The sequence below is a fragment of the Lepisosteus oculatus genome, chromosome 5 (assembly GCF_040954835.1).
Source record: "Lepisosteus oculatus isolate fLepOcu1 chromosome 5, fLepOcu1.hap2, whole genome shotgun sequence".
Lineage (NCBI taxonomy): Eukaryota > Metazoa > Chordata > Actinopteri > Semionotiformes > Lepisosteidae > Lepisosteus > Lepisosteus oculatus.
Window position 1 is genome coordinate 5,558,374 of NC_090700.1, and position 104,127 is coordinate 5,662,500.

At 45.5% G+C, this 104,127-nt stretch overlaps 5 protein-coding genes and 1 long non-coding RNA gene across 10 annotated transcripts in view; 4 read left to right on the plus strand and 2 right to left on the minus strand.

Moving 5' to 3' along the window:
• Positions 1-566, plus strand: part of LOC138239112 (uncharacterized) — a 4,309-nt gene extending 3,743 nt beyond the window's left edge. Inside the window, exon 3 of the long non-coding RNA XR_011189550.1 lies at positions 1-566. This exon is cut by the window's left edge and continues 260 nt beyond it. This is a non-coding gene — a long non-coding RNA (uncharacterized lncRNA).
• Positions 567-4,980: 4,414 nt separating this feature from the next.
• Positions 4,981-9,151, plus strand: gtf3ab (general transcription factor IIIA, b). Its single transcript, XM_006628019.3, has 9 exons — positions 4,981-5,208; positions 5,463-5,563; positions 5,793-5,889; positions 6,188-6,276; positions 7,046-7,119; positions 7,225-7,308; positions 8,073-8,302; positions 8,552-8,605; positions 8,833-9,151. The coding sequence occupies exons 1-9, from the start codon at positions 5,017-5,019 to the stop codon at positions 8,953-8,955; spliced, it is 1,044 nt and encodes a 347-aa protein (XP_006628082.2). The 5' UTR covers positions 4,981-5,016; the 3' UTR covers positions 8,956-9,151.
• Positions 9,089-11,747, minus strand: mtif3 (mitochondrial translational initiation factor 3). Its single transcript, XM_015341171.2, has 5 exons — positions 11,615-11,747; positions 11,434-11,484; positions 10,424-10,908; positions 10,052-10,206; positions 9,089-9,368 (listed from the first exon to the last, which is right to left on the minus strand). The coding sequence occupies exons 1-5, from the start codon at positions 11,692-11,694 to the stop codon at positions 9,138-9,140; spliced, it is 1,002 nt and encodes a 333-aa protein (XP_015196657.2). The 5' UTR covers positions 11,695-11,747; the 3' UTR covers positions 9,089-9,137.
• Positions 11,748-26,146: 14,399 nt separating this feature from the next.
• On the minus strand, positions 26,147-70,930 carry lnx2a (ligand of numb-protein X 2a). 5 transcript variants are annotated; one of them, XR_011189615.1, is made up of 13 exons: positions 70,749-70,930; positions 62,758-62,855; positions 44,756-45,272; positions 42,170-42,417; positions 39,546-39,686; positions 38,923-39,122; positions 38,034-38,423; positions 36,800-36,988; positions 35,061-35,238; positions 32,493-32,724; positions 31,785-31,943; positions 30,248-31,123; positions 26,147-30,066 (listed from the first exon to the last, which is right to left on the minus strand). XR_011189615.1 is itself a non-coding variant. In XM_069189954.1 (13 exons), the coding sequence occupies exons 3-12, from the start codon at positions 45,157-45,159 to the stop codon at positions 30,988-30,990; spliced, it is 2,277 nt and encodes a 758-aa protein (XP_069046055.1). In that variant the 5' UTR covers positions 45,160-45,272; positions 62,758-62,855; positions 70,749-70,930; the 3' UTR covers positions 26,147-30,066; positions 30,965-30,987. The 5 variants fall into 5 exon arrangements, 4 of the variants coding, with proteins under 4 accessions (XP_069046055.1, XP_069046054.1, XP_069046056.1 ...); XM_069189954.1 differs by having other exon boundaries at positions 30,965-31,123; XM_069189953.1 differs by having other exon boundaries at positions 26,147-31,123.
• A 92-nt stretch (positions 70,931-71,022) lies between these two features.
• On the plus strand, positions 71,023-78,743 carry si:ch211-140b10.6 (uncharacterized LOC107076667). The gene is made up of 3 exons (XM_015341172.2): positions 71,023-71,339; positions 74,664-74,738; positions 76,906-78,743. The coding sequence occupies exons 1-3, from the start codon at positions 71,314-71,316 to the stop codon at positions 77,222-77,224; spliced, it is 420 nt and encodes a 139-aa protein (XP_015196658.2). The 5' UTR covers positions 71,023-71,313; the 3' UTR covers positions 77,225-78,743.
• Positions 78,744-98,542: 19,799 nt separating this feature from the next.
• On the plus strand, positions 98,543-103,938 carry gsx1 (GS homeobox 1). The gene is made up of 3 exons (XM_006627761.3): positions 98,543-98,696; positions 102,181-102,652; positions 102,908-103,938. The coding sequence occupies exons 2-3, from the start codon at positions 102,271-102,273 to the stop codon at positions 103,255-103,257; spliced, it is 732 nt and encodes a 243-aa protein (XP_006627824.1). The 5' UTR covers positions 98,543-98,696; positions 102,181-102,270; the 3' UTR covers positions 103,258-103,938.
• The last annotated feature ends 189 nt before the right edge of the window (positions 103,939-104,127 follow it).

Sequence of the window (104,127 nt, forward strand, 5' to 3'; positions counted from 1 at the left end):
AAACCGTCACTAAAATAATAATCAGACAGGACTTGGGGTACTTATTTCACAGACAACACTGCAGCTACAACCCAGGTCGTCTGGTAAACCAACAATTTCCTGAGAAATATTTGAACAGTGGGAATAAAAGTGAAAGTTGCAATGACACATTAGCCATAAATCACTCTTTATCTTCTTGTGAAATACCCTACCTCCAGGAAACATGCTAATAAAACCCAATAGGGGCTATAAACACCTCCTAGAGTTTCTCTGGTGCCTTTGGGTTCAATGCTGCCGAACCCTCCACAGCCAAGAGTCACGTCTCACGGGAGCCTCTGGCTGGGGTTAATGAGTGTGTCAAGGAGCTGTTACACAGGGATCACTGAAAATGCAATAAATCACCTCTGGCAGCAGCACTGTGAGGAAAATAACATTGAATGGCGTATTCTCTTGTGGAAAATGAAGTGTTTCAGTATCACTGTACAGGAAGGGGCTCCATCCCACAGTATATCCCAGTCCTGCAGGTATGATAGATCTGGTTTTATAACTGTAAGGGCTTGGAACACTTTGATGATCAAAGCCGGTCATTTCTGGAATAAGGTGATTTAACAATCTGAATAGCATTTAGCTCTTACGGACAAGAGCTTCCTGAGCTGAACAAATAATGTTGGAGGTATTTGTAGTCTTTAGCTGCAGGTGATCTATCATGTTCTTTATATTTAATTACTTTGTTAGGGCTCTCCAAGACCAGGGTTAGAGACTCCTGTTGTACAGTATTCCAGTAGCACAGAGAGGCAGACTAAGAGAGTAAAACTGCAGCTGCTGAGAAACCTGAAGGCATTCAGAGACAACAGCAAAGTTAGAATGTATCTTTCAACTTAATGGTCGTTTAGTTGGTTCAATTGTTGCCTGATGGGACTATATCAGAAAGTCATATCATTTCTATATCATATCATATCATTTCTGTAAATTATATCATTTCTTTAAATAGTTTTTTTTGCATACAAATTAAAAATTACTTTGATTGGGGTGACTCGTTTTTCAAAATACGTGTAAGATTCCCTGGGCAGTTTATCCAGGAAAATGGATATTTTAAAACTGTCACGTTCAGAGTTCATCCACTTGGTGGCGCTGTTGAGTCATCTGTCACCCCGGGAAGGCCTGAATTGGTTATGAAGCCGTCAGCAGCTTCAGGTCTCCTGCTGAATGCATCTAACAAATGAAGACAAGGGGAACAGGTGCTGTCCCGCCGAGCGGTTAGTCAACAGAGAAGCAAATAACGCTGGTAGTGGTGTCTTCCACTCTGCTGTAAAGGTGATTACATTGTAAAACAGTTCTTAGGATATTATTTGGGGGGGTCTGGAAAGTAAACACGACATAGATCACGGGACGTAAAATCCATGCTGTGCAATACACTACAAATGAAAATTAAAAGAAAGGAACCAATACAATATGTGTTTAGTTCTGTTTGTAGCCAAAAAAAAAGTGATTACACGAAGGGGTTTTGTTTTCTATACATATTCAGGACTACACTGGTAAATACTCCTTAATCATTCTCCCCGGTCCGGCTGTGTTAAGCATGATATATGTGCCTTCATTTAGCCAAGCAGCTTCGATACACGTGACCAACTTGCTCTAGAATTGAGCTGGAAAACAGTTCTGAGGTAAAAGGAGAGGGACCCCGTTTCTGCGCGGTGCAAGCAGGGCCTGCAGAGGAGCAATGCGCGCAGTTTTAATCACGGCATTGTTTTAGCCCATCTGCATGACAAAACAGGAGTCTGCTGCCAGCTGGTACCGATCCAGGGCACCGCGCTGGCTCCCAGGATACCCACTGTGGTAAACATGCAAACACTGTACTTACACTCCTCCTGGCACTCCTATCACTTTTCATTTACAGTGCGATTTAAAGCACTGGTCTACGGCCGTGATTCTAATGGATTCTGCCAGGATGAGATGAGGGAATTGGATCAACCGCGGAGTGCAACTTAACCCTGTCATTGCTGATTTCACTACGAGTCACACAGGGCCGAGGTGCGATGTGACGCGTTCTCGTGGAGAAGCGCACGTGGGCTGAGTGGGTACTGCCGCATCTCAGGTGTGTTGCCACGTGACTGAATAGTTATGAATCCTCTCGAGTGCACGGAAGTGACGTTGCATTGCTTGTAGTTGGTCGGAGAATGTAATATGTCATTTTGCACATATTGCATTTAATTTAATGTATTGTAACGCAACGGGGGCTCAGGCGGGCGCCCTTGCCGCATTAGGTCGGCCCCTGCACCGTCCGGGGCTCGAACCCGGGACTTCCGAGTCTCTCTGCAGCGACCTAGCCCCGTGAGCTAAAGAGAGATCTCTCCACAGCCCAGTAGCTGTGGTCCTGCTATCACAGGGAAGGGCGGTGACGTCACCCGCTCTGGTACGCCGGCTCTTACACAGTGCCTGTCGGCCGTAAGCGTTACACTCTCCCCCGCTTAAATCGCCGTCCCCGGCGAAGGGCTATCCCGCCCCACTTCTGACACCAATGTAACGCAACGGGGGCTCAGGCGGGCGCCCTTGCTGCATTAGGTCGGCCCCTGCACCGTCCAGGGCTCGAACGCGGGACTTCCACGTCTCTCTGCAGCGACCTAGCCCCGTGATCCAAAGAGAGATCTCTCCACAGCCCAGTAGCTGTGGTCCTGCTATCACAGGGAAGGGCGGTGACGTCACCCGCTCTGGTACGCCGGCTCTTACACAGTGCCTGTCGGCCGTAAGCGTTACAGTATTTAAACTCAGGATTAGCGCAGCCTATGGTTCTTATCTGGCGTTGGTTTATGTCTTAGAAAGCAGAAACAAATATTTTTAAAACTAAGGACATCAGTAAAAATATACAGTCAGTGAGTTAACACAGTGAACACTGAACCAACTTAGACTTACAGACATAGACACACACACCAAGGCCAGTTTTCCCACAAGTCAATGAACCCACCAGTAGGTGTTTGGACTGTGGAAGGAAAACAGAGCACCTGGACAAAACCCATACTGGCACAGGGAGAACATACAAACCCCCTGCAGATTGCACCCCAGGCTCAGAACTGAACCCTGGGTCCAGCCCTGTCAGATACGAATGTTAACTACCGCACCACTGTTAAGGTCCGAATAGTGACAAGGGAGTTCAAAATGGACTTGGAATCACTGACTGGCGCAGATACGAGCAAAAGCGGCTATCACACGTTGGTTCAACAGAGCCCTTAACTCCTTCACGAAGGCTACAGCACGGTTATTCAAAGCAGTGAATATGGGAGAGAGCAGCGACGCCGAGAACAGTGCAGTATTTCCAGTGCTCCTGCTGTCACGGTGCACCTGAAGGCGCCAAGGAAGCACGACAACACTTCAATCGGCGTGTGCGTTTTCCTTCGGGTGTTCCAGGAAAGCCAGTGGAAAAATACAGTGCAATTTTGGTGAAGGAACGGGCTGTTCTGTAATTACATGTTTGCTTCAATCAATCCCGACCTCGGTCCGGCGATGGACTGAGAAGAAAAAAAAAGGAAGACGCCATGGAAATGAAGAGTTGAGCATACTAAAAGAAAATCGATATACAGTAAGTGAGTATATCGAAGTGAGTACACTGCCAGGGGGGAAGTCACCCACACTGACTGGAGAACGGACACTGTACAGATCGCAGGGGTGATTCAGAGGAAAGGAATCGGGGTGTGAGTGTCGCTTCTTCTGTTTCTTCATGGAGGCCATGTGGGAAACAAACACAAGTAGAACACGAGGGCACAGCGCAAGCGTGCCTGTGGAAAACCTACACCGGGGGACGTTGTGCTTGACCTTTCCTGCGCAGTAGGCAGACCAGATACTCTGGCTTTCGGAGAAGTTCAAAGACAGCCTACAGAGGGGCCTCTCGAGAGATTGTCATATACGGACAGGTTTATGGGGATAAATCTCTTTAGCAGTGAGCAAAGGAGATAGGAGATTTGATCTATGTGTCTAAAATTGCGCTGGAATTTCAGAGCCTAGACAGGCACAGCTGCGTGACTGTTCATCCCGAAAATGCCCCTGTCCCTATGAAAGCCACCGTTTTCCTTCCCTGGGAAAGACTATCAATAATAAGGGGTGGAGCAGTCGCACTTTGGCTCAGGATCTGTGTCTGTGCCTGTGGCTGGAAGGTTGCCGGTTCAAATCCCATGACGGGCAGAGGAATCCTACTCCATTGTGCCCCTGAGCAAGGCCCTTAACCCCAGCTGCTCCAGGGGTGCTGTATAAATGGCTGACCCTGTGCTCTGACCCCAAGCTTCTCTCCCTGTCTGTGTGTTGCATGGAGAGCAAGCTGGGGTATGTGAAAAGACTAATTCCTAATACAATAAATTGTATATGGCTAACAAAGTGTTCTTATCTCATAACACATCATACAAATGCAATACATAACTCAGGCACGAAAGCCCCCAGCGTCGCAGAATGTTAAATGTAGCGATTCTTAGAAGAAGACCCAATAAAAGTAACAGTTTTATTGCAGTTACTGTATTACAGCTGCAGACGCTGTATTACAGCGAGCACTGGTGAAGCTTGCTGTCCGGTTGGCTAAGGTCACTTGTTATACGGAAGGGAGTTTCTAAGGCAGCCAGCATGTTCAGCTAAAAAGTAAGATAATTTTTAGAAAAATGTAAATTTTGATTAAAATAATTATTTTGACAATAAAGGAAAAACATATACACGGCGTTTTGTTGACATATATAATGTGCGTAGATTGGAAAAAATACACTTCAAGGATCCCTATATTATAGACTGACAATACTGGGCGGGGAGTAGAAGGATGTTCTATTCGTTAGGGGGAGGACGTGAATGTTAGGTAATTGCAGACAAAATAAAATATAACAGGATGGCCTATTTTTTATTGCCGTGGATTATAACAGTTACTAATAAATCGTTTTCTCTGGTCTTCATGCCCTTCGCTTTCCGTTTTCCGTTTTGCAGAGCACAAACATGGTCCGATCCCACCCCTGCCGTGGCTTCAGGGTAGTATGCTCGGCCAGGATATACGGGGAGCACGTGTGCGGCAAGATGGAGGGTGATAGTGTGCAGTTTAGCAGTTCTAGTGTAACAAGTAGTGTTATAATTCCACTCTCCGTTTTTGCCATGGGTGAGACAATGGGAGATCCCGTTAAAAGGTTTATTTGTTCATTTCCTGACTGTAGCGCCTCCTTTAATAAAGCCTGGAAGCTGGAGGTGCACCAGTATAAGCACACCGGGGAGGTAAGTCGGTCCACTGTCGTGTTTCATTCCGTATTACGGTTCCGTCTTCAGGTCAGGCTTTCATTTTTTTTTTTTAGCCAAAATGAGATGGACGCGTTTCTGATGCATTTCAGGGTTTTTATAGCCGCGGATATTCACTTCACTTGGCTTTGATCCGCCTGCTGTTTCTTTCTGCACTCCGCGCAGCTGGGCTCTTACGCGGCGTGTGATCAAGTCTGTCTCTGTCAGACGGCTCTCAAATCTCCTCTCTACAGAGGCCGTTCGTGTGCGATTATGAGGGCTGTGGTAAGACGTTCACCCGCAGTTTTCACCTGACCAGGCACCAGATAACCCACAGCGGGGAGAAGCCTTTCCGGTGAGTCGGGTGGGCGGAGCCGCTCCGCGAACTCATCACACGAGATAGCGGTGAAATTGTCATTTTTGTGGACGAAGCAAATCCTAATGGATGTTATGGCATTCCTCATCTTCTCCAGTGAATGCTGGTGTTCTGACTTATTGTGGCTGTGTAGCACTTAACGTGGAACTGTTGAAATCGAGAGAAGGGACACTGGCCTTACCGGTACTGCCCCTCTCATCTCTCGCAGGTGTCCAGTTGAGGGCTGTGATGAAGTCTTCCCCATAAACTGTAGCTTGAAGAGGCACGTGGCTCGCATACACGAACACCAGGGCAAGCCATATATTGTGAGTGATGCTGTATGTGCTTTGAGTTGTCAATAACCTCTTTTTTTTTGTCTTTTGTATTTGCATTGTCAGCTCTCCAGTGAGGTACCTGTGGCATTTTTTTGTAAATGTTTGGATGGTATTTACATATGAACTAGTTCTGAGTTGGATTCTCATGTTCTGTGTCTGACAAATGAACTGAACTTGGTTAGAGTTACTGTTATACTTCTGAAGCCTACACACAGACCCTCCCTTTATTGTACACCTTTATTGTCATTGATGTACATCCAGTCTGACACCTGAACTGGTCTTTTTGCAGTGCAAGTACGAGGGTTGTGGGAAATCATTCAAGAAAAACAACCAGCTGAAGTCCCACGAGTATGAACACACCAATATTTTGCCTTTTAAGTAAGTATAAGACCAAAAGGGAGTTAACAAATGGATACAGACTGTATTAAAAAAAGATCAAACTGGACTCTGGTGTTGGAGCCTTTCCCCAGAGATGAGCAGATCATTTCAACAGGCTGTAGTCCTGCTGATTTTAAGTTGGATTTCCACACCTAGGATACACAATGTAGTAGTCAACAAAAGCCTTGCATATATGTGAAAATACTTACTGTGATCAACTTCTTGAAAAGCCATCCACAGTTCTGCTATATCATAACTGGCAGCTTTTCCAATCTGGCACAATGGATTTTTTTTTTTTTTTGAATCCCTGGAGTGATTTGGGCTCAGGTCCTGGAGGGCCTAGTGTCTTCTAGTTCTCCCACTCAAGCTGTTACGTAGTTCTAATGATCTGGCTCTAAAACTCTAGGCAGGTTACAAGGCTACTCGCAGGGAGCTGCAAAGCTATTGAATATTTGCAGTGAAGCATGGCATGAGGTATTTAAGAAAACTGGCTTCTTCCACTTGGAAGAGCAAGTGGAAGCCCCTTTACCCCCCTGCTGTACAGTCCAGAAACATGTCCAATTCAGATTGACTTCCCAGTCAATGCGCTTCAGTGCAAGAATCTCGCTGTTCCACTGACAGCTTGGGTTTTAGACCCTGGTATGGGAAGTCCAGTCTGAGCCGGCCCAGTTTCTCCACCATGATGGACCGAGTTCCCCTGCTCGGAAGCAAAGCACTGCGTGTGACGAGGACGTTGCAGCTGGGTGACCTGTGCTCTTCCTGTATGTAGGTGTAGCTTCGAGGGCTGCGACAAACGCTTTCTCATCCCCAGCAAGCTGAAGCGACACGAGAAAGTCCATCGAGGTGAGCTCGGCTCCGACCGGGGTGTAGGATGGGGTCAGCCAGGACAGCACTGGTGCTCCTGGGTACTAATTCTTACTGGATGATTTTTTTTTTTCTTTGGAGCAGGTTACCCTTGCAAAGAAGACGACTGCTCATTTGTGGGCAAGAACTGGACGGAGTACTTGAAGCACAAGAACGCCTTGCATCAAGGTAAAAGTGGAAGGTGAAACCTTAGATTGGACCGAATAGCCTGGCCCATAACCTGTTGTATAATAATTATAAGGAGCAGTTCAGGTGGGGAGCTGCGTCAGCATGCATAGGCTGCAAAGGAACAAGAAGTAGGTTTATTCCCTGCTGAAAAGAGAAGAAAGGGAAAACGTTTCAGCTCACACCTGGAGAAGGCTCCATGGCCGAAATGTTGTTTTGTTTCTTCTCTTTTCATTATGAAATAAACCTATTACTTGTTCCATAATTATAAAAAGCTTACAGTTACAAAGTGCTTTTCTGGACACTCTGCTCAAACCTCTTTACAGACAATGGGGAGTCCCCTTCACCACCTCGGTTTCATGTCTCCTCCATGCCTTTTTACAGTACAGTGTCTCTGTCACTGTACTGGGGTATTAGGGCCCACCTAGCCTGCAGGGTGAGCACCCCCTAATGGTTCACTAAGCCTCTTTTAGCAGCAACCTTAGCTTTCCCAGGAGGTCTCCCATCCAGGTACAGACCAGGCTCACACCTGCTAGGCTTCTGTGAGTTGCAGGCTGATCATACAACTGTAGCCAGCAGCTGACCACCGTACAATATGCTTGTTGCTTGACTGTGACAAAAAGTCCACGGTCTGCACCAAGCATAGAGGTGTCTAAGCCTCGTCCCAGGCAGTTGCTGCACCTGGCTCCACCTCCCAGAACCCCCAGGCCGGGGCTGGCAGGGCGCAGGTGGCGGGAGCCGGTTGACTGCCTCTGCTGGTCTCTCAGAGTTGCTGCAGTGTGACCAGTGCAGCCGGACCTTCAAGAGAAACAGACTCCTGCAGGAGCACCAGAGGATCCACCAGGAGGGCCGGCCCATCCTGCACTGCCCCCGGGAGGGCTGCCAGCGCACCTACACGACCCCCTTCAACCTGCAGAGCCACATCCTGTCCTTCCACGAGGAGCAGCGGCCCTTCGCCTGCCCTCACCCGGGCTGTGGCAAGGCCTTCGCCATGCGGGTAAGGCCAGCACCAGCTCCCTGCCCGCCAGCCCGTCTGATCCTCTGCCCTCCCCCCCCACCTGGCAATCTGTTTCCCTTGTGGTTCAAACACAAAAGGTCAGTCGCTGCAGTTACTGGATCTCTACACCCTGGGTCAGCCCAGTTTCAATCGCCTGTCTTGTGTGACTTCCAAATACCGATTGCACAGGTTGTTGTAATGATCATAATCACTCGAGTGTGCTTTTTTTTCTTCTCCCTCCTCCCCCAGCAAAGTCTGCAGCGACATGGTGTTGTGCACGATCCGGAAAAGAAGAAGCTAAAGGTATTATTTTTTTATTTTTTTACAAAACCTTCCGATTTCCAGAAACCTGTATGTTTACCTGTCTGTACATCTTTTACGTCGGCAGGAAATTTGAATAAATGCTGCTGATAAAATCTTGTATTGACTGAGAAGGAAACATGGACACCAAAGAGACTCCAGGTTGACGTTGGTACGCTTTTGCATTTCCACAATCCTTAATGCCGCTGTGTATCTTCTTCTGTCACAAGATCCCGCGGCCGAAGCGAAGCATGGCCTCAAGACTCAGCGGGTTCCAGCCTTGCAAGGATGAGAAGAAGCTCGCCCAGCTCCTCCAAGCTACCTCCCTGGAGTCGGAGGAGCAGAGTACTTAACGGCCCCTCCTGTCGGAGACATCTTGCCATACGGAGTGAAGTCTTGGATCTCGTTACCAAATCACCAGTGTTAATTCTGTTTTCCCCAACCTTAAGCTTTTTTTTTTAGTTGCATTATTGCACACAATTTAAATTTATGTGTATATATATATATCACTTTAATTTTTTTTTTAAAGTAAACATCACGATTGCAGAACCTTGTCTTGTGGGTCTTTTGTGAGGGTCTCTGGCACTTGATCCTGCTCCTTGAGCAGCAGCTGCTGTTTCTCCTGCGACTTGAGCTTGCTGAGCTCGGCCCGGGACAGAGCCCTTAAGGTGCCCATGGCTGCCTTCCCGTCCTTGATGGCTTTGGGTTTGGAGATGAAGGTGGCAACGCCTGCCAGATGCTGGGCGACCTGCTCCAGCACGCCTTCCTGTTTCCAGAGTGCAGCAGGAGAGAAGGAAGAATCACACATTTAACTTCGCCCATTGACCACTCAAGGCAGATGTTCAAACTGGGTGAAAGCAACCATCATGTGAATATCCTTCCTACAAGGAGTGGCAAATACAATAGACTTGTTATATTTTAATGCTGCTCCCTATTAGTGATCCTTTTCAGATTGCTAGACCCTTATGTCTCCACTTCTCCCCTTCTTGTCTGCTAGACTCTACCCTGGCCAGTGGTCTCTACTCACTCGCAGCAGACTGAGCTTGACTGATCTTGTGTAACTAAAACCAGTTGGGAGAAATGTCAGTTTAGTTAATATTCTAAGTATATCATCTTTTGAAGGAAGAGAAGGTGGACGTTGGTGTCTAATGTGGGTTAACCGGCTTAGTTAATGGGTAGCAGATGGAGGCCTGGCCTGACCCCCCCTTCAGGGAGGACTGAAGCAAGGTGGAGAGGGGGGGGGGTGCTTGAGACAAACGGGAAGGAAGGTGTTTCAGTTCATTTACAGCAAGTTTCATATTGTACAGCTGCGTGAAACTGACTTCTTGTTATCCCTCCCCAGCCTCATTTAATAACTTCCATCTCGCTTGAGATGTGGCTTCACAGGCAGAGGGCGTTGTTAAACGGGGACCGCTCACCCCAGCAGCACGTAGCGCGCTCGACACTCACCAGCTCGGCGATCTCTGCTGCTGGGGAACCTTTTCTGACCGTCACCTTCACATGGAGCTTCTTCTCCACCCAGCTCTGGATCTGCTTCACCTTGGTGTCCAGGTCGCGCCGGGCGATGTCTGAGGACAGAGTCAGCTCCTTCACCTGCGTGGGGGCTGCAGGATGGGACACTGAACGCTTAAAACTTGCTTAATCCTCAATTCCCAACAACCGATCCAGCCCCCTTCTTGCATAAGCTTGCCAATACTAAGGAGCAGGTCAGTGCACAAGGCCAACTCACTGTTGAAGAGTAAAACCACTGTGCAGGTGCACTGATCCAGGGGCCGTGCTCTGCAGAACCTGAAGCTACGCAAGACCTCCGCACACACCTACCGGGCTGGGCTTTCTGCCTCTCGCGGAGCTTGAGCTGCTCCTCGTGGATCTGTTTCCCAGTCATAAGCCTGTAAACGGGGGGCTCCTCGTTCTCCCGCAGGGGCACCAGTTTCAGTTCGCGCTGGTCCATAATGCGAATGACGTCGGCCCGGTGCAGGGGGCCCAGGTCCTCCCCGAGCTCGCTGATCACCCGCACCACGCGGTGGTGGATCTTCCTGCCCACGCTGCCCACCGTTTTCCGCGCGCGGGGGTCCTGCTTCTTCTTCGCCGTCCTGCCCTCCTCCTCCTCATCACTGCTGGCTGTGGTCAGCGGCCGGGCCGCCCGGCTCCACGCGGGGCCAGGAAGGATGCCCCTGGGCTGGCCGGCCAGCCTCCAGAGAGAGCCCACAGGGGACTGCTGCCACGCGGGGCTGGAGAATCCCAGGCAACAGGAGCCCTGCCTCCCAGCCTGAAGCACCACTCTCCTCAAACACGCCGCCGCCATTCTGACAAGAAGAACCAGAAAGGTTACAAAACGACCTTGCTTATCTGAGTGTTTAACAGGCTCTTGATCCCCAAACCTCCACCAGGTTCTTCTTACAACAGTTTCAGCGAGCCTGCTCCCACAGTAATTGCAGCACATCCGCAATTAACAATCCAAAATCCTTACAGTAGCTAAGAGTACTGCATCTCAAGTCAGGGGCATGGAATGGCTGGAGTGGGGTGCTGCCAAGAAACACGAACTTAATCCCACGCTCAAAAGCAGAAAGACTGAAAACACAAAACGTCTCGCTAATGGACGTTCTTCGGTTGTGTATGTTAGGCAATACGAAAGCTACAGCACGGCATATATGTTTAATTTGCAATGGTTTAATCTTAGATAAATACTTGCAAATGGCCTTAAAGTTGCAGAGGTGCCAAAGGACTGAGTCTGTATCTCTGAGGCACTGACATTGATTACTGTAAAACAAACGTCAACGGGGATGAAATCGTACTGTACGTCCTTAGCCCGATGCAAAAAAGTGATTTACCTTAAATGCACCCGCTTCGATCCAAAGGGAGGAATACAGGGGAGTAGTGTGCTGAAAAGAGACGCTTTTAATTAGCGATGATACCTGGGACAGGGGGAATCAAACAAATAACAAGCGTCGTCTGCTCAAGCTGAGCCCCCAGACCTTTGCAGAGAATGTTTGGAAGCGGAGAAGGTCCTACCTTTGTGCAGCGCCGATGTGTCGCACAATGATGACGTAGGCGTCGCGTCTGGGTGTAGTCCTGTAGCTCTCCTTAGGCATGTTTAACTACAGACCGTCGCCTCAGCACAAAACCGTTTAACGCGAGAGATTTATGCTGAAGTACATATGTATTGTGTTTATTTGTTTGCAGTTTTCTTATACTATATTACCATGTAATGGAAGGATAATTGTAAGCTCACAACATTGCTCCACATTTTCCATTTTTCTACTATTTGCGATTTATATTGTAAATACATTTTATGAGCACCCCGGTTATTATCCACGCTGCATAATTTTATGATAACTGTTGTATCTCTTTGTTAAATTACAATATTATTACTAAACTATTACCAACCATTATCTTAATCCTTACTCCAAACTCTAAAACTTTAAAAAGAGAAAATGTCTGAAATCCCGGCTGGTTCAGATAGCAAAGGCTCAGATTTCATCTGAAGAATCTTAAAAATATAACTTTTTTTTCTTAACAACACGCGTAGAGGTTAAGATTCTGCGTAGGAAGGGGAGGAACCATGAAATGTAGCAGTTAAAGCACAGGGATATGTTCATCTAATGGTATTCAAATAAAGATCAAACATAAAAATGCAGAAATACCCAAAATCAGAAAACAGGACATTAAATAAGCCAATACTGGAAAATGAAATAGCAACTTGCGTGCTCTAAACTATTAAATTACATTTTCCGACAACAGCAAACTCTTGCGAACATTTGCGAAAGTTATTTGCCTGTGGTCAAGCGAAGCTAGGAACATCAGTGCTCATCTGAAAATAATGAAGGCTGACACACTTTGGAGCAGCACAATACTTCTGATAGGCTGCTTTTATTTCGGGCAATACGGAAGAGTTAATAAATATTCCTTAAGGAACCCTGTGGCTCTTTATGTGGCTGTGAAGAATAGACTGCTATTATTTCCCTTAAAGGACAGATATATTAAAGAAAAAAAAACGTGTTTTTCATCCCCACTGTTAATTATCTGCTTTGCTGCGTGTATAAATAATTCAGATTCTGTACTACGATGAGTGAACCGTTTTTAGAACTGAAATAATCTTTTTTTCCTATTCAAAGGCCGTCTTTTATCTTTAGGATAATTTGCAGGGTCTTACAAAAACGAAAAAGGCAATTATTGACACACAAAGGGCTGTTTTCTAAAGTATTCAAGGACCACTCAGGGGAGGGGAGATTAAACGAAGAGGCGGGGATATTTTGGGGGGCATTAGCGAATTAAAATCAAATTAATGTTGATTAAAGAGTACATAGATGTTTTATATGGCTGTTATTGTATGGGTTTTTTTTCTTTTCATATTTGTTGATTGTTTTGCTCCCCACAAAGACATGAAAACGCGTCTTTTTTTTTAAGACAGGACTAAGGGCGCAGCATGGCCCCAGCCGGGCAGAGTGAAAGATCCCTTTAGAAACAGTAAATCTAGAGATTTTACAGTCAGATGAACAGCAATAGATTAATTTGTTTAACGTCCCTCCGCACAAAAGGAATCTAATCTTCACTTTCGTGAATGGCGGTCACCCCCGGTGTGGGATCGCGGCAGCGCAGCCTATCGCAGCGCGCCACGCCGTCACCTGCCCAGCACAGGTGCTGACCTCCTGCGTGCCCGAGGTCTGATGGGATTGTGCAGCACCCGCCAGCCATTATGTGCCACCGAGAAGCCCTTTCTCGTCAGCGACCCCTTTCAATATTGCAACTACAGGAAGTTCAAACACGGCAAGAAGAGGGGTCACTGCGCGGGGTCACGGTGGGTCAGAGTTTAGCTTAAATCATCAGCTATGAGAAGGGGTGGAAAAATAGAGGGAAGAAACGAAGGAAAATGAAAAGACTGGCAACAAGGGACTTTATTTCTAAGAAACTGAATAGCGCAGGCTGGCAGTTAAACTCCGTCCCTTCACTGTGCCTTTGCGAAGTTAAAGAGCGCACAGCAACTGAAAGGGTGCAGAAGAATGAGTGGCGTGCCTCCCATACTGCTTGTGAATGGGAGCTGTGTCAGAACACAGGCTGTGACTAGGAGTCGGGCTGAGAGCAGCCGCCTCGGCTGTAAACATGCTGTGTGTGTGCTCAAAAGAACGAGCCCCGAAAGTGTTTGTGTGGTTCGTCTTCTTGTGGTGTGAGAGACGAGCACTGATGTGTCCTGACAATCTTAAGGATGTTCCACAATTCGGGGAACAGGCTGTGGACGGTTCTACTGTTCACAAAAGAGTAGTAGTGGGCGCTGGGCTTTCAGCCAGTGGACGTCCTGTAGTCACCCACTCAGATAGACAGTAGGGTGACTTAAGTCGGCCTCTGAGCTCATCTGTCTGGTAAATAAATTTTCGATATCATCTCTTCCTCCTATGTGCAGTACAGCAATAGCACAAGCCCTGCAGATCGCTTCACTGTCTGCCAGCAATGCGCTGTTGCTGAGGAGTGCAGGACCTGCTCTTCTGACACAACACAGCAACACTAGAGGACGTTGTCGCTTGGCAGAAGAGCTCCGCACGGTCCACGGTGTCCTGCCGCTAGCAAAACAACGAAAATCAAGCAGTGATTTCCGAGGTGCAGTCAAAATAATTCCGTCATGAATTATTTTGGCTCGATGAAAAGAACTAGTCTCTCTGAGGACATTAAAAATAAAGTAAAAAAAAAACAGCTGGATTTTCATGTGTCGCATCACCCTACTCACTGAGGTACACCTGCAGATAACGCATATAATTTCTTATTGATTGCACTTTCTATTTAAATACCTATGGCTCCCACACTGCTCATATCAAACTGTTTACTCACATTAAGTGTATTACTTATGTTTCTATTCAACACAAGCAATTTCAAATGCTTTTAATAATGTCTAATTATTCATCTCTATTATAATCCTCTAAAAAAAGTAAGAGCCAATAGAACAATTTTTACATTTTTCTTGAAAAAAAACACAGTGCAGCAGTATGAGTCTTTTGGGTTGAAATATCTGGTTGCACTCAAAGGGTTGGGCTGATGCAGGCCAAATCAGATTTGATAGGGAGAAAGCCTGGCTTTTCTTTTCTGAGAGCCAGCTTCCTCTGATGATGTTTTTCAGGGATGTCTGGGGGTCCGGAGCCCCTCAGAATTCCCTTTTGTTTTTGCAAATCACCCATTTCTGTTCAGTGAGCGAGTGGTCTCCAGTGGCAGCCGCAGCCTGTAGCAGAGCAGTTAGTAACTCCCATTAGAGGAGAAGAGAAAGGAAAGAAAACGTCCTTCGTTTGTTACCAGCAGGTGGGTCCGTGTGCATGCTTGACTGAGCTGGAAGACAGACAGGTTCTCAGAATGAGCATTCACACTGGAGGCCAGAGCTGCCTCGCTCCCAATTAGTGCTGCGCATGGAGGCTTGTGTCCTGCACAACCGCACTGCCCCCAACAAAAACCCCAGCTTAACCCATGAGAGGGCTTCCCTCTGGGCTCGAAAAGAAATGATTTTGTTTTCTTGTGATGTGAGGAACAAACTGCCCTGATGTGGCCTGCTGTTCTCTGGGTGTTCCACACCACTGGAAATAGGCTGCACTGTTGCAGGACAGTTTGGTTCACGGAACTGGCATTAACCCGAAACATTAGCCTTGTCCCGGGGAAAGGCAGGGTGCTGTGCCCTAGGGGGGCTGGTTTCTAAATGAGATGCATGTATTGCACTTTGCAAGGGTGACACCCGGCCTCTCGCAGTGCAGAACAGCTGAGTGGAAAGAAACGCTGCCATGACTGTGTGCTGCTTGGCTGAGCTGAAGTCCCCTGGCATTTATTAAGTACACTTTTAACAAGGCAAGTCCCTCTACCAGGGACTAAGGCAGATTCATATCATAGTAAATTATGGTGTAAACCTGTCACCAGATTTACAAAGAGTCTATTTTAAAAGAGGTCAAAGAGAGACATCATTGAACATTAGATACCATTTTAATGCAGCACCTGTAACAGATGGGCAACACATTCCGTGGCTCAGGATCTGCGCCTGTGGCTGGAAGGTCGCCGGTTCGTATCCCGCAGCCAGCAGAGGAATCCTACTCTGTTGAGACCCCTGAGCAAGGCCCTTCACCCCAACTGCCCCAGGGGCGCTGCATAAATGGCTGACCCTGCGCTCTGACCCCCAGCTTCTCTCCCTGTCTGTGTGTCTCATGGAGAGCAAGCTGGGGTATGCGAGAAGACAAATCCCAAATGCAAGAAATTGTATAGGGCTAATAAAGTGATGTTATCTTATCTAATGATCTAGGAAGTACGTTTTTCTCCTTATTCATGGTAATGCTGAGATTCCTTTAGCTTATTCCTTTAACTATCGGTCATGCAAGAATAACTCAGAAATGAATCCAGAAAAAAAGACTCTAGAACTCCTTCAGGGGGCACTTCACTGAGCGAAAGACGATAAAATAAGGACTCCATATTTTGCCACAGTACAGGATGTAACCCCCTCAGTTGTATGTGTCCACTGCCCAGCCGGACAGGTTGACAAACGGCTATTCCAGCCCTCCTGCGTGAGGGACTCAGAACCCACCCTCTCACCCCTCCCCAGCTCCTTGCAGAGAGGTCTGTTCAGCGCTCTCCGGCGTAGCTGTGCGACATGAATTTGGGCCTTCTCGAGGAGACCCCCAAAAGTGGCATGTCAGTGCTGCCCCAGGACAAGTCTTGGGTTACACAGCGCTGGACAGAAGACTTGCCTTGAAAAACAAAAAGGGGGCAACTCAGCCCCTCTGAGTAAGAAGAAAAGGGCCCGATGGCCGGCTGTAGCAGGTGGAGGAGAATCCAAACTGAGAGGGAAACAGACACATATATACAGAGAATAAACAGCATAAATAGTTCATTTGATGTCAGACCTTCTAACCCTCCCTCTGAGAAGTCTATTATGGGCCTTCGAAAATGTTAATCAATCGCTATTCAGCTGCAGGTGCACTGGGTGAGGGCTCTGATGCAGCTAGGCCCTCTAATTGGCTGAAAGGGGTTTGCTGCACCCAGCTGCTCTGTGGCCTGCGCCGGGAGTGGGGAGCACTGACTCCGGCCTTTATGTGCTGAACAATGAGGCACGGCTCCTGGGCTGCTCAGGCTTGCCCCGACTCTCCCCCTTCCTCGTGCCAATGGCTTCTGCTTCGGGGGCGATGGGACTGCTCTGTATTTCTCTGTCCCTCGCCTGTTTGCCTGTGTGAGCTGTGTGTGTGTCTGTGTATCTGGATGAGCCGTGTGTGTGTGTGTGTGTGTGTGTGTGTGTGTGTGTGTGTGTGTGTGTGTGTATTTGGATGAGCTGAGTGTGTGTGTGTCTATCTATCTGGATGAGCTGTGTGTGTCTGGATGAGCTGTGTGTGTGTGTATCTGTGTATCCAGATGAGCTGTGTGTGTGTCTGTGTTTCTGGATAAGCAGTGTGTATGTCTGTGTATCCGGATGAGTTGTTTGTGTGTCTATCTGGATGAGTAGTGTGTATCTGTGTATCCAGATGAGCTGTGTGTGTCTGTGTATCCAGATGAGTAGTGTGTGCATCTGTGTATCCAGATGAGCTGTGTGTATGTCTGTGTATCTGGGTGAGCTGTGTGTGTGTGTGTATCTGTCTATCTGGGTGAGCTGTGTGTGTATCTGGATGAGCCGTGTGTATCTGTTTATCTGCATGAGCCATGTGTGTCTGTGTATCTGGATGAGCTGTGTGTGTGTGTATGTGTGTATCTGGATGAACTTGTGTGTGTGTCACACAGTAGCATCTCCAGACCTTCATTTTGGTAATCATGTCCAGTCTTCCTGTCTCTGTGAGATATGAGTGGGTGTGCAGTTTTCCTTCACGTAGATATGTTATCATTCAGCTACATGTCAATTTCCAACTATATGGAGCTAAAGTATATAGATTCCATCCACAGTGTTCACCTCTCTTGACCTGTCTCTAAAACGGGCTCATAAAATTCTGGGGTACAATCTAAGGATAGCATCTATGTGTATTCAGTTAAAATTCCCATGCCAAATTACTGTTGTTTCTTTTTTAATAATGCCTTCTGTTAAAAATAAGTGGAAAAATAATTGTATTTTGCTGTCTTATTGTTTAAATCTGTATTGTTCATTTATCATGTTGTTTCATTGAAACACAAGGACATAAAAATGCTACAAATGAGAGAAGCTATTCAACCCACACAGCCCATTTAGTAATTCATAGTCAATCGATCCAGAATCTCATGCTGCAGTTTCTTGAAGGAAACTGTGGTACTGACTTCAACAACATAGATGAGTACCTTGCTCCAGACACCCACAACACAACCCTTTGGGTTAAGAAGGGTGTACTGCTCTGGCTTTTAAATTCACTTTTACGTAGTTTCCTCTTCTGTCCTCTGGCACATGTTCACGGTTCATTATGAAGAAACGCACTGGGTTGACTTTGTCAGGGATGTTGAGAATTTTGAATACTTGGATCAGAACCTCCCATAGACTGCTCTGTGGGATCCCCACAGTGTTACTCATTTACAGATAACACGCAAAGTTGCTCCCTTATCCTAGGGTCTTCGAGTGAGAAATCGCCGAAAAGGAAAAACAACATCACAAAAAAGCTGCAGATGACCCAACCTCTCTTGTTTCTGCTACTAATAAAGGAAATCAGTGTGACAGCCGGCCTTCGGTCAGCTGCTTACAGCCGAACAATGATGAGAAGCATAATGCACAAGGCACCGTGATTTTAACAGCTATATTCACCAGCATCCGGGCTTGTCCTGGGCCTTGTGACCAATACCCCTGGTTAAACACAGGCCAGGTGAGACCTGCGAGTTCTGTGAAAGCTGTGGGTGAGGTCAGTTCTATCCCCCAGCTCTCCATCACCTTTCAAGATTTTGTGCATCAGGAGCCAAGGAAAATACCAGCTATCATGATGCATTTTCAGCCTCTTAGTCTGTCCTACTCAGGTTTGGGTGGAGGCTGGCATGCCCTCGGATCATACCTTATTGCATCCACTTGCATTTATTTTTCTTACGAAATTTAAATGTTCATTTACAAGCTGCTGAACAATCCTGTGATTCCATGGCCAGACGCTTTCTTTTGTCTTCAAAAGCTGTCTAATTTTTTAATTGGTTCCCTTTCCCTTTGTCTTCATTGTCCAAGAGGTCACAGATTTTCTGAATTGTGACACCCTCGGTTGTCAACACAGCGTTCTGTGTTGTTCTGGATTGAAAAACAAAATGTCCCAAGAGATGTTAATCAAACAAGGCTTGCACTTTCAGAGAATGACAGGGAAAATCGCTTGCTGAAGAACATCAACAGCAGTCTAATTCTTCCTCGACTGGTGGCAGGAGCTACATATTAAATCCTCAGAAACTCCTTTTTTGAATTGAGCTTTGATTTGCTGTTTAATAATTTCTACTAGGTTTTTACTCAATTATTCTTATTATATTGCTGTCTAATTAGTTGCTTCTAATTGTGATATGATTAAGGCAAAGGAAGCAGTTTAGTGTTTTTTTTAAAAAAAAAACATAATTACCCCACTAAACCTCAAACAATTCATTTGTTTATACTTAACCCTTATTTCATTTGTTTAATTCACAATAGATACATCTCTTATTCAGCTGAAAAATTAAACTACAACACAAAATTCCTTTGCTTTCTCATTATATTGCTCCTGTCCGCACAGTCTGCTGCTTGGTGGGGGAAGGGTTAGCCTGTAATATATAGGAAATTATGTAACTGCAGCCTAAAAACTTTTCTCTGGATAGCTCATTTGGTCAGACTACTTGATAAATTAATTTCTGACTTGAACAGGTGTTGTAACCGTTTTTAATAAAAATAAAATCATCGCTAATGGTTTATTACCGTGTATTTTTACATAATGATCCTCCTGGTTTGGGATTTCATTTTGTATTAAAATAATTACACTGTACTCAATGGCAGGGGGTGTTAGAAGGTCTAATTACTTCACAGAATGTTGGTAAAATTGTTTCAGTCGGCTTTCAGCAGGTAGCCCACTTCTGTAATGAGGGTGCTATGAGAGGCCGGTGACAGAGGTAATTAATGGATGAATTTCACTTTAATAAATGTATAGCTAAATTTCTAAATGCAGATAGCATGGCTTTCTCCTAATGGGAGCCATGCTTGGAGGCACTTGAGAGAGTAAATGATCTGAAAGAGTGTTTAATTAGCTGACGCTCCATGATCCTCATTTGAAGAGAATGGATAATGTCAGTGTTTACTCCACAATAAATAAAGTACTTTGTGGGAGACTGAATGGCCTATTATCCTGCCAGCCCTGAAGAGCTGTTACCCAGCAGCAATGCCCTGGACAGACTATCAGAGCCTTCAGACACAGATTTACATGACAGCCTGTGCACAGACACCAACAGACACACAAATATCGACTTTTATTCATGAGACGCTCATGAAAATCACTGCAGCAGAGAACTTCTTTGGCCAGGTGGTCCAGGCACCTTCTTCTAAGAACTAAGGTTTTTTTTTGTCCTGTAATGTGTTTCTCCCAAGCAGCGTAAGAATACCAATAACTGAAAACAATCTGTAAAAATTCTAAAAATAATGTAAATAATAAAACGAAAACTAAAGTTCAGCTTTGTCTAACGTAACAACTCCAGTACAATTTGGTTAATGACCGAATGTATTTTCTAGTTCTGCTTGATCTTGTTCTTGTCCCCAGTCAAAACAAACAAAAAAAAATCAATCCGAACATAATTAAGGATCACTCAGCGAACCACTCAGTCATTTCGCTTGTTCATGTTCCTGTTACTTAACGATTGAAGAATTGAGCTCGTCCGTTCTTGAAGTGTGCCGCAGACCTGGCTCCAAACACAGGACTGGGAGCTGGTTCCAGAACCCTTAATCCCAGCAGTGTGTGACAAAGTGCCTCCTGTTTCTACACTTCCCTTTGTCTTGTGTCCCTGCTGGTCTTGAAAAGTCCCCTGAGTTGACTTCATCGGTGCCTTCCAGGATTTTAACCACACCCAAGCTAAATGAAGTGCATATATGAGAAATATCTTTAGAAGCCTTACGGGTACACCCTTCCCCAAAACTGTCAGCATCCTTACCTCTCACTGCTACATGTCCTTGTTAGTTTTCAGACTGTCGTGTAGTTAATGTTTAAATCTCTGGAGATCAGGGTTTGCACACTCCTGGTCCCCAGCAGCTTCGTCTCCTTCCAGATGGTTTTTGTCAGATAAACGAAGCTAAACAAGACTGGGCCTAACTAGTACTGGGAGACCTTGGATTAAAACCAAGCCTCTGCTGTAAGTGGTGCTGGTGGACCAGTAGGTGGTGCTCTTCTATTGTACCAGAATTTCCACACACCGTGGTGAGCTCCTTTCGCCTGTGCTCAGAGTCTCAGAAACATCGTCAGCTGGGGGAAAAACAATATAGGAAACACAAATATTAACTAGACCTGACACAGTAAGAAAAATTGTTTTGTCTTTCTGTGTTTTAAAATATTTGTCCAATTTACAAATGACAAGTTTCTAACATTTGAATTCACTTTCTTATATTCTTATACAAATCACAGATTCTTTTATATATCCTCTGTATATCTGTGTGTAAAATAAAGAGCTCTATACATGGTATTCGTTCTATTTTCTAGAGCCACATCCTTGATACTGGATACTGGTGCTGACTGATCAGTAGGCACATGCATGCCCAAAGAAAAACAAATATTGGGTGATCAGAATCATTCATTACAGTTTTTCCTTTTATGGGCTCACAACACAACCCCTGGCTTCATTTTCACGATAAATACTTTACTGGATTCCGACTCTCTGCTCTGGAGCTTCCCTGACGCCTTTATCTAAATCCCAGGCTGGAAGACCGCTGTTCCCTGCCTCATGGGGATCCCAGCTGTCACCCCGGCAGCCAAAACAAGGGACCTGCTTCCCGCCTGAGGAAGCACAACACCCATATAGTCGTCTTGGCTTCATGTCAACCCCTGGCTGTTGTCATCGACTTGCAGAAATAAGCAAAACATATTACATTCTGATGTATTCTGTATTGCCTTTGAAATAGACGTCACTTATTTCCCCATATTGTGTTCCTCTAAACTAAAACAATAGCAGCTCGTCTAGTGCACTTACTGCTGCCTCTAGAATGTTTACTCCTGGCTCTCTTCAGGAGCTAAAAGGCTGAAAACTGCATCGTAATTGGCCAATTAGGCTTAATGCCACACAGTGTTGACTGTTAGTTTCCACATATTGTGTGCAGAACTAATTGTGCTGAAAGCAAATGAACGGGCAGGAGACAAACAAGCTACTAGAAAATAATTACTTGGAGTGTTTCTTTTCAGTACCTGTACAGCAGATTTCATTATAGTCAATAGCCTCTAAAGCTGCTTGAAATGGTGGTAGTTGTCATTTTCATAGAGACTTGATAATGACATTAATTTGTCTTAATGGTCTGCTCTATTGTTATAAATAGTAAAATTAGCTTAAATTGTCTTGCTTCTGCTGGCTTTGGATGGCTCCAGAGGGCCTCCCAACAGCAGATGAGTAGATAATTTGGTGTGCTTGTCAAATTTCCAATAATTTGTTATATGGAACATGAGTAATGCTAGTACCATTAATGTTCATTTTCCTCTAAATTCATTACTGCCCTTTTCCCTTTTATCTTTTTTAATGCCTCTGCCGTTTTTCTCTGTTTCAAGTGGAAATACAAAGCCTGGGTGCACGCACACACACACACTCACAGAGCTGTCTATTAACATTCTGATAGCGGGGGGGCCAGAGACCGGGTAAGAGTGGTGCAGGCAGTTTGGACAGAGCTGGACAGAGGAGACCCACTTACCGATATTGGCAGGATGTTTTTGTTTCTCTCTCCGTGTCCAATGTGACTCAGTCTGCCTGCACCCTTCTGCAGATGTTTTTGAAGCTGGAAACGTAAGCGAGCTGCAGGCAGTCAGTGGCCCACCAGGCTGTAGCAGTAATTACCGTCCATTAGGCAGAGATACGCTACCTTCTAACAACTGGTTGCCGGCTCTTTCGTTTTTCAGTCCTGCGCTAAGTGATCCCTGTTAGTGCTCCCTTTTCAAATGCCTGGAGCAGCTTGCTCTGATCATGGGGGGCAGTCATACATTTGTTTTTATTCCCACAATGTCCTTTTAATTTCCTGGGGTTAACCAAGGCCTAACTGGGCAGTCAAACTATGAGGAACTTCACCAAGACGGGTCCGGAGGAATTGTTTCAGTGTCTTCTGTCATGGCACCAGTGAAAATGAAACATGAGCTCCTGTCTCTTTCTACCACAGTGCTGCAGTCACGGTCTACTAACATCTTAGCAATGTGTGCCCAGCCAGCATGTACTATCCCCATACCAGCAGTTCCACCTTCCTGAGTTTACAGAGAGGAAGTGAGGGGCAAAGAAAGATATTTAACACAAATGGCAGGAAGGAGGACTCTGTTTGAACAACAAGCAAGCCTATGCGTTTTGTGATCTTCGTCCACTCAGGAACGCAAGTCGATACTCCTAGCCCTGGTGTGGAATGGAAAGAGCCTGCTAAGGACCCACACGGCAAGGCCTAGCTCATTTCATGTCTGGCAGCAAATGCTTGTTAAAGTGCAGGCAGTTGTGAGGACTTGCATGAGACCAGCAGTGGTAAAATGTTTACAGAGTACAGAGCTGTTCCATGTGACTCTCCAAGGGCTTTGCAACTTGGCCCAGTTCTTTCTCCGCGTCCCTGAACGCAGTTCATTTTCTGTAATTGCTGTACCTCGGCACAAGCTCTTAATCTCCGCCATTTCAGAGAAGAATGATCAAAATAACATCTAAGAGCTGATCTTTGATGTTCCATTATTGTCAAGAGTCTTTGTGACTCTGAGATGATTACAACTGAGTAATGGGCAAGTGCACGTCATGGTTATTGCATTAACTTGACTACCTTTTTTCCGGCATAATAACTGCAATTGCCTGCTCACAAAGAAAAGTTTTAAGATGGTATTCGTTTAATTTGTAACAGTATTGCAGGTATTAAACAAACAGAGAGGTAATTTCTGATGTTTTTATACACTGGGTTCTGAAAACCTAAGTAATGTGGGTAACTAAGACTTCGCGGGCATTAGGAAGCACAATATAATTGTGGTCTTTCAGTTTTTATATTGTGACCTTGGCCAGGACGTGCTGTTCAGGGCTGTTGTATTACAAAAGGAAGCTGCTTATTGCTGGAACAGCTGTGCAAACATAAACTACAATAAGTCTAGCTGCTAACTTTTGATTTATCCAGGATACATACGAAATACCCTGCACCAGAGGTGGACTTTCAGTGGCAGTAAAATCCCAATTAACCAACATTTGGTGTCTCCACACATATACCAATTCTGACCAGAGGTCACACCTTACTGCACTATGGACAGCAATTTTGTTGAAAATGTAAAAAAAATAAATCAGAAAGTGTTTTCTAGTAATCCATTTGTACTCAGTTCTCCCTTTTGGGCTACTCTCCAAATCCAAAAAAAATTCAATTTTCTAACTGCTGCGTCCAATTCAGCGTCCCAGGAGAGCCAGTGCCTATCCCAGCAAGCAGCAGGTGCAAGGCAGGATACACCCTGGACAGGATGCCAGTCCATCACAGGGCACACACACACTCAATCCTGGGTCCCGTGTTTCCAGAAGCCAATTAACCTCCTGTATCAGCATGTCTTTGGACTGTTGGAGTGAAACCAGGGAGTTTGTATGAGAACACACAAGCTCCACAGATAGCACCCCAAGTCCAGAATTGAATCCAGGACACCAGCACTGCGAGGCAACAATGCTAACCACTGTGCCACCCATTGCAGAAACATGTTTTTTAAAAGAACAAACAAAAATACAGCAAAACAAAGCACGGCAGAGACCCACAACAAGTTGCTCTACTGGACAGAGGACAAGGCTGTTATGATCTTTTTGCTATCTCATCTTGTGAAAGGAAAAGCTGCACACAATTCCAGTTCAGTGAAACCTCAGCAGCAATCTTATCGCAGTGTTTATCCGTGCCACAAACCACACTACTTTTCTTAGTTCTTATCCTACAGCTGCAGACCCTTACAATGTCAAGCAGAGAGGACGTGACTGACAATTTGGGGAAATTTGACCAGACGCTGTGCTAGTCTTTGTGTTAAAGTGAGAAAAGAGTGTGAAACGTTGAGTCAGACCTGGAGAGCCAGTTTGACAGAGAGATTCTGTGTTCAGTAACGGTTGCCTGGTGTTTAATGACTCACTCCTCCACATCCACAAACATCATTCTGAAGTATGAATAATGCATACTCATGACTACATTGTCCAATGCATCCTACTCCCTGAAGAGATTATATTATCAGAATGTGTAGAGGGAAAGGTCAGCCTGGAGCCCAAATCATTAGCAATTATGGACCTTTTAATACCTATTTCATTAGGAGCTTTATTTAATATAATTTTTTTCTCCCAGGCTGGTAGAAAGAGCCATTACTATTCAGGTTTTTTTTTTCAAAAAAGGACTATTTTAACAGAAATTTGACAGGTTATCAAATTTTTATTTTGAAACCAGTTCGCACAGCAAACAAACTGGAGCCTGCCTAAGTGTCTTTGTATAAGACTTCTGAAGGGGTGGACTGTATATGAACACAGGATGAAAATGTTATTCCAAAAGCCAAACCCTGCCCTCAGCTTGTGACAACACTGACATTCCTAGTAAGAGGAAGGTGGCCATACTCTCTGTGGTACCGGACCTAGAATTTGTCTGACAACTATGAACTCCAGCGTGCGACAAAGCAAGCATGCGACTTTTAATAGACCTGAACCCAGTGCCGGCTTTTCATGCCGTTTGTCTTCTGATATTTATCATTTTGTACAGTCTGGTTTCATTTTTACCTTTAAAAAATCATGACCAAAATACAAAAAGTGTGTTCAAGGTGGAAGGTATTTTTCTACATCCTACATTTCAGAACACAAAGATAACTTTACATGTTTGTATCTGGGACATTCATTGCCCAAATATTTCTATGATAAATACAGCCCTTACTTTTTCTAGTCTTGTTAGAAGCTTCTTTGAAGGCCGAGTATCAATATATAAAGGGTCACAAATCTTCAGCTGTGGAATGCAATGAACAAGGTGATCTTCTTCATGCAGCAGAGAGAGTTTCGTTTACCAACAGCTCTTCCAAAGACCAACAAGATGTGAAACTCTTGTTTACAACAAGCATGATATAAAAGACGTTAACCTGTCATCATTTTGCCTAATCATTTTAGGGTAACTCCATTGCACAAGGTGGTGCAGGTGTGTAGATTTTTTTAAAAAGAATTTAAATACTTAAGTTCATAATCTGTGTTAGAGCTCAATTGCTATTAAAACTTTACTTGTGTTACACTGTGAAACTCATTTAACAACAGGTGGTGAGGATTTTTTCACCAGACTAAAGAACTTTTAAGCACCAGTAACTCAGCAGCACCTAGCTGCTCATGTGTTAACACTTCAACCACTAAGGCAACACATAATCGCAAAGTGAGTGATTACTGATTAATCATCAATGATCCCCCAACCTTTCACTAAAAAAACGCATACAGCAATAAAGAGTAAAAATAAAAAGGGACATTTTCATTCAATCCACACAAACGTCCTTTGAACATCAGAATCTTTATGTAGAAAATGTGATCATTTCAAAACTGCAATATAATGCACATAGGGATCTGCTCCTCTCAGACACAAGGAAGATGAGGAGGAGAGAACAAGGACATAAATCACACAACAGGACCGCGCAGTGTCTTCTCCACGCTATCACACAGGCAAACAGAAAAGATCACCGTTGCTTTCAAGGTTCAAGAACCCCCGACTCCTCCATACAACCGCGGCAGTACAGTACGTGCTGTTGTGTGACGTGATTACAGGGTCGTTCTGGCTGATAACCCACTACGTAGAACATACTGACTTCCCTGTGTGATTCCTTGACAAAGTGCATGTCGTGCACTAGTAAGAGCTGTCCTTTCAGGAAACAGGGAGTGTTAACACACACAACTGCAAACCAGACCGCCTCGCATTTGAACAGCTTAACCAGCACTGCTGTTTTTGTGTATCGCTGCGCACGTCAGAGCACGCTATACAACACCATAAATTAAACTCAGACGAAACCCAAAACAAGTACATAAAACAATTAATTGCTTACATTTCGAAAGTTTGGTATTGAGAAAAAAAAAACGTATTTTGGCTGAAGAACTGTAATGAAGTCTTGCTGCTGGGGTCGAAATATCCAAGCGGTTTCTTCCTTCCTGCGAGGCGGCCGCACTGTTGGCACTGCAGGTGAGCATCACAGAAGGGACTCGGGTTCCTCTTTCTCGGAGATACCACAAAGGTGATACCCTTAACATCCCGCACAGGTCCCAGGCTGTGCGTCCGGATATCAGACACACATCAGCTAAGATAAAGTAAAAAACTGCTTGCTTTTCACGGTAGTCTTTCAGCTTTAGCTGGAATTAATATTAATGACTTTCAACAGCTGTTTCCTTACTAACCTGAAGATTACAATTCTTCTCAGCGTCTAAAATAAAATAATTGTATTACAGCCACCGTCACCGCTGAAGTATCAGGCCCACAGTCCGCTTTTCACGCACTTAAATTTCAGTTATTCTATCCAAAACACACTCTCGTGATTCAGACCAGGGTGGTACAGAAGTGTACAGGGAATCTGTGATTTACAAAATACCTGGCCGAAACCTGCAGATACGTCAGAAAGAGCGGATCAGCAATTTTTAAAGGGAACAGAAAAGGCAGTAACAATCATTCACAATTGTAGCATTTTAAATAGAAATCAAAATTGAACAAAATAACAAATTATTTATTTGACAAATGATAACCCTGACAAAAGGTGTCCACCATCATTACTGACCAGACTGTACATGTTAAAGGGAAACTGAAATTATGGAGAGACTCAATTATACAGACTATAGTGAAAGTATTGTTATTCAATGTTAATAATAATAATAATAATAATAAAATAATAATAATAATAATAATAATAATAATAATAATAATAATAATAATAATAAAGTAAGTCATTTCTGTCTGGTAGACATTTTCCTGAGAAAACAATGTGGGTGAGAAACTGGTAAAGAGATTATTTTAAAATGTCTGGGTAAATTTCCTATCACAATGCAGGTGGCAAGGCATGATAGAAAACGTTAGACTTACTACCGGGAGCAGTCCGGATTGTGACTGACATCTCGGCAGACCGCGAAAAAAAACTCGGACAGGAATATTGGAGGAAATCCCTCTGGGACCTTTATTCTCTCCCTCCGTGAGTGAGTTTTTATCTTCTGCGCTACAGCAAACACAAGACCGATCGATTGATATTAAATCTGTCAAGCTGGTATTCAGCGCTGAGCAGAAGCTGCAGTACACAGAGTAATAACAGTGTAGCTTGAGATCGAGATGTCTATAGCCATTCCAGGCAGGACTTTGTGTGGAGAAGCAAAATCGTTATTTCCAAACGTAATGCCCCACACTTGATCAGAAGCATTTGATTTTCTACGATCTGTACATGCTTGACTGGCGTTTCGTTTTCACTAAATATTTTGTATTATAAAGTTTCTCCTCCTGTCTTCCCTTTTCTCAGGCTCCTGATTTTCATAAACTAATCCCGTCGACAGAAGCTACCGAAGCAGTGCTTTGTGCCTGCGTGTTGGTACAAGAGTGGAAGAAACACGAAAATATAATGATATAACCTGACATAACACAGCCCGTAGCTGGTCTTCATACTCATGAAAGTGTTGGAACGCGTTAAAACCGACGTGAATCCATATTTTCCCCAATATTGGCTGTTAAAATAAGAGAGGCAGCTCATGGAGCGCAAGTCCAAGTTTACCCGAGTCTTCCCATTGATTCTTCTCATTGATTCTTTTTTTACAGTGTTTTTAACTACCGGGCTGGAGAGTTGTTTGTATTCAGATCGACGAATGTCTGATCTTTAATGGCTATTTCATTGATATTAACTGCTTTGAGAAACCTTAGGTACTGTAATGGGCCGATACTGATATTATTGCTTATTTTGGGTTGCACAGAACCCATGACAGTCATTTGTAAGGATTGGTTCGCGGTTCACATGACATTTTATTCCTCGTAGTTCGATTGTCTCACAGTATATCGGATATTTAAAACGTGAGATGGAATCTATTGTTGATATCTTATCTAGTTAAAGACTATATAAATACAGCCTGGTGTTAACTGGACCTAGTTCTGCTGTTGCTCTCTCACGCCACAACAGTTAACCTGTGACCCCATACCAGTGATGTCACAACAGCAGACCAATGGCGTCACAAATTTAGAACAATGACATAGCAACCACCAGAGACTGGTACTCAGAAATAAATCTTTCTTTACTTTAATATTGAATAACAATATGCATGCTAATGCATGCTAATGAGACAGTATAGTTTTTGTGAACATTTCAGGCTCCCTTTAACATGACTTTTTAAGATTTTGTTTGGGAAAAAAAATACTATAAAGTTTAACAAGAGAACTGAAAACTCAGGTTATGAAGTTACATAGGATTTATCAGCAAGACAAAGATAAAAAATGAGCAGAAGTAGTATACTGCAGATGAAAAGAATGATCAACTTCTGTAAACTGCTTCCAAAAAAAAAGATTGAACAAAGAAAATTTCAAAGTGGACTGTTTTTTTTTAAATTTGATCACATTCACAGCTTAAACACTTAATATTAAAGTTTGGAGAACACAAAACTCTCTTGGCACTGATGGAAATAGAATCCCAGTTTGCTGAAACTAGTTTCCTTCAACAGGGAAAAAGAATGTATTTTTAAACCAGGATTGTACAAGAACACAGAAAGGCAAGGGGGATTTTGAGACACTGAGCTGATATCGCTGAAGTCTCTCCTTGTACAGCCACAAATGGGTCTAATAAGAACACAAGGAAGGCTACAAACGAGAGAAGGCCTTCTGGCCCACAAAGACTATTTGGAAATTTGTAGCTAATTATTCCCAAGGTCTCCTCAACATGGCTCCAACAACATGGTTGGGTAGCTTGTTCCTGACTCTCGCCGCCCTGTGTGTGAAGACGTGCCTCTTGTCCTCAGTGGGTATTGTAAATACACCTGCAGGTAATCTCTCTAGCCCCACGTTAGGAGGACTCCATCACTGGATCAACAGCACACTGTGCAGTTTCCCCATCACTGCCAGTATGGCCTTTCAGGATCCCAGTACGAATACTGTTGCTACTGGCTGGGGTGTACTGGAATGTTATGAAACATGGCACTGTTTAGGCACTAAAGACAACCTAATATCGGACCCGTCTCGCATTTATTTTTTCCCCCCTTTCATGAAGAAACAGAACAGCTCTTTCTACCTGTGGTACTTTTAAGAAAGTAAAGAATCACTCGTGTTCTGGTCCCAGAAGCCAGAAGACTTGGAGAACTCCCTGTATCATGATTCCAACAGGCAGTGGCTCCCTGCAAACACTGTTCGGCACAACATCAACCTGGGGGCAGACGTTCGATTCAGAACAGGGTCAGCAGAAGCTTGCGGCCCATGCCTGGCAAGACAGTGAATTCAAATTAGGAGTAATTTAAAAAAAATATTGCTGCAGTTAAATAGCTTCCAATATGCTGCTGTACTGTTCTAATACTCGTGGACAGGACTGACAGATTGTGTCAGTCTCCACTGCACTGATTTTTATATTTACGTTTTATTTCTGAAAACATTCAGTTTATTACCTGGGGGACCTGGATGTCCGAGCGAGCGACGTTAGATCGTCAACAGATGCACTTCTAACATCCTTGGACAAAAGATAGCTAAAAAGGTACACAGGGCATTCAATATTGTTGTTTTTTCAGAACCACTGAAGTAGAGAGAATTATCTCTCCAGCTGACACCGAAGGTAAGACACAGCAGTGCAGGTTGCTGTGCAGAGGAAGTCTCCTCAGCTGTCTGTGGCTGTCAAACACCAAGGGCAATGGAAAACGAGACAGCAAAATAACACTCAGAGAGACAGACTCAATGAGATCAATCCCTGACGGATTTAATAATTTAAGTGACCGATAACAAACATAGAAACTGTTCTTCTCTGCCAGTGAACAACAGCCCCAAACCTGCCCCATGCCCAGTCTGGGGCACTGTAAGGCGGGTCTCTGCCCTAAAGCCAGTGTGTTGGATAAGGCCTTTGTAAATGGCATGGAGTAAGGATGTCTGGGTCTACTTCTACTTTCACACCATTCTCGAAGCACTGGGAGAACCCTAAAAAATATTTGGTGGGCAAAAAAATTGCAGAATATCTTTCCGTTTCATTGCTCAGCTCGTCTGCGTTCTGTGACACTTTAAAATGTTCCGAGAACACGGACGCTCGTGCACCCTGAAGCCTGCCTGCGGGCTCTGTGCAGTCCGCGTGCGCCAGGCCCCAGCCAGCCCAGAGACACGCCCGACTCCTGCCTCACCCCTGCTGCCCCGAGGGCTGCGGCTACACCAGGCTGCCGGGCCAGGACACCACGGTCAGTGCCACCTTGTTCCTCTGCTCCTTCAGCATGGGCACCAGCGCGGAGTGGCTCATCCCTGCTGTGGACAGCCCGTTCACAGCGACGATCATGTCTCCACACCTGCCCGCCATCACGTTAAATAAAACACACGTGCACAGAGAACAGAGAAAGAAAGGGTTGTCAGTCTTAGACATGTGCAGGATTGGCGCCACCAGTAAAGACGCTGGCAATGTTTCATATCTTGCAGTTTCTATCACTTGAGCTTCCCTGGCATGGCCTTGTTAGAAACCAGAGATGTAGCTCTCCTGGTTTATGGGTATACTGCTTGTACGCTTTTAAACACGTGGAAAGACAAACCGTCCGAAGGCTGGATCAGAAGCAAACCAAACAACTGCACTTCCACAAGCTAAGGAAAGAGGAACGTCTGATTGCGCGTCTGGCTGTTCGGAAAGACCAGTGCTCGAGAGTTGTGGCTACACCGGGGTGCCAGGCCAAGACGCCACAGTCGGTTCACACACAAGTGCCCGCCCCAACAAAAGATAAGGTCTGCATGTTTGAACCATCCCTTATAAACGCGTGTTTGAAAAAATAAAAGATGTTTTCAAAGAAGATGGGGACACTTAACTAGTCACGGTGAATCCACGACCGAGCTAACAGCAGAAAGCACCGTGAAAAGCCTAGCAGATCTGCAGCAAATGCACAGCGAAATCGTGGTCATAACGAGTGAGAGCTGCCCATGCAGACACAGCAGTGCAATCGTTCTGGAAGGGAAGAGGCTTACTTGAGGCGGCCGTCATAATAGGCGGGTGTGCCCAGCACGATGGTTTTGATGAAGAAAGGCTGGTTGGTGTGGCTCTCCTCGTACCCTCCCACAATGCTGAAGCCCCAGCTGCCCAGGCTGCTCCTCCTCAACACGATCTCATGGCAGCTGTGCAGGTAACTGCGATGCAGAGCCGGAGAAACATCCACCATTAACAGGGGGCACATTCTCTGCTGTCCAGGCCCCCTGTGCCACAGTGGAGTGGGAATTCAAGCCTTTTGCACGTGTGGTTGTGTCATGTCATGCACAATGCAGGAAACCAGGATATTCCAGACACGGCTCGTCTGCCTGCTCCATTCTGTGCCTGGTTGCCATCGTGTTGCCATTATATCTGTGATGCCTAAAATATTGGTCGATAATTATCAATCATTGCTGCAGGCCAGCATGTATGCAACGTGGACCTACAGAATGTGCCGTGTTTGTTTAAATCCTTTACGGGTCATACCAATCCATATGGCACATCCCATCAACTGGAGACAAAATGAATAATTCCACCCAGAGTGCTCGCATCGTCTTTTCCCAAGAGCATCTGCATCAGGCCCTGCTGACATACAAGGACCATACTGGTACACTGCTGTGTCTGTGTCTAATCCACTTTGGGGTTTGTGTTATGTGGTACCTATGCATCCCCGTCGGTGCCAACAACGCTAAAGAGCCCTGGGGACGCACCTGGGCAGGCCGAGCCACATGACCCAGGACGGGGACCAGCTGGCATCGTAGTCGTTGTCATGGGCGGCAGGCAGCGTCTCCTCGGCGGCCTGGCCCTGCTCCTCGATGGTCTGCACCTCCAGCGCCCTCAGCAGGACCGAGGAGGAGGCAGCGCTGGCCTTCAGCGTGGCCACGGCCTCGCTGTGACTCAGACTGGTCAGGTCCATGCCGTTGATGCTCAGCAGCACGTCCCCTGAAAACACAGAGCGCCGTCGGGCACACAGCATAGAATCCATTCACAGCGCTTTAACCAAGGAAAAAGAAAAGCTTAACCACAAAGCACAGGCTTACTTAAATCAAATACAAAGAAATGTATTTTGCCTTAAGGGCTGTATTTTGCCTTAAATTTAAAACAAAAGCAAAAAAGAACACAGAACTAAAGATATATTATACAAAGGATATCAGTGAAGTATTGGAAAGTACTTTAAAGGCGCAGTGTTATCGAGTTCAACCACAGCTTGGCTGCCAGTCATCTGCCATGAGTGATCTCGGGTGCTGGCCTGTGTACTGCAGTCACACCAGCCTCAAGAGAGCAGCATCTGCTTGAGCAGACCCCTGGCTGGGCACGGCGTGCCCGCTGACAGTTACCGCGATCCCCTCTGACACCAAACTGCCAGTCAGCAGGCGCGGGCAGCGAGGGAAGGAGAAGTGACCGCCTGACACAAACGCTGTGTGACAGCGACACTATGAGCCACACCGCCGCCGACCGCGAACGCTAAACTCCCACACCGACACACACAGCAGGAGGGGCAGAGGGATCACTGCAGCTTGGCACTGTGCTCACAAAACCACTCTCCTCTGCTGCAAACCGAGAGGTGAAAATGGACAGGAACTCACTCTGCTCTTCATCCTGTCTCTCTAGCCAAGATTAGACAAGTTCCTACCTTATATTTACAATCCATGGTCCTGGGTTTGTTTGCAAACTGTGTCTGTCTGTGTGAGGCCTGCTTGATCTCTAATGTGTTAGTGTGGGTTGCTGCTGGCTGCTATATTTTACATGCAGGTTAAGGTTTATTAGCTACAATAAACTGCCCCTTTCTTGGGGAGTCTCAAAGGGACTTCATACTCAGAAGGTGGTTGTCCCAGTACTGGGAACTATAATCAGCTGAGCCTGATGGGTGAAATGACCCCCTCTCCTCTGTGGCCTTTCTGAATTTACATTTCCTGGAGAATTAACATCAGGTAAACAGAACATCTCCAAAGATTTCTCTATATATGTTTAGCAAGCTTTATGCAAGCCCTCGAATTTTAACATTTAAATTGAAATCATCTGTCGAGCTGGCAAACTCCGAGTTAAAAGACAATATATCAGCAATTTAAATCCACCAAGGAAAGCACAGTGACAGCTTGTCAACTCCCGCCCTCAGTAGAGAAGCAGTACTGTATATCTGCTCAACCAATCGAGTTTGCTTTATGCCTGACAGTCAAAGTGACTCTTGGTGAATTTTAAATTTCAAGGACAACTTTCCAGCGTAAGCAGGAAGCTCAGCTCTAACAGTACATACAGCAGGCAGAGCTGTGTGCCAGTGTCCACCATGAACAGACCCCTGGTGCCAATGTCCACAGCGGGAGAACCCTGGTGCCAGTGTATAAAACAGGCAGAACCCTGGTGCCAGTGTCCACAGTGAGTAGAACCGTAGTTCTAGTGTGTCCAACAGGCAGGACTGTGTGCCAGTGTGTATAACAGACAGAACCAGAGTGCCAGTGTGCACAGTGAGTAGAACTGTAGTTCTAGTGTGTCCAACAGGCAGGACTGTGTGCCAGTGTGTATCACCCTGCAACTCACAACTGGCAACCCACTGAAGCTAAGCAGGTGTGAGCCTGGTCAGTACCTGGATGGGAGACCTCCTGGGAAAAACTAAGGTTGCTGGTGGAAGAGGTGTTAGTGGGGCCAGCAGGGGGTGCTCACCCTGTGGTCCATGTGGGTCCTAATGCCCCAGTATAGTGATGGGGACACTATACTGTAAACAGGCGCCGTCCTTCGGATGAGACGTAAAACCGAGGTCCTGACTCTCTGTGGTCATTAAAAATCCCAGGGCGCTTCTCGAAAAGAGTAGGGGTGTAACCCCGGTGTCCTGGCCAAATTTCCAATTGGCCCTTACCAATCATGGCCTCCTAATAATCCCCTTCTATGAATTGGCTACATTACTCTGCTCTCCTCCCCACTGATAGCTGATGTGTGGTGAGCGTTCTGGCGCACTATGGCTGCCGTCGCATCATCCAGGTGGATGCTGCACATTGGTGGTGGTGGAGGGGAGTCCCCATTACCTGTAAAGCGCTTTGAGTGGAGTGTCCAGAAAAGCGCTATATAAGTGTAAGCAATTATTATTATTATTATTATTATTATAATAACAGACAGAACCAGGGTGCCAGTGTGCACAGCGGGCAGAGGTGTGGTGTGTATGTCAGGTGAGCAGCAGGGAAGGGGTTAAAAACACTGCCGCTGAAGAGAGCCGTGCGGCACTACTGCTGCAACGCACTGACAGGCGACATGCTCCCCCGGGGGCTTGAGGCAGCTCAGGCTCTTACCTCGCTTGATCCTGCCATCTCTGGCCAGGCAGCCATGTGGCTGCACACTGGTGACGAAGATAGGCAGCTCCCCACTCTTGCTCCCCCGGCCACCAGCTACAGTCATCCCCAGAGACTCATGGGGCTCCTTCTTCACACTGATCTGCTTCTCCTGGCAGGTCACACACTGAGACAGGTCCTGCGGGGAGACACCACCAGAATGCATCATGCTTTTTAAAGAAAACACCCGGAAATAAATGCACGTTAAAAACGCGTTGAGCCCCAGCCTTGTATATATATATATGATTTACATGCGTGTACGCATGTGCATGGTTACGTTGCAAAATACACAAATCTACTTTTTCTTCCAAAGACAATTGAACTTGCCTTGTTTCCAACCCGACATATCTTCACCCAAAATAAATGGAAGAATGAACAGCTCTTTTGATATGGATATGGATTACTCCCACTGCATGTCACCTTTGTCTGGGAGATAAAGACATACTGTGTTTCTGCTCGGGCCCAGAAAAAGACATGCAGCCCACGGACACTTCACAAATCCAAATCAATCGCAAAAAAAGTATCAGCGAAACTCAATCCTGCTTCAGGCTCACTTCACTGTTGGATTTGTTTGTTTATCTTTTCACAAATCCCAGGCCTCCTCCCAACAAAACGGAGGGCTAATTTTACATTCCTGGAAACCACTGTGGTTGCCAGCACTGCTCTGTATCAGAGTGACTGATTAAATATTGATGAACAGCTCAGAGCATTACACAATCGAAAGGAGAAGGTAGCCTGGCAAGCACTCAGGTTGAGAGATTTCAGCTGGCACGCTGAGAGTTCAGACTGAAGACCAGTATCGCCTTCATTTCATTAGCATCAGGATGGACTGCAACCCCTACTTGACTGTACTCGGCACAGATGAGTAAATCAGACGTATTTCACGGTCTTTTCTGGCCATCACAGTAGACATAAGGCACCTATGGCAGAAAGGGCATCATGCAGCCTGGGCTCAGAGAGTAAAGACAGGTGGCTCCTATGATAAACCACCAAAGCAGCTGGCCAGAGATGAGGATGCAGCTGTAGAGCAAGGCTAGATACTGTAGAGGCAGGTGCTGCCGACCTCACAAGTACCCTCCCAGAAGAAAAGGGCTTCTTTCCTCTTCAGCATTTCACTTTACAGCTGCCTAATCAATCTGTAGCCTGGCCTTAGATTTCTGAAGTTAAGTCAGTACTAGGACGGATGACCTCTAAGGAGAGGCAAGATGGTGGTGTTGGTGTTGGACCAGTAGGTGGCGACATTCCTTTCTTCCTTCCTCCTTGACTAGAATGGTGACCTGGGACACCATGCTGTACGAGGTGCCATCCCTCAGATTGGACAGTAAACCGGGGTCCTGACAGCTTTTGTTATAAGGGATCCCCTGACACTGTTCATGAGAGTTGGGGTGCTACCCCTGTTTTGTAGGGGGGGCTGCGTGTCGCCCCGGGTGAGGGTGGCGTGCACGCGGGGTGTGAAGTAGGTCCCCTCCAACATGCAAGGCGCTTTGGAATGAAACGTGCTAGAAAAATGACAGGAAGTAATTCTGCAAGACAGATCTGATGTTCTCAATTACATCCCCACTCCAGTCTAATCTCACTGCCCTTTGGGGGTCCGCAGCCGAAGTGGGGATGTGGGATCCGTGCGGGAGAAGCAGGACGCTCTCACTGTGGTGGAGAGGGCTCTCTGAACGGTCTCCAGGGTGCCTGGGCGGGGGGCTCACCCGGTGCGTGGCGTGCGTGCTGGGCCGCCCGAGGTGCTGCATGGGGGTGGAGACCGGGGGGTGGAGGGGGTGCGGAAGGGCGATGGTGTGGCACCCTGCATCACGGACGGTGTTGGCGTTGGCGCTGGGCAGGGGGGGCAGCGGCTTGCTGGGTCGGCAGATCACCAGGTGGACTCGCTCCCCGCTGGCCTGTCAGTCCAACACAGGGAGGCAGGGCGAGAGGAAGGGTGGAGACAAAAGGTCATTTCAGTCCATGACTCTTTCACTGTACAGCAATTACAGCTACCACCACCCACTGGGTACACAGTCTGTTTTGTTCAGCTAATCTCTACAATTCATCTTCAATCAATCCAGCACAGGCAAAGTCTACTAATGAAGACTGACAGCTGCTACCCTTTCAGATCCATTAGATATCTTACTGTAATCACACAACTTCAGAACATACCCATAGCCAGAGCCCAGGAAAATAAAATGAGCATTCTCTCCTACAGGATTCTCCGAGTTTTCTCAAACATTTTCTGCAAGCGTTGCAAAAATAATAGCCTTCTACATTAATTTGTTCCTGCAGGACTCATTAACTCAGTGTACCACTTTGTTACTGCTTAGGTGTGTTCTCTGTGCTGTTTTAACCTTTGCTTTACCTTATTCTTGTTGATATGCCTAGTCTTTGTATATTCCAGATGTGGATTTTTACACTGTCTTGCATACAAGTGTAAACTACACCAAGTATACCAGTTCCTCGGTCTCCACAGTACTGTTTAGAGGGTCTCTGTGAACTTTGTACATACGTTTTCGGTAGAAGCTGCAGTATTTTATAAAACGGTCCTACAGAATTGGTTTGAACTGGATTGGAAGAATGCTGGAGACACAATGTAAATCTTGTAAATTTACTATGTAAAAAAATGTAAATTTACTATGTAAATCTATACTGTGTTCTATAGGAACGCGGGCCACGAAACTAAGCTACCAATCGCGTTAAAAGAAGTTATCTTTGGCAAACAGGGAAGAGGAAGATGTGCGGGATTTCAGCGCAGGAAAGCGTGAGAGAGATCAGAAAAATATTTAAGGACTGATCTAATTTAATCACTTTGAGAAAAATACACCGAGCACCCCCGCGTGCATCGCTTCCCTGTGCATGAAAAGAAAAACGTCTTTCAGCTTCTGAGGCGGAGTCCTGGCTGTCTTTCAAGAGGAGGAAGGAAGGGGCGCTCCAATAAGTGTAGGGCTGCGGTACCTGGATGATCTGAGCGGCGAGCTCGGGGGTGCCATGCCGCAGGTCGTGCCCGTTGATGCCCAGCACGCGGTCGTTGCTGCAGAGGCGCCCATCCTGCGCGGCCAGCCCCCCCTCCAGCAGGTCCAGCACGAAGACGCCGGGCTCGTCGGTGCGCCGCACCAGCTTGATGCCCAGCTGCTCGCCGGAGTCGCGCTTGTGCAGGGTGACGCGCAGGCCGCCGCCGTCGTCGCGCGGAGAGGAGGCGCCGCCGCCCCCCTCGGGGCCGGGCGCGGCCGGCCGGCCGGAGAAGCGCCGCTCCCGCAGCACGGTCAGCTGCAGCGCGGGGCAGGGCTGGGACAGGGTGGCGCGGGCGAAGTTGTGGGGCACGTTGCTGATGTCCACGCCGTTCACCTGGGGAGCAGAACCGACCGCGGCCTGTCAGCCCAGGGCGGGACGGGTGTGCGGGCCCTCCTCAGAACCCTTCGTGTAAAACCAGTCCGGGCCGGGCCCTTCGCTGGCGGGCCAAGAGGGGTGAAAAACTGCAGGGCTGTGGATTTCGCAGACGGTTCATTACAAAGAGGCAGGTCCTGTTCCTTCTCTCCTGACTGTCGCTGGACCAGGCCGGAGTCAAACAAAGGACTTTCTCTGATACTGTAGGAATCCAGACATCTTTGTGCCTTTTTACATTGGTGCACAATCAGCTGGCAATTAGGCCTGAACATTATTGGCCAAATTTGTGTTGCCTGTTTTATATAGCTGAGTTTATGAAACGACCGCCATCAGTAAACGCAGCCATATAGAAAATTAACAGCCAAACAAATGAGGCTGGGCTGAGCCTCCTCAGACGACCCCAGCCCAGCCCCAGAACACGAGCTCGATCCCGGGGTACCGAAAGGGGTGGGGGGATCACCTGGAGGATCTGGTCTCCCGCCAGCAGACGGCCGTCCCTGGCGATGATGCCGTCGCGGTACACCTCCTGGATCACGAGGTTGATGAGCGGCGTCTCGTTGCCGCCGACGACGCTGATGCCCAGCTCCATGTAGGGGTTGGAGCGCTGGATGTCAATGGTGGTAATCTCCCCCTCTGGCAGGCCAGGGACCTTCGGGCAGCCTGGGAGGGGTTCAGGAAGGCCAACATGTTCACACTGGGGCTACAGGGACCAGCGCAGCAGGTGGGGTGCGGACCACAGCTCACGGACACACTGCTTCAAGACAGACAGTGCTAAACCGCGGCTCGACCACGGACACTCAGTCTGAAAATACCCTTCGGTTTTTTAAGTCACCCGTCTCTCCAGTGGCCTGGCCTGAACTTCGGCCTCTGTGTCCAAACCTTGGCTTTGTCTGAATGCATTCCAAAGGCATGCCCTGCGCTGAACCAGCTAAAGGGAGCTGTCCATATCTCGACAAGCACACACACACACACTCCACGGGCTGACTAACTCACACAGCATGGGAGGAGGAAGGACAGCCTCTGACAGGCCCATGCAGCTGGAGCTGGCAGGACAGGAAGAGGAAGAGGAAAAGGGAGCGCTACCTTCCTCGGCAGGGGGTGGTGGTCCATCCTCGGGAATATCCCAGCCGGAGGAATTGGTGCTGCTGGTTCTGTGCAGGTGGATACAGGGGTTACTCAGGGGTCTCTTGGCACGGGCTGGATTGCAGTCCAAGCTGTGCACACCTGCGGAGCACACACAGATGCCATTCTGACATGTCACCCGGGGAACAGACAGGGCCGCTACACCGAGAGCTCCCAGATCTCCCAGTCGATCTTCTCAAAAACTTCTCAGGCCTGTGACTCAGGTTTGTTCTTTTCATTTAGTGGAGAGAGTCACAGAAACAAAAGGACAGGTGTTACAGTTGCTGTGACACAGCACAGGGTTCAATCGTTTCTTAGTCATCTGTTATCGTTCATGGGCTTAATTGGTTATTTTAACAACAGCCGAAAACAAACGTTCGAAACAATAGAAAACAAAACAAACTTATTGAACCAAAAATACACCCAGACCAAACAGAAATGTTTTAGGGACACAATGCTTCTAAGTCTCAAAACAATATACAATATTGTAAACTAATCCTGTGAAGAAACAGGAAATAATATAGACGATGAATGCTTTTTAACTTGATGACTTCACACTTTCATAAAAGCTACATATGCTGCTAAAGTAATGTTAATGATCCTTTATAAAGCTTTCTCCAGAAGACATAAGAGATGTATTAGTATTTATAATGATCACAAACCTATCAAGGTCCTACATTTAGTGTACAGGAGATGCAGGCAGAATCCAAACCTTCAGACAGGTTAAATGCTTTGCGTTGATGTCATGCGTTGTGACGAATACATATGTAGCTTTTCTTTGATTTCCGATGACCAAACCTCCGCAATATGTTGGAAATGAGTATGAGCGTTGTGGTGGTCGCAATGAAGTTGGTGGCTACACACATTAACATACAGCACGAACAATATTTCACACTGGTGATCTACAGAGGGGAAGCGCTGACGTACTGTAGAAGACACTTTGCTAACGTTTAATAACAAGAAACAAAAGCGAAGGCAGAGGTGCATATTATATAACAGTGAGCACAAAAAATTAAAATATCTAATAAATGTGTCCACTTTAACTGTACAAGATTATGAATTAATGCATTTTACATAATAACAATACAACTGGCTCCCACACAGGCCAGCACACAAGGGGGCATGAATGAAGAACACAGTCAGCACAAACCGGACTATACTGCACCAGCTGTATTGAGCAAAGGAGAATAAAAGCCATTCAAAAAACTGTTCAAACTGGAGACTTATGGGAACTATGGGAAATTACAATGTGTGTCTTGTTTATAGGCTGCTGAAGTATAAGCAACAATACAGTTATCGGAGAACAGTATATTATGTGCAAAAGCTTGTCATCATTAAATCATTATTAAAGCTGCACGCTACTGTACTGTCATGTGACTGGAGGGACTGTAAGGAGAGATACTGGAACACTGGACAGGGGAACAGTTAAATAATGGCTTCTAATAATGTGTCCAGGCACAGAGAGAAGGGCACTCCGAGACCTTACTGAGGAACTGCATTGACACAGTTAAGAGAACTCACCCACACACATCACCTAACTCCCAGCTAGCTACTCCTTCTGGTGATGAAGACACCAGGAGATTAATCTCTGTTCACCAGGATTAGAATCACAACAAAGAGCTGAGCACAGAGGGTTAACAGCACAATGGGAAACTTAAAGCTTTGGGGGAAAATGGAAGAGGAGAACACATGCTATATACCAACAAAGGACCATGATCTATGAATCTAGTTTCTTCCGTGAAGAATTATGCCAACGAAAAAGGTGTCATACAATTTGAAGTATGATGTTATAAAAATAATCAGCCCTCCTTCTAAAGACACACAGGTGCTAGAACTGGTTTATCAACATGTGGGTAGGTTAGAGTACGACACTACTTCCCTACAGTTTAAACGCACACAAGTTATTAAGACCGCACTGTGTGTGTATACCTTTTCATTTTCTTATGATAATTATTTTAGTTGGCTGACACTTTTATCCAGGGATCTATATCTACATGTGCATAGTTCTACTGTACTCTAGTCAGGCTGTGACTCACCTGGGGTTTGAACCCACAACCTTCCAGTTTTTAGTCCAGAGCCCCAACCGATGCAGTTGGGATTCCACACATGGATTCCAGACTTCAACTGTGCTTAAAAAGGCATCAGATATATGAAAGTGTGTTGATAGAGGTACTAGGACCCTGTGTGTCCCGGTCATTTCAACACGAGAGTTCAGGAACTGTCTGGAAAGGTGTGAGTAAGGCCTTCTCCTCTCTTGCCCTCACATTTCCCGAATCTCTCTCTTGGTCTGCCATCTGCATGGCAAGCGGTCTCATTCGCTTACACCTGCTGGCAAGACTGAGCGGAACATCAAGCAAGGGGAGAACTAATGGATGGACGTTCCTTCAGACTTCAGCTCAGCCTTGGGACAGACAGCAGAGGTAGAGAATGAGAGAAACACAGACAGGATGGTGCCTTTTCTGCAGCCATGAGCCGTGGTGCACACAGAACTATACAAGATGCTCAGGAGAAGCGTATCACGGCTTCCGAAATTCTGCCAACTTCTAGGGGAAGACGCAGGCTGACAGGCGGGCCCCCGTACTCACTGTCTTCCTCCGTGCTCTCTTCGAAAGCGGGGTTGTCCAGGCCGTGTTCGTCCGTCCACATGGGCACCGCGGCACAGGCAGTGCTGCCCCCTGGTGGGGAATCCCCGGCGCTCCCCGGCTCGGGCGAATGTGCGCTGTCCGGAGGCTCCATCCCCATGGCTCTGCCCTCCCCGCCGCCGTCGGGTGCCGGCAGCCTCTCCGAGCGCCTCCTCTCCAGGCCTGCCCGGTGATTGAGAGCTCCTGGACACCTGGGACATGGGACACACTTGCTGACTTTACTGCACTGCCCCACAGGGTAGGAATGAGGACTGCAGTGCATAACGCATTCCCACAATCCTTCCAGAAAATCCAGTTTAACCCCACGGTGCTTTGATAAGACTATGCAAACCAACAGGGAGTCAATCACCTTCCTCCAGTATGCTACGAAAGCTACACTTGTGCCAGGTGTTAGATCACCAGAGACTAAACATTATTCTCACAAAAATCAAAATTCCTCACTAGCGGCAGTTTTTAACAGCAGGTGACCTGTAAGCACTCCCAGATCCCACAGTGCAGATCGTGTTCTGAAGCAGACTGATGCTGTTGCTCATCACCTCAGATGACACGAGGCGGCCTGAGACCAGACCAGAGGACAGCGCTCCCTGCAGATCCAGGACATCTGACAGCACAGTGCGATAACCGATAAGGGAATTTCCAGAACTTTTTGCTCCAGAGCAAAATCTGTCGCCCATTTTTTTGAACCCAAAACAGAGGGGCCTTGACAAGCGTCCTGTTATGGCTGAAAGAAAAGCACATGGGGAATAGACCAGATGCACAGGAAGCGGAGTGGAAGGAGAGCAGCCAGTGGCAGCACTGCGTTTCTGCCCACTGCCCCCATCACAGGGACAGCAGTGCTCTGGCGCTGGGAGCGCAGGGAGCTTGTGGGCAGGACAGCGAAGGATGCTGTGTCCTGACAAAGCTTTGCAACTGAGCGCCCGCTAAACTGGCCACAGGCAGGCTCTCCTACACCGCACTACACACAGACTAGAAGCCCCAGTGACCACCGCTGTCAAGATGGGGAATTGTTCACTGATCCCTGAAGCCAGCAGATGAAAGAGCAGAGGCGGCAGAGGACCTACCGAAGTTCCAGATAAAATCAGCTGGAGCTTCCCGGCAGATTCCGAGAGACAGAGAGGCCGGGCAGCGACTCACCACAGAGTGGGGTTCCCTTTCGCAGTTTCACAAAAGAAATAATTGAAGAGGTTCCTGGAGTCGAAGTTTCCCGGCATGGTACAAGCAGAGAGTGGGAATCTGTGGGAATCTGCGGGCACCCCCCCCTCACATGATAGAGACAGACACCCCTGGTGGGGCCTAATCCCAGCGGTGTGAGCGCATGTGACCAGGCCGGAGCAGTGAGCACCTCCTCCTCTCTCCCTCACGCTCCACAGAACCCTGCTTTACCCCTCTTCACACAGCAACGAGTCTCCCTGTTACTTCAGCAGTCCCTTGGGAGGGCAGGCCCAGCACAGAGGTGTCCCATTTCGCTGCTGTTCACAGTAGTCTAGCGGGGAGTGTGAACATCACTGAAAGGTAAAGGTCTAAAAAAATCGAGTTTTTAAACAAAACGTCATCAGAAAAGGCTTTGACATGTCTAAAACTAGAATGCCAAGCAGAGGGGGCTGCCTGGCCCATCTAACCCTTTTAGGAGTGAGTAGCGAGGGGTTAAAAAGGAGCATAACCAGACTTTCTGAAATAAGCTAAGGGTTCGACTTCAAGAATATGGCTGGGTAGATTGTTACATGATCCCATAACACATTGTGAATAAACTTGTCTTCTGCTCTCTGTTCCTGTGTAGAATATTCCCTTAATCCCCCGAATATATCCCTCTGCCCTTCTCTGGACTGTCAGAGCAGCAATGTCTTTTCTATAATGTAGTGATCATTCAGGTGCAACAGTAATGAAGCCTTACTACCACATGATACCATTTTAGCTTAACACCCCTTGATTTAGATTCTACATATGTCTACAAAAAAAATAAATTCTAATTCTAGTGATGCATTAAACCCTCTCCAAAAAAAACATTCTTTTTGTACAGCTAAATCCTACCCATGCTCTTCCAAAGAGGCTTGTTTTTCTTTTGTCATTATCTGGTGCATGATGTAGAATGTAGTGATTAGTAACAAGCTCTCCAGTGCAGCTTAAAAAAATATGACAGGTCCAAACGACATGACTGAAAGAACAGTCAGTCTGTGGAGTTGCTTTAGAAGATCACAGGCTAACAAAGACTGCTGGGGAGGAAATGTGCTTCACCCACAGTGTGTGACAAGATGTCACGAACCACGAAGAGCTTGATCCCAAGCTTACAGGCACTCTTCAGCTTGACTAGAGTGTAACTGTGCTGCATGATCAATCAGAATGTCTCCTGACAAGTTACTGTTCTGAACTACAACTTCCAAACTCATTCCTTGTTTATCTGGCAGCAAAAGATTTTCCCTGACCTCCCCAGCCCACAGCCCTCCACCTGCACCTGCTCGTTGATTTCTGCAGGTGCTGCAGTGCGCGAGCAGCCGGGCTGTGCCGCGATGGGCGTGCCGCGTGCTCCCTCACCTGTGTTTGAGGTGCGCCTCCAGGTCGCAGCGGGGCATGGAGTCGGGGCAGGCGGCGGAGAATGGGCAGGACACAGGCAGCTTGTCCAGCAGCTTGTGCACCAGGATGCTGGACTTTTTGCAGACCTTGAAGTGCAGCTTCTTGCGGTCCAACGGGCAGAAGTCCTTCTCCTGCAGGAAGTTGCGCAGGCACTTGAAGCAGAAGGTGTGCCCGCAGGGCGTGTCCAGGGGCTGCACGAGCGGCTGCAGGCAGATGTGGCACACCAGGTCATCGTCCACTTCGTGCCGGTAGTTGTACAGGTGGTTCTCTCGGCTCCAGTGCTGCTGCCCGCAGTCCTGGCACAGCGGGTTCAGGGCAGGGTTCGTCTCCACAGCCACGCTCGTGTCCATGCTGGCCGTGCCCATGCAGGCTGTCACCTGCCTCGCGGCCCCTCCTTAGCGCCTCTCCATGCCTCGCTCAGGATGCTTCTCTCGCCGGGCGGCGCTGCGCCCCCGCCGGTGCACACTGCTTCATGTTCCTGCCCGCGCAGAGAATAAAACAGAGTCAGCTTCCCTCTCTAGAGCGCCCTTCACTTCCTGCACGGAGAAGCGGGCGAGCTGTCAGCAGCACATGTGCACTTCCACAGCCACTTACAATCTGACAACCAGAAAGCAAAAGAACTTCATAAATAAATTAAGTTCGGGCTCAACGTTCTTAATTGTTCAAAGCTCTTCTCAGCAGAAGCTTGCATGCGGAAGAGCTTGCGCTCTCTGCGTTTGCTGTCAAAGCAGGTCTGGGACAGGGGCGGCCAGCACTGTTAAACTGCAGGACACCAGGGTTGCTGGCCACGGCCCACCTCCTCCAGGAATTACTGCCATTCCGGGATCATTCCGACATTCTGCTAAGATTCGCTCGAGAACAGTTCTCGAATTGTGTGGTACTGCACCGTGGAGAAAAAAAACATTGCAGTGTGAGGAAACCTCTGGGCATCTATGGATCAGTGGATCACTCTGCTAGTGCCTGGAAGCCGGAGAGATTTTGGACTGTGGCCAGAGCATGATATAGTTACCTGATCTCTTCCTCACCTTTTCAAACATCAGGCAAGGGCTTTGTCACGACTGGCAAATAAGAACACCCTTTCTCGTGTAACTGCAGCATAAGCCAGATGCCCTGACGCCCATAGTGCCTCACAAGGGTTTGGTTTATATACACAGCCAAGGATTTCTCACAAGGTCTTCATCGTACACAACCATCAGCCTGAGCCAGCAGCAGTTTCGTTTTTCTTCACGCGTCTTCTGCAGAAAACTACCGTAACTCAATGTGATTCACATGGCACGCATGAAACAAGACAGAACAAAAAGATGACAACAATATACTGTATATTGATCAAGACACCGATACTTGTAACATATACCATCGGCATGTATTACTCATTAAAAAGGCGCAGATACTGCATGAGAAGAACTGGGGGTTAGAGTTCATCATGTTGTGTACGTTGGGCATGTAGGAATGGCTCCTGGAAGATTACTGCTGGGCTTCACATTCGGAATAGTTTCCCATTTGCTAGTGTCAGTCAACAATGATTAAACCTTAATGAAGGCTCTGGTGGCAAGTGACCACAGAGTGTATAGCTCCAACAGAAATCAGGACCAGTGTCTCCCAGCTACGGTGCTTGAAAGTTCTGTGAAAAAAAACACCCAAAATAGTGCTGGCAGCCTCTCGATGGTTCCATGAAATCATCCTGGTCTATCGGGGCTGGGATAGTGCAACCCCACAGACAGCTCTCCCTCCCACCCTGATAAAGCTGTGGCCCAGGCTGTCTGTGAGTACCCCAGCCCACGGTCTGTGTGCATCTCCCTAGCCACAAGCTCACACTGCCAAACACCAGACTTTCTGCACATTTTACAAGGATTACAATGGTGTATGACGCAACAAAGTGGATTAGGCTGTAATTTGTAATCCAGGACTGCGGGCTCAGGGCTGCAACCGAGAGTATGTTGCTTCTTGGGGTCCCAGAGAAAAGGTACAAGAGCCCTGGCCATCCTGGACGTGAGTTACCACACGTTAGTCAGTCAGACCGAACACAGAGAGCAAGTCAGTGTACATCAGAAGCTCTTTTCAGCCATTTCCTTTGAAGGAAAAAAAAAAGAACAATAAAATGACTGCCGGGAGAAAACACCTGCAGGATTAGATGGAAAAGAGCCCGGTCAGAGAGAGACCGTGATTAACACAGTCATTTCTGTCCATGATTTCAATAATTTAACAGTTTGCTTTAAATAAATGCATTTAAATAATGCAGTTTCTGCGATAAATGTAACCATTCTGCAGCAGAGTGTGTACCGAGCACTCCTTGCCTAACCTCCCCATAGGGGCAGAGGACCAGAACGGGCATCACTGCCCTCTTGTGAGGTCACCCAGGCAGGAGCCCCACACCTGCCCTGCTGAGCCGAGCTCTGAATCTCCGCCGGTCTCCGTGACCATTATCCCTCAGCCTCTGCCCAGCTCTGAAGGCCAGCGCTGCACTGCTGATCAAGCCGGAGATGAGGAACGACGGCAGGTCAGACGCCGTTAGGCCCAGGTCAACGCTTATTACTCTACAGGCCAACAAATATTTAAAAAGGAAGTGATCAAAACCAGACGAGACGCTCTAGTGACCTAGACCCCGACACACACACAATCCCAGAGCTGTGTGTGTGCTATCACTCCAAGACGCCAAGGTCAGCCACAGTACAAACATACAGGGCTCTCTCCCAGCACAATACAGTCATAGAAGGCAATTCATTCATTACACTGGAAAGTACTTACAGACAGAGGATAACATCCAGCCACGTCATTGAATCAGCACAAACTAAAGGACACTGCCTAACCATTCCTCCTTAACCCGTTACGAGAACTTGCATCCTCTACAGCCCAGCTGTGACAAGAGGATCAAGCGCAGGTGAAGACCCCACAAGGACGCCAGAGACCTCCTGCGCGGCTGCAGACAGGGGCACAGAGAGGAGGCTGCACAGAGCTGAAGGCTGCAGACTGCAGGCAGACTTGCACAGCAGCAACAGACCCTTGGCAGCAAACATACAGACCACAAAATAACCGGCAGTTACCCCTTCAATCCTTCCAAACACAGCATTCATTTTCAAATACAGCAGAACAGCAGAAGCATATACTGCATGATTCACTTTAATTGATCATTTTCACTGCCGATGATATGGTGCTCTTCTTATTACCTGTACATTTTAGTTATTAGGGCGACTGGCGGGGGGAGCAGAATTAAGAGTTTTCTTCGGTTTGTTCTTCACATCACCATTCCTGTCTGTCTTTTGTGTCTGCCTTATCTTGCTCTTCCGTGTTTAAGATTCAGCTCACATTCCCGCGGCTTGCTAACGACGCCATTCAATTACCGAGCGACTCAGCGTGGTTAACGACAGGAGCACACCTCCTCTGGCGTGGCAGTCTGGGAGAGAGACGGTCTCATTAGACAGCAGGCCTGAGTGTGCTCATCCATCCAGCCCCTCTATTGGGGACAACAAAACCCATCAGAAGCTCACAATCCCATGTGGTCCGGTGGTTTGACCCAGAACCGGGCTGGAAACCTCACCTTGTCTAGCCCGGAATCAGGAAATCCACAGCCGAGCTACATACGCATGCCTGAAGTTAGTTGCCGCACAGGTATGCCTTCAGACAGACTGTAGGTACATGATAGAGACTGCAGATAAGAAGAGGCCACTCACTCCAATATGTTTGTTGGGATGCTGGTCGTTAATCACCCACCGAAAATCATTCGGCTCAATCCCGAGACTGAGTCAGAAAGACTGAGGTAAATTCACAGACCTGCTGTTGGGCCATTCTTTAAATAGAACGCATTCTATTCCTAAAATGAATATCCAGACTGACTATTTCAACTGCAGACACCGTACAAAAAACAGGAAAAAAAAGTTGTAGATACATTAGCCCTACCTTCTGTGCTAATTATGATCATAATCACAATGTTTATAATCTAATTTATAATCATTTGACCTACTGAAAGGCAGTGTAGCAAAACAGAAAGAGGACCTTCTCTGTGACATAGGCACTATGAGTTCCCAGAGTCTGAGCACAGATATGTGGCACCCCCCATATTTCTGATTATATTATTTTGATATATTTTAATCATATTGCTAAAGCAGGAGTAAATGCAGTTCTATTTTGTTCATGTTTGGGAATTGACCATAGGATAGAGCTGATACAATGCTCAATAACTATCATGTCTTGCTGCGGACTCTGCAGTCTTAATTATGTTAAGACTAGTTAATTATGATTCCGTTGATTTATCATTCAACTATTTCTCAGTCAATCATGAGCAACAGACGTTGGATCAGAAAAGGTGTCCAGGCAGGACAGCTGCTGTCAATGAGCGAATGTAAAAGAGCTGTACATTTCAGAAATATTTGGGAAACCAGCCCTCCAAAAAAACCACAAACCCCAGCATCTGCACTCAACTTGACTTCTGACAGGAACAGAGTGCTCTGCCAACAAGCTTAATGGTGGTGAGGAAGCCAGTGGCAGACTGGAGCAAAACTGTGCAGCACAGTGAACATCAGCATTAACGACGAGAGTGACAAAGTGGTTCTTGCTTAATGATGAGAAGGGGAAGGCTTTTTGCAAAAATGAAGATGAAAAAGGTAGAGACTTAATCAAGTTTTAGAAAAAGGCAGAGTTGTTGAGAATGGGTTTGACAGATGGCAATCGGAAGGTTTCGAAAGCATGAACAATCTGGCTGTCAGCCTGGAGCTTCTATAGTAAAACAACACAGAAAACATGTGGATAATGATTAACTAAGGTCTGCAAAGAAAAGGGCAATGCATTTCTTCTGTGCACCATATTTACAAAGAATCTGTTATACTGGACACTGAAGATAAATAGTTTTATAAATAGTTTCATTAGCAGGACTGCCAACACACTGTCTGTTCTCCTTGACACGTCCTTACTGATAACAAAGCCTTTGTTGATAATAAGAAAGTTATTGTTTGTTGGGTTGAGGTCCAATGTGGGACAGAGAAATGCTTTGCAAATGTCAGTACACTTTAAGATCAGCAACCCAGAACTATGTTGGAAAATTGGTACCTATGCTCTGAGACCCCGGCATTAACACAGGCCAGCACAGAGCAGCAGAGAGTTGTCTCCACCACGCAGTACCATACACTCTCTCCCACTCTGCTCCCCATTAACTGAACTAAGACTGGACATGCTTGCAAGGACTTCTCCTATTAACAAGCAAGGAAGTCCGATCTTCATTTGAGAGCCATTTGAGAGGTCTCTACAAACCTACTCAGAATAGGGTCGCTTGTTTTGTTGGGTTATACACATCTGTTGAAAGCTGGAATGGTTTAACCTCTTGTGCAAAGGAAGTCTATTCCTGCATTTACCCTTCTCATGACTAGAAAAGAGGATCTCTTCTGAATATGCTTTAGCCACCATCCTGCATGTCCCCCGTTTCTGGAGGAATCATAAAATGCTGTAAGATGAAGGTTAAGTGGGACTCCCTGATGGCTTACTACTGTCCCATACAGGTGCATGAAATACATTCCATTCAGGATTAAATCTGGAAATTCTGTCAATAAGTGCATATGATTTGTATGATGGGGGAGATAACTGGATTGTAAAGGGATTCTGTCTCCTGGGGCTGTGTGCTGTAGTCTGGACTGAGGAACGCTGACTCTCTGCAGTGTTCGGTAACTCATAACACTCTCTCTGGGACTGTTAATCACACTCAGCTCATCGCAAGAGGGGCAACAGAATCCGTTTCACGATCCGGAATCGATAATGAACATTTCCCTCCGTCGTGGAGGGCGGGCAGAGAGACTGCCTTCTGTAGAAAAAACATGGCCAAGGCATGGCCGTGCATGTGGGAGGGAGAAACTACTGAGGTCATCCGCGACTGCAGCTCTTTGCTGCTGTCAGGCGGTTTTGGAGATGAGGTCTGGGGGGTGTTTAACGATCCCTTCCTAGACTGGCTGAGAGAAGGTTTCAGCCCCCGAGGAACAACGGCCTGCGATTTCCTCCTTCAGCGGGAGCTCTCTCCGGGCTGCTGGGCCACAGTGGGAAAAGAGCTCTTGTCACACAGGCTCCCAGACTGCCTGCAGATCCAGCAGGCACCAAGGGACGAGCATGCAGTCAAGAGTAGCATTAAAATGAGCTGGACTGCTGCAGAGCCAAGCATAAAGGTCTAGAGATGAACAATAACAGACCAAGGTTATTAAATTATGTCTCCGCTGGAGATGCATTTATGAAAAGATGTGTACAGTATATAATACCCGAGGCAGTGAATGAGAATTGATCTGGCTGCACACATGAGACAGTTCTGAGCCTGCAAACAGAGTAACAGGACTGGTCCAAATATGTACAGTTACAGTTAATGTGTTCTCAACAATGGGCTCCATTATTAAGGAAGGTTGCCACAGTAGCCTATATCAGTCTCTCCTTGGACTGAGGCAAAATTCATGCTGAAGGGAGTAAAAATAGAAATCCCAGACTCCTGAGGACAGGGGGCTTACTTTTGGAACTGTTTCTCTAAATGAGCCATGCAAAAGGGAGGTCAGAATAAAAGGATCCCGCAGAAGAATGTAACTCACAGATTCATTTCCAGGCACCAGGGTTAACCTGCAATTACGGTAATCATATGTCTCCCACTGGTGTGGTTGTTCTGTCTTATTAGTTGCCCCATAATGAAAATGACATTTTGAGCTAATGGCATTTATGTAACCTTTATATAATGGAACAGAAAACATTAAAGCTTTAAAAAAAATAAAGACCTTATTATACATCTTTCTGGCGAAATGCAAACAAGCAAATGGGCCAGAATGTTGATCTCTGCACAACAGCAACCCTCAACCAGCCCTTGTTCTCTGCAAACATCTCCATCTCAGAGCAGGTCCACAGCTGGAACATGAGCCTCCTCCCACCTCCTTCACACCTCTCCCTGGGTTAGGAAGTCAAAAGTTCCTGCCTTCTTCACTTTGCTTTTCTCTGTTGAAAACACATCCATCAGCAGTTGTGTGAACTGACACACTGGGTGCTGGTGTGACAGGCCAGCCTAGGTACAGTAAAAGACTCTAATAATTTGACTACTAAATAATTAAGCAATTTTTTCGCCTGGGTTTTAATTGCTGTTTGAGCTTATATCCAGGTGGATGCACATTGGTGGTGGTGGAGGGGATCCCCATTACCTGTAAAGCGCTTTGAGTGGAGTGTCCAGAAAAGCACTATATAAGTGTAAGCAATTATTATAATTATTTATTATCTAAAGATATGTCACTTAGAGGCAAAGAGATGTTATAGTGTTTTTTTGGTTTGTACCAGACCACGAAGCTTCCTGGACATCAACATCTAAGCTGGTTTTGACAGTCTGATGAGCCTAGATCTAAGGAACCATGCTACCAAAAGAGGATCTGTCCCATATGGTGTCAGCGGTGGGATCAGGCTTCCACTCCAAAGTCAGCATTTTTAGAGGACAAAATTGGACATCTCCACCTTTTTCTCCACCAGGTGGTGCTGTATCCCACTCCTAGTACAATATGTTCCAGGCCAGGAAAGGAAGTGACAGAGAAAGGAGCTCCTGTACAAACCCACTAAACTGACTACACTCCACACTGCCAGGATCAGTCAACTGGAAAAGTATAGTTATGACCATAAAAACAACAAAGAATCAAAATGTTTGACACAGATGGGGGCTTTGACAGTGATCAGAGACCCCCTATTTCTACATGGGTTGGGTGTGGCAGGAAGGTGACTTGTCTATAGTCTTATCATAGTAGGGAGGGCTCAGCACAACCATCTCCACTGTGCAGTGAAAGCCATTAATTAGTCACATACACACATCAGTGGCATTGTGAGAAGATCAAAATGTAAAGGATTGTGATAAAGAAGGCAACAGGGTTTTTTTAAATGCATACAACACCAGACTTTTGAACATTACATTTTGGGATGCTTTTCAGTTTCATATAGACAAATATGAAAAAGGTCCAGCACATGACAGGAGTTCAGATTATAAGAAGGCAGAAGCAGGAATGTCTGTGGGAAAAACATAACAGAGGAAGCCGTAAAAACCATGCTGAGAAAAAGTTGTTTGCTGAACCCAGGAAGAGCGAGTTGTGTAATGCCATCTGCATCTGTCCTACAGAATGGAAAAACTACACAGCTGTGTGGCACAGATTAAAATACAAAACACAACAAAAACAAATAAAACTCTGGGTACAAAAACTGCAATTATTAAGTCTATAAATCTAAGGCACTTCAGATTCACTCCCTGCTCAGTAAGACAGCCCATCTGCTCCCTAATTGTTGTGCAGTCTTGAGTCTCTCTGTATCTGCCTCAGAAAACAGTTGTTCAGCAGTGTGTAGGTTGATTGATTCTTCATGTGAGAAAAAAGGAAACAGAACTGGCATATTACCCTAGCATAATTATTACCTGCAGTGCTGAGCTTCTGATGGATGTTTCCCCTCTATCTGGGGGGATGCTGCCAGTGTACACTGGTTTTATGTGCATCTCAGACTGTGCAGGACAGACACCTGAAAGTGTGCTGGAAATTGTTCAGTGATACAGTACTGTACATCAGACTATGCAGCAAGATAGTCTATAAGAAGAGTTATAAATGAGAGAGATAAGGTAACTTATATCATCAGCTGAATTTCCCTGATTACTTTTCTCTTTTCTGTTACATAGGCTGTGCAAGAAGAAACTACTTTTCTCTTTTCTGTTACATAGGCTGTGCAAGAAGAAACTCCTCATGCCCTTAAAAAATACGTTTTCTGTGACCTTCTCAGTCAATATTTCTAAACATTCCAAATTAACATAGCTGACGAAGATGCCAGTTATGTATTCTCTATTTTTTTGTTTCAACAGCAGCTCATTTAGCAGGTTTGAAAGAGATGGGGGTAGCCAGAATAATGCTCTAGAGAGGCTGCTCTCACCATCCCATGAGTTACTTCATAGTTCATAGCTATGTGATGCCTGTGACAGGTTAAAAGCTGAATGTTTCTAGGGGTAGGAAGTCTAAGGAGTCTGCTGCTCCTTCTGACTCATTCTCCCCTGCGTACGGGGTCATAGCTGGTAGCTGAGAGTCATAAAACACACAACTGGTGAACTGAAACAAAGGAACATGAGCAATTCTGAATTATTTTTTAAAAACAAAAGAGGCAGAAATGCAATGCACTAGAGCACTGAAACATACTTAAAAACAATTAATTACAACCCCAAAGAGACATAATAAGACAGGACTCTACTGACACAAGGGTTTTTCCAGTTAGCTTGAAGAGACAAACAGAACTTTGAGTCTCCACATGCCCGGGTATAAACAGCTCTGAACCCAGGAAACAGGTTGGTCTGACAGCTGTAACATCTGGAAGTGTTTCCCAACCAGGTGAACCCAGACAAGCTGTTCTGCAAGCCCAGACTCTCCTGCAGACTAAAAGAATCTAATAAAACAGCCCCAGGAAAAAAGGAAGGGGGTGTATGAAAATCTGTTCTGAAGCTTACTCTGAAATGCTTGAGCCACGTCAATGTGCGCGGCCCATTTAACATGCAGGTCAGGCTGACTTACAGGAAATGCTGATGTCTAGACCCGCCTCAAAGGAGCAGAAAGGAAAAGGCACGAGGAAAGCACCTGGAGGTCAGCGAGGGCAACAGAAAGTATAGAGCTGAACATGTGTTCAGCTGGACCTTGCTGACTGAGAAGACAAGACAGCAGGTGATCAAACAAGAGGTCAGCCCTCAGTCCCAGTAGGTCACCGAAAGGAGAGGGGGGGTGAAAACGAAGCTGGGACAGGCAGGTGTAAGCGTGTACGCACTCCAACACTCATGTTCTCGCACACGGACTCTTACACAACCCAACACACAACACACAAGAGCTCTGGTTCATACTACACCTAGCTGACACAGCAAAGCACCAGAGGAAGCTAAGAAAATGTTTCATCTTCACAAAGCTGCTCGACTGTGTTTCCACGTTTCACGTTTTAAAGGTGAGGAAGACAAAATGTCCAAGTCTGCGATGACTGCAGGTGCACCGCTCATCTCCATGCTTCACTGTCCTCGGCATGGTTTTCCCATGCTTTGGCCTTCTGTCCGAGAATCCTTCTTAACTTTTCAAACTATTAGGGAAGCGAATAATCTCGTTTTGGGATCTCCCTGTGGCATGGGGGCCGGAAAGCCCCGTCCTCACTCTTGTGAAGCGCTCTTCCCAGGCCACAGCCATGATGGGACAGCGCATGTCTCGGGGCCTGACTCAGACTGTGACGTCCATAATAAACTGTGATGTTCTTTAATAAAAAACCACAGGCAGGATACTGCTAAAGCTGTAGGATTATGGGCCTAAAAAAATCCACCGCAATAAAAGAACAAAAGGGCATTAAATGAGCCTTGGGAAGAGCAACTCTGGTTAGGAAGCTCTGAGCTGTCCAGGTCAGTGACTGACATATGTGAACTCCAAAGACTGCAAGACTGCAATTGCAGAGAATCACCACACCCCAGTGTACTCCTGAGACTCACACACGCTGCTTCCAGGCACTTCAAGTTAAGTCTCTTAATGTCACACAATTCAGAGAATGATTCCTTCTTTCTCAGTGCTAGTCCCAGTGCCGTTGACATGGTATACACAGCAGCCAAGCCTGCAGTGTTGAACTTGAAACTCAAAGAAAACAAAAAAAAAAAAACACTTGTCCATTAACACAAATCATCAGAATGCCGAATTGGCAGCAACTGTGAGCTGGTCTGTGCATCATCATGAAAGACCGCATCCTGAGATCTGGCATTCAAACAGAAGAACAAACTGGTCTTCTGTTTCAATGCCAACTGTTTGAAGAACAAACGTCATCCACCTCAGGCGTGCAGCACCCACCTGGGTGGGGTCACTCTTCACCAGTAGCCCCACTTCACAGCAGATCAGCTGGGGTAGTGACAAACTACCTCACCTTTCGCGCTGACGGGAAACTTTATGAAGCCTAGTTTGCACAAGCTCCGTGAGGAATTTAGCTAGGAGACTGAGGTTAGCACCCCTGTTGTCACAGAAATTACCATGGGGTCTTCAACAACCTCAGTTTAAGCTCTCACCCAGAGAAGGGTGCTGTAAACAGCATGGTGTCCAAGGTCACCATGCTGGAGTACAGGTCTGTAAACTGTGGCCCAGAGGGAAGAGCACCCCCTACTGGTCCACCAAAGTCATCTACAGCAGCAACCTGCTTTTCTTTCGAAGTCACCTATTCCAGTATTCATGTTCAGCCTGGAGGACGACAGGCTGTGAGGTGGTCACTGCCCTCCAATATTTAGAAGTTACAGAGGAGCTCCAGACATCCAGCCCATCAGGACTGATGTTACAGATTCTTGTGAATGTGCACTCTATGTAGCACCAGAACAATGCAGAAAAAAAAAAACTTGCTAAAAAGCTCGGGCTCAGTGCTTGCTGGAATAGTAAATAATACATATGCTCCCCATGCTATTAAATTCTGAACTCCAAACCCACACGTACTTCAGCTGTAATATACTTTTGCGCCTACCCCATTAAAATGAATGCTAGGTAGCGGCGAGGTAATTACATAATACATTTTTCATTCCATCCTGCTTCCCAGCAAGCCTGCACGGCTCTATCCAAATGCTCCGAGCGCTGCCGCGCAGCGGGGGAGGGGAACAGAGAGGGCGCACTCCACCGGGAATGTCCCACAAGGGACACTCTCGCGCGGGGCACAAATTGGATGAGCCGCCTGAGCGAAACCGCAGAACCCTGACCCCCGCTCCCGGGGCCGTCTGTGAAGCGCATAACCCCCTCTCAGACCCAGCAGAGCGCCCAGATTAAAAACCCCGCCGCAGCGCTCCTTCCTTCCCCCCTGGCTGTGTCGGCAGCTCTTTCTCCGACACTGGAAAGCCAGCCAATTCCAGAGATTTTTAATTGTTATTACAAATGAAACTCCCGAAGCTTCTGCACGTTTTGGCCTCTGTGAAAAGTTGGGACTGGGCTGGAAATGATGCATTCATCAAAACTTTCCGCTCCGAAAATTTTCAGATGAACACCTTTGTTGCCAAACGCTCTGTAACTCAGGGGTTTCCAGTCCTGGTCCTGGCCGAGCGTAATTAGCTACCTCAAGCCTCAACTGAACAAACATGTTGCTCGATTGAAATATTTACAATTTTCTTCTTCTACTCAACAGTTTGGAATTTTATTTTCCTTATGAAATGCAATAGTGAGAGGCAGCGTGCAACATGTTTAAGAGCTGAAAACAAAGTGTAATCCTATTACTAGGACAATTAGTGCTCGTGTGCACCGGGGAGCCCAGCTGGGCTGAAAACCAGCCTCCAGGCCTAGGACTGGCAACCCGTCCTTTAGCCTGCATCCTCTGGTCCTCCTCAGGGTGGGAAGAAACAGGCCGGAGGGGGAAGGACTACATGCACAGGGAACTGAAGGTCTTCACCTGAGCCCAAGCCTGCTGTAGAATGTGTAATCGCACTCCGTCAGTATGCTCAGCACAGCAGACTGCAGGGACACCAGCAGAGACTGGTCAGGAGTGGAGCATATTTTGCAAAGGCTGGAAAAGAAAAGTTTAATTTATGGTAGGAATTCTTAAAGAATGCAGAGCTTGTCATCCCATGCAGAACTGTATACAGTCAGCCTGACACCCACTAGCTATTATGGGCTGAACGGCTTGTTCTCCTCTCCTCAACTCCCTTCATTTCTTATCTACATATTTCTGAAAAAACCCCTGTGCACTGTAACTCAGTCGTCATGAGTGCTGGAGGAGGCTGCGCAGTGGACACTGTTTTCATAACCCGTGATCTGCATGGATTTATTTCTGCCACTGGTGCACAAGAGCAGAAATCTTACACTTTCAAGCCACATAGGGATTACTGCCTCTCCTAGCAAACAGAATTCCTGCGTAGCTTAAGAGCTCTGTGGTCCCACAGAGGGTCATGCTCCAGTGATCAATTCTAGTGCCCAGCTCTGCAGGAAGACCTTCTTGCTGGCTGGCTGCTGACACTGCCTTGCACACAGGTGACAATGTGGGCCAGACTGCAGCCTCATTGCTGGGAGAACACAAGGTATACTACTCTCTGTGCAAATGCAACACAAACTCCTGGGGTTCACAGAGTGCAAAGCGTTCTTAAATTCAGACACAATCCAGCTATTTGGAGCTATCCAGAATTCAAGTCACAACACTGCTCATCACTAACAAGGTGCATCTGTAAAAAAATGTTAGTTTCACCATGACACCTCCAATGACAAAGGGGAGGCTTCTGGGTCTGAAGAAAGGATCTCACGTCTGCAGCAGTGTTGGAGCCCCATTTGACACACAGCCTTCATCGCTGTTGTGTTTTAAGGTTGGCATATTCTCCTGTGGAACTGCTGCAATCCCAATGAAAAAAGAAAAGATACAGAACCAAAATGACATGGAGGAGTATGAATCAACACACTCAAATAATGAACCTGCATTGTCTGTTTTTTGAATTTGTGCTTTTGGCAAGAAGTAAAGAAACTCAAAGTATGCAAAGTATCACAGATACTTCATATTAAATTTAACAACATTGCGCTGAGCTTATTTTCAGTTACAAAAATCACAGTTTCAGGTGAACAATTACTATCAACCTATGTTTTACTTTCAGTACCCATCATGCAGCACTGCAGCTGTCCTGAGCTTCCAGTGATCTCCGAGCCAGGGAACAGGTGCACAAACAAACACTTTGCAGATCTATTTATAGCGATCCACAACAAACCACATCCTTTAACCCTGCAGATTCCAACAGCACCATTTAACCCTGCATGTTCCTAAACACAGCTGGCCAAACATGAAAGGTCTGAGCGATTTACCATGGTAAAAAAACAAAGACAGTGGAGTACCTAAAAGGGGTTCACAGCCCTCAAAGATAATAATTTTTAAACTGTCAGCACACACAGAGCAAACATATCAATAAACGAGGAAGACATTGATCGCCATACTCTCATTCCGCTGCGCTCCCTGATAAACACTGTCCCATAAACTAAGATGTGTTGTATGGGAATTTTACCCAGCACGGTCATGCGCTCACCGGGGGCCCGGGGCTGATGGAGACATCTGGGCAACACCACAGAAATAAATGTAAGGAGTAAAAGCAGTTTGCGTCTGACCCACTGCAGTGGTCCATGTGAAAACATACTAGCTTTCTAAAAAGAAAAAAAAAACCACCAGAGGATATTTGTGCTGACATTCATGACAAACATTCTCACCTCAAAATATGCCCCTTGTTAGCAAGCATACCTGCCACACCTCTTTCCACATTCTGTCTACTAGAGCTAATTATTTTTCTATTTGGTCCATCTCTCAGCTTCTGTCTCCTGTCAAGCTTCTTTACACTTCGGTGATGTTCAGGTCAAGTGGCAGGGCAAACTAGCACCTCGTTTTTCCTAATGATTTCAGGAACTCAGTGTTAGTCTGGCTGGGGGGCGAGGGGGGGGGTCTTCATATTTTAGAAGGGATGGGTCACATGTCAGTAGTTTGGAATTCACCATGTAATGGGGCTGACCGCCAGCCCCCTATCCCATTCCGTTGTGTGCCAGCCTGCGGACCTGTCCCTTTTCAATGTCTCCTTAACGCAACTAATTAAATGATAAATACCTTGAATCGCTCGATGCCTGACCCAGATAAGCGAGAGAAATGAATCCCGGGCGATTTACAAACACGGTTTTGACTGATCCAGCTAATCCAGCAAGGTAGCGGAAGAGCACTCTTTCAACAAAGATCTCAGCTGGCAGGACTCGAGCAGGCAGTTGTCTAGCTCATTAAAACAGGGCCCAGGGTTAGGGAAAGGAGCCAGGCAATTCTAATAATCCAGTCTGACAGCCCCCGCACTCCGAAACCCATCTGCCAACAGCAGCATAATCACTCTTAATTCCTTCCATTAAATCATGCCCATTTCACCACCATGGTCTTTCCAATGCCTGCAGTGTAAGGCCGCAGAACAGAACCACAGGACAGCCAGCCTGGGACTGCAGGAGTTACACACACCCTGTAGCACCGAACTCCTACACCAGGGAAAGGCAAACATCTGACACATCTGTCACAGCTGTTATAGTACAATCCCAGTGCTCTGCGCCACTGGTGTCAGTGGGATTGGAATTGGGATTGGCACTGGCCAAGGCAATTCTTCATAGAAGGCTGCAAAACCCTGTGTAGCCTTCTGTTTACAGAATCAGTTACCTAATGGTGAACAACGAACTCAAGAGTAACAGGGGTTCTGAAAGGGTTTTCAGAAAGGGGTTTGAAAGGTAAGGATTTAATCTCAATTAGACACATTCTAATTTTCAAGTGGAACAGAACTGACTTCATTTCCAGCAAAGAAACTAACACTGTTTGGTTCAAAAAATTAAAGAGTGGCATGTTTCTTTCGAACACTCCAGGTTGGAGTAATATTAGGAAAGCCCTGAAAAACAAACAATTTAGAAGCCACAAAGACCCAGCACAGTGCCGTGCGGAACACCTAAACACATCTCCCTAACAGATCAGCAGATGCTTCTGCTATCAGTGAACAAGTCCATAGGACAACAGCCAGGTATTAATGGAACTCAACAGTGGATGGTTCCCTCTCTCAGGAAGCTGAGGTCAGAGGGCAGAAGTCAGAACATGACAAGTTTGGAGAGCTGTGCCTAAACAGCTCCATGGCCTTCAATAGGCTACAACAGTTCATCAACAGCTCAATTCTAATGACAAGTTGCCACAATATACCTGTACAATGCTGAATTTCTGGTTAATTTTCCCATGTTCAATGAATTTATTTTGCTTTGAAGTGGTTTATCACATTGTGTGCCATGTTTTATGATACCTCCCTGGGCTTTATAGTTTCTTATCATGTTCCTTGCCAAGCTTTAGGATATTGAAATGTGCTTTTTCCACAAAGCAATTCTAGAAGGATTCTGAGGAATATTAAGATAAATATTATGAGCAATATTATGATGAGAGTCACAGTAATTTTATTATTTAATATAATTTTATAATTATGTAATATAATAATGTAGGAAAACCACTTCTTACAGCACCAAACAATCACTTACACCCAAGAGCGAGCTTTCACTCCAGGTCTTGCATCCTAGTACTGCCCAGGCCCAGCCTTCCTGAGCTTCTGAGACCTGAGAAGCCCAGTCTACAAGCTGGTAATGCTGCTATCCAACAAGGGCACCTGTAGTGAACTATCCACCACCCAATCACATTGTTGAAGTGGACAACTTTCTCTCAATCTGTCTTTAAAGAAAAGGCTTAATGAATCCCTGGGATCGATTAGCTACTGAGTAACCACAAAGAGCGAGACAGGCCGAAAGGGCTTCCTTTCTTTTCAGCCTTACTTACGGCATTACTTTGTTAAAATTGGCCCATTGAAGCACCTAATTAGGTCAATCTGGCAGCAAAGAGCGCAGAGGTGATAAAAACACAAGAACATCCTGCGGAGGCCTGAACTCCAGTTCCTCCCAGTGTTATACGGCACAAACTGCAATTACAGCGAAAGCTGGCATACTGTTAAATTAACAGCCCACAGGCGGAGAGAAGGAGAGAACAGGCTTAGCTCTGGGGTCTACAAGGGCAGGGAACTGCTTGCTCTGCTGGAGGATTCCTTCAGTCCCCTGCCTGCCCCCACTGGACTGAAACAGCAGTGTGACAAACAGAGTTGCTGCAACAAGGCTCTGGGGCTCGTTAAGTCTATAAAAGGTTTAATTCAATGGCCACACTGGCATCGTTCAGCCATGGCATTTTCTCAGTGCGAAAAGGCTCCTTTTGTGGAAATGATCTGTCCTCTCACCTCACACGCATCAGGGAGCTCAGGAAGTGCCTGCATGTTTTGTTTTGGACCCTTGTAGACTGGGCTGTCCTGCACCAAACACCCCGCCCCCACCCCCAACTCCCAGCTCTCTTACACTGCAGGAATGATGCCGGGTTGGATAAGACAGAGCTGTGGGACGTCTGGCAATAATCTACATTACATAACTCCTTTGATCAAAGGAGATAAACGCCACTGGCCCACTCTCTCTCTCAGCCCCTGTTTTACTTCACAGAACAGAAGTCCTCCAGCACAAGCAGGATCCTCAATGCCTTAGTGAGTGCAAATCACATCAGTCAAGGCCCAAGCTCTGTTGGAAAAAAGAATAATATTCGTGCATCTGAAAAAAATAATAAACGAATGGAAAAGAGCACTTGTGTGCAGAGTAAATCATGAGACTGTGTGCTGTCTCCAAGTTGCTTTCACTGATTGCAAATATATAGCAGCACCAGACACAAGTGTTGACCTGAAGCTCTGCAGAGGCTTCGCATTCCATTGCAAAGTGCTGAACAGTACCTTTCGTACCCAGCTGCCACAGTCAGAGTTAATCTGATACCAGTACTGCCCCAGAACTAACCCTTCATCCCACACAGGATGTCCCTGAAACAAACACCACATACTGTACACCACTCCCACCTCAGACACACAGGACTGCTTCAAGCAAGCCACCAAAAGCAACGAGGATCTGTGAATGTGTTTGTGTAAAGGCTATGCTTTTCTGTGCAGAGAGATAATGCCATTATCTTGTACTTAAACAAAAACATAATGCAATAAATAAAATAAAAACTCTTTTCATTTGACACCTTAAAATGTTTGCTTTCATTTGGGGCTCAAATTAAATTAAAAGCGGTGAAGGTAACATTTCTAGGTCACAAAATGTAATAAGGGATGTTACAGCATGTCAGTTTTATTGTTCATTAATTGGTGCTTCAGTCACAAGGTTTGTGTCTTTAATTTGGTTTTTTCTCTACATATTCGTGAATGGATAGAGAAAATAGAAATGCCACCCAGAGGTCCAGCCATTCACAACTCCCGCAACCTGGTGCAATATCACACTCAAGATTTACCGTAGTTCCAGGATATTATTTTTCCAATCAGAGCCAAAACTCGTTCCAACTGTCACAAACGTGAAGGGTAGAGGAAATCAGCAGCAATGTGATGTGAAAGCATGACAGAGGTCCCTCAGCAGGCAGACAGTGCGTGTAGTGCAGCCCACTCCACTCACCACGCTGGGAAGTGACCCCCTCTTCTGTTCCCCTTCTGCTCGGCCCGGCCCGTCGCTCCGGCAGCTGAGTCCCGTTCAGAGCATACCGAGGCCCGGCCCTGCGGCGATCAAAAACCACAGACCGCGTCAGACCTGGCTCTGGATCAAATCCGCACGTGCCGTTGAATTGAGGAGATATTCACCGCAACACTTCTGTCACACACGGCACAGACCAAAAGATTTATTCTGCTATACACACATACACATAGAGTATAGACTCTTGCTGATGTGGGCACACACAAACAAGAGACAAGCCCACCAGCCTGCATGAATACTCCTGAGGACTCTAAAGGGGACAAGGCCATTTATTCATGCCTGCCCAACACTACCCAGCCACTGTTTTCAGTATTTGTTTAAAATTACCCACCAATTTCTAAGCTTAGCCCAAAATATTCCAGGATAAGTTGGGTCCCCCCTTGCGGTTTAATGGCAGCAGTAAGATGCTGGCAAACAGCTTAGTGACTGCCAGTCTCCCGCATTCAGAAATCCGCTCGGCGCCAGACACCACACTGCACAATGACCGGGAAATCTGGATTTTTGATCGGGAGGGTTCTGACCACTTGGTTATCTGGGAGAATAACGGGCAGGGAAAACATCCAGAGGACAAAAATATCCCTCCAAACAACAGGAGGAAGAACTAGAGATGGTTATCAATGATTACTGTCTGAAAGGAAACACAGTTCAAGTGTTTTCTTCTATAACTCTAAATGCAGTAAACCCGGAAAGACTTTTATTAGTCACAGAAATGTGGGAATTACAGCGCATGGGACTAATTTACAAAAACAATTACATTAGAAATCTGTTTAAACAGCTCTGGGCTATTGCAATTCATTAAGTGCTGTTCAGTTTCACAGAGGTCATGTCCCAAGATGAAAGCACTGCAGCTTAACACTGCAAAATCAAAATGAGGATGAAAAAATGGCTACTTTGTTTTAAATCACAGACAGGTGCCCGGAGTTCAGCTTCTCCTTCTGCATGGCACGGCTCAGACTTACTGAGGCTCTGCTGGTTGTCTCCTTGACAATTTCTGTATTAAATCATGCTTATCTCATTCTGAAAGCTGCCTAGCTAAGACACACACTAAGCAGAAGGGCAGAGATACAAAAGAATGAATCCCTTCCCCTTAATGGATAATCTCTGCAATAATTAATGTTGTAACATTGTTTGCTTCTTTCTCTTTACAGGGAATCTGTTATCTACAACAAAGGTGATTCCTCCACTGCTTACATAAGCTGAGTGCACTTGTCGCACATCTGTGGACAGATGTGCTGTACGACTGTCACGACAGCAGGGTGGGAGAGAGGGCATGGCTGTACTTAAAGGAATACACCCTTTAATCTTCATATCTGATGTTTTTTTGCATAACTGCAGAGACGTAACATCTGCCACAGGCATCTTCCTAAGACAAGCAGACTATCTGTAATAGTATTTCTACTCCATCTAAAATAATCAGAGAATTCTCGCAAGGGCTTCCACAAGGTATTAATATTTATGCAGATTGCAATCAAACCAATTGTACCATAATTTTCATGCTCCTAATCTATCAAATTTTAATTCCAAATGTTCTAAACCAGATTACAAATGTTCACACAGTCAACCAGGTTTGCAATATTAAATCCATAACTGCTCTCTGTATCTCTGGGACTTTATAAAGTGACTCAAGGTTACTAAAGATTATGTCATACTGTATATTCCGAGACTAGCACTAAAAGGACAACAGAGTGGTTTCCATTCTTGTGGATTAAACAAGTCAGAGGTTCCTGGGCGCTTCCAATCACTGCTTGTCCCCAAAGAGAAAGGGATTAAGGATGGTTTTGATTTTGTCTGTAATGCCAAAAAACGGATCACGGTCCAGTCATCTCAAACAGTGAGAAAACGGCCTGGTGTCCTGAGGGTCAGAGTGAAAGGATACATGCCCCAGAACAAGGGTTTTTACAAAAACAACAGAATTCAAGCATCCCAAATACAGTCTTACAGTCTGGGTGCCTACAATGCTGTTATAAGAGAAATAAATAATCCCAAGAAATGTGCAGCAGAAAGGCACTCCAAACTTCCAGTATCAACCTTGTCCCAGATAATTCCTGGCATTGTTAGACAAGATTAGCCTTTCCTCCAGGCTGTTAATACATTTGCCACAAATTAAGAACTGAGCATATAAATCCCATGGGGGTCACGCAAATAGCACAACGTAAAACTGCCTTCGGCCCTCTGCGGGGCTCATCTGCAGCTGTGGGATGGCAAGGAGTGTCATCAGACTGCACGGTGTGCCAGTGCAGAGATCAGCTCACACTTCAAACCGCATATTCATTTTAAAGACTTGAGCAGAAAGAGCAGAGATGCATTCTGCAATTTTCTGCTGTTCTGTGCTTTGACAGCGGAGAGCTGTAATTATATTTATGAATCAAAACTAAAGGCGTGCGCCAGAATGAATTAAGGGAAACAGAGGGGAAGGAGGTCTTGATTTGCTTAAAGACCTGCTAGCTGTCCCATTAGTGATCTCTTCATGAATGTCCTCTGTCTCCCTGGTGCAATTTAAAGCCAACATGCTCACAAACATTCCTCCAGGATATCTCCCGGAGATAATTAGGAAAAAAAAACACTGCTTTGGAATGAATCCGGACGAGAGCCAGAAATCAAAAGCAGGGCTGAAGAGTCTGAAATACGGAACAGAGGAACATGCAACAGTGTAAGAGAGTGGTTTTGTACCGAACGCCCCTGAAGCAATGGCAGGCTGACAGGCACGCGCGCACTCTGTCTCCTCCACAGGCCTCACGCGGACTGACAAACTCCCCGGCCGTCTGATTTATTGCAGGCTGTCACGGGACGGCAAATTGCATCTTTTTTTTGGGAGAGGAGAGGGCGGGTAGCAAAAGGGCTGCCAGAACTCTGACTTCCTAAAGCGAGCCAGAGAACCCGATCACTGAAAAATTGACTGGCGATGTTTTCAAATGAAGCTGCTAATTGCCCTGTCAATTCAGATAAGGGGCTGTTTTTCCACCAGAGCATGACTTAAGGGCTGGGCTCACCAGTTTAAATGGAACCCGCTTCGCACCGAGATTCCTGACTCTCGGCACCGGAATGAATGAGCAACTAATTCACTGGCTGCCATTACAGGTACAGTCTGGTCAATGAGCTGTGCATACCGTTGCAGGTCTAAGCATCGAGACACCTATTTTAACTAGGTTCACTCACTCGAGTGTCCGAACTACCACTTGCTAACATGCTGCAGAAGGGCTAAATGTTCAGAACGTTTAAATAATCTGCCTGCAGCTGGGTCTTCCAGCTAAGGGAGGTATGTGGAGCTCTATGGTCGTGCACAAGTGTCAGTTGGGTCCATCAGGGCTGGAGCTCTTGGCTGTCAGTGAAGGAGCAACCCTGTGAACCACATCCCAGACACCTACAGGCTTGCAGTGACGTCACCGGGGGACATGCCTCTCCCCCTATCGGCGCTCACCCTGCCGTGCGTCACTGCAGAGCCTGCGACGTTCCAAAAGACAAGCAGGCCCGGGGTGTCACCCTGCCCATCTGCATTCTCCCTGTGTGGGGAGAGCCTAGGTGTAAAAGATACAATACAATCAGCCATATCAAATAAGGAGGGTATATAATAACAAGCAACCTACAGTTTCACAAATAATCATGTCATATGGGCCGAAGGTATCAAAATTAGCTCAGCACACCCCATTTTTTCAGCATTTGCTCAGCTGACCATTATCTTGTTACTCCAGGCAGTCCCAAGGGCCAAAAACCCAGGTAGCAAACCAGTTTTACTCATATTTAACAATGACCGGATCATCTGTGGCAAGGTCATTACGCCCGTCTGCTTAGGGGTTGTACGGACAGAAACTGGGGCACGAGGCAGGTTAAAGAGAGCAACACACTGAGGCACAGAACCAGAGAAACTGGAAGGGAGAAGAACAAGGCTGTGTGAGGGCTCCTCCTTTGCAGAGCAGATGACAGATATCTTTGCTGTAAGGTAGTCTGAGCACTGAACAGACCGACTCTCGGATGACTTCTTTCTCCTATAACAGCATTGTAGGCACCCAGACTGTTTCTAAAACTCCCGGTTTTAGAAACTTCTGTCGTATAGTTGTAAAAATACTTTTCTCATATATTTGTGGCATGCAGTGATGTGCTATTTGGAGAATGGAGAAAGGAATTTTACTAATATGTAACATTTGCTTAGCTCCCTTTTAGGAAGGGATTCAGTCCAATGTAGGGGCTTTCATTTTATAAGAAGCAGATTCCCCTTTCTCTTTTACAGCAGCTCAGCTGGGGGGCTAAGTTCTGCTAAAGCTTGTTGTCTGTTTTTTTTACAGTTACCTAACCGGTAGCATAGAAAAGTGTGTCCAAGAAGACAAGAAAAGCAGCTGCCTTTAAGCGTTGACACAAATAATTTGCTTACAAGGCAACCTGGGGTCAGGACACAACTTTTATATTATAATTCTATGATTATAATTTTACCCATCTTTATTTAAATATCCACACCCCCTATTTTATTACATTAGTGCACTTACTAAAATAATGGGATACCTGATACAAATGAAACCTTGTTTCTGATACTGACAATACCAATGTTTGCCAATGTTTTATCCCCAGTGTCGCAGCAGCATGACTCCCAGAGGTCTGTGGTGACAGGATAAACCTTCCTGTGCATCCAGGCGAGCAACAAACATTTCCTTTTCCAAATTTAGCATCTTGCTGTGATTTAACATATCACGCCCCCGGCTGACTGGAAAGCAATATTGGACATTAGCCTACTTACTTAATTTTCAATGATAAGTTTATTTTACTCAAAGGAATTCTTTTAGTTCCAGTCTATATTTTGCACTTTGTCAAAAATCCTTTTCACCATTCATAGTCAACTGTAGAGAAAGGAAGGTATTTTAAACACTTTTTGTTATGATATGGTTTCATTTTTTATGCCGATTCATTGGTCCGTTTCTGTAATATTATGCGTTTCAACTTGCGCTCGGTGACAGCTGCTACCCAACCTCTTGATTAGGACAATAAAGAGGAGCAAAGACACTCAGTGTACTTCGTAATCAATAATCATTAAGTCTAGCCATTTTTCACTTAGAAATTTGATTGCTTTCGCTTTCAGAAGGCAGCCTCTAAGAAATTAATTTAATAGGTTTAATGAAAATGAATAGCTGAATCCTGACTGCAGTCTGATGGGGGAAGAGTAGCACAGTAAACATAAATCTGGCTTCCAGATTCCAGCTATGTGGTTTGCGAGAGACAGCTACCATTAGGGCAATCCGGAGACAAGGAGTCAATCAATCCCACAGCATCAATAACTGATGCAATAAACTGTCTTTAATAGTAACGATGGACATTGATCTTCCAGATACCTTTATCCCCAACAACATATTGAGACAACAGAGGAAAAGCTGTGCTCAATAATGTGCTCTGCAGAAGAATCACAACAGGATCCTGGCTTTACATACTCTCCTAGACATTTTGCATTGTTCTTCTCCTTTCACTCAAGTGCTTTTCCATCTTTTGCAGAAACACACTCCTACGACGATTTTCAATGGAAACTGAACCCAATTTTTTAATAGCTAATAGTTCATCCTGGGAGATCAATGAACTGTAGCATAAAAAGAAGTTTTCTCAACATAAGGGATGTGAATAGAGCACCTGACAAAGGTGATTAATGATGAAGAGGACCTGACAAAGAGTGACTTAGAACTGACTGGAACGCGTGATACCACTTTCATTGCTATTAGAGATGATTTATTGCACTTCGGACCCCTTTGATGTACCACTGCGTACAGTGGGTCTGTGCAGGAAGCAGGATTACAAGACTCATGTCCTCATTAGCATTCTGAGCCCAGAACACTCTTGTATACGTTCCAGACCTCCAGCCCTCTCTCCTTGCCACCCCCTAGCAGCTCCAATGTCACCTGAGATCTCTTTGACCAGATAAAGCCGATGCAGGGAGCTACCCAGCCCGGCTGTTCAGACGGCCTGCCCTCAAAAAACTGCTCTGCCTTGATCGCTACAGGAGGCTTCAGGTGGAAAGGTCAGTGGAAAAGACACATGTTGGCAAAAGAGGAGTGCTGAGCTCCTAGAGCCAAAGAGCCTGACAAGTGTTCCACTGCTTGGCACAAGGTCACGCTGCAAAAATGCGTTTTGACTCGCACAAACTGGAGAAAAAAAAAAGCATTTGTTCCTCCAGAACAACAACCTATTGTGGAATGTTATGCTTATGGGTAGCAGCGGAGGTTCTTTCGCAGGGTGCTTCTTTGTGATAAAACAGCGTACCACGCCGTCAAAGCTCGGCTGTGACAGCAGCAAGGGCAAAGATTCTGAAATGAAACCAGCCTTGTATATCAACAGCCTGGTTTTCCTGGCTTGTTCTTCCCCTACATTATTGTGCAAGGTTCAACTCTGAGCGGAGTAAAGCAAGACTCAAGACAAACCACCCGGCCCAAGCTTCATGCCAGGCTCTTCAGAGAAACAGGCATGCAGTTTGAATTTAAACACCAGTTTGTGTAAGATCTGTTTTACAACTGTCACACAACCTACAAATTACTTTGCAGCTGTAGCTCGATGCCAGATAACTCCAGCGAGTCTCTCGTTCTCCCAGGGAATCTGTTACTTTTACTCTAAATCCACGCTGCATGTTGGAGGAATCCGGCGGAAATGGTCACTGGGTTTTCGTCTAGTGTTAGTGGACACATGGGGCGTCTGTCCACACGAACAGCCTCCTCACATGCCCACAGCTGCCTGTCCCCATAGAGACCACTGCCCTGCGGACACCAATCTGCCCTCTGCACCCCGAGGCTCCAATCCGACACAAGATGTCTGACCTCTGTCCGCGCTCCTCACCACCCTGTAGGACTGCGAGAGAGCGCAAACTGCCAGGACTAGGTCGCTAAATCTTTTAACACCACATCAGTGCAACTGTACAGAGCTTGAAATGAAAAATACCATTATATAAGCCAGAACATATATATATTGCATCTGGTGCACTGACCTGAAAAGCCTTGGAGTTCAATTCATCTTTTATAGTCTCTGTGCAAGAGCGTGCACACTATACACTGGGAGCACACTATATTTCAGAAAATCTAGGCCACACTGTGTGTAGCATGCAGGCTTGCATTTTACACCTCAGATAAATGACACAATTACCGCACATTTTAAAACACAGACAAATTATGACTGCTATAAGGTGTGCCCAGCGTGTGCTTTTCATGCATCATGAATTTCAAAGAACGCTGATCCTCCGAGCAATTCATTCGCGGCACCAGGCTGCGACTAGACAATGCCGTCGAAGTAGGGAAAGCGAAGTCCACCAACAGTTATTGTTCTCTAGGTGTTGCTTTGTTCACACAAAGTCGTTGTCATTCTCCTTGAAACTCAAGGGGTGCCCCCACCGTGGCTGGATGACAAGCAACCAACGCAGAGGAAAGCGTGCACTGAGTCCGCCGTCTCAGATCTGTCAGCAGGAATGCCAGTGAGGAACCGGGGAATTTGATACAGATGGCGTTTAACATTGAGCACTGAAATCGATATTTCGTCTAAATGTCTTTGTTACCTACTATGTTCGCTGCTCGTTTAACCTATATACTGTACGGCAACAAAGAACTGTACCTCAAATCATGGACACATCTTTGAAAGTGCTCACTGTTCATAGCAGACTGTACAGCTGTTTTCTACGGCTTGTCACCTAAGCGAAGCATCCATCACGTTCACTTAAAGAAAGGGGGTGTAAGTAACACATGCAGATCATGTATTATCAAATAATATCCGCCTATTGACAAGCAGTACAATTTACACTACACTCCCCAAGAAGAGTACGATGAGACACTTTGAAAAAATTCACGTTTTTTTTTCTGTCCTCCTGAACAAAGTAACTATTTCGAATCGTGGCGGAGGCGGCGACATTCTTATTTTAAAATTTTAAACGCATACCGGACGAACAAATGAATACCGCAGTACATTACCTATTACAGCGTGCCCACCACCCCCTCTTCGCCGCCGCCCTTCTGTGAACTCCAGCTCGGACCTGGGACAATTCTGCGGCTCAATCAAAACTCACTTGAGCCACACAGGGCACGACCGCACGGCGGACTGACGCCCTCGCCGCCTACCGGGGGAGGAGAACCGCCCCACCCGCCCTCCTGCCCAGAGCTCACCGGAGAGGGGCGGGGCCGGCGTGATGTCATGGTAGCAGGAAGCGCCCTGCACCCCCTCACAGCGCCTGACTCAAAACACAGCCGCCTCGGTGCTTTGCTAAGCGATCGCTCCCCGGAGCACCGCCTATTCATGGCTGCCGCACCAAGAAGTCGCTTTAAAAAATGATCTGAGCGCCACGTAGGCCAAAGAATGCTTTTCTGCGATCACTCAGTGCGATTTTAGCGCTGGCGACGCAGTACGGCATCTGCGAGGGCACCAATCGCGGAGGGGTCCTACTGGTCCTGGAAGCTCTTGTTTAGGAAGTTGGAGCAGACGGCGTTGAGTGCTGTCGTTTCGTTTCGTCTCGTCTCGTCTCGGCGTGTGGTATTTGAAATGGAGGAGGATCGAGAGCTGGAGAAGTGAGTACAGCGGTGGAAAATGTCGACAGATTTGAACATTAAATGTTGAAACAGCGTGCTGGTTTCGAAAGAGTTGGAGCCGCGGCCGCTGGTTGTCGGCTGAAGCAGGTATCACTGCGTACTGTGCTGATCACGGCATCAGTACCGCTTCCTTAATGTGCTGTAATTAATGCTTCCAATGACTTTAATATTAATACGAGTAATTCGAAATAATCAAAAATCATTAACGAAACACTTAGTGAACTATTGTACTTGCAGTTAGCGCTTTACCATATATCAGTTTGTTTACAACGGAATAAATTACTAGTAATACCACCCGAGAGCTTGTTAATGTTGCGTTCTTCAATTCTTAACACGTTGAATGAACTGGCTGATCTGTTACTGTGTTGTTGATCCTTGCTCATTTTATTATAATACTCTAATAAAATATTTTACTACAGGACTAACCATACCGATCGTCTGAACTTATTAAATACTCACGTTAAAAAAAACGTCCTGTGCATTGCTCAATAATTCAATGAATTTTCTATTACACGTGTAATAGGAGAACATACTAAAAGGTTGAGGTAAGCTGTTAGTAACTATACATGTCTGATATGTATCGCACACTACTATGATCACCGCTCGGAAGCTGGCGAAGATCAGACATTTTTTTACGTTGTCACCTATTATGGGTAAAACCACAGTTTTGTACAACATTAACAGTCAAAACTAATTAGACAGTTTCCATGGAATGAAACTAAGAACAGAAGTTCGTTACAGTCTTAAGAAGTGGAATTTGGAAGATCATTAATGATATGTAACAGATTTTTTTCGAATTATTTTTTCAGCAGTTTTAGTGCATTTTTTAAGAGAAGAATGAATTAATATAAAGCTGTAGAGAATGTAGTGTATATGTTCCTGAAAACCTGCTGCTGATGAAGTTTTTTCACTTTAGATCAATGGTGCTTCATATCATGTTTGCTGTACATGCTAATTTCAATTTGGCATGCAGCTGTGAATAGATTTCTCTTTTTTTTTAAGAAGGAATGAGTAAATTATATTATTATTCCATATGGCAATCCACCAAAACAAACTTAGAAAAGAACTGCTGACAAGAGCAGATGTAGCTGTCAGAGCACAGATTCTGCATTTCAAAGGGCAAAGATGTCAGGGCAAAAGCTCATTATGAATTTTTCATTGTAAATATAGTCCTTGTGGTGGTTTAGAAAACATTATAATTATAATTATCCCATATTCCTGACTTTTCGGTGTTTATACAGCTCAGTATAAAGTAGTTGACTGCTTGCCAGGCCAGAATGATTTAATACTGTAGTTGTTAAATGTTGCCACACTAGATTAAATGACATGTTTTCCTTAAACCTGATTCATAAGTAGGGGTGAGAGAGAATGTCTTGGGACTCCCAGAAGGAAGCTTTGTGTTCTGCTTTTCGGCTGTTTTTGCCACAGCAAGCACTTCATAGGTCAGTCTTGGAATTACAGCCCTCTAGCTTTGTGAAGCAAAATTTCAATTCATAAAACATTTCTACTTGTCAAATTAATTGTTACACATTGATTGCAGTATCGCAGTAAATACGGAATTGTGATTTGCTATTAAACCAGTTTAAATTAGTGTTAGGTGTGAATTTATTCAACGCTTTGACCCGCTGGCCAGTCAGTAGCACCATTCCTGATATTTGACAGTGGCCGTTTGTTTGACACATTTCCTGCTTCTACTCAATGAAAACCTGCCATCCAGCACCTAGTGCGCCATTTTTATTGGTCGAAGTTTAGATTTATTCTGAGAGGCGGCCATTTACACCTGCATGATAAGCTGGAGTGGTCTGGTAACACTGACGCCCTGTACAAGAAAGGTCAGAGCCAACTCTATTTTCTTAGGAGACTCAGGTCCTTTGGTGTGTGTGGAACACTGCTACACATTTTTTATGAATCAGTGGTGGCGGCGGCCATCTTCTACGCTGTGGTGTGCTGGGGCAGCAGCATCATGACAAAAGATGCAAATAGGCTCAATAAACTCATCAAGAAGGCTGGCACTGTGCTGGGGATGAGCCTTGACCCCATGGAGGTGATGGCTGAGAGGAGAATGCTGACCAAGCTCACAGCCATCATGAACAACACCTCTCGTCCTCTTCATGGGACTGTTACTGGGCAGCGGAGCACATTTAGCAATAGACTGCTCCAGCTACGGTGTTCAAGGGAACGTTTCCGCATGTCTTTCCTGTCTTTCCAGCTGTCAGGGTGTATAACGCTGCCTTAGGCTAGGACTGTTAGCCCTTCATTTGCTCCTCTATGGACAGCATGTTTGCTCCATTGTACGTTTTGGACAATCAGTCTGTATAAACCTATGCACATTTTGCACATATTTTATTGTTTTTACAGTGACTATGATCAGCACATTTTGCACACACCTATGTATTTATTTTTATTTATCTTGTTTGTCTTTTGTTTTATAACTATTCTGATGTCTGTTTTGCTTGTCTTGGGCTGGACTGCTGTAACACATCAATTTCCCTATGGGATTAATAAAGTATTATCTATCTATTTAGCATTTGTACTAATTCTGCACATTTCAGAATACTTTGCGGTGAAATATAAAATGTTTTGTGGCTGTGCTGGAGTGCAATCGCAATGCTTAAGGGTGGCAGCTCACCTAGCACTGTTCAGCCATAAACTCACCCCCGCTGCCAGTGAGGGCTGTACTGAGGAGGCAGGCTGGGCAGATCCACACTTGGGGCACATTGTGCTGGGGTAGAGGATGACAGCTGCCCAGCAGTTGGTATGCCCTGTCACTGATGGGTGTCATAACAGATGGTGTGAAACAGCTGGCTCAAAACCAGGGTCCTGTATTCAGTTCAGCGTGGTGTCAGATTGCAGCATTGGAGAGAACAAGAGGTCTGTCTTGAATTCAGATTGGCGTACCTTTTATTCATAGCTTTAGCAAAACCCAAAAAATATATTTGCGTGAGACAAAAGCACAGCCTCATTCAGTTTCAGAATCATTTGACAGTTTTATAACCTGCATCTCAAGCTTTAATATTAGAAAAAGAGGTTGATATTGCACCCCCAACAGCTAAGTTAAACTTAAATTATCCATCTTAAACTCTGTAAAGCAAGTCTTTAGTTATAACATAAATGTTTAACGCTGGCTGTGCAAATTTATAGTTGTTATAACTGGTATTGCTAAAATTCTGTAACACATGTTGATTTGGAGATCCCTGTAACACTTTGCCTACAGTGTCTTTAGAGCTGCTGTCTATAGCAAGGTTGAGCACTCAGTACAGCCTTGCAGTATAAAAGCCTTTTTTATGATTTCTTCCTGAATAGGAGAGCTGTGGATGAGCTTCTCAACGAGGCAAAGCGAGGGAGGATCCGGGCAGAGACTATGGGCCCTGCTGGCTGGTAAGACACACAGACATGTGCCAGTGTGCTGTGCTCTGGGACTTCCCTGCCACAGTTGGCAGGAATAACCTGCCACACCATTTTGACCAATTTTGATCAAATACTCAGTTTTGTCAAATAAAGAAAGAAGTGTTTAAACAGATGGCCATTTTCATAATGTCCCTGTTTAAGGGACTAATAAGGGGGAAGGTGTGTGTTATTGCTCAACGTCCTTTAAATTGTGAGTGACGTTTCTCAGCCCAAAAACACACTATTTTATGATGTGTGTGTGTATATATATACTGTATATACTATATATACAAATATAAATGCTTTCTGGATCTTTTGACTTTCTGGATTTGTTTTTAACATTTTCATACAATTTTAACATAACCAATTAAAAGTGTTTCTTTGTCTTTATCATCAGTATGCAAACTCTTTTATGTGTCATTAATATACTAACATTCACTAAATCATACAGTATGAAACACAAGCAACACCCATCCTAAGCAGCTGACCTACCCCTTTAGGGCACAGTTGAAATTCCTGAAGTTTAAACCTAATTAGTATTTATTTTTAATGTGTCTTATTGTTTGTGCATTTCTCAGTTATTGCAGGGATAGTCAGGTATTTCTGATTTTACAAACAAATTTGCCCTTCAGCAGATTTTGTCCATTAAACTGAGTGTTTACTGTATTACATTCTTTGCATTGTTAGTGACCAGTAGAGCCCTGACTTTCTTCAAGCCAGTTGTGCAAGAAACTGGATGAGACTCTTGGATGAATTAGCTACCCAGCACCCTGAGCAACCTAACAAGCCAGATGTGGGCTGCGTAGATATATTGTATTTTTAACAGCCTGTATTATGTAGGAATGCTTATATACAGCATAAACCCTGAACAGTTTATTATAAACCTAGAAATGGTCAGATAATGTTTTCCCATTAGAAAGTTGTCACCTTAGTGAGGTGGTGACATTTTGCACACATGAGCAAAAAAGATAATATAGCTCTTCCAGTGACAGCAGGGATTATGTCAGGGTAGCATGCTTGTCTCTAAAAGATACTTATGGGTCATCTCAAGTATTCTGGCTCGTGTTTTATTTCAGCACACTTGTTATAATACTTTAGTCCATTTTGCAGGTGCAAGCAGAGTTAGGTTTCATGCATGATTACTAGTTATTAATATCTTTCCATGTTACTGTTCCAGCCAAGGTCATTCGATGATTCCAGTTCTTCTTTCCCCACATTAGCTGAAATCCATTTTAAAGAGCTGATATGCTGGTTGCACTAATAGTGACAGATTCACATTGAGATGTTGGTAAACTGAATGGCAGAAAGCAATCGATCGTCTTGATTTGATGATGCAGTCTCTTGGCAGATAGCGGGGACGTCTCAGGAGAGTGATGTTTAGGTATCCTCTGATTTCATGTTTCGACTCTTTCATTAGTAAGAGTGAAATGAGGGAGCTAAATTAACAGAGTGCTGTAGACCTGTTGTGTCCCTGCCCATTGAACAAGACAGACACTGAAGACTCCACATCGCATTGTTTCTGAGTTCTTTTCCTTTGAGCTGGGTTTCTTGTCGCCTCACGGAGATGCAATATTCATGTGTGCTCTCGTGGTAAGAGCACAGCTCATCGACTTGCCGGCTCACGTAACCTGAGCACGGGGAGAGCCTGTCAAAACCAGCAGTCCTTGGGCAGCGATTCTCCCACAGGGTCTCTTCACATATCATGTTCTTTTTTTCCCATTTCATCTACATTACTAAAACCTCCTGTGTAGAATGGACAGCAAAGAAGGCGCATTTCCTCTGCCTGCTTTGATGTCTTCCACTGTCGCTGGTGTGTAATAATTCGAACACTCCTGGAGATTCACTTCACCATGAACAGCGAACAGCCTCTGTAGTTCCATGAGCCTTTAAGATGCTTAAGAATGGTGTTACTGCACTGTAAGTAAAGAGCTGCAACATACATAGTTCCTTCAAATGGGAATGTCTGCTTTTTTCAATCTCTTTATCGAATTTGTACATACCTGCTGCAGCTGCTTCTGCCAGGTGTCTTGGCCCTGGGTAGCGACACAAGGAAACAAGGAAAAGAAAGTGGGGTGCTGGGGGTGCCCGTTGTGCAATTATCTGTGGTCCCCGGAGTGCTTTTCATGCATTGGTTTTGTGTTCATTCACTGTTTCCCAGGATGAAGTGTCCCTTAAGAGGCCCCAATAAGAGGTTCCTCCTCAACACCCTCCGGAACACGGTCCCCCTTCGCGGGCTGTCCGAGCGGCGACCAGCAGGGGGCAGTACAGGCCACCAGTCGGCCAGGAACCAGAAGGAAGAAGAAGAAACGCCAAGAAGACGGCACTCTCGTTCAGGCAGGCACACCCAGCGCTACCACAGAGACAGGTCTCGCTCCCCCGTCAGGCATAGCCCACCCGGCCCCCCGCAGAGCCCCAGATCTGCCGCCAGCCCCCCTTCCTCCTGTCCTTCTCCACCCTCCAGCACCGCGGCCTTCTAGAAGACCCCCCTTCAGGGCAGCTTTGTGGGCTGAGCAGCTGCAGATAGGGAGCTCCTTCCAAACAGACAGGCCACCTGGTTGCTAGTGATGCCCAGATTGACTGTAGGACATGGACTGCTACAGCTGTGCCAAGGTGTCCCTTGTTTAACAGGTGACCTCGGTGACTTCATAGCCTAATTATTCCAGTTTGTGCGTTGCTGTGTGCAATGTTCCATGCATAGTTGTGCGTTTTAGTTATTTTAAGAAAATGAGATGAGCGTGTGGTTGTGGTGAGTCTGGTGAATGAGATGCAGGGACATGACGGATGTGACAGATGACTTCTCCGGGCATCTTGGGAGAGATCTCCTGTTGACTTCCTGGTGACGTCGACAGGACAGCCGTCAAACGGCCGTGGGGATGTTCAGTGTGCAGTCTCTTCCGCAGTGGTCAGTCTGCAGTGTCCAGTGGTCAGTGCGCCACGTGACGTGGTGATTGTGCTGTCCTGGCCCAGGGTGACTGTGGAAGAAGGTGACAAGTACAGGACTAAAGGTCCTTTTCTCCGTTTTAGGTTTGGTCACCAACCTTGTTTTCTGAGCCACCATGCCAGGGGCATGTAGTTGGAGTCCTCTTAGTGAAACTTTGCATTCCGGGTTTTTTAAGAACTGCTGTTGCGGGAGACGAGCAGTGAAGCTGAAAAATGCATTGAAAATGAAGTTAATAGGCAAAAGAAATGGAAACGGCAATTATATAGTCACTTAGCAGGGCATTGAGCCATAGGTTTTTACTGGCTGCTCTGGCTTAGAAATACAGCCTGGATATGTTTATCCGTGTGTCTGTGCCTGCTTGCACTGGACTGGCAGCTTGTCCAGGGTGTCATTCTGCTTTGTTCCCTCTGCTTCCAGGAGAGACTCATGAATGTTGCCACAAATAAGCAGGTTTTTCTGGATGCTGGATGAATGAATTCCATTCAAAAGGTTTTCAGACAACTTACTGCTTCATACAGATGCCAAGTTTGAGTCACGCAGGAGGTCTCACTTTGAGAGCTCCAAGCCGGTAAAACCTCACCTTTATCTTCTTGTTGGGAATGCCCAAGGAATTGGACTTTTCTGGGAATTCATTTAATACTTCCACTTTATTGCTCAAACATCGTTCAGGGATGTTTTGAATGTTTCTTTTCTGATAGTAGTGAGATGCATTTCCAATCGGAGAATGATTTTACTGTCTGAATATCAAAAGAAGCTGCATCTATCCTCGGATGCTTTGATGTGGTAGTGCGGTATCTGTATGAATTTAACACTGCTGAAAATGTGAATTAAATAAGCAATGTTTTATTCATTTTCTTTACTTTGTTTTATTTCATTAAGTGATCCATAGTATTGGGTAACTTAAACTATTGCACTTGTTCCCTCTTAAAACGACTGTTAAAAATAGCTGAATCCACTTGTCTGTGGATTACATAACTACTCTGTAATAAGAGCTTTTTAAAAAAGCTTGTTGTAACATTTCGCTGACTTCTTTAATAAAACAAATAGAAAAGGAATATATTAAGGTGTATTTTCTTTATGCATGTCCATTGGAATCCTGTACTTAAACTGATTGTTGGGATTGAAGACTTTTCTTTAAACCACACTGGAGCCCTGTTCTGTATCTATGTCGGCCTTATTGGGGTGCCTGTTTAAGATGGGGGGGGGGGGGTGTTCAGAGGGTGCTAAAGGTGTTTTTTTTTTTTAATTTAGGTACTGATCGTGAGACTTGCATGTGGTTTGAATGCTGTTGGAAAATGAATGAATTTTGGGGTCATCAACAGCATGAAGCTTGTTTTCTCAACCATGTTGTGAAACCCCAGTAGTTTCTTTAGTGGGGTCGTGTTAATCCCAGGTTTGCACTTATCGAGAAGAAAATCTTTTTTTGTGTGCCAAATTTGAAGCAGAATTTGCTCTACTTTGTGTAAAACACTGAGTGAATTCCAGCCAATCTTTCAAAGCAAAAATACAAGAGGGCACTGGCCTTCCCAAATAGCTCTGAAAATATCTTGCACACTGGCAAAGTTGTAAAATCAGAACTTTAAATAATCTTATCGGCTGCCCTTTGCATTCTAGCCATTTACTGTAGTAATGCTAATATCTAAAGGACCAAACTGGTATTTAAATTGCAACATACAGTGAAAACTCCTGTCTAGTTTCTGGGATTCCCTTGAATGTGCTATTCACACTGTCTTGTGTCTTTTGAGCTGGATGTCATTCCTATTAAAATGTAATCACTTCCATTTGCAGAAACAAGCATTTAGTTAAGTATGAAATTAAGAAGTGCACCATTAGAATCCACCCAATGAAATGTGTCAAGTACTGTTTAATTAGTTTTAATAATTTAGGGGAACCTTCAAAAGCAAGCTTAAATTTACATGTCCCCAGCTCAGTGGTTGTTATGCGTTAAAAAGCCATGATGTGATGTTAATTTGGTTAATTGACAATGCTTTTGATCATTAAGAGCGAGAATTTCAATTAGGTTCTCCGAACAGAAGTGCTTTTTTTAAAGTAATTTACAAAGGCTTAAATGTTCTTTTATACATGTACATAAAGTAAGAGTTGACAGCAGGGTTAAGGATTTACAATGAACATTTGCCTTTGAGGTTTCTGTGGTGGATCTTGTGTTATTCTTGATCTGTGCTACAGCCTACGTGGGTGAAGATATTGGCTCACTCAGCAACTCTTTCACAGTTTTTTAAGATGTGACCTAGCCTGTATAATTTCAAGAAAGGGTCTGCTATGACTTTCAAGATAAGGGGCATCCTTGGCTCTGGCTTGTTACAGAATCATATGGGACTCTGAATACACAAGCAGAGTATTCCAGTGGGTAATTAAATAAAACAGATGCTTAGTACAAAACTGAATGGAAGACACGCCAAAATGTTAAATAAGTGCACACATTTTCATTTAAGCAATAAGATAACCAAGAGTGGTGTGAGTGAGATTTCCGCAGTTCAGTTTCCTGAGGATTAAACCCATGCCTGGGAACTTTTATTTACAGACTTTTTTTAATGCAGAATTCTTTAGGTGAATTGTGTGGGAATACCTTTGGAAAATAATTATATTGAACCTTCAAAAAGTGGTCTGAACATTTCCTCAGATGCCCAAGAACTTGTATCGATTTGTAGGGGTAGCGATTCTGAAGTACTGAAATAGTGCAAAAGCTTAAAATGAAGTACAACACACACACACAGCGGAGTGTGAGACAACAGCTGTAGAAGAGAATGGTTTGTTAATATTTTCTGTAATACCACAGTGGGCCTCCATGCTCTCTTGTGTGCCCATGTGTCTTGTGACAGGCTTGCTGTATGAGCACAGTCTCTCGTTAGAGCAGGGAGAGAGGAGGTGCTCTCGCTCCCCATGAATAAAATTCCTGGCTTTATTATCGCGCATTTTGTTGTGTGCAGTTGCTACAAAGTTGCACAATGCACATGAAATCTCTCCCGAAAACGTGTTAACAAAGAGGGGTTTGTAGGTTTTTCAGATCAGTAGGATAAAGCTGCCAGAGGGGAGCTTTTCCTGAAGACAAAGCTTTTTCTCTCTATTTGTCCAGCAGCCCTGCTTTAGAGGAGGAATTGCTGTTCATCCTTTTTAAAATGCCTCTTAATGATGTAACTTTATCCCTATTCTAGACAGCAGCAGCACACATTATTACCTTAAACAGGGTTTAATGAATGGGATATCTGGTCATGTGCTCAAAAGGGTTGTAAAGTTTCTCTCCAGAAATGTGATTTATTAGCACAGATGCAAGAAGAAATGTCAGTCTGAATTCGCTTCAGGAGTAAAGGAAATTAATTTGATTAAATGATGAGTACAAAATACAGTACAAAAATTGTATTCTCTCAAAATCTCAGTTGAATATGTCATTCTGCTTTTATGTGATTGCTGCTTTGAGGGGGAACTCTGAAACCATTGCCCTGTGATGTAATAATAAATATGCATGTATGTTAGAGAACAATGGAAAATGTTCAGCCTGCATGAACGTCATGGAAAACAAACAGCCTCATTTACAAAACCATCCTATCCAATCCTATTGAGATTGTAGCTGAATTGCTTGTGTGTAAAAGAGTGCTTCTATTTTACCATCGTGCAGTGGAACTCCATTGTGAGTGGACAAGACTGCAGTACAGAGCTGCACCACCATCCAGAAAATCAACATCAGAAGTTGGACTGGGAACAATAGTATCAATGCACACCAGCTGGTCTGGGATTCCTGATCCCACAAGAAAAACTCAGCAAATCAACTGGGAATACTGCATTATACCAGTATGCATCAACCCAACTTGGACAGCATTAACACTAGGCATCTGGACTAGGAATCTGCTCAGTCCAAGAGACAGAATTGAACAGCTAGTGACACTACCAACACTTCTGACAGTCAACACCCACAAATCAGACTGGCACTCTGGACACTGTACCCTGTAAAAGGGCCCAGTAACTGCACCCAGTCCTCCACTCTGACACACCGTGAGAGGAAGAACAGAGAAAAAGAGCACTTCAAAGAACATCTGAAAATTAACTCGGGGACAGGCTTTATTCAGTATTGAATTTCCATTCTTTCTGTATTCTCAAGAGATCGGCGGCGGCCTGCCCTGAAGGGAGGGACACTGTCCTGGAACAAGACAACAGAAGACCACTGCTCTTTTGTGCAACGGCTGCCATAAACAAGCCACCAAATAAATGACTGGGTTTTAGTTTCATGACACGCTACTGCCATTGCGTGGGGATAGGCATGGCATTTAGGCCTTGAAAGTAACATCCATGAGAAAGGCGCTTCCTTCAACACAAAACAGGCTGCCGCCTTCAAAGCCACTGGGAGTGTCCGCTCTGAATCGGCTTTAGCACTTCAATGTGCGTCGCTCTTGGATAAAGCCCCAGGAGCAGGTGATCGCCACAGTGGAGTCCTCCTCTTTCAGAGCTCTGAGCCAGTGTGAAGAAGAGGAGGAGGAGGATTCGCAGGGGTCTGATGAAATGGAAGAATGTCAGCTGCAAACAGCACCTAGACAACCCCCCCCCCCCCGGACCACAGCCCTGCGCCCGCCACTGGCGCGCAGAGGAGAGAGAGCCGTACAAAAGAAGCTGAAGAGAAAGTACAGAGAAGGGAAAAAGCCGAGGGGAAAGCATCTGCCCCGAGAGGGAAGGAAGTCCATCTCGAGGATGAAACGGTTTCCGTCCTGGAGCCTGGCGATTGTTCTGCACAGAAGGGTGAACTATAACCCCGCCCTGCTCCCGCCGGGCGATGCCGCGGCTCGGGGACAGGCTGGGTGGTCCTCAGGCCACGGCGCCGGCGGAGACGGGCCTGCTACCCATCGGGGCTGCAGCTGAGACCCCCGTGACCTGCCCCCTGCGCGGTCTGCAGCCGCGAGCCCTGCACAGTGCAGTCCTTGCGGCTCTGTTTACGGGATTACATAAATAAGCCATTAGGCATGTAAATCTTCAAGACAGGGAAATAATGCTGGTCTTTTAACACTTTAACTGGAGGGAGCTAATACAGTAGTGGAAGAGGGGGGAAAAAACACAAAAAGATGGACAAAATCGGCGAGTGCACGCGAGCCTGCTGCGGAGCACACACAGACCAGAGTATAAGCCCATGCCCCTCGCGTCTATGGCAACAAGTGAGAACCAGAAGCAATGGGACGTTATCTCAGCATCCCATCGGCAATGCTCAGGCAGGACCAGGGGGTGCTCTTTCAATTAAAAAAAAAAAAACAATATTTGAAGAGCAAACAAAAATGGTGATCATGAACTTGAGTCAATATAATCGACAAAGGAGAGGTTCTCTGTTCCTGCTCCTGCGTGGGGAGAGGCCCGGACAAACTGCTCCCACTCCCCAAACTGCAGGACTTATGCGTCGGGACCCCCCACTCCCCGCACACCGTGGTATAGCAGTCCTAGAAGCCCAGTCGAGAAGATCAGAGTTTGCCGGTGCCCGGCGGACTGCTTGTATATCAGCTCGTCTCTGAAATAAAATGGGAAGATTTTGCTAGTGAGAGTGGCTTTGCTTTTATTCTGTTAGATGGGGAAAATAAACTTGATGTGGGAGCCACGCATTTAAATTAACTTCTGTTGTCACAGAAGACGACAAACGCTTGAAATCCAGTGGGGCATTGGTTTGAAGCACATACTGTAGTATTATTGGGACATTATTCGGTAAGTCATTGCGTAATGCTCATGGTTTTGGTGATGTGAAAAAACCCCGACTAAAAACCTTATGATTTCATCCAACTTGCCGTATAGAAACTGAGGGGGGAATGGGCACACTCATTAATACATGTCATATGATAGCATGCTGAAAAGGCAAGTCTGTCATGGTGCAGACAGCAGCTGTTGTTATGTTGAACAAAATGGATACAAATGGGCATTATTTTAAAATGAAATGCTTAATTTCAGGCCTAACAAGCACACTGTCCTCCCTGTAACCCGGTGTCACAGGAGGCTTGGGCTCCAGTAGAGGGCTTGATTACACAGGAAGCTGTTTCTCTGGTCTGGGCCTACAAAACTGACAAGCGAAATGGCAATGTTTGAGTTACTATGGCAATCGCAAAATAGGAAGGCCTTTTCTTCTTCGCTCATCTCTGCATGTAGCCACAGGCTCCTCCTGAATAGCCTGCATCTGCAAAAAGTTTTAACACGCTACTCAGATAAAGAAAGGGACCCAAAAATGATCAGTGACCCGTTTCAAAAAAATGTAGCAAATTTTACACTCAAGAACCAGGGAGCAGGGCCATTTTGCACAGGTTACGTCATAATGCGAACAAAAAAGGATAAAAGCCTGATAGAGCCCATTGCTGTCAAATATTGAGGGGAAAAAACAGAAGTGACAGCTTTAATGCAGATGTAAGGAGAAAAGTCAGAGATGTGTCAGAAAGTTGCTGCTGAATGAACAGCAGAAAAAAATTCAAACAAAACAGGGGGACAAAAGTCCCCCAAATAAACAATGCAATCCATAGAGATTTGGGAAGAAAAGAAGATATTCGGTTATGAAAATCTTTAAAAACCTTTGATGCATATGCAAATGCCTCAAGTGCCCTCATTTATCACTCGGTGTTTAAACTTCCATCAATATGATATGAAGGGAAAACACCACACAGAGACCAATACAAAGGACTCTGCATTTATATTGAACTGGGTTTTCATAGGAAACCTGAAAGTTCTGGAGACAGGCAGTGTACAACACACAATTGTAGCATTATGGTCTTCAATAGCAGAGTAATAATTGCAATGTAATGCAGCTATCTTCTAGAACAATGTGATTTACTTTTTACTGGAAATATTACTGCTTTCTTTAAAGTGAAATCTGTGAACATTTAAAAGCACCTTTATCGATAACTGTCTTCAGATTTCGTGACTTAATTTCGAATCAGTAGTGGAACCCCACAGTCCTGAATAACACAGAAGATACAAGTTTGTGATGCCCTGCATGACAGCCTCTCCTGCAGAACCAGAAGGTGTTTTATAGCGTTGTCTTACCAGGAGCTCTGTCCTCTACACTGGGGGCCCATGATTTCTCACGATTGTGCAGCCGGCACGTTTTGAACTTTGGGAAAACCACAGCTCCGTTCAAAGCTCTGAGCTCCAGGGCTTTCCTTTCCTGGGTGTCCAGCATTGTGATGGCTGTATGATGTGAAAATGTGCAGGACTGTCAGGAATGAAGTGACACAGGAGGAGCCAGAGGGAGGAAAAGACAAGGGTCCCAGAGCTACATCCATCATCCTGCACTAGGATCCCCAAAACTGCCACTGCCACTCTCAGCGAGCAATTGAATCCATTTTGATTAATTAGCCATCCCCAGCTGAGGGCAATAATGAGAGACAAAGGGTATTAAAAGTGGCAAATAATTGGAACTTCAAGTTACAGGACCGAATCTGCACAATCATTTGTTTTTTCTTTAACTCCAACAAAAAGGAATACAATCGCTGCATTCTGTACATCTCTCCATGGAATGCTAGTATCTACAGTATTTTCTGAGACTGTGCTAGGGGAACAATTAAGAAAAGGGAATAAACCCTGCACACACATTTTAAGAATCAACCTTTAAAATCTGAAAGTATTGCCAACCACTTGCTCTTGGACAAAAGCAGGGACGAAAAGAGTCTCCCATTAACATAAAAAATATAATTCTTCTCCCTGGTAGCAGAGGCTAAAATGATGTCAAAGATCAAAGTGTCATTAAGGTATGCTTGAGTTCTTCTGTAACTCCCTGAAAATGGATAAAAGAGGAGTGCTTTTTAAATGCAACGAAAAAAGCATAAAATGCCACAATTTTAAGTGGCATGACCACAGAGTCAAAGTTTGCAGGTTTAAAGAGCGATTCTGCCTTTTTAAAGACAGAAAAATAAAGGCGCAAAGACAATACAGCACACATTCTTTGACTTGTTCTGTTTGAGAGTGTTTGGGTGTGAATAAAAAACAGACACAAAAGGGAACAAAAGTAGTACCTTATCTAAGGTCATTCACACTCTCTCTTCCAAATACTTTGAACATCTTGTCAATGGGGACCGCAGAGCTGCCAAATTCTAAGCATTCTGTCACATTTGTGTACAAACCACTTAAAAGTTCTGCAAAAAGCTTTGTGACCTGGGCTGAGTCTTTTATTTGGGTTCAAAATGCACGACACAGCCATTGTGCGGCAGGGCCTTCATTAAATTCATTGATTTGACCTGTGATTTTAAAGACCAAAAGTCCGATGAAATGGAAAAATGGTGTCACCCATACAAAATCTCATACAAAGTGTTTTAGGCCTTCTTAACCCATGAAGCATTGCGGAGAAGGACTCTTTTGAGTTCCTTGACGTCTGAGCCTTTGTTTGAGCAAAAAGAGAAAAAAAAGCTGCAAGATTCGGAAGATCTCTTTTTCTGAACCATAGCAAATGTATTCACATTGCAGTTTTGACAATACATCGTTTGGTACTAAAAACCTGAATGCATGCAAGCCTGCGTATGAATCTAGATAGAAATATTAAAAAATAAATATTCCTCTGTTCTGTAAGAATACTCATTTAAACGTCACAAGCAAACCTTAATGTGGGTATTAATATCGATTTACAATCATATAGGCCCTGTTGAATTCTGTGACAGCTCAGCAAGAGAGTATATATATTTAGAGACAGTAAAAGCTGTCAAGTCTACACAATGAGACTGAACTAGCTGACCAGGCCAGTGGGATTTAAGTAAACAAAGAAGGAACAACGTTAAAAAGTGATTTTCTATTTTTGAGGGCAAGTAATAAAAAGTGAGGGGAAATCATATCAGTTGAGTTACTCTCTTTCTTTCCTTGCTCCTTTCCACAATATCTACCACCTGACTTCTATTATTCATGACTTACCCTTTCAGATTCCCCTGAACTAAATCTTCTGATTAATCTAATCAAAAAGGCAAATCGGTGTAGGAAAATGGACGATAAATGACCAGACTAAAACTAAAAAGAATCGAAGGAATATTTTCCACCTTTTTTTAAAAGGTAAAATATCCTTCTCAAGCGGCCCATTGCCATGAGCAACACAACAATCGGTAATATTGCAAGCAAAAGAATCTCTTTCTATAGAGTCCATTAAAAATGTATGTATGCAAATCAGAGGAGCTCAATCTTGGGATTATCATGAACTCTGACACTGCCCACTGCTGACACATTTACTGTTGCACAATGAATACTTTATGGCTGCTGTATGGATGTACACACTAAGGGAAAACCAATATTTGGACCACATTAGGAGAAATGGTTTGAAGAGATTGGGTGGTCCATTCCCGTGGGCTAATTCTTCCCAGATCAAATGGTTTAATTTCTAATGAGCCTAATGTTAGCAAATCTAGTGGAAAAGATACATTGCAAAGTCAGAATGAATGAAATCCCCCACACTGTGTGATACCTATTAAAAGGCAGCCAAAAGAGGAACTTGTGGGGAAAAGAAATCCATTGCATTGTTGTGGGGCTTGATTCTCATTCAGAACCCAGCCTGCAGCTCCCTGCTCTGCTTCTGCAGGCGGCAGCCCCCAGGAGCTGTCTCCGTGTGAAACACTTTTTAAAAGCCATTCAGGGATTCTCGAGCGGCATAAAGGCGCATTTCTATAAGATTGCAGGACGTCCGGCGCCAGAGAGTTGAACCTGTGTGGGTCCATACGAACCTCTGAGACTCGCATCTCGGACGGTTTTCGAGTTTAGCCATGGAAGGAAGTCCACGCGCGGGCCTAGAGCAGGAAGGCGGGCGAGCCCCTCTCCCAGCGCGCGGGGACGTCCCCCTCTGGCCCGCGTGGGGCGGGTTGTTTAACTGCGAAACCAGGCGCCCACTCGCTGCTGCCGGGGAACAATGTCGGGGCGGCAGGCGACCGCGAGGAAGCAGCTGTGAGCTGTCCAGAGGCTCAGGCGGAGAGAAGAGAGCGACACGGAGAGGTCACGGAGCAGTTAACCTGAGGGCTCGTGCGAATTCAGAAAGTCCTCCCTCAGAGCCTCGGGCCTGTCGGCTTTTTCTTCTTCATCAGAGAGGAGATGGGCCGGAGGAGGGCTGGACAAAGATATGTGGGAGATAGATAAGCTATAATGTCACAGCCTCCTCCCCTCTTCTCCACACTCCTTGTTCCTCCTCCCTTTGAAGGGGCCTGCGGGCCGATCAGGGGCTTTACCAGGGGGGAGGTTAAAGGATGGTCACTGGCTCATGTCTGGTGGATACAGGGCCTGGGGCCCGGGAGGGGGTGGGTGACCACAGAGAGGCTGTTTCCCCCTGCTCATCAGGCTCGTCAGGTGTGCCAGTGACACTGCCCCTGCGCTGGCTGTGCTGGGGGTAACAGCTAATGTACCCTAGCCCCATTGTCACCCATAGCACACTCCACATGTGACGTCTGGCTCTGTGGCTCTGAGAGGGAGCCGGCAAAATAAGAGGATGAGGATCTGCAAGGGGGTAGTGAGGAAGAAGCTGGTGTTAGAAATGAAAGAAGACTGAAGAAAAAAAAAACGCCCACTTTGATAGAAGAACATCATTCAAATGGGCCCACTGATACACAGCAAGGCCCCCGCGCTGACCAGGTTTAACAGGTCCCGTGAGTCCAGTCCAGTCCGCCTCTGTCCAGTGCAAGAATAGAGCAGCATGACTTGTCGGACACCTGGGTCGGACCCCAAAATTGTAAGAAACAGCCGGTCAGAAGGGTTTTTATGTTGCCACAGAAACGCATGCTAGGCACACAGGTGTAAATTCAAATTCAAACAGCTTTATTGGCATGACCAAGAAATTACAGTGTTGCCAAAGCATATACATTCAAGACAACATCCTCATACATTCACAATACAAATACATCACAGGACATTTACATACAACATACAACACGTAGAACATTATTGAGAGACAGCTTCGCTGTTCCTCAGGCTGGGAAAGGAGATCACACACTGTATTATTAGTAGTGAGAGACAGGCTCGCTGTCTGTTCCTCAGGCTGAGATAGGAGATGGGTACTGCCAGCTCAATTGAGTTCCCTCTCCTTTCTCCCTCTTGGATGTAGGGTAGGCGTATCTGAGAGTAAATAAGAAATCTAACCATATCCCTAATCATAAGCCCTAACCTAGTCAAAAATACAGCTCTAACCATGCATTCATCCTGAAATCTCCCTGGGTACTTAATAGTAACTCCTCAACCAAGCAGGGCACTGTGAGCAGGAGGCAGCCTGGAGGTATGAATGTGGATAAGCCCATTACCTGGCTTTCATGCAATGGTCTAAGGTGCATTAGGCTAGTGGATTCATCAATGTGGAGGCCAGTGGAGGCCCTTAACCCTGCTTAATCCGCTTTGATGCCAGTGGCTTTGGGCCAGAGGGGTGTGGCGAGCTCTGTCAGGACGGCTCGGAGTGGCGCCCCGACGGCCGCAGTGCGCCGTGCGGCCTGGCCCATCTGCTCCGGCCTGCTGCCCGCGCGCCGCGGGCCCACTAATCCGCTCCTTCACCTGACCCGTCCCACCCCCGCGGGGCACCCCTGACACAGCAGGACTCTGCCCGGCAGCTCCGGGGACCCACAAATCCCTTTACGGTACCTTTATTCGAGCGCCAGGATTCAAGTCAATAAAACGAGAAAGATTTCCTCTCAGCAGTTTGTCTTTCCTACCGCCATAAAGAGAGAAACTCACCCAAATACACCCCTAGTTACAGGGTCCCTGCTGTAACCTAATATAGAGTAATAGCTATCACTATCAACAGTGGGGAATTGTGAAACTGGCACTGAGGCCTGGCCAGCCCTGATGTAAACTATTTTCCCAAACCTAACTTGGTCCATAACCTGTGTGTTTCATCACATTCTACTGTAGTAAGTGCCTGAATGACAGGAGGCCTTTTAACCTGGAAGCATAAAGCAGAGCAGACCTTGTTTTCATCCTTTTTTACATTCAGGAGAACACCCTGCTTTTTCCTTCCCTCCTGCAGGTAATATTTCCCCTGGTGTAACTGGAACCTGTGCCCTGTCCCCGCGGTGCCTAGCCTGACTCCCTGATGAGATGATCAGACTTGTGTCCATTCCCTGTTTACAGCGAGAAGCGCAGATCTCACTCTCTCAGGCTCACACGCATGCCTGTGCTTATTTTCTCATGCCTCTGAGCCTCACGCCCACAGCTCCTGCAGCCTCGGGGGGCTCAGAGAAACAGCTGCTCTGTTACGCAATACAAAGACCTGTGTTGGCCACCCTGCACTGTAACTGTTCCTGCAGCGATCGCTGTGCCCATGTCGGACTGCCTCCCACCCCTGTGCCACTGCCAGAACCCTCCGATCTGCAATAACTGCAGCAACAGCTCTATCACGCTGCACCTTCACTGAACAACAGGACTCAGAGGGCTCTTGATTCTGGTTTCAAAACCGAAAGCAAAACCAGGGAAATTTTACAACACTCACAGATGATTTCTGAAGTCTTAACTAACGCACGAATCCTGAGGAAGCCCACAGGCCTCCATGGCTTGGCACTTCATTGCCTGCCAAATGTGATGATTAATGCCAGGCATTAAACTACTTCAGTTCCAAATTAGCAAGACTAAGGATTTAAACTTCCAAGACGGGCAAGTGCACAATGCAACTGCGCAGCAGAATGGGATCTTCCGCCGCAGAGACAAAGTGTTATTTTATTTTCCAGCCTTGGTGATGGAGGGCAGCGAGTGACACACTAACAGCGCAAGATCTCTCAGCGTTCAGAGAGAGAGGTGCTGGCCAAGACACCCAGCGGAGAAGGCAGAAGGGCCTGTCCTGTCTGTTGTGGGGAGTGAAGGGGCTGATCTCTTCCTCTCCTCACCCGCCTCTCAATGGCTCTCTCTGGAGGTGAAGTATCATTAGTCAACACTGAGCTAAATAGAGTGAGCAGGATGCCCCCATGCTTCACCGGGTGTGCTTCCATTGTTCATTGTAATTGAGGCAGAAACAACTTGTGTCTGAAGTTAAAACCGGCTCCCGATAATTAAACAGGAAATTTTATTGGAAAATCGCAGGAATTGTCCGTGGAGCCAATGGCAGTTTCCATAATTTAGTTGGTTTGGTGAAAGAGGACAACAGCACAAAACTACAGCTGTTTTAAAAGTTACAGATCAGTGCACTGACAGACATACATATCTGTGGCCAAGCAGGTTAATCTTTTCTTACAGCACTTACACATAACTTCCACCATATCACGAAAAGTGAACTAACGCAGGTGTTTGATTTGAGTGTTTGAACACAGAGAACATTTTTTAACGTTTTCTGCCAGTCCGCATTTATAGCGGCAAGAACGAAAACTGTCCTTTCCACTAGAGCATCGTTGAACATGAGACCGGTTCTAAAAGAGAGGAGGCCATACGGCCCATCTATCCTGTTTGTAGCTTATTGTCGGTAGCTTATTGATCCTGGAATCTCTCCCAGCTGTTTTTCTTCAAAGAACCAGGGTACTCTTTTCAGCAACATGGCTAGGTCAGGTGTTCCACACTCCTACAACTCTTTGAGTAAAGAAGAGCCTCCCGCTCCCTGGTGTCAATGCACTTTCCACTTGTCTGCTTGGGCGCTGTGGTGGCCTTGCAGTGCCAGGCGGCGCCCCGCAGACGACACACCCTGGAGCTGTGGGGCTGTGTGCGCGGAGCGATTGAGCGAGCGGGCAGGGGCAGGGGCAGGGGATCTCCCCTGTGGAGGCTCAAAGCGACACACATAGGCTGCGCCACGCGGGAGCCACGCCGAGGGAGACCCAGGACCCCGGAGAGCGCCGTCCCGCGCATGACAGGGCGTGCTCCACACGTCCCAGCCAGGAACACCTCTGTAATCAATCATGGGAATTTGACTGGCCATACAGTGACGACGCAATAAAGCTTTCATGCTTGTCTCCAGTAACATTATTTACTTTAAGACTTCACCTAATTAAGAAGAGGTTCCCACCAGCAACATCAGAGCTCCTCACCACCTCTTTCATTACTGCCCCCTTTCTTCTCCTTTAATTAGTATTGAGGGCCAGGCTGATTAAATTAGCCTTTTTTTCTCCCCAATCCCTTTCTGAAATCAGATGGAGTGGGGGGGGGGGGGTTGTTGAAATGATAGAAAAATCATGAAATCAATTTCCTTCCGCCGCGGTTGATCCATTATCCCCGCGGCTTCAAAGAGAGGACGGGCAAACGCTCCGCCCCCTCCGGCCGGCGTCCCGCGCCAGGAAGCTTGCCGTCTGCCATTGGAGTGGCGGCCCATCACCTGGGTCACCCTGCCTCCGAGCTCAATGAGACGAGGAGAGAAATTCCAGCAGTTTTTCAGCTGCAGTCTGCCGGGCTCATTAGCATGACACAGGCCAGAAGCCCAGCACTGACCCGTACACTTCCACTCAATCTCATTAAGTTGTAACTCCGCCGCACACATTCATGCTGTTTATTGACGCTGAAAGGCGTCTTTATCCAAAACTAGCTAAATTCACATTCAGAGTTCTTACTTGGAAACCTAGCCTGCTACTGTAGCAGGGTGAATGCAAACCCATTGTCTTCTGTTCACATGTCCTGCTGCTGCTTGGAAGAAGAAAAAAAGCCCCACTTTTAGTCATTGTTGGTTTTCCCTTCCCTAATACTGCCTCCGGAGGTTTGTGTGTGAGCCCCGGAGCACAGCCCCGAGGGAAGCTCTAACATGGCCGTCTGAGGGAGGTTGTTTGTTCCGGGGTGGGGTGGGAGGGATTCGCTGGGGTTTGATTCCATTCAGGAATAAAAAAAAAAATCATTGTAGTTGGGATCTGTGTGTGTGTGATCGAGCAGCAGCACTGAAGTCCACGTAAACAAACGCTGGTTATAGCATGGTTGTGCAGGGGTTTCGGGTTCGATTCTAGACCTGGGGAGGACTTTGTATGTTGTCTGCATGGGTTTCCTCCCACAGTCCAAAGACTTGCTGGCAGGTTAACTGGCTTCTGGGAAGACTGGCCCTGGCGTGAGGTGGTGTGAACTGGTCTGTGTTTGTGTGTGTCTGTGCTGCAATGGACTGGTGTCCATGCGTGTATTCTGCCTTGTGCCTGTATCTTGCTGGGATAGGCCCCAGCTTGCCCATGGCCCTGTATTGGATAGTGGTTAGAAAATGCATGGATGGAAGAAAATGATCAAGTTTGCAAATGAGAGAAGGTCATTCGGTCCATCTAGCTCACAGGACTTTTAACGGCTATTTGATCCAAGAGACCTACCTAATGATTTCATATAGTCCTTTAGTGCTCCTACCACTTATTGCTAAAACCATACTGTGATGCATTTAAAATACAACAATTGAGCACAGAAGTCAATCAATAGCCAACTTATTGTTTTTTAATGCCACTCAGTATTTTTTTTAAAAAGAAGGTTCAACACGCTGAAGAATTAAGTTGATAAAACAGAAACCTTTGATGTTAAGACTAAACCAGGAATATTAGATTATGCATAAGCTCATGAACATTGATAAAGAATGGCATATTTCTTCATACACATACAGTAGCACGATTAAAAAAAATACTCTTCCTACATATTTTACTCCATTGGAGGCTGTGTTAGCAATCACATAACTACAGACGTGAGCACTGTACAGATGAAAACATATATTGGTTACATGTCAGGCTGGTGCACACAGGGACTCTTCATCACTCTCTCCAGGGCTGCTTTGAGAACTTCACATGCCTCTGTACTCTTTACACAGCATTCATCAGCATTCATACACACACAAGCAAAAGACCAATGACTGACTATCCTTAGATGCTTATACAGCAATCTCTTTTAATTGCACACATTTTAAACAATATTAATGAACGTACTGGTACTTAAGAGTTGTTCTTCATGAGTGATTCTGTATTTTGTGCACTCAAAAACAGAGCTGATCTGGCTGAGGTGACAGTACAGTTTCACATTTTAACTGCATTTTTAAGTACATGAACGCTTAGGGAGTAAGATCACTGCAGTGATTTCTAAATATGTTTGTGCTTTTTGTAGAATCTCTGTACCAGGTAAAGCTGGTTTCTTGTGCTGAACACTCCCTGGGGCAGTCTTACAATGACTCTCTGTCACTGGAACTACACAACGTGCAGGGATCTGAACACTGGTGTTGCCTTGTGACAACTGACACAGTATCAATGCCAAAAGTGAGAAAGCTATCTGTGAGTTTCAAGATTCAGTCTTCATTTGGGGTTTTATGCTGCTGAAAACCCAAAGCCAGTTTCATAAAAGTAGAACACATCGGAGCTCTTTTATATACAGTACTATGCAACCACAAAACATCAAGGAGACCAGAAACTCATAGCAACATCACAGGAGTCTCCCTTTTCCAGGGCTTTCTGTGGCTCTTCTGGCCTCATCAGTGTCTGATGGTGTTACCAGGTATCACTGCTTTTAGCTTGAGGAGCAGATCAATACTCACTCATGACCTTTAGCTTCTCCCAGAGGGCTGGGCAGAGAACTCACTGACCTCCCTGGTGCTGCCCTGAAAGCAGCTGCTGTTTCAAAGGCCTGGCCTGTTATCTCAGAGGAAGAGTTCCCAGGGAAGATGTGGTTTTAGTACATGAGTAACACAAGGGACACTGGGAAAGGGAGAACCTGCCTGCCGGTCTGGAGTAAACAGGAGGGGCTGGCAGGGGGGCATCCTGTCCCATTGTCAGGACTGTTTGGGTAAGTGAGAGATTAGTAGTCTGCTGTCCTGTCACGAATGAGAAAGATCAGGTACGGCCTGAGACAGAGGCCCCAAGGAAGGCACACAAGAAACAGCCATTTTTATTAAGTATAACAAAATAAAAATACCAATAATGACATTTAAATAACACTATTTTTTAAAGCAAGAAGGGAATCTATCATGTTAAAAACCTCAAGCTTAGATACCGGGATTCGTCTCCAAAGTCTACGGGGACAATCAATTGTTTTAGATGTTAAATATTGCTTGGGGGATTTGATTTCACTGCTGTTTTTGGATTACAATGCCATGTTATTTTCCTACACATCACTGCTTCTACTTATGTCAAAAAACGAACACCTTGAAAAAGGCTCCTAAACACTGACGCTTCTAGGAGCTCCAGTCTACCACCCCTGATACACTCATCGCCGGCCTATCGTCTCTTCCCCTTAGAGCCATCCAGACAGCTGTTCAGAGTCAAACTCACCTTCGCAAACTCTTCTCAATGGCTTGAAGTGAACTTCTTAAACTGTGGTCATTCTCCTCTGAGTCTGTGCGCCCAGTATGAACTTCGCTGACACTTCAGTGCAGTCAAACAGGAAAACATTCCAGAACTCACGTTTGTCCCCCTGTGATAACCTGATGAATTCCTGCTGCTGACGCCGGGTGATAAAAAGAGCGCAATACAGTGAAGTGGTGTCTCCTGCGGGCTGCCGTGGTGCTGGAGGTGGCAGAAGCTGTGAAACGCGGCCAGTGGGGTCTGAGACCTGCCAGCCAGCTCCAGCCCTGCTGTCAGCTCCTCCCAGGGCCTGGGCCCGGCCAGCTCCAAGGTCAGGATTATTACTGCAGGACGCTAGGCTCTCGGAGGCTGCGGGTCCCCGCTCGGGGTCTTGGCTGCTCAGCATGCCCACCTCATTGATCTCCCCAAAGCCTTCACATCCATCAGGGGCTGTTTAGGATCAGTGCACAGCGACCTGGATTACTAGACCTCCTGCAGGCAGGTTTCTTTGTAGTAAGTGTTGAGGAGGAAGTGAGCCTCTCTGCTCCTCTTGGCCTGCTTGGGGATATGAGGACGGTTGCGAACGGCCCCTGCTTGTTCCTCTGGCGGCCAGTGGGGGACACGGTCTTGCCCCGAAGAGTCTTCCTGTGGCACACCTTATAATGTTAATAATGTTTCTTTATCAGCCCTATACAATTTCTTGCATTAGGAATTCATCTTTTCGCATACCCCAGCTTGCTCTCCATGAGACACACAGACAGGGAGAGAAGCTGGGGGTCAGAGCGCAGGGTCTGCCATTGTACGGCGCCCCTGGAGCAGTTGGGGTGAAGGGCCTTGCTCAGCGGCCCAACGGAGTAGGATTCCTCTGCCGGCCGCGGGATTTGAACCGGCAACCTTCCAGTCACAGGCTTCCAGAGCAACGTGGCCTGGTGGTGTCCACGCGGAAGCTGAGTGCCGCCAGCGCACTCTGGGAGACGACAGGAGGGGACAGTGAGAGCCGGGGGGCTGTCGCCTTGTGCAGAGCTCAGCTGTGATAGGTAGTAGTACTAGATATGTACCAGTCATAGACAGTAGATTGATTGGATTCAGCAATTGAATTAGGTCAGTGTAACAAAAAAGCAATAGTTTCGCAACATAGGGAATACATTTCTATGTGATTGATTGAATTGATTGATTGACTGATTCACTCATTCATTCATTCTGATCTGATTGTAATAATAATAATAATAATAATAATAATAATAATTGCTTACACTTATATAGCGCTTTTCTGGACACTCCACTCAAAGCGCTTTACAGGTAATGGGGTCTCCCCTCCACCACCACCAATGTGCAGCATCCTTTGACAGATTGTGGAAAATTTTCAAGAATTCAATATTCATCTTCATAGTTGGGTTTTCTGCTTCGTGCCTCAACTCACTGCTGTAAAACGACCCATCTGGTTGTGAAGCAGTTTTCTGAGCAAAACGAACGAAACAAACTACCAGGAGACAGGAGCAAACATCCACGTGGTAATAATGACCGTACTGCTACTAATAATATAATAAAACAATGAACACTGTGGTAGATGATTATATCGAATTGCAGCACGACTGAACTTTCCGAACTCGTGTCCCTCATACAGAATCGACTATACAAATGTAGACTTGAATTTCACTACAGCAAAAATTTGTTTGTTAAAAGATGTGTATCGCTGCCTTTTTTATAAAAGTAAAACTGTTGCAATTGACCTCGTTTAACATTATTAATTTAAAAGTGGATGAAGTGTATTTAGTCTACTTGAGGGAAAAGTGGCACAAAATCCCAGCGAATTAATTCAACGCTTTATTATTTATTTTAGGTCTACCATATTGATATGCTGGCATCCACAGCCAGATAGAAACCATTAAATATAAATGATAGCAGTAAACGATGCAACAGCAGCAACCTAAACAAGAAAATCATAATCGAGATTGTATTTTAGTATCATTGTTCACGTTTCTTAAAATGATAAAGAATTTGAAATACAATCCTTTCCCTTGTGTTAAATATCCATACAAAATATATATATATATGTCCACGCTGGGTGGCTTTTGATGTATGAAGACACTATTTTATTCGAAACACAAGCACTGTAATGTTGAGAGGCTAGAATCGGATGTATTTCTCGTGGATACTCTCCGCAAAATTTTTAAATTACGCGTTACGACGCTTAGATATGTGAGATGGTCTATATTATCGTTATTAAATGTAATGACTGACTTTATCCAAATCATTTTAGGGGTGAACCTATTTCTATAGCATGCCACAACGGTGGAGCAGTATGAGCGAAGCCTAAGTACCTTGTTCAAGGGTACAGTGAGCTGTCTAGAATTTGAACCCACAGCTTTTCCGTTAATACATACTGAGCCCCCAACTTAAACCTGCTACCTCACATTGCTAATCTAAGTCCGAGGAACACTCAGTTTGAAAAAAGAAAATATAACATTGTTTGTCTGGTTTCATATAATTCGAAATTTGACGGACAGAAATGTAAACGTAGGTGCCGGGTTCAGGAGTACAGTCCTGCGAGAGAATGCCCACAGTACCCTACAGTAGCTTTCTGCGTGTAGTTCCTACTCTCGCCCCTAGAGGGCCTCAGATCAGCTGGGTTCAGTGAGGTCAAAACTATTCGTCGATTCCCAATTGGGATTACAAATAAGGATTATTTCCATACTTCCTTCGGTCGTTCGCTGTCCCCTCTGTATTGTGCGCACACACACACACCCAAGTCAGTAACAGATGAGCGCTGCAAAATGCTCCATCTATTCGGTCCGTATAAAACAATTGCGCTCAATGTCCCTGCTCATGTTAGAACAGGGAATGATCTTTTGATTCCTGTTAAAATGAATTGCAAACATCTACTACTCAGAAAATGAAAAGGATATACAGTGATCTTTTAAAAAATAAAATTAGGCCATCTGTCGGCTGGATTTTGTTTTTTGGAATCATTACCTGAAAACATTTTTCATCTCGAAGGGGGGTAGACAATTGTTACCAGAACGAACCCCACTTTTACAATTAGAGTGTGCATTTTCAATAATATTTGTTTTCCATTTTATCCCAAAATGTTCTTTAAATTAGTCGTTATAATTTCCCCCGGAATATTTCTTAAAGGAACCTTTTAATAGCGGACGAATTGCACACTTCAGCCTGATAGACTAAGCTTTAGTCAGTATGATGTATTTAGTAATAATAACATAGGTTCGCTTTCTAGGTATGCAAACGGAGACAAATTGACCTTTGAATCGAAGGAAATACTTTCGAGACCATACATTTACCCGACACAAATCTTTGATTTGTAGAATTTGAACTGATGTTGTATTACAATTTAAATACAGTGTATAACGCCACCTATTATTACTGACGCTTTTGTGAAAGAAAACGTGTAATTGAAATACGGTGCTCTAATTAAAACATTCCATATTGAGGTTAATTCTGCGCTTCTAGTTGAACGCAAGGTGTCCAGGAAATGGGTAGGAACGGAACAGCATCAACCGGTAAACAGGACAAGCGCACGGCACAAACACTCGCACTGAATTAAACAACCTGTTCGCAAGTGGATAATGTTACTTACAGAAACATTAAGAAAATAACAGGCTCTTACGATCGTGTTTATGGGCCTGCTGGTTGTTAAAGGACTTAATTGGCCGGGGTTTTGTTTTGTTGTTGTTGTTGTCGTGGTGGTGGCGGCGGTAAAGAGGACGTGGTGACCAAATTATACCTTTCATTGCCGTTAAGTGGTATTGCCTGTCTCGTGCGGCGCACCCTCCATCAGAGCCTGGATGAGCTACACAAATACGGGTCATTATGACAGGGGAGTCATTCAGCGCGCCGGGCCGGGGAGGTGCTGATTGGAAAAGCGCGTCTGCAGTGAGTACGCGTGCGGAGGTAATTATCTGATACTGCTTAAGGATGGTGCCAAGCCGCCGGTGGCCCTTGTCTCTGATAGTATGGGGGGGGGGGCTGAGAGACTCATCAGCCGGGAGAGATGATTTGAACTGTCACAACCAACCCAACAAAATATCGGAAGTTTTTTTGTAGGGGGTCTGCGGTCTGGTGTCTATTTCAGGTTAGATCCAAGAACAAATGATAAAGAAACTCTTTGAATTAGTATAAAGGTAATCGAGCTATCAAATTATAATCATCATCATCATCATCATAATAATAATAATAATAATAATCGATTCGATTCGATTTTTTAAATGTTTGGTTGATTTTTTTTTTGTCTAAAACCAAAGAAACGAATTACTGGCGGCAGTCTCCTTACTAGCTCAGTGATTCATGTGAGCGATAAACTGTATTTACTGTACCTAGAAAGTGTAAGAAAAACGCACCGCTTTTGAACTAATGGGTTTTTACATTTACGACTGAAACAATTTCACCTCATCGTATATACTATTATTGCAAACGTTATTTAAAATATTTTGTATATTCTCAATCAAAAATCATTCTGTGTTAAAGCAGACCTATAATATAGATTATGTTACAGAGTATGCAATTCGTGCTATCTATGCAGTCACGAACAAAATATGTTTTCTGCTCCAACCATTCTTAATATGTCCACAGCTTAAACCATTGCATCAGGTTGTCTTCTGTCTCGTACAGTCATGAGCACCAAAGAATTGTTTCTTCTCGTGGGTGAACAATTGACAGAATACTCCCATACCTCTGCATGCAATCGCCAATAGAAAGCGTTCTGAGTTTCTAGCCTCGTTGATGCGTCAAAACCACAGCAATACAACCGCTACCGGAATATTAATATCATAGTAGAACTGTTACACCGAGCAGCACAGGGCTCTGTCTCGACCACCTGAAATATTTGTGTCTGACACCAACAGGCATTGGAGGGAGTCCAAGACAATTTCTTCCCATGGCTGGTGGTGAGTTTAAGTGAGTAGTAAAAGTGCTGCGACAAAGGGTTTTCCACTTTGTGAAAGCTGTGCTCACCTGAAAGGCAGCACAAGGTCCTTCTACGCAGAGCTGACTAGTTTGACGTATCGATCTCTTTTTAACTGCTTTGGTTCGACAAAATAATCGGCTTTGGGGGATATTTTTTTTAAGAAGAAAGAAACCCCATGAATACCGAGCTGACGGAAACTGTATATAAGCTTATTTCCACTGCCACTGCGATGTACGCGTGTAAACGTGTGAGGAAAGTAACGTTTTAAAAATGCAAAGATATAGATCATATAGAAGGAAAAAATTGGTCAACTTGGTGTAGGCGGTGGTAGATATATCAGTCGATTTCATGTGGATGTTCATTTTCTCATTCGAGCGTTTGATGTCTCGCATAGACTGGCTACGACACAAAACGATTTTCAAATAACACGCAACGCAACACAGCACAACACCAGAGCAACGAAATTTAAACCTTCTGTATTCCCCAGGAACACGGTTCTTATTTAAAAAAAAAACCCCGAAAATATGTTTCTGTCACGCCAGCACCGGGTGTGTTTGGTAACCAAGACTGAAACAGCGAATTGTATTACTATTTCTTTTTCTTTTTCGTATGTATTTCAAATGTATCCCTTTGACGCGGTGAAGTATATAAAACGCCTTACGGCTGAAAGCAGGAGAGTGGTCTGAACTATTTGGGCGGAGGAGCAAAAACTCTCAGTACAAAAACACATTCTATTGTTTACTCGCACATTAAAAAGTGCCATTCCTTTGAAGTCCCTGTTTAGTGGCTCTAAAGTGAAAGAAAATGTTTTCCTATTACTTAATTCAATCATAGCGAGGAGGCTTGCTAAAAAGCCCACGGATTTGGCCTGAGTGTGACAGAGTTCTCTTTGTGTGTCCTGAGCCTTCCCTGTCGCACACTTTAATTCGACTCCCTTTATCCGCCATTCAGAACGTTCTACAATGACATTCAATAAGGTCCAGGCACTGAAAACCTGGTTATTTTTATATATTCTTCCACGTACCCCGGGGGTCTGCGCTAGGGAATTATTCCGTTTTTTAACCACACTGCCTGGTTCTCGGTGATTGCTGTTCTTTTCGACAATCACAGTAAAAAGTGTAAAGGCTACAGGTCCCTCAAAATAACCATTAAATAACCCATAGAATAGTACAAAGGTTTATTTTGTTATTACACTGAACAGTACTTCGAACACATATGGGCGTTTAAAAATACAGTCGAGAAATATAAATTGTATTTAGTACACACACAATTTCTTTCTTATAATATCTGATCTATATTTGAGACAGCAAAGAATTTTAGCAGCACACATTTTACATGTCAGACAGCTAAAGCAAACTATATTCCTGCAATCGCTATAATGCAATGATAATAACTTCATAAATGAAAATGATCGTTATAAGGAAGTAGCTGAACCTCGCTCTTACTGGAGTTTTAATCCAAAAATAATTAACCTTATTTCGGCTGTGCATAAAACATATTTTAATCTGTATAATATTGAAAAACATTTTTGCTCTGTTACTAAGGTGAAGTTCACTGATGAAAATAAGACAGCGTATGATAATCCATTTTATTAGCCGCATTAAAAAATTAAGACTAGCCTGAATCATTCTAACAACGGGATATCCCTGAATCTTTGAAATAATCATAAAAATCAGTGGAATGCACAACGGGCGAATTTTTCTTCGTGGTAGCCAGAGAAACGTCCATCGGACGCAGTTGCTAAAATAAGACGATGAAAACAAACACGTCGTTTTTCAATTCTTTTCGTCTCAGAACACGCGCAAGCTGCCGTCAGATGAGTACAGAGCATTTCAAATCATGTGTTAACGGAGTTTCAAGACAGAACACCTCTCCATCCCCATTGCCCTCCGGTGACAAAACAGGGGAAATATTTCAATCGATGCAAAGCTTCTGCCACATAAGGAATCGCAGTGTTCCGGACTTGCACCCACCCCTGTTGTGCTCAGAAGAACGCAAGCCATCAGGTACTGTAGGTGCGCAGGAAGAATACTTTCTGGGACACTGAGTGGGGAGACAGCGCTGAGAAAGGTGGGGTCCTAACGAGCCCCAGATGGAGACAGGATAACACCAAAATGGGAGCTCTACCAATTACGAACCCAGAGGCGTAAAGCCTAGGAAAACAAGCCCTGGATGGGAAAGAAAGGGGAGAAAAAATATTTAATCGTTTTGAAATACGAAAATAAAAAAGGGAGGAAAGACTGCCGGGGAGGGGGGTGGGGCGCCTCTTACGGCGTGGGTGGGGCTGACAAGAATAGAGTACATTATGCAGTTCATTTAGTTAACAAGTGAAATAATAGGGAAGCGTGCAGTGTGAATGCCAAGAGAAAAGCCACAAAAAGCCTATTGAGGGCTCTCAGCCGCTCATGGCGTAACCATCACATGGGTAAACTATGCTCTGACTATTTAAACAAGACCACTTTTCGCTTTCAGCACCATTCTGCTGTCCAGCCACGTTGACAACAACGCGGAGAGGGAAAGAGAGAGAGAAAAAGTGAGAGAGAGAAGACGAAGTTTGCAAAGATGCCCAGATCGTTCCTTGTGGATTCCTTGATTCTGAGGGAGGCTAACGAAAAGGGGACTGAGAACAGCCCGCCGCTGTTTCCCTACGCCGTGCATCCTCCGCACCCTCTTCACGGGCTGTCCGCCGGCTCCTGCCACTCGCGCAAACCTGGACTGCTGTGCGTCTGTCCCTTGTGCGTCACGGCCTCCCAGCTTCACCCGTCTCCCCCGGCCATACCGCTGCTCAAGGCCTCTTTCCCGGCCTTCAGCTCCCAGTACTGTCACTCGGCGCTCGGGAGGCAGCACACGGCGTCCGCGGGGGTCAGCATCAACCACGGCGCGGGCATCTACCAGGCGGCGTACCCTGTGCCAGATCCCCGGCAGTTCCATTGCATCTCCATCGGTATGTACCTAGACCTTTACTGGCGAGTCATTCGTTTGCGTGATCTGCTGTTCTGTTTGCGTGCACGGAAGGCGAAGGTGTTTGAAACAGGTCATTTGGTGTGTGCAGTGGACGCATGCATGTCAGGGCTAAAGGTGGGAGTAATTGTATTCTTGGACCGGGTAGTTAAAGTTTTACCGTGGTGCGACAACAGGTGTTCTGTTTGCTGCATTGCCAAGCGCAGGCTAACATTTCCCCCCTTGGTGTTTTGTGCAGAGAGCAACAGCAGCCAGCTCCAGAGCAGCAAGAGGATGCGCACGGCGTTCACCAGCACGCAGCTCCTGGAGCTGGAGAGGGAGTTCTCCTCCAACATGTACCTGTCCAGACTGCGGCGCATCGAAATCGCCACCTACCTGAACCTGTCCGAGAAGCAGGTCAAGATCTGGTTCCAGAACCGCAGGGTCAAGCACAAGAAGGAGGGCAAGAGCAGCTCGCACCGGGTGGGCGTCAACGCCTGCAAGTGCGCCTCGCTGCCCTCGGCGCGGTGCTCGGAGGAAGAGGAAGACCTCCCCATGTCCCCTTCATCTTCGGGGAAGGACGACAGAGACCTTTCCGTGACCCCTTGAGCACACGCCTGTCCCAGGAAAGCTGGCCGGCGACCCTACCTGTGGAATTTTAAATTCCGAACTCTTTCACTACGCAGCCAAAACTCACCTGTACAGACTTTCTAAACCGTAACTTGTATATGTAAAAAAAAAAAACAACAACAACTGGTTTATACCTGCTATACGAAGGATTCCTCTTTCGTAAGACCAGACTGTAGCTTGTTAAATGTGTGATATTCTTATATTGCTTTATATCTGTGTACCTATCGTAAGTTGGTAGTCTTTTGAAACGCGATTCATCTTTACCGAGAGTTGCCTATCCAAATGATTTCAAGAAGATCGCCTAATAACGGTCTGTAATTCCAGATATGATATCCTGTACATAAAAAAAACAGACACATTTGTTAGCGTTCTATATTTTTGGAAACGAATAGTCGAGTATTTTGTATCAATGGTGAAAACTGTTTAGCTTTACTGAAATGTTTTCGAGCGTCTCCTTTGACGGAGATGGGAGATGACGGTATTTTTACTGAACTGTGAAATGCGTTCAGAACGATGTACACTGTTGCCTTGCTTTTTCTCCTGATGTTTCTTTTTCGAAATAGTTGTGTAATTGTATCGTCAATGTAATGGAAAATATTTATTTATTTATTGAAAGAAATAATGCTGATGTTAATAATAAAATAAAATATTTCTTAGAAACCCCGCGACTCGTTCGTCTTTAGCAAGTGCTAGCCACGACCGATGAGCAAAGGGTTAAAGAATTTAAGACATTTCCACTCGTTCTTAAGGTAGGAGATGTTTTCTGGAAGTAAATATTTGGATTGCAAACAAATAAGGTAAATAATTATCAGGCAATCTGCCTTTAAAAAAATGGTGCATTATGAATTT

Bases quoted from the DNA above. Each gene is read 5' to 3' on its own strand.
- gtf3ab (XM_006628019.3), top strand. From the start codon at position 5,017: ATGGAGGGTGATAGTGTGCAGTTTAGCAGTTCTAGTGTAACAAGTAGT. The intron at 7,120-7,224 runs GTGAGCTCGGCT...TCTTTGGAGCAG, and splicing joins ACACGAGAAAGTCCATCGAG to GTTACCCTTGCAAAGAAGAC. The intron at 8,303-8,551 runs GTAAGGCCAGCA...CTCCTCCCCCAG, and splicing joins GCAAGGCCTTCGCCATGCGG to CAAAGTCTGCAGCGACATGG.
- mtif3 (XM_015341171.2), bottom strand. From the start codon at position 11,694: ATGCCTAAGGAGAGCTACAGGACTACACCCAGACGCGACGCCTACGTC. The intron at 11,485-11,614 runs GTAGGACCTTCT...GTCTCTTTTCAG, and splicing joins CACATCGGCGCTGCACAAAG to CACACTACTCCCCTGTATTC. The intron at 10,909-11,433 runs GTAAATCACTTT...TCTTCTTGTCAG, and splicing joins TCGAAGCGGGTGCATTTAAG to AATGGCGGCGGCGTGTTTGA.
- lnx2a (XM_069189955.1), bottom strand. From the start codon at position 45,159: ATGGGCACGGCCAGCATGGACACGAGCGTGGCTGTGGAGACGAACCCT. The intron at 39,123-39,545 runs GTAGCGCTCCCT...AACCCCTCCCAG, and splicing joins ACCACCCCCTGCCGAGGAAG to GCTGCCCGAAGGTCCCTGGC. The intron at 31,124-31,784 runs GTAAGCCTCTTC...GATGGCGGGCAG, and splicing joins TATTATGACGGCCGCCTCAA to GTGTGGAGACATGATCGTCG.
- si:ch211-140b10.6 (XM_015341172.2), top strand. From the start codon at position 71,314: ATGGAGGAGGATCGAGAGCTGGAGAA. The intron at 71,340-74,663 runs GTGAGTACAGCG...CTTCCTGAATAG, and splicing joins GAGGATCGAGAGCTGGAGAA to GAGAGCTGTGGATGAGCTTC. The intron at 74,739-76,905 runs GTAAGACACACA...ACTGTTTCCCAG, and splicing joins ACTATGGGCCCTGCTGGCTG to GATGAAGTGTCCCTTAAGAG.
- gsx1 (XM_006627761.3), top strand. From the start codon at position 102,271: ATGCCCAGATCGTTCCTTGTGGATTCCTTGATTCTGAGGGAGGCTAAC. The intron at 102,653-102,907 runs GTATGTACCTAG...TGTTTTGTGCAG, and splicing joins GTTCCATTGCATCTCCATCG to AGAGCAACAGCAGCCAGCTC.